Source organism: Setaria italica, chromosome I, assembly GCF_000263155.2.
Source record: "Setaria italica strain Yugu1 chromosome I, Setaria_italica_v2.0, whole genome shotgun sequence".
Classification (NCBI taxonomy): domain Eukaryota; kingdom Viridiplantae; phylum Streptophyta; class Magnoliopsida; order Poales; family Poaceae; genus Setaria; species Setaria italica.
Window position 1 is genome coordinate 28,334,957 of NC_028450.1, and position 117,274 is coordinate 28,452,230.

A 117,274-nucleotide genomic window follows, 5' to 3' on the forward strand; every position below is an offset into this window, starting at 1 on the left:
CTCCCCCCAATCATTAATGCACGCCGCTTTGGACAACCAAAACAAATTAAATTATTTTTTTAGTCCAAAACATCATATATTAATGATTTGAAGTGGTATTGTAGAAGCAATTCTAGTGACATATCTACTTTACAATTTTCTTATAGCAAATCTACGTGATTTTCAATATTTTTAAGCGGTCAACCTCAAGAAAACTTGACAGCGACAACTGAAAAAAGGACTGCCATTGTAAATCTCAAGAGGAATGGAAAAGGAGCAATGTTATGCACAATCCACAACTGTGGTAATCGAATGGCTCAAATTATTTGGATTGTAGTTCGTGCATGAATCAGATGGCTTTCTTTAGCAAAAAAAAAAAAGAATCGGATGGCTTCAAGGTACAACGAAAACACACAAATGACTTAATAAGGAAAAATTCAAAACTCTTCCAGACAGATTTCCCTTCAGGCTCCAGGGCCCGCTCTCCATTCAGGCTTCGGGCACAGCTCCTTCCGTGACACACGGCCTGTTACTGACGGCAATGTTTGGCCAGGAGGGGCTAAATTTTAGCCCCTGTCACATCGGATGTTTGGACACTAATTAGGAGTATTAAACATAGTCTAATTACAAAACTAATTGCACAACCCCTAGGCTAAATCGCGAGACGAATCTATTAAGCCTAATTAGTCCATGATTTGATAATGTGGTGCTACAGTAACCATTCGCTCATGATGGATTAATTAGGCTTAATAGATTCGTCTCGCGATTTAGCCCTAGGGGTTCTGCTATTAGTTTTATAATTAGCTCATATTTAATCCTCCTAATTAGCATTCGAACGTGTGATGTGACAGGGCTAAAGTTTAGCCCGTGGCATCCAAACGCCCCCTAAAGGATGTCATTTTCAGACTTGGGAATTGGGATTGACCCTACTACACAAGTACGGTTTTCGGTACAAACTGTCCCAAACAGGCAAACACCAGGAAATCCCCCGTTGTTGTCGTGCTACTGGACAGTAACATCAAGGCGTGCTTTACAGTTCAAACTATTTTCGAAATTGGTCGGAACTTAACAGAAAAATGTCTTGAGCCTGCCGTACAAAATATGAGAAAAGAAATATAGATAGATAGCCTCATATGCGTACATGAAATTTCAGTTAGAAATGACGGCACCAGGAACATTCCGATTTCTATACAGCACTATCATGAAGAGAGGATTTGTTATGGCCTAGCAATTGCTCCAACACTTCAAAGGACACGATCGAGACATTCCTCTGAATCTTGCAAAGAACAAGCTGAACACCATAATACCAAGTCTCGGAAAAACGAGCACTATACAAGTGATTCTCCGGCGAGAGTCTCCTTTTTCCGTGCCTGTAATGCAGAGTGTAGTGAACCCTCTGCTCACCTGCAAACTGTAGAGTATTCAAGAACAAGCGCAAAAACTCCATCATCACGCAGCAGATGGAGATCTCCGCACCATCACAACGGCAGAAGAGAGCTGCGCGAGCGGCAAGGCCGCGAGAGCAGCGTCCACCGGCTGCCGGCGGACAACGACCTCTTCATGGCGGCGCGGTTCAGATGGTCAGATCCTGGTGACACCTCGCAGCAAACAGCGCTGCCTGTCCCCTGCTTCTCGCCACCGGCCTGCTCGTGTCCAGGGTCAGGGGCCTCCCCGGCTGACGCTATCGGCGACGGCGGCGAGTCCATGGAAGCCACGCGCCGAAAGTTCCGCCCCCGCGGGCCGGGGCGCTGGCGCGGTTGCTCCGACGAGATGTCCGGTTGCCCGTTCGCGTGCTGGCCTGGCTGCTCGTGTTCCGGGGCTCCGGTGTTCCCCGCGTCCTGTTCTTGTTCGGCGTCGGCGTCGGCGCCGGGAGCAGGATGTGTTGGGTCGGGTTGCTCTGCGGCGGCGGCGGCGGGGTCCATCACGTTGGCGCGGCAGAGCGGGCAGCTGACGTGGGCGCGGAGCCAGGTGTCGATGCACTGGACGTGGAACGCGTGGGCGCACTTGGGCAGCAGCCGGAGGAGCTCGCCGTCCTGGAACTCGCCGAGGCAGACGGTGCAGTCGGATGCGCCGAGCGCACCGCCGGCGCGGTACCGCGTGAGCGCGATGGACTCGATCGCCGCCTCGTCGAGCCCCACGGTCCGGATGTGCCACGCGTGGTGCACGACTTCCTCCTCCCCGGGGGGATCGGGGCCGCCGTCGTCGCCGGGGGGTGTGGCGGGCAGCGCCGCTGGGGCCAGGGCGGCTTCGAGAAGCGCCTCTCGCTGCCGCCGCTGCTGCCGCCTGCGGCGTACGAAGAGGAAGACGGAGAGGAAGAAGACGAGGACGGCGATCACCGAGCCGGCGATGATGAGAGCGGTGACGAAGGTGCTCTGGCCGTGGGAAGCCGCGGAGGAGGGAGGAGGAGATGGTGGGTAAAGCGATGGGGGTGGAAGATCAGGCGGAGGCATCGAGGCGGTCGGTCTGGATCAGGCTGGAGGACGGTGAACGGTACCTCCGGCGAGGCTCGCGGATGCCGGAGTGGGAGGAGGAGGAGGAGGAGACGGGTACGCCGCGGCGGATGGGAAGGAGCCGTGAGGTAAAGATGGCTTGTTCGCGAGCCGGTCGCTGACACCAAACTAAACCGACGCGGTGCGCGTGGAAAAAACTTGTGCCGCGGGAACGCGCGGTGGCGTCACATCGCGTGACTTTGGTGCCTGGAGTCTGGACTGAGTACTGGCTGACGGAGAAGGCGGCTGGCGCTTTCGGTTGGCGAAGAGAGAGGCAGCGGTGACTGGCGTAGGCGGGGCTTTGTCTTGAGATGTTGCGGGAGTTGTTGGGCGTGGGCGGCCGGCGTCCGGCGGGCCACAGGGAAGGCGACTCTGCAGCCTCACAAAGTCACAATTTGCAGGGGAAAGGAACAAGGCAAACCAGTTTCAGGTGCAACTTGTGGCTGCACACAGCATATACGGTGGAGAGAATAGCTTTGTGTCAATCATTCTGAGCTCCAACGGAAGAGTTTCACATGATCGCATAACTGGAAAAGGTAAAACATTTGGGGAACATTTGGGGAGCAGTGATGCCTCCAAGAGCTTCTCTTAGGGCCTGTTTGGCAACCATGTGTTAAAGTTTAACACCTGTCACATCGGATGTTTGGATGCTAATTAGGAGTATTAAATATAGGCTAATTACAAAACTAATTGCACAGATGGAGTGTAATTCACGAGACGAATCTATTAAACCTAATTAGTTCATGATTTGACAATGTGGTGCTACAGTAACCAATTGCTAATGATGGATTAATTAGGCTTAATAGATTCGTCTCGCGAATTAGCACAAGGTTCTGCAATTAGTTTTATAATTAGCTCATGTTTAGTTCTTCTAATTAGCATCCGAACATCCGATGTGACACTGTTAAAGTTTAACATCTCGTATCCAAACACCCTTATTAACAGACGTTGTAATGGCTTTGAACCCAAAAAAATCGTTTCCCCAGGCAACTGGATATCAGGTACACATGGATTCAAGTACATACTATCTCGAGGCTGTTGCTATGTATTTACAGTGATAAGATTATGGCAGCAGAGAATAACATGGGGCACAAAAGTGAAGGGTACGGGGTACCATTCTTATTATTCCCCCATCTTCGAACCTACTGTTACAATTGAAGAACAAATCAATCTACTGAAATATCTGGGAAACAGCTGATTTGACAAACTCCACCAGAGAAGAATATGGCATCAACCATGTCGCCGGCCGGGACGCGAATGGAGGCGTGCCTTGTTGGCCTAGTGCTTCTCTTCGGCGCCGTTGCTGTCACTTGCTTTGTCGGCCTGACCATATACATGCCCCATCTTTGTTCTTTTGGTCTCCATGTACCTCCTGTTCTCGTTTGTTATTGGCGTCAGCAAGGGCACCCTGCCCGCGATGCTTAAACCGTAACCCTTGAGGCCGCTATACTTTGCAGGGTTATTGGTCATCAGCTTCATGGAACGAACTCCTAGATCCCGTAATATCTACAGGGAAGCAGTGAAGTGTCAGTAAACCTGCCTAAAAAATGATACTGCAACAAGCATGGAAGTTTTTTGAAGTCATTTGAAGTTGGAGCACTATGCCAAATGGTTTCATCCATACGCCACGGCATTCCTAATATATCCACTATGCAGAGTTTTACAAAAAGAGGGAAAATCTTTGGTCTCCATGCATTTCAGTGATAATTTCTTCTCAGCATAAACATATACCGGTCTTCCTCTCTAGCCTATACTTGACCTTGCAACAATAAACTGAGTGATAATTTCAGTGTTACCTGTGCACCAATCCCATATTCCCGTGAATCAACAGGAAGTCCTAGTTCTTCATTAGCTTCTACGGTGTCACGCCCGTCGTCTTGCAAGTTGTAAGCACGGAGCTTGTGACCCAGACCAATACCCCTCCCTTCATGTCCACGAAGGTAAACTAATACACCCCTTCCAGCCTTCTCAATCATCTCCATTGACATGGCAAGCTGGTCACCACAATCACATCTTGCAGATCCAAAGATGTCTCCAGTGAGGCACTCAGAGTGAACCCTCACCAAAATATCTTGACCATCACCAATCTCACCCTGTTGATCATTGAGAATGATTCATAGTTAGCTACAACAATATCTCACCCATCCAAGTTCTGCAGCAGTAAATTAGTATTACAATGGCTTACTTTCACCATTGCAATATGCTCAATTCCATCAATAACAGATCTGTAGCAATAGGCACGGACATTGCCCCATCTCAAAGGCAAACGTGCAACAGAAGCACGCTCAATTAGCCTGTCTCTTTTCCTCCTATATCTGTAACAGATAAACTTCTGTTAGCATACCAATCAATAATTCACGAATCATCAGTAAGAGCACATAAGAACATTGAAGAAGCATGCAGATAAGCAGCCATAGGGACTAATATGATTCTTGCATCCATATAAAGTATGTTGAATAATATGTTACAACTATGGTAGAAAAATACCCACCCTTGCCTGAAAGAACTTTTAGATCCTTTCTTTTTTGCCAGAAACACTGTTCCAGCACAATTACGAAGAAGGCAACATATGTACATAATACCAATAACCAAAGAGAAAAGGAGGTAGAAATTTTTTTGATTTATGGTTATAGAAGAAAAACAAGAAAACAGGTGTTCTGACGAGATTTGCCCTCCCCCCTACATATTTAATTAATGTTAACCAATGATCAAAGTAGAAACACATTCTTGATAGCAAACTGGCAACATGAAAAGCATCAGAAGCTGAAGTTTCTGCACTCACCTAATCAAGTCAGCAATAGATATAATCTTCAAATTCTCCCTTTCAGCAAACACGCGTAGTTTTGGTAGGCGAGCCATGGAGCCATCTGCATCATCCACAATCTCACAAAGGACAGCAACAGGAGGTAACCCAGCCAGCATGGCAAGGTCAACAGATGCCTCGGTGTGTCCAGCTCGTTTCAGAACACCTCCTTCTCTGTACTTCAAAGGGAAAATATGACCAGGGCGATTGAAGTCCTCAGGCTTAGAGTCAGGAGATGCAAGAGTCATGACTGTCTTTGCCCTGTCCTTGGCAGATACTCCAGTCGTTGTGCCCTCTTTCGCATCCTAAGAAGCAAAAAATTCAGAAATACAGCTCACTAGCAGGCATATATGCACCTTTAGTGTAGTAAGGCTAAACATATAAATAATACAAAATTATATCACTTTCAATATTCAATAGAATGGAAATGTTGAAAATACATTGTCGGAACAGAACAGTAAAAAAAGAGCAGACTAGTTGTGTACTTGTGTGACAGAAAAGTAAACAACTCACTGTCTGAAAATTTAGCCCAAACCCATTGCTACAGAAGGAAGGTAGCAGGAACAGTAAAGAAAGAGCTTTAAAAAAAACAGGGTGCAAAATAACAAAATCACAGACCAAAATGGAACTCAAATAACTAACAACTAGCAGTTCCAGAAATCTTGATATATATACCTTTACGGCATAGTCGCTACTATAATAAGCATAACCTTATGCATTTCATATGTAGTTATTTACTGAGAGAGTAATGTTCTGACTTCTGGAGCAGGAAGACATTTTTTATTATTGACATCAGTATAATTCATGAAGGCTAGGTACCCAAAAAGGTTCCTCAAGCAACACTGCACATATATCAGCATGCAAACAGCAACGTGCTACTGTAGATTGGGTATTTAATTGATAAGGAAACCAATCGAGAAGATAACAACGCGCTACACGTACAGACTTCTGACAAGCAACAAAAAAAGATCGGGACAAGAGAATGATAATAAAACATCATACCACTGTAACGGTGAAAGCAGTGCATAGCTTCTCCTCATTTTCTTTTGTGGAAACCATCAATGGAAGGTCCAGTCTTTCCAGATCTTCTTCTTTCATGCTGACACACACAATTCCAGTCCCATGCCTTACTATAAAAGCCATAGCCTCTGGGGTAACCAAGGAAGCAGCCATTATAAGGTCTCCTTCATTTTCCCTTGATTCGTCATCAACAACAATCACAAGCTTCAAGTATAAACCAATGTTAGCAGCGCATTAGATGGAATGGAATTATGGAAGTAAAAGATATCACAAGTAAACTTTTAAGATACTAACCTTTCCTTGTCGTATGTCCTCAATGGCATCTGCGATGGATGCAAAGCCCTCTGTTGGGCTATCCAAATCAAGTTCAGTGTCTGTGTCGTCATCTGTGAATTTGTCCGCAACACGTGCCAAATTAGCTGAGAGGATTTCTGGTGCAACCATGGAATCCGTTGGGAGTACAGAGTCAGCAACCGGATGGTCCTGGCCACGTACGGAAGTACTTCTTGGCAATAGCATGTCGCCATTCCCAGAGGCACCGCCAGCCGTATAGCCACCATCCCTTTTCAAGGATGATGCTATTCTCAAGCCCACTGATTTTACTTTGGCATTATTTGAACTTGGAGTGAAGAGGCTGCAAACTGAACCTTTTGTCTCCTTGGAGACACTGCATCCTTTCAGGAACCGCACACTGCATTGTCACAAACAGGCAATCAGAAACGAAAAATCACTCTCAGCTGCCAAAATCTGCATAGCCTTATGAATGAACATTAAAATTCTTGCAGCCATTTTTCTCTGGTTCAGTTTCAGCTGCCGAGTTTACTCCTTTTCACTCGCTGTAAAGTAATAAAAAAAGGCTAGTTTTGTAATCCAACTGCAACTATGTTCTCCGGCTCATTCATCAGTTATTCAGTTTACTAACTAGTCCACACAGATTGAGTGCATATCATATCAGATATACAAAAACATGGCCCTGGGTGTCGATTTGTATGATTCAAAGCAGGCCACCGCCAACTCGAAAACGATCAAAGAACCGAGCCCACGCAAACATACGAAAAAGCAAGAGCACGTGTAGGGAGAGGGTGGCACAGGCAAGAGCTTCTTACGGTTGGCGGGTGAGGGCGGCGACGGAGGAGGAGGGAGGCGCAAGCGAAGCCATGCTCCTCTGGACGCGAACGAAGCAACCTGCAATCACATCGGAGCGCACCCGAATAAGCAAACAAAGACATCGACTGGCCACAGCCCGCGCGAATTTCAATCGAGAAACAGGGGGACAAAAACCGGGAGGCCGCATCGAAACGCGAGATCTGGTACATGGGGGGCGAAAACTGACGCGGACGACGATTCCTCGCGCACAGGAGCTAATGGGCAGCGGTAAATGAGCAGGCGAGAGGCGGGGATGGCTTACCGTCGAAGCTGCTCCGGCGAAGCCTCCGGCGACGTCGGGGATCGGTAGAAGTCTTGTTGGGTTTTTGGTTTTGGGTTGGTTAGGGGTGATTAGAGACGGGGTTGGTGCGGCCGCGGGTGGAAGAGGCGACGAGACGGAGCGGGTGAATTTATAACGTGCGGCCACGGACGCGGCAAGTTCTCCTCGTGCACGGCCGGAGCTTCTGCTTGGGCTTGGCCGTCAGCCCGTCACCGGGGACCTGGTAACGGGTCGTGTTTGGTGCGGGTCCAGCAAACCCACACCCGGAATTGTTAAACATTCGAGAGATGATGATGTGCGTGTGCCACCATAAAAAGGTTGGAGTTGGAGATGCTTATTTCAGCACATGGTTCCTACGATCCTATCACAAAATAATTCCCAACATTAGCGTTCAATACATGACCGTTAAAATTTAAAGCTATTTAGCTGCACGTGTTTTTACTCCTCTAAATTCATCTTAGCAATTACGGTGTGTTTGGATGGCGTTTGGAGGTTGCCACGCCGCAGTTGTCGGCTAGACACCCTCGGACCCACTAGAGACTTGTATGGACCCACTAAAGGGAACGTACCCGAAACCTACTCGGACATGAAGACTACTTGCAGGGCACGTATGTTTCATGGACTCCCCGAAGATTAGTCGGGTCAAAAGGAAACTACTCTACCGAGTTAGAGTAGGACTCTGTAACGTACTCGACTAGGACTCATATACAATCTGTCCTGTAACCCTACTCTCCCGACTATATAAGGGCGGGCAGGACCCTCTCCAGACAACGAAGAACAACTCGATACAAGTTCAATACAATCAACACACAGGACGTAGGGTATTACGCGATCTAGCGGTCCGAACCTGTCTAAATCGTGTTCCTTGCGTCACCATCGACTCCTTGATTCTCGATGACACCCACCACATAAAAGACCATCTTGGGTACTCCCTAGGCGGGTCGTCGGTCTAAAACACCGACAATAGTCTCGCGACGCAGTTGTTCAAGTAGTTGTTTGTTTGATGACTAGACTTGTGGCGTGATGCGGTCTGCTTAGTGCATATTGCTGCTATTTCTTGCAAGATTCCGGTGCTCGAAGCGAGCGCCACACTTGTGCCGCCGCCAGAGTACAGGCGTGGTTACGTTTGGAAACAAACCAAACACGTCCTTAACCTCTATTTGAATTACAAAAAGGTATTTCGTTCGTTACAACAAGTTTTGACTAGTCTCGTTTCGTTCGTTACAACAAAGTTTTGACTAGCCTCGTGACTCTATTAGTACAATTATGTGATAGTGATACATGAGAAAATATATTTTTAAAAGGTGAGTCTAATGGCTATTAACCTTGTAATCCAAAAAATTATATGTTAATAAACCAACTATTGTCAAAGGAGTATCCTAATGAAATTAGATGCACCTTGAAACTTCAAATATGAAATAAATGAAGTATATTTATATGACTGAGCAATATGAAGCATAGTACAAATAATCATGATTATGTATCATACCTTAGCGCTGCCTTGGCTATGTATCTTGGATGCTCCGACGGCAGCTTAGGTGTAACTTCTAGGTGGTGCCAAGGGAAAGAAACAAGCGCGGGAGGTGCAACGGTTTGAAACAAAAGCTATTCTAGTTGGAGCAGCTAAGGGGGTGGAAGTTGGGTGGAGACGATACTATTATTGCGATCGAGGCATGCCGTATTGCTATCTCGTGGTAAGTCCACCTCCTGAATGAAGGAGGAGGAGAGACTATGTCATGAAAGGTTTTGTGCATCTAGTTGTCCCAAGAAGAGTAGAGAATGGGACCGTGCATATACAAGGTTAGATGATGATAACAACGGTGTATCTAAGTATCTGAATTGAGTCATTGCTATTTGCCAGGGAGGGAGGAAGGGAGAGAGCGAGTGTTAATGCTAGTCACACATTTTCTATCAAGCAACATCCATAGCTAAGAGGAGCATAGATGATGAATAAACAAACTTAAGTTTTTAAGTATAAATATGGGTTTAAATATTGGATCATTAGGCGAGAAGCTACACGTTCAAGTTTACAACAATTGTTACCACGTCGCATCACGTGATGCGAATTGGGCATAACTTAATTTAGTTACAATTTCTATGATGAAATCTGACCATTTAGATTTGAGTATGTGACTAAATATTTGTGTTTGATATAACTTCTTCAATATGAAGCGTTTATAGGTTTATAGTGTGTGCCCTGCGTCTTGTTTTGGGAACCAAAAATGGCTTCGTCCTCTCTGATCTATCGGATCCGGGTCAAAGCACGAAACGGCCTCAGGATGATCCAGCAACCCGTGGGGCCCCAGCACGTCGCCGTTTCACGCGGACGTTTCCGAGCGGACAAAAGCTGGCACGGCGAGGAGGAGCAGCCGACTCCACTCGAGCCACCGGATCTGGATGAGATTTGACCGCCCCCCAAGTGGCGGAATTTAGGTGGCGGGGCCCGCGGGGACCACAGTGCTTCTCAAGGTGGTCAAGCATAGCAGCCTCCTGGACTAGTCCTCCTCGCGGAGGAAGAAGAGGAGGAAACCCTGCCGAGTGCCGAGGGCCCCGCTTCTGCTTACTCTTTTCTTTCTGTCGCGCAGACGTGTGGTTCGAATAGGGTGACGTCGACGCTGACGCGAGCCGGTAGCGCTTGCTATGTTGGCATGTTGCTCTCTCTTTTTTTTCCTTTTCCTTTTCCTTTTTCTTTTTATTCTTCTTTTTCAGATTAGATGTGCCGTTGCTGTTGATGCTGCAGGAAATCGTGGTGCCCACGAAAAATTTGTTGCGGTGCCGCATGTTTTCTGTCTGTCCCACTCCCCCGGGCGCACGGTGACCGCAGAAATTTCGGGCCACACGCCGGCACACGTGGACGTGACGATCTGCAGTAGGCGTACCCATGATGCACCCATGCATCCATGATGCACCCATGCATAACCCACAACGCATGCAATGCAACGGACCGGGCCTAGCGACGACTGGATAAGTGTCAATAATGCACCGAACCACACTGCCGTTGGCGTTAAGTATTCCCACCCGCAGATGCGCATATCGCCGCCGACAATAGATAATTCAGAGATACAAACAAAAGCATACTGCTACACTACTTCTCTAGTCTTAAAAGGAAAAAAAAAAGGTGTTTATCACAAAAAAGAAAAAAAAGTACGATCACCTAATAGCGAGAATAAAGAGAAAGGGGAGATGCTGGATTGTTGCTGGTGATGATAAGAAAACGGGAGCTCGGGACGATTCGCACGGGGACACGGACTGCGAATCTATTCCCTTCGTAAAAAATTATTTCGTTTTATTTTTTCAGGTATATAACTTTTACTACATATCTAAATATAATATATACTCCCTCCATTCTTAAATATATGACATCATCGTTGACTTTTTTTCATTTGTTTGACTATTCGTCTTTTCTACAAATATTTTTACAAATAGATAAATCTATAGGTTAAATCTAAAGTACATTTGATAATAGACATAATGATACACATTTTATTTAAGTGATCAAAGTGGGAGTAAAAAGTCAACGATGTTATATATTTAAGAACGGAACGAGTATCCAGGTGTATAGAAAGAGCTATATAGAAAAAGCTATCGCACTCGTAATTCGTTCTAACCGAAAAGAAACAAATATGCCGATCGCGCTGGCGGCTAGGGGGTACTGGACCGGTGCTCTCTTCAGTTTGACTTTGACGCTGGTGGGCTTGCGCCGCTGGGTATTTCTATCGCAGCCCTTCAGCGGCAGCCCAGAGGGAATCAGTTTCCTCGAAGCCCCACCATTCACGTCACTACGTCAGATTTGACGCACGCATGGCGGGCGGCGGCGTGCGACACCAGGAAAGGGCCTTTCTCAGGCCCTTCCTCCATGGGCCGGTCCGCCTAGAAACGATCGTTCGCACTGTAATTGCTGGATTGGCACACGCCCGCGGGCTGAGAGGATCCGTGGCCTCCGATCAGCCCGTCCGATCCGCCGAGCCGAATCACACACGCCTCTAGCGGCAGCCGTACGCTCCAAAGTCCAAACCTAAACGCGGCCGTCCCCCCCCCCCCCCCCCCCCCCACACGCCACAGATATAAATCCGCCTCCGCGGTAAAGCCTTATTGTTCGTTTGGGGCAAAAAAAAGTAGCGACACGAATACTCCGTCCCTCTTTCTGTCGCTGCAGATTTTTGGGGGGAAAAGGGGAATCCGGCGAAGCGCAAGTCGAGAGGTGAGTCGCCGCGTCCCCCTTTTCTGCTACCGGTTTCCTTCGACGTGGTGATTGATTGCGTGCTGGTGACGTCGTTTAGGCGCGCGCTTGCTTCCTCGAAGGTTCATCTGCTGCGGCCGATGAGCGTCCTGCGTCTATTTCCTGTGTGTTTGGCTTTACATACCAATTCCTGCGATTCGCCGCCCAATCTCTCGATCTGGCCTGCTGTTGGCCCCGTAATTCGATGTTTGGAATGCCAGTTTGCGGTTTAGATTAGAAAGTGCTTTTCCAAGGTCGGCGGTTGTCCCAGATGATTAGGTTGTAGATTTCTGTAGTTCGTTGGGCTCTGCGCTGAATCACTTTGCGGGTGCTAAGATTTGAATTGTAGTATAGGATGAACTCGGTTCGCTAGTTAGTATATGCCATTGCGGCATTGCGCTCCAATTGTTGCTTTTTGATGGGCTTATTAGTGGCTCCGCGTTTGTGGTGGTTATTCCTTTAGTGGTTCCTATTGCATTGCCTGCGTCTCCTTGATAGTGTTCCTCTATCAATGATGTGAGTATATCTTCTATGGGCCATTGAGGCAGGGCAGCATAATTTGTATGCAAAATTGCGGGTGGTTTCAATAAGTTTGTATGTCCAGTATTTATATGGAGAAGGATCATCTACTATTTCATAGTCAATCATCAGTTACAGGCTAGCTTGATATGGAATGTCAGGTTTGTTCAGGTTATATCTGGGTGAAAACTTTGCATGTTTTGTCTGGAAGTTAGCATCAAGTTTGTTGAATGATTAAACTGGGATGTTTGATTTGTCATATTTGTAGCCTAAACTAGGCAAAGTCTTAACTCAAAATTCTGGTAAACTTTAGATTGAAACTTCTTGCTTGTGCCCTGTTTTTGTTGTTGAGGCTACTTACAATCTGGTGAAAGATTTTTAGTTGTTTTGGTTGTTATGTCTTGATAGTTATGTCTTGATAACTATATATTTGCCATGGTCTGTGCAGTCATTTGCCTTCATGGATTGAGCCATTGAGGCACAAAAGATTTTACAGTTAGATTGATCTGTTTCCAGATTGTCTTAGTTGATTCTCAACACCCTTGAGAACATAATATGTTCATGTTGCTTAATATAGTTCATGAAACACCACTGTTGCTATTGAAAACAATGTGTATTATTCATGTAACCAAATAAAATATGGATATGATCCTTGATTTTGACTGCAAAAGTTTGGCCTAAAATATGTTTGTGAGCCAGGGTGAGGTTAAGGTAGAACTAGTATCAGTCTCAGTAGGATGGGGCTTACCCTGTTTTCATTTGAGAACTACAACCGTCTTTGCTTGACAGGGAAAAAATAAGAAGCAACCATTACGTCCATCCTATCTGTAACAATTTTTGTACAACGTGCAAGTATGTAAAGCGGTAGCTAGTAAATACATGCAACCTGTGATGTTAGAAGGAAAAAGATTTGTTCAGGATATCATGGAGTCTGGAGTGTCTGTTAGATAATTGATTATGCTTTAGGACTTTGGTGATGTATATTGCTGTTATAAATCGTTGTCAGGTAGTACCAAGTCTGGAGTGTCTGTTAGATAATTGATTATGTTTTAGGACTTTGGTGATGTATATTACTGTCATAAATCGTTGTCAGGTAGTACCAAGTCATGAAACTGAGTGTTGTGTTATATGTTTATGTGCTTCACCAAAAGAAAAAAATAAGTGTCATGTCTTGATAGTTTCTTTAGGTCCATTTAACATATGCTGGGTGTAAACAAACCTGTCACAATTTTGCCATCTAGGATTCTGTATGCTTAGTATTTTCAGGAAGATATTTGTAGACTTCAAAGAATGATTCCAGAGCTTATAGTTTCATTTATTTAATAATTTAGTCATTTGGGACATTTGCTAGATGGCGCGTACCAAGCAGACTGCTCGCAAGTCCACAGGAGGAAAGGCTCCTAGGAAGCAACTCGCTACAAAGGTTTGTGGTTGAAAATCTGTAGCTTGCAGTTCCTTTATCGTCTGTTTTTACACTGCACCTAGACAATATATCTTGCTTTACAGAGCTGAATATTTTTTGATGAAGAACCTTGTGGTTTTGCTTTGACAGGCAGCCCGTAAGTCGGCACCTACAACTGGAGGAGTCAAGAAGCCTCACCGTTACCGCCCAGGGACTGTTGCTCTTCGGTATGTGCACATGGCTATCTTAAATCCATACTGTAAATCTTTTGCTTGAAGATATCCTGGCAAAACTCATCCTGTATCTCCCTGTCTCTGCCCAGTGAGATCCGCAAGTACCAGAAGAGCACTGAGTTGCTGATAAGGAAGCTGCCATTCCAGAGGCTTGTCAGGGAGATTGCTCAGGATTTCAAGGTAAAAGGACTGACCTTTCAGATGCCATTTGCACATTATCCATCTTATTATGTTTCTGGAGCTTCTTTGAGAACATGTTGTAACTTGTCTTTCCTGAACTGCTACCTTGCAGACCGATCTGCGCTTCCAGAGCCATGCCGTGCTTGCTCTGCAGGAGGCAGCAGAGGCCTACCTGGTGGGTCTCTTCGAGGACACCAACCTGTGCGCCATCCACGCCAAGCGCGTCACCATCATGCCCAAGGACATTCAGTTGGCAAGGAGGATCCGTGGCGAGAGAGCTTAGTCTGCTGATGGGTCTTCGTTGTGTGCTCGTTAGCCTTTGTGAAAAGATGATATAGTAACCACTGGTCAGTTTGACTGAAGCCGTAGTAGCTTACTAGCATGTGTCAGTTCTTCACGTGTCTGGAGTCTGGACAGAGTAAGTATTCGTGTCATTTGAACTGATGGTCTGGTGTCGTGGTATTTCATCCGCCAGCTGATGGATGTGTATCCTGGTCTAAGTAACTATGGTTGTCTGAACAGTCAGTATTTTCGTCTCATGGTATGTTTGCCATTTCTAATTTGTTGCCTGTCTATGCTACCCTCCCTACCGAAGCCCTTTTTTACCCAACTTCTTTGTGGTGGTTGTCCCAGCTTCCATCGCTGTGACTTCGATAAGCTGTGTGCATTGCAATTGGGTCAGGCGTCAGAATATTTCTGCTTCAGGCTGTGCCGACTCCACTGGCATTAGCGACTTTGCGTGCCGCTCCTGCCAGCGTGTTCGGCAGTCGAAGAATCGATTCTTGTTCTGTTCGACTCACATTGCTTGGGGGCTTGAGGGATAAGGGTACCCACGGGTCCCCACCGACTAGGATATTGGTCGGTCCTGATAAGTGGGCCTACCCGACCACGCCATGAGAGCCAAGGCATGAAGATACGTGAAGCACAAATCCTGAGGCTGGGCGAATCGATTATGCCCGGATTTGCAGGATGCTTGTTGTAGTCCAACTCGGATTGCTTTCCATGTAACAATCGACTAAAATAAGATCCTATCCAACTTGTAACCCTACGTCGTTAGCCTATATAAGGTGGCCAGGGACACCCACCGGGGTAACTCAACGTAACTCATCCCACCTCATGTTAACTCATCGCAGATTCGCATCTGCGATCACAATACAATCCACCAGAACACAGGATGTAGGGTATTACTCTCCGAAGGCACGAACCTGTTTAAACTTTGCGCCCCTGTATCACCATTCGAATTTTTGATCTTACAATCTTCCCCACCTACAAATCTACAAGGTAACCTCTGATGGATTGCCGGTCACTAAATCCAACAGTCCGCTATTGCATTGTTGCTTCCAGGAACAACATTAATGGGGGAAGACTGGTGTTTCAGAGGGCACAACTGACTGTACCTCTCCGGTGCTGTCCAGATTGCTCGACAGATTGCACCCTGTCAGGAGCGATCCAGTTGCTTCAGTCAGTCCTGGGCACCGTCAGTCATGGATTTTGCCTTTACAGGAAATGCGACCATTATGCAGCGTTGCGGCGCTGGTGCCCGTTGCTTTCGAAACAAAAAAGAAGCGTTCGTTGGATTGCTCGTGCAGCCGTACTCGTCGTACTAGTAATAAGCAGAGGGCGTGCCATGATGATTCCGTGGGATTGCCATCAGCAGTTCAGCGGCGAGGAAGGAAGCCGAACATGGCCATGTTTAGTTACTCCCAACTCCCAACTTTGACACTATGCAAAAAGAAGATTCCCCATCACATCGAACTTGTGGTACATGCATGGAGTACTAAATGTAGATGAAATTAAAAACTAATTGCACAGTTTTGTTGTACTTTGCGAGACGAATCTTTTGAGCCTAATTAGTCAATATTTGGACAATAATTCACAAATACAAACGAAACGCTACAGTGTGCTACAGTGCTGTAACAGTAATTTGGCACCTCCCAAATTCCCCAACTAAACAAGGCCCATGTGTTCTGGCTGCCCCTCAACTTTTGTTCCAACTTCCGAGAACGAGGCCACGGCACACGGCAGTGGCACGCCTCCGCTTCCTCATATGCCTCTTCAAGTCGTCATCACTTGGCGTAGAAGCCACAGGCACGTCTCACCTGGCCCGGCTGCCCGGAGGGCTTCCGACTTCCGAGCCGAGGGATCTCCCGTGCACCAGTAGATGGACGATGCATCATATGCACGCATCACACAGGTCGATACGATTCGGCAGCGAGAAGAACCAGTCAAGTGGATGCCCCACGACCCGTCAGACGCTGGTATAAGCTCAACGGTACAGTGCAAGCAGGTTTATCGTGTGTTGGCACGGCAGGTGAAGAGTGACGCCGGCGAGCTCACCGGGATGGGATGATGCAAGCCCAACTGCCGCCGCGTCGTGTCGATTTTTCATGCTCTTGGCTAACAGGATTTGAGCCCCAAGTACGCACGGTATGCTCACCATTTCTCGCCGATATGAACAAGCAAACCGTGACAAGAACCAATCCATTTGCCCCCTCTTGTTTTTCTTCCACTCCGGCGCTGCCATGCCAATACCGACCCGACACATCAGTGTGTCGCAGATTATTTATGTGCTGGCCACCTCGCCACTGGACCGCCCTCAACTAAAACAACGAAGCTGAGGCCTTGTTTAGTTGGCCAATTTGGGAGGTGCCAAATTACTGTTACAGCACTGTAGCACACTGTAGCGTTTCGTTTGTATTTGTGAATTATTGTCCAAATATTGACTAATTAGGCTCAAAAGATTCGTCTCGTAAAGTACAACAAAACTGTGCAATTACTTTTTAATTTCATCTACATTTAGTACTCCATGCATGTACCGCAAGTTTGATGTGATGGGGAATCTTCTTTTTGCATAGTGTCAAAGTTGGAAGTTGGGAGTAACTAAACATGGCCTGATGCAAATATTGTTGGCGGCTTTCACTTGTAGACGGCATCGCGCTAAGACTTTCGACAAGAAGATATTTGGCGCCGAGCGATCGATCCGTCCAAGCTCCTGTCCTAGTCCTAACCCCTGTTAGGCCTAGGCTTTAGGCAATCGGATTAGACGCCGCCGAGACCAGACTGCACATGCCCTGGGGAAGTGGGGAGCGATCAGATCAGAGTTTCCGGAGCATCGGATGGCACACCCCGTCCACCGTTGGATCGCGCGCGCCGCGCCTGGGATCACACGACGCAGCGGTGGCGGTGGTGGAGGTGAGGTCAAGCCGGGGCCCGTCTCTTTCTCGCGCTCACCTGCTCCAAATCCCGGGCCGCGCGAGATCAATTCTTCTATGGTTTCCGGTTGTTATCCGTTAACCCCGTGCGTCACCTGCGCGGCCGTCGCGTGCGGCCGTCGCCACTCCTATAAAACTGAGCCGCTTTATTGCCGTTTCCCGCACGGCCAGCGCCAGTCTGCTGCCTGCACGACTGCACCGCTGCTTGCAGACGCACACGCTCACCAGCTTCTCCCGGGGTTGCGCCGGCGATGGACCTGCAGCCGATGCAGCCGCCTCCCAGTTCCAGGGCGAGGTGAGCTCGGCAGGCACCTCCGGCCGGATCATCATGAGCGAGCGTTCCGATCCGACGCTGAATCCCTGACCCGTGCTCTCGCCGTGCCGTGCAGATCCAGGTCCTGGGGAGCCGGTTCCTGGGCCACGGCCCCGCCTCTGTCTCCCAGGCAGCAGATGAAGCCTCGGCACGAGCGCAGCAGGTCCACCACGCCCACGTACTCGCCACCCGTCCCCTCCTCCCAGTCCCAGGTGCGTATATCTCCGTGTTGGTAGTTACACGAACGGAATGGGTGCGCAGATCGTGCGCGCGCATGCGTCGCAGCAGAAAACGTGATCGTGATCGTGTGGAGTCGTGGACTACTCATCGCGGCAGAGTCTCGGCGATAGCGGCGGCATGACGGAGCAGGCGCCGGTGACGACTCCGCAAGAGGACGAGCTCTGTCGTCCCGCGACGGAGACGGAAACGGAGGGGAAGGCGGCGCGCCCGGCGGGGCAACAGCTGGCGGAGCGGCAGGTGAGCGACGGCGCCGACGCGGGAATGGAGCGGGTGGTGCGGCGCCTGGAGCGGGAGGTGGCGGCGGCGAAGCAGACGGAGATGAAGATGCTCGAGTCGCTGGTGCGGCAGACCAAGGAGCTGGAGCAGGCCAAGATCGCGCTCGAGGAGGCCAGGCTCGAGGTCGATGCGCTGCGCCAGCAGCAGCAAGGCGCCGCGGCGGCCGGCCCGGCCCCGCCGGCGCAGCAGCAGCAGTGGAGCGTCATGGACCTCATGTTCGGCGGCGTCGACGAGGAGCTCAACGGCCTCCGGGCCAGGCTCCGGGCCTCGTCGCAGGCCGAGGAGCGGAGCCGGAAGGCGGCCGACGACCTGACCGCCGCGCTGTCCGCGGTCACCATGGAGGCCAAGCAGGTCAAGGCCTGGCTCTCCGACGCGCAGGCCGAGCTGGAGGCCGCCAACGCCGAGGCCGACCGGCTCCGTGGCCTGCTGCTGGCCGCCGAGGCGGAGCTCTGGTCGGCCACGGAGCAGGCGGACGCGATCACCACTGAGTGGAAGGACGCCGCGGCGGGGTGGCGCGCCAGGGAGAAGGCGCTGGTGGCGCGCGCCCGCGCCGCCGAGGAGGAGGCCGCCGCGGCGAGGCGGGAGAACGCCGACCTCGCCGGAGCGCGCCGGGCGCTCGACGACGAGAACGACGGCCTGCGCCGCGCGCTGGAGCGCGCCGCCGAGGACGCCAGCACCGCCACGGAGGCGCTCGAGCTCGTCAGCGGCGAGAACGCCGGCCTGCGGGAGGCCGCCGACGAGAAGGAGCGCGACCTGGAGGACTTGCGGCGGGAGAACGGGACCCTCAGGGCCGGCGAGGCCGCGGCGCGGGAGCGCGCCAAGGAGCTCGAAGCCCAGCTGCTCGCGGCGGCGACAGCAACCGACGGCAGCGCCGCGATCGGGAAGGCGGCGGTGGAGATCCCGCTGGTGGAGAAGTGGAGGCGCGAGGCCGCGCAGGGGAAGCTGGGCGCGGCGGCGTTCCTGGACCACGGGAGGGTGCTCCCGGGCCGCCGGGACCGGATGTTCGCGTCGCTGAGCAACCTCGCAGAGCTCAAGTCGGCGGCGGCCGCGGCGGCCATGGACGACTACGACTACGAGTTCGACCACCTGTACGTGGGCCACCAGTACGCCGGCGGCGGCGCCACGGAGCACGCCATGAAGCACAGGAAGCGGCGGTCGATCCTGCGCAAGTTCGGGGACCTCTTCCGGAGGAGGAGCCTGTACAAGCCCGACCCCGCGCCGGTGCTCCACAATCACTACTAGAACAGCATAGATACTACTAGATCGTAGATGCTCGCGAGATCGGTGCTTGCAGCAAGGTAGCCTCCTTTGAATGATGATACGCACGCATACAGAATAAGTGAGTGAAGGAGTGTGTCGTCGTCATCAAGGTTCTTCAGTAATCAGTACGCCCATCTGCTGAAAGCCTGAAGCTCTAATCGTGGCACCGTTCTGTTTCTTAAGGATAGGTAGGCATGGTAGGCTCTGCATCTGCAGCAGATCGATGTAGCGGGAGTTGGAGGAGATGATGATGTCAGCTATGCGTGTCCCTTACTTAAACTTCTTCCCTTTTTGGTTGAAGGATCATCAGTGCACTTGAGTAGTACCTCGCACTGGGACAGCGTCGGCCATCTCTCCAAAACCAATCGTTTCATGTGCACGCTAGTTGCAGTTCGAACGACCAGGATTACAGGATCGTTACTGACAATGATCGGGCACTACATCAGAGATCTGGTGTTGTCTCTAGCTGCAAGCAGTTGCAAGCCGGCCGTGCAAATGTGCAATGGAGCAAATGGGTGGGGTGCTCCTCGTGGTTTCTCTCAGTTCAGTGGCTACGGCTGAGCTTGTTTCTCCAACGACGACTAGGCCGTGTGAGTTGTAGGCTTGCAGCTGGGCCGACCTGAACAAATGGGTCGCGACGGTTTTGGGCTAGCAATTTGGCCCATTTGGTTTGAGGCATTTAGCATGCGTGTCTAAAAAAGGTAACCGGTAGCAATGCTTATCAAGTTTAATTGCATGTAATTTACTCACAAGTAAATCTTCTTAACTATAGGAGGTGTGTATAAGAAAGTAACCGGTAACCAAAGCTTATCTATTTTGATTGCGTATTTGCATGTAACTGTTACGAAGAAAACAAAATCTTACAGCATGAACATTTATCAAGGTTAGAAACTTAGCTAGAAGCGCTTCATCTTCGCCATGTAAGTTGACCAATCCATTTCTAATGAATACATGCATCCTCCATGGTTGGTGTCGACGCATTCGATCAGGCAGCAAACGAGGAGCTCCTTGCCGCCAACGTGGCCAAGCAAGCACCCGCTCCTCGGGCAGCAGGCGCTGAACCAAACGTCCCCGTGGCAATATGGCAGCAGGTTCCGCACGTCGATCGTCCTGCGCAGGACCCAACGGTCGCCGCCGGTGAGCACCCACACTTCGACGAGGCCGCCCCCGAACGATCTGACCACAGTCAGTCGGCCGTCCCCGGACGTCGCCAGGCGGAGTGGGCTGGTGCGCAGGCTGCTGTAACAGTCCAGTTTCCCGCAGCCCTCCGGCAGATCCGTCAACCATGTCCTGCGGGAGCGCACGTCGACGGCCACCGCGCACTCGACCACGCCGGCGTCCGTAGCCATGCCGAGCCAGTGGACGGCGCCACCGCGGCAGATGACCTCGCTGCCGGGGTATATGCGCGTCACGAGACCCTTCTTGAACCTGTGGGAGCGCGTGACCGTGACGGCACCCCACGCGCCGTCGCTCGTGGAGAAGATCTGGTAGGTCATGCCGCCCTCGATGCCCTTCTCCTTCACGGCGAGTATCACTGCCTTCAAGTCGTCGTCGTCGTCGCCGCCGCCGCCGCCATCTGACACGGTGAGATCGTAACCGGTGAGCAAGACGTACGCGTCCTTGAACGCGCCGGCAGGGAGGAGCTTGCGGTCCCCGGTCATGAGGCTCCACAGGCAGAGATCTTGCACCGCCCTTCCACCGAGGAGGACGAGCCCGTCACGAGACGCCAATAGCTCGTCGTAGGACGCTAGGTCGGTGGCGGCGCCCAGCTGCGCGAAGGAAGAGACCGCTGGGGAGCGTGCTGCGCAAGGCGCCGTGCTGGCGGCGGCGGTCACGGCAGTCGGGGCGGGGCCGGAGGCACGAGGCGGCATTGCCGGCGATGGCGCGCCGCCACGGCTTGCAGACTCCGGTGCAGCGGAGAGCGGCAGCGGCCTCCAGGCGGCGGAAGATGTCGACAAGTAGTTCGGGCGGCAGCGACGCCCACATGTCTACGTCCATCTTTCGTACGTCTTGGGGTTTTTTGAAGAAGAAGGGAGATTAAGATGCCTAATTAGTTGGGACAGAATCAACTTATATATAGGAGTGAACATTGGTGGGGTGAGGGAAGTGAGCATTGTGAAGGGGATCAGAGTTTAGAAATGAGGAAGAGGACACAGGGACAACCATCTAATCTTTTCTGTTTTTAAACGAGATATATTAAAATGGTGGAAAGACTCCGACAAGGCAGAGTACAAACTATGCACAGGTAAGCACAAAACGAAGAAAAATAAAAAAAGGGCCATGAAAGGTGGCACCAAAAATAGACTCACCTCGACCCTAACTAGTTGAGTTAGGGTCACTTCCTTAATTTTGTGTTCTGTCATTTATGTACTTAGATGAATTCTTTCTTTAAGACACCAAAGGCTCTTTGAAAAAGCTTTTTAGAGGAACTATGGCTGGCATTACGCCGACCAAAACTTGTATTAGGAGCCAAAGCGTGTGCATACATGATTTGTGAAGTAAATTGGCCTATTACAAGCAATGCCCTTTGAACAAGGTTACACACACATTCGCAAAAAGAAAAGAGTAAAATTTTGACCACTTTTCCTTGAGGTGAAATGGACATTAATAAGACACCATAATCAGAAGAGATCAAGAGAACATTATCAGGTCAACAAATTCATTTCTCGTCCATCAGAGGAGCAAGCACCTCGTTGACTAGCCTCTCCAGATTTATCCAAGGGGAGCCACCTGGTGGTGTCGCGAGCTTGGCCTTCTCCCTCCACTCCGCCGCCGACCTCCTGAGCTCCTACCCTCTCTCCCCACCCATCACCTGCTGTATCGCCACCTCCACCTCCTCCCGCCTAGGGTCCTCCCTGACCTCCACGCCGATGCGCCACTCCGTGCACGCCATCTATAGATGTTCATAAAGCTCGCGGCCCGTTAGCTCGGCACGGAGCCCGTTTTTTGCCCGAACCTAGCCTGGCCTGGCACGAGGTTCTTTGGACCCGTGCTAGCTCGGCCCAGTAGCTCGTGCCGGGCGTTGGCCGCCACCCCAACACGATGGGAGCCCAGCCCAGCATGATTTTAGGATGCTGACCCGAAATAGCCCGTTAACCCCTCAACCTTATCTACACCATCTCACTCACACAAACACTCGCTCCGCTACCCTGCCAGCTGCCATCCTCCCCTTCCCCTCTAGCCCTCTGTCTCCCCAACTCCCATCCATGGCTCCATGCTCCCCTTCCTCTCCGACCTCCGCCTCCCCTCCGACCTCCGGCGGCCGCCTCCCCTTCCTGCGGCCTCATCGTCCCCTACCCCCGCCGCACGCCGCCATGCCCTTGTCCTCCACGGTGGGGTGGGGCTGGCTGCGGGAAGCGACAGCAGCGCGGGGGGTTGGCAGCGGTGGCGGCATGGGGGGCCAACTATAGGAAGCCAGAGCAGCAGCGCGAGTACCTGGTGGAGGCGACGGTGGCAGCGCGCAGGAGCAGGCAAACGGCAGCGTGCAGGAGGCGACGGCGGCGGCGCGAATAGGCGGTTGTCCAGCAATAGATGGCGGCCGTAGTGGCGCACAGGGAGCAGGCCGTGAGGGCCCATTGTACCTCGCCGTGGCTTGAAGTAGGCCGTCCTTTACGGGCTAGCCCAGCATGAAATGGGCTCATGGGCCCATGCCTGGGCCGTTGGTGCAGCCCGTAGGCTGGCACGGTCCGAGCCTGGCCAGGCCTAGCTGGACCTGTGCCAGGCCAGATCGGGCTGCCCGTTTGGATATCTATAATGCCATCCTGCTGTTGGTCTGCTGGTCGCCCGCGAACGGCCAGCACAGCATGGGCACCCCGGCGCAGACGCTCTCCAGCATCGAGTTCTGTTGGGATTTCACCAGAAACTAGCACACGCGAACACGAGAAAACAAGGAACACAAAGACTTCCGAGGCCGCAACAGCTTAGCCTTTTCTTCTCTACTTTATTTCTCACGTTACAAAATCCAAGAACATACCTCTACTTTTATAGTCCGAAGCACCTAACCGGCCAGACATACAAGGTACAACTCTAACTTGTATCCTATCTGGACTCGTGCACCTGCAGGTGTACTCCAACCATAAAGTATCTGATGTCTAACTCCAACTAGGAAACTGCGGTTACCTTGACTGCCTGCCGGACTCCGTGAACTCGTAGCTTCCCTTCTATACGAGATCGTATACGACAGCTTGCCGACCAATGTAAATCCGTTTCCTAAACTAACCTAGCTAGCTTACTACGTGTGCTACTCCATGCACGTAAAACTAACCAGCATGCACACGGACTCAACTTCCTAATTTTCATAGACCGACACAAACTTGACTTCCCAAACCAACGACTAAAACAAGATTTAAATCCAACAAGTTCCACCCGCAGTGCGTCTGCAGGAACGCGCCGACGGCCTCGTGCCGGAGCACCGCCTCCTGCGGGCACCAGCTCGTCACGCGACCCCTCCCCTCCGTCTCCGCCAGGAACTCCGGCGGCAGGATGGCGGTTGCCTGCTGGTCGCTCCTGATCACCCACTGCACAGGAACTCGTAGCCGCTGTCGGCCAGCCCCCAGGCGAGCTACCAGGTGCTCTTCGTTGAGTTCCACTAGGCTCCCGAAGCTGGCGAACACCACCGAATTGGGACGCTTGCCGTCGAGCCAGTCCAGGCACGCGCGGTCCTCCTTGGAAAGGCTGGAGCCCGACGCGTCGACGGCCGGATTATCACCGCCGGCGCCGTCGGCGGCTTGCCTGAGGAGAAGCGGCACCGGCCCGACGGCGTAGATCGGCGGCAGGATGTCCGACATGGCGCTGCTGGCCTGGCTCTCCAGCTCCTCGAAGGTGTGGAGCACGACGGCGGACGGGACGGTGCGGTGGCACTCCATGATGGCGCGCAGGACCATGGCGAGCAAGGCGTCGTCGGGATCCGTGGCGCGGACGAAGCTCGGGAAGTCTTTGAGGCGCATGCCCTTGGACCCTTGGGCAACCCCGGCACCCAGTCGACGACCGTGCTATCCATGTATCCATTCCTCAGCTGCTAGGCATCTACAGGTTTTTACAGCATCCAAACCAATAGTAAGCTAATGATCAGATCATTCGTAGACAGTTCTACATAGCTACCGTGTTTACCTTTGAGGGGGACAAGGCCCTCGGCAACGAGGCGCTGGCCCTGCTGCATGGCCGTGATCCAGAAGGTGACGCGGGGCATGCCGATCGCCTCGGCGGCACGCAGGATGTGGTCGACGTCGGAGACGAGCAGGCAGCAGCTCGCCGCGGGGAGCTCGGACGACGACAGCACGAGCTCCTTGAAGTGCGGCGCCATGGACGGGAGGGAGAGGTGCAGCGCGGCCATGTCCTGCGCCGCGTCCTCGTCGGAGTCGGACGGGGCCAGGCCGTCCGGGACGGACACGAAGCGGATCCCCGGCGGCGGCCCCGCCAGCGCATCCGGCGGGCCGCGCGCGCGGAGGAGGCGCCGGAGGTTGTGCTCGGTGTGGACGAAGGTGACGTCGAAGCCGTGGCGGTGGTGGAGGAGCGTGGCGAGCTGGAACGCCGGGGTCACGTGGCCCTGGGTGGGGAACAGGAAGAATGCCAGGTGAGGCTTCGCCGGCGCCGCCATGCCGGGCTCTCTCTCGCTCCGATCCGTCGTAGTCCTACCAACGCAAAATCGTTTCGAGGTCGAGGACTTAATGCAGAGGCTGTCCGACTAGATAAGAACGAAGCGAATAGACTAATGATGTGGATGGAGACAGCTCGTACCTCGTGCTGTGCCGTCAAGGTCCATGCCTCTCGCACCTCGTCCTTAATCATATCACGCTTCAAGCTGGTCACTCCTAGTCCTAGCCATACCATGCTAGCTCGACAAGCCTCCATTAATTTAATCCAAACACCATGGCACGCTGTTCCGATCTAACGCCCAGCCACTAAAATGAGTTTTCCATTGCACTCCCTCTCCCTCCGTTTCAAAATATAGTTACGTTTAGACTTTTTAAAATCAAACATAAATATAGTTACGTTTAGACTTTTTAAAGTCAAACATTTTTAACTGCGAATAGAGATTATAGAGAATAATAGTATAAAAATAATGTTAGCAGATTTATCATGAAACTAATGTAATATTTTTTTATTTTAATTTTGAGACGGAGGAAGTATAAGACTAAAATACATTTTCTTGTGATACTAGATTATCCATGTCTCGCGTTCTCCGATGTTACTATCCACGTCGAGATCCTAGGGCATGTTCCTAGGCCCTTGTTTAGTTCCACCCAAACTCCCAATTTTGACACTATGCAAAAAGAAGATTTCCCATCACATCAAACTTGCGGTACATGCATAGAGTACTAAATGTAGACGAAATCAAAAACTAATTGCACAGTTTTGTTGTACTTTGCGAGACGAATCTTTTGAGCCTAATTAGTCAATATTTGGACAATAATTCATAAATACAAACGAAATGTTACAGTGTGCTACAGTGCTACAACAGTAATTTTGGACACCCAAATTCAGGGCAACTAAACAAGGCCTAGTATTCATGCCGTACTGTTCTTCGAGTCGCGCCAGTAGGGTGGACCGAAAATGGCACGGCCTAGCTGAAAACCATAAGTTATTTTACAATTATTCTTAAAAAAACCTTTAGTTGTAGGTGATGGGTAAGGGTAACAATAATATTGACAGATGCGTTCCAATAATGTTGTCATTGTAGAAGTTGGGCTAGGAGGCTAGGCCTGCCTGGCTGTCTGTTGAGGGTGCCATGTCTGTTGAACGAGAAGAAACGGTGACAAATCGATTCCTCTGCTACAGGTATCCGCGACTGCACGCGAGCAGTAGATGATCAAGAACAAGGCCGAACATGATCGGGTGGATGGGACGGCAGCACAGTAACATCAAGAGTTGCCGATCGAGCTCTTTTTATTTTTCGCAATGGAACGCTCATCCAATCCGATGTGCAGCCAACAGCAACCGAACCGAGGCGCTGTCGGCGCCCGCGTCGGTGAGCTATGAGCTAGTAAGCCAGCTTAACCGTTGGACACGGCCTGATCCAGACGGCATTCTCACCGCAACAACCAGCTGGGTCCTCCTGTCACTCGTTACTCACAGGCACAGCGCACAGGAAACTGATCCCAGCCAAGTTAAGCATAACACAGAGGAGACCGCTTGCATAGCATAACCATTTGCTCCGCTGTACTCCATTTAACCAGCAACAGCTCACAGGATTACACGAAAGCGACCGAGAATAATGGCAAGGGAGGCAGCAGAAAGACAGACGCACCATATCATACAGGTTACTGGTCAGAACGCACACATACACTGGTAAAGAGAGAGCCTGATTAACACTCCTGAAACATTTCACAACCGCCCTTCTTCACTTGATCCTCCTGGTCACTTGATGTAAGCTGATGTCCCTCGTCAAGCAATCTACAAGACAACAGGTTTGATAGTAAGATTACATAAAACACGCTTGTAATCTTCTTATAAAATGACCCACAAAATGGATTTAGTACATTCCTATGCTAGACAAGCATAAGGATTTTAACTCATATTCTTATACATTTTAAGTCAGAACACACAATCTCTCGAGAAGGCGAATCCTATACATTTCCAGGAGGAAAAGCAAAGGCTTACATAGATAACATTCCTTACAAGTGAATTACTTGCGCATATTGGAAAAAGAGTAACTGTAACAATGTAATCCATTATCAAGCCATAATGGAGAAATACAGAGTGATAAGAATCGATACTAACAAGCATAAGGATGAGATAACATCTAGAGCAAAGGAACGGTGAAGACATGGCAAAAATTCTAGCTTCCCTGTGAAAAATGTGACAAAATGCTAGCATAGGTGCTCCCAGCAGTAACGTTGCGAGACAGCAAAAAACAAACCAACGGATGTTCGGTAGTTGGAATTGCTGGGTGAGAAAACCACCTTTGTCCAAAAAAGGGAAAAACCAAACGACAACTGAAACTAATTCAAAGATCTCCAGTCATCACCGGAAAGATTCCATGATAAAACTATTAAATATGATGTTACGAACTCACTTATAAGTGCAAACCAGTCAAAATCCAAGGCAAAAGTTTAAGAACAAGAAGCTGTCCCCAGATAATAGCCTAGACTCATTAGTCGTATACAATTCTATCACAACAGGGAAAACAAAATATACTACTTATCACATAAACCATAAACAAAACAAAAGTGGTCCCAGGACTTGCCCACAAAAAGTGGAAGAATATGAAGAAGAGACTGAAGCAACCATCCAACTCATATTCCATTAATTTTTTTCAAAAAATGTCCGAAAAGAGGAAAACCAGACAACTGCAATTAAATTAAAGAAAATCTCCAGTCATGAAAGACCATGTTGAGGCGTGCGCTAATACACAAGCCTCTCCAGTCATAAAAGGCTTGAGTAAAAATCTGGTGACAAGGAACTAGAGGAAAGCTCCAGATAAAGAATTACAATTTTGCCTTGCCATCAAATTGCTCAGTTTAATTCTAGGATTAGTGTTGTGCAATAGGAGGCTCAAATATGGACCTCCACAGATTTTCCATAAAAAGAGTGTAAGATACCAAAACTTGGTTGATATTACAATTTTTCTATTAGGATGACTTGCTAGACAATCAACTTGACAAACCTGTTACATCATAACTAAGTCAATTGGCTTGCGGAATAGCACTGCATGACCTTGCAATCTTGTGTAGAGAATCAAGTCTTTATAGTTAGTTATAGGTTCATAGCACAATTGTTTATATGCATCATATCCTTGGAATTTTGATATGCGATCTAGTAAAGTATAATAATTGTGATTTAATCATTATCAGGACCCACCAAAATGAAAGCTAGATGCTTTTATTTGTGAGAATTATATGCCCAATATATTCCTAGTCTGTAATAGTTAGTAGCCACATGTATCCTATGATCAGCACCTTGGCGTCATTTCAAAGCTTCTTGCGCCAAATTTTCGCATGCAAAATTCTAAGTGACAACAAAATGGTGGGAAAGTTGTCTTACCATAAATACCCAACATTGCTAATGTCCGGCTGCTGCCGGTCCAGCCCAATTCGAGCCACTGGCACCATCTCTGAGCTCCTCCATCCACTCCGTGAAGAACTCTGGATCATAGCCGCCCTCCTCATCCTCCTCACGATCACAATTGCCTTCTTCTATTCCTCCTTCCTCCATTGCATCAAGAACTGGCTCTGTAGGTCCTGCTGCAACATCCTTGTTTGGCTCGGTAACAGCTGGAGTGTGGCCTTCGAAGAGGGCGAGATGTCCGAACAGCTTGTCCTTGCGTGAGAAGGTGGTGCCGCAAGAGCAACGCCACTGTGCCTCCTCGCCGCAGTGGCGCAGGTGGCTGCGGAGGTCAGCGAGGACGGCGAAGCGCTTCTTCCCGTCGCAGCGCTCGCAGGCGTAGAGCTTGGGGCAGTGGCTGCGCCTGAAGTGGTTCCGCGCGCACACCGCCGACTTGAGCGGCCGGAAGCGGCGGTGCGCGCGGTTCCTGTTGCAGCCCGCGAAGGGGCAGGAGAAGCGCACCTCTCGGTCGCCGGCGGGAGGCTTCGGCTTGCCGTGGCCAGGGCGGGAGAGGGCGTCGAGGGTCTTGAAACGGTCGCCGTGCGCACGCATGTGCATCCGGAGGTTGGCGTCGCGGCGGAAGCCCTTGCCGCAGATCTCGCAGAAGTGGACGTGCTCCGCGAGCAGCTCGGCGGCGTCGAGCTCCACGACATCGTAGCCGCCGTCGCCCTTAGCAGCTTCTAGGGGCTGCTCTTGGGCGGAGGCGGCGGCAGCAGCAGGGATCTCTCGGATGGGAGCGGGAGAGGGAGCTGCGGCGGTAGGAGGTGGGGTTGGGGCGGGGAAGGGGACGGAGGAAGCGAGGAGCGAGGCGGCGTTGAGGACGACGAGTTGGGCGGTGTAGGAGATCTCGGAGGAGACGGATTGGATGTCGGCGTAGGAGAGGGGCCGGGCCTCCCCCGAGATGGAGGCGGCGATACGGCCCCGGACGGCGGCCATGCGGTCCCCGAGCGCAGCCAGGCGGAGGAGGGCGAGGCTGGGGTCCCCGTCCGCTCCTCCGGCGCCGCCACCGACGAGCGCGTCAGAGGGTTCGCGGCCCGGCATGGTCAGCGGAGGCGGGGTGGTAGAACCCCTGGACGCGATTGAGCGGCTGCGGCTGCCGGCGGCGCCGGCGACCTGGGTGCTCGTGGTGGAGTCCATTGCCTGCGAGTGGTGCCCAACTTGGATTGACACGACGCGCTTTGGTGCTGCTGACTGCTGAGGTTAGCGCGTTTTGCGTGCAAGCCCACTTTGCTTATGAAATTTGCGCTCGCGGTGTCAGCAATGAGTACACTTTCCGTTTCCTTTTTTCAAGGGGGTCGCGTCACAAATATGAACAAAAAGGCACTTTGGTTTGGTAAATTTGACTTTTTGTGCTCATTTACCGGTATCTTTTTAATTATTTATTATGTATTTTTCGGACTAACGAGTCTTTTTTTACTGAGAAATTGTATAATGGAGGTCGTTTAGGTCTCCCTTGGAACGCAGGATTGTCAAAACATATGAATAGAAAAAATGTAGGAATAGAATGTCATCATACATGTAATCATATGGAGTGGAAAACTCAGGAAAACTGCAGCAACGATCGTTTGGATGGTGCACAAGAAAAACACAGGAATTGAATGATGACTTGATGAGAGAGAGTGAGACAAAGGAAACTTTCTATGAGGTCCAACCTCTTGGTAGAATTCCTCCAAAATTGCTACGGAACAAGCCATTCCATAGGAATTTTATAGGATGGGTAGGGATTCAATCCTTTATTCCAAAAATGGATTTCAAAGTAAAAATTCCTATAGGATCCAAAATCCTCTAAAATTCTTACACTTTTCCTTTATTTCAAAAGGGGTCTTAGTATTGTGATACGTCCAATGGAATAGCTTATCCTGTTCTTTATGTGACTTTCAAGATCTGAATCGTCATATCTCATACATATTGTGTCATTCATCCACAACATTAATTTTCCTAAGTAACTTTCATAAAATCACAGGTTTCATGGATATTGTATCAAAATATTCATGTTGGGGGCGTATCACTTAGCTATAGGTTTTATCGCACAAGTGTTCTACAAAACCTCACGCATTCATATTTTGTATGAAATCTAGCACATAGATCTAAACACATGATAAACCCACACTAGGTACTAGCCTAGGTTTATCACAAGCTCTATGATCACGTACCGTATACCACATATAAAATTTGAGATCATATATAAAATGATGATGTTTAATGAAGTGCTAGTAAAAACTAAGAACTTAAAAAGTTAAATTGCACATACATAAGGTATTAAGGTGTGTATAAATAAACTTCATTGTCTTATGGTACTAGTGTTCCAGTTCCACAAAACTTTGCACCTTTTCATATATTGCATGAAATCTAACCCATCCTTCTTACATATCGGATCGGATGACATGGCATTTATATGAACCCAACATGTGGTACTAGCCCAGGTTTATCGTAACCGCCATCTCTTTTCATATTATATACCCTCATTTCAAATTCGAGGTAAAATATAAAATGGTGGGATTTTAGAAACACTAATAAAAAAACTTAGAAGTAACATTTAATTTATGCTGATTTTGCCAAATGTTTGTTTTCTAAGATCATATGTTGTCCAAAAGATGAATTAGCGGTGAAACAAGAAACCAAAGCCACCTCGTATCGGTCAAAAGGCTAAGCAAAATAACTGACTTAAACAAATAAAATTGTCTATGTCTTAAGAAAAAATTAGATATTGAGCAGCACATGGCTATAAGAGGGATTTAGACCAATCTATATATATATATATATATATAAGGTATTGCAAAATTGTCTAGTGGACCTTTTCAAACATGGTTTTTGTTAGAAGTCACTAAATGAATGGCCGTGATGCACCAACTAGTTTGATTATTTTAATTAAAAAGTAACTATAAATAATAATTTTTATCCAGTCCCATTCACATCAACAAGGGCACTCGACTTCGGTGGAGCCAACCAGCACTTATGCTATCACATCCTTCATCCCCTCACAAACTCTAGGGGGGCAATGGCCCCTCCCGATGGCGGTGGCCCCCAATGACGGCATCAACGCCTTCTGATGAAAGCCTCTTACGAGGAATTTTTGCCAGTAAATTATCATTACTTTGTAGTGTTTTTTTTATAATGATGATAATTTTAGTTGCATGTGGCAAATGCCATTTAAACAGAGTCCAGCATCCAGTTTTGATATATTGCATTCGAGGATGTTTGCATATGGTTGGCATGAAACGGTATTTTGGAGCTTTTCTATAAAAAGCCACTACTAGCTTTTGAATCCGAAAAGCCAACACTAGCTTTTAGAAGATGTTTTTAGCTTTCTGACCTACACAAGAAGTTCGTTGTTTGTTTAACCTTCTGACTTTTCACAGTAAGAAACTATCCATAATCTCAAACAAATAGGTCCTTAACTATTTTGAACCCGGGTCCAGCTAGCAAGAGCAATCAAAATCGTAAATTGTTTGGACCCAAATCCAGCTGGCCAGACCAATCAAATCGTAAATTGGCAATTCTTTCGATGTGTGGTAGGATCAACCAAATGTAAATTGACAAATCGTTCGATGTCTGATCCACAAATCCAATCTCAATGACTGCTCTTAGGGTCCCTTTGGTAGGCTTTGCCTCCCCCGGCTTCAGCTTTGCGTCCCCCGGCTTCAGCTTTGCACTACAGTGTTTTGGTACTATTGGAAACTGTAGCATGAAGTCGGTACGCAGATCGAGGCAAAAGATGAACTGGAAAGAGGGGAAGCCGATGAAGTTGAAAAAAATGGCTTACCTGGCTTCAGCTTCGGCACGCACTACAGTGCGCTGCAGTGCTGAAGACGAAGCTCCCTTAAGCCCTACAAAGGGGCCCTTAGCGGGTGGCGTCTTATGTAATTTTGTATAACCATATGTCGCCACAAGAAAATGAAAGTGGGCTCCAAGCGTAGGGGCCGGGGTGAGAAAATGCAAGACCGATCGAAAAGCACAGTTGGCGGCGGCTTGGCGCGTGGGTGCGGACGCGAAGCGAGGCGGTCGTAGAAGTCAACTTGCCGCCCTCTCTGAGTCTCTGTGCCACCCCACCCGAATACTCTCTCTTTCACTGACATAACTGACCAAGAAATATGTTGGCTCCACATGTCAGTGGTTGAGCTGTAGCGTGTCAGTGGTGCGTCTCCAGCAAGGTTTTCGGTGATGGGCCGCGTGTCTCGTGGACGGTCACGTGGGAGTGGACAAGCTTTGCAAGGCGGCAGCAGCACCCGCCAGAAAGAAGGAAGAAATGGGTTGGTTTGGAATTGGGCCACCACCACCTTCAATAATTCGACTAAACTACGGAGATCTCGAAGTCCGTGGATGCTGATTAGGAGGCAGCACTAGGCACACTTCACAAGTTCTGCCTCCAAATCTCCACGGGTAGTTTAATACTTCGAAAGCTCTTTGCTTCTCATTGCCGGGTTTTTGTTTTCCTTGCTTCATTTTACTGCCATAAAGAAACATTACTGCCTCACTTTTTGGGGGCATCATTCTTAATTGGGGCAATTTATCTGGTTCCTGTTATTAATACAAATCCTAAGTTTGTTTGTAGCGATAGATGTGTGGTCAATAAGAAACTGCAATATGAACATTAGTTGGCATCATCAGTAGAAAACGGAACCATGAACTGAGATGGGAAAAAGGAAAAGCATGAATTAAGATGGGCCTCCATCCTTTCCAAGGTTCAGCGTGAACGGGCCGTAGCCTTATTCCAAGGCCCTGCACGGCCCCAGGGCCTGATTGGTTAGCACCAAAATGTGCCCAGCTAAAGTTGGGGCATGCCAAAATATAGTCATGCCAAAATTTACCTGCCAAAATCTGGGCAAAAGGATAAGGATGGCACTTGGTTGAGTGAAAAATGTGGCAGCCAAAATTTTGGGGCTCCTATATCTATACGGCTTGAAACTTCCAGCCCACCAAGGCTCATCTTAACCTTATCTTCTTCTTTCTCATCTTCTTTCCCAACCCTCCCATTTGATTATGGCCCAATGAAAAATATTCGATAAAAATATCGTCCAACATTTTTTTGAAAAAAAGTTGGACCAACATTTTTTCAAAAAGTTAGACCAACATTTATTCGAAAAAAATTGAGGCAACATTTCTTCAGGAAAAGTTGAATCCAACATTTATTCGAAAAAAGTTGCACCAACATTTTTCGGGAAAATTTTCCACCAACATTTTTTCAGAAAAAGTTGAATCCAACCTTCTTCTCTGTTTGCGATGGCTGGCGAGGTCTTCTTCTCCGACTCTGACGGCCGGCGAGGCCGCGTGGGGCCGTGACAGTGCGCCGGCAAGCCAGCGCGGTGTGGGACAGCGAAGCTGCGATGGCAGGGGGGAGGCAGGAGTAGGGTGATGTGTGTTAGGGTTGTGGAGATCTAATGGTGTGAGTTGTTTTGCACGAATCTCGAACCCTAGAAGGTGAGGGAGAAAAATCTTCCAGAAGATTGGATAGGATTTCCGAAAATTTTTACCCCCAATTGATTTGATGCTAAAACACAACTGTCAAAATTATTAGGTTTTCCCTGATTTTGGTTTGGCATATTTTGGTGCCCAACTAATCAGGCGCATAATAACTCCTAATTTTAGGCCGTAACATTTACTAGCTCGCGGCTGTTAGATTTTGTGATTCGAGTGAAGTTGGATGCAGACCGATCCAAATACAGAATTTTATATTTAAATTTTCATGCAAAACTAAAAATGTAACGAAGATATAAAGCTAGACATATACAGAATCACAAAATGGAGAATGTTTCAACTGAGCTAAGCTATACAACGATAACGAAACTCTATCACAGAGCTTTTTCTAAGTCGAACCCGTAAAATTTCGATCAAGTTCATAGGCCAGCATGTACGTCATCAAATTGATTTTACAAGATCCATCATAGAATGTATTTTGATAATGTATTTGTTTTGGGTGCTAATGATGCTAACATATCTTTTCTTTTTTAAAAAAACACTTACGGCAAAGATTAATAAATCGAGCTATAATTTGAGGGTCTGTTTGGCAGAGCTCCAACTCTGAAAAACTCTGAAAAACAGCTCCAGATCCATAGATCCAGCTAGCTCCATCGTAGAGCTGCTTCACCGTGGATCTAAGATCTCAAAAAGCATTTGGTACAGCTCCATCCTTATCTTTATCTCACTGGCAATTTGGACCCATGCATCAGAATAAAAAAAATATTTTTCCTGGTGTTGTTGCGCACGCGGTTGAGGCGCTGGCGGGTGCGGCCTCACCTGCGGCCAGGCGGCCGGGTGCGGGCAGGGCTCCGTCGGGTGGGATGGGGCGCGCTGGCCACCGGCGGGGCGAGACGGCGCTCTGGCGTGCGGGACGCGGCCACCGTAGCGCAAGCAGAGAAGGAAGCTACGAAGAAATAGAACGAACTGGTCATTTTCCACTAACAAGTGGCAGTGGTGGGTAATTTCTTCCAACTCCACCAAATTTGATTTCGTGGAGCACCCTGAGGTGCTCCACCAAATCCATGGATCTGGAGGTGGATCCACTGTTTTCGTGGAGCAGATTCATGGTGGAGTTGCTAGATCTAAAACCGTTTGGCTGAAAAAATCTAGAGCGGAGCTGTTTTTGAGGATCTGGAGCTGCGTGAATCTCTGCCAAACAGGTGCTGAAATGAAGGCCTGGTTTGGTTTCTTTGCTTATTTTTAGCACCCGTGTTTATCTAGAGCGGAGCTGTTTTTGAGGATCTGGAGCTGCGTGAATCTCTGCCAAACAGGTGCTGAAATGAAGGCCTGGTTTGGGTTCTTTGCTTATTTTTAGCACCCGTGTTTAGATACTAATTAGAAGTGTTAAACGTAGACTATTTACAAAACCCATTACATAAGTGGAGGCTAAACGGCGAGACGAATCTATTAAGCCTGATTAGTTCATGATTTGACAATGTGTTGCTACAGTAAATATTTGCTAATGGTGGATTAATTAGGCTTAATAGATTCGTCTCGCCGTTTAACCTCCACTTATGTAATGATTTTTGTAAATAACCTACGTTTAATACTCCTAATTAGTATCTAAACATTCGATGTGACACGTGCTAAAAATAAGCAAAAGTAACCAAACGGACCGAAGTGCTACAAACATGCCACATCACCTTCCTGTTACTAGACGTCACGGTGGTGGATTTCGCGTGGCAGCTCTGGCGGTCCCAGCACACCCCACGCGAAAACCCTCGCGGAACATGTGGAAAGGGGCGGAGCCGAGAACGACGGCAATGTCCATCCATACGATCTCCCACTCGGCCTGGGTCTCACCTGCAGCCGGAACCCGGAAGCTGGGTGAGCCTGGGGCAAGCCTGGGGCAGGTCGGGATGGCTCCCATCATGCCCATGCCGTATTGCCAATTGCCATGCGGCTTCCATTGCTCCAAGCCTCCAAGCAAGCAGTGTCCGGCCCGTGCTCGTCGTGCTCCACATCAGTTTCCGCGCCATCGGCCGTCACGTGGGCTAGCTGGTTCTTGTCTGCAGCTCCCTTCAATCAGTGCCGCGGCATCCCAAGAGATCTTCTCCCCACTCCCAGACAGCCGGCCGTGGCGCGGGGCTCCTTTTCACACGGCACGCAGCCGGGAGCCGCCACCTCCCGTCCCCGCACCGAGTCAGACACGCACTCACTCACGCTACTGCTACGCTCTGCTACTACTTTACACTTTGGGCCATGTTTAGTTGCTCCAAAACTCCCAACTTCGACACTATGCAAAAAGAAGATTCTCCATCACATCAAACTTGTGTTACATGTATGGAGTACTAAATGTAGACGAAATTAAAAACTAATTGCATAGTTTTGTTGTACTTTGCGAGACGAATCTTTTGAGCCTAATTAGTCAATATTTGGACAATAATTCACAAATACAAACGAAACGCTACAGTGTGCTACAGGAATTTTGCACCTCCAAACTTTGTGTAACTAAACAAGGCCTGGTTGTTTGCGACATGGATTGTCGGTACCGTGTATCAGCATCCGTATCTGAGGCCTTGTTTAGTTGGTCAAATTGGGAGATGCAAAATTACTGTGCCAGCACTGTAGCACACTGTAGCGTTTCGTTTGTATTTGTGAATTATTTTCCAAATATTGACTAATTAGGCTCAAAAGATTCGTCTCGCAAAGTACAACAAAACTGTGCAATTAGTTTTTAATTTAGTCTACATTTAATACTCCATACATGTACCGCAAGTTTGATGTGATGGGGAATCTTCTTTTTGCATAGTGTCAAAGTTGGGAGTTGGGAGGTAACTAAACATGGCCTGAATAGCAAATGCAGAATTACCAGAGCTATGCTGGACGAGCAACTGGCCTCCGTGAGTCCGAAAAAGAAGCTGCATCGTGCGTATTTGAGATGAGGAAACAAAAATCTCGTCGACCTGCACCCTACTTCACTCTACTGTTCGAGTCTGGGGGAGACGAGGCTGAACCATCCGACTGTCAGTCCAAGCGTCGGTTAGGCTGTCTACTCTGAATCGAGGTAGTAACCTGACCCACCCCAGAGGGACCCAGACCCAGGTGCCGAAAGAGTTTTTAGAGGACAAGCAGTGCCTCACACAACAGAAGCATTTTGTTCGGTTCCGCTGTGTCCAATCCCCCTGCGATTAACCAACGGAGCAGCGACTTCAATCAATTGCACGTTTCAAAAAAAAAACTTCAATCAATTGCACACAGCCTGAGGGACCTTAGTTAATTGCAGATCCTGAGGGCATTCAGTGCCAAGCTCAAGCTGCTACCGCATCGCACGTCGCAAGCATCGGCAGTGGCCTTCCTGCACAGTTCCTCGGAACGATGGGACTCTGGACACTGGTCAGTGCATTTAGTGAGTGGGCGTGGTGCGCTACTGTGAAAACGATCGGGGTTCGCAGGTCATCCGGAGGGAGCAGAGGAGGAATCGATTCCTCAGGATAGAGCCGAGCCAAGGCCAGGGGAGCAGGGGGCACGCGCGTGCAGGCCCGTCGCCCGTCTAGAGAAAAAAAAGGTTCACGGCTTGGCTTCGCCAGGACTACAGGTACCTACCTTTACGGCACCCGTCGCGTTCCTCGTTCTTGCTGACTTGGTAAATTGGTGCTTCCAATCAGTGTATTTTCACGTCGAAATAAACTATTGAGCATTATTTTCTTACCATTGGTATTCGCGTCGCAATGGTAAAGTATTGGACCTCGCCGGCTGTAACCCTCTGGGTGCCTCTCTGCCTTCCCCTCTCCTTTTTTTTCCTTTTTCCCTCTTCCTTGCCTGGCTCGCCGGCTGTAACCCTACTTTATCAATGAAATAGGCACACTCTCGTGCCCTTTTCCTTTCAAAAGTAAAGTATTGGACCAATACTAAAACCTTGAATGTTTAGCAAATTAATGTTATATCTTCGTATTAATTTAATTTTGATTAGGGATGTTTAATTTTATATACAATAGATAAGTTTACTTTCCCTGTTTTTTTTACATATTTGATTATATATGCATTGTTCAGGTTAAAAAATCAACATGTTAATACATACTCCCTCTGTCCCAAATTACTATTCGTTTTGACTTTTCTAGGTGCATAGTTTTTGACATGCATCTAGATATATGTTATATCTAGATACATAGCAAAATTTATATATCTAGGGAAGCCAAAATGAATAGTATTTTGGGACGGAAGGAATACTAAAAATACATTTTGGGAGTTTGGCATAAATATTTTTTAAAGCCTTATGTACCTGTTTAGAAAGGGATAATGGGCTAAATTAATAGAAACAAACGTGCTTCTATACGGTTGTCCAATACACAAGCAGAACCGCATAGAAAATCTAAAGTCCCAGAGTCTCCCTTATAGACTTTAGTCTTTCAATAATACTAATGGTGTAATTCTAAATTTTGATTCATTTTAACAAATGAACCTATACACAGGTGAGAAGCAACAACCTGATCAACATTGGCAAAAGTTAAGAATTATTATCTGAAGAAAATTAAATATTCATATTTACTTAATACGTTGTCCTTTCAATATATTGGACTATAGCTGCTCCACTCAAAATAATAATAATATGATGATGGGTCAAGCCGAGAGGAGGACTTGAGGGCTAAGCGATCGCTACTTGCATGGTACTCCAAATTGTTGGTCCATTAGCCCACGGGCTGGATGTTACAAAATCCGGTGGAAAGTTACCCGTCAACAACTTGTATAGTTTGTATCGAAAAATAGTTTCGTAATCTATCAGGTTATTAAATTCTATAATTTTAACAAAAATCTGTTTAGGCTATGGATGCAGGACATGCTTATTTGCTTGCATCCTATATTGTTGTTTTGAGCAGAGTAATATAATACGTAATGTATTTGTTAATTTTTCTCATTTCCAGCTCCGTGCTGCAGTGATAATGTTTAAGGCATCGCCCGATGCGGAAGCAGTAATTATTAGCTCTCCACAATCTAAATCGCGGCCAGTTCATCTCTGGATGGGTATCAATTCTAATTCTGAACCTGACACACATTATTTATTTCAGGAATAAAATAGGTCAATTCACATTACCATATGGGAGTATACCATTCCTTATGAGCACGTTTAAATATTTAATATAATAGAGATGGTGACTTTTACTTATATACTCCCTCCGTTCCAAATTATAGGTCGTTTTGACTTTTCTAGATGCATAGATATTATTATGCGTCTAGACATAGGGTATATATAAGTGCATAACAAAGTTTATGAATCTAATAAAGTCAAAATGACCTATAATTTGGAACGGAGGGAGTACTAGTGTATCCTAAAATCATAGGACAGACTTCTGGTGGAATAATTAACAAACCAAACACCCTACAGTTAACAAACGTATGATTAAATGTGCTCCAGTGCTGTCAAGCTCGTTGCCTAAATTAAATGTGCAATCCAGTGCTTCCTCTTGCTATCCCAGTGGGCCATGGAACATGAAGAAGAAAGGGAAAACGCAGGGACCACGGTTTCACAAAATGGAAAAGCAGCCAGTGCCCGTACATGGGCACGTGGCACGTCTGAGCTGTCACACGAGACCGTATGCCACTTCGATGCCCATACTGCAGATCTTTGTACGTGCTCAAATCTGCTCTATGACAATAATCATGGCATGTATTGACAACTATGATGACAAAATCTGTCGGTACTAGCTAGTTTTCAGTTTAACCAACTGCTCCCTCCGTCCCAAATTACTGTTCGTTTTGATTTTTTCTAGATACATAATTTTTGCTACGTAATTAGATATGTATGTATCTAGGTCTGTAGCAAAAATTATGTATCTAGAAAAGTCAAAACGAATAGTAATTTGGGACGGAGGGAGTAGCAAATAATTTAGGAAATCACAGCACCAGTGAAATCTCAAACAAAGAAGGCCGACAAAATTTAAAACTGTTTATGTCCAGTTATTTCATTAAGGAGGCAGTCATATGAACCTCAATAATCTAAAGAAATGCCATATTTGTGGGCACAGCCGGGACATGATGCGTGATCATTATCCGAATCTAACCTAGCAGGCTGAGCAAGCAAAGCCGCCATCTCCCTACATCGACAGAAAGTCATGGGCCGAGGAACAACAAAACATGAGAATGGACGTGCGCGCGTCCCCGGGGAACGAGTGGCTGGGAGGCAGTCCCCGGGGAACGAGTGGCTGGGAGGCAAACACCGCCGCGATGTGGTCCTAATGCGCGCGATTCTCACCACACGCTGCGCTTTGTATATAAGACAGTGCACAGTGGGGGGAGGAGGAGGGTTAGCAGCAGCAGATTGGGACGCTGGAGTGATCAGAGAAATGGGCCAGGGAAAGCTGGAGAGGGAGTGGGGGGGAGGGGAGAGCGCGCGCGCTTGGGTTAGGTGCAAACCCACGTGCCAGTTTGGCGGTTTGGATCGATTCTCTCGTGGTCATGGCTTATTAGATTAGGTGCTCTGGTATCTACGGTGTACTTGTCTGCGTCTCCTAGTAGTTTGTTTATTTCCGAGGCCAGTGAGTAAATTAAATGAATGAAGGCAGTGTTTTTTTTGGGTATTTTAGTTTATTTGTACGCACTAAATGATCTACCTAAAACATAATCCTTTATTTGGATAACATTTCTTTTCATCTGTGTTTTTTCTTAGAAAAAAATCAACTTAGTTTAAGGTGTGAACAAAAAGGCCGCACAATATGCTTGGACCACTCTTCTCCGTTACTAACTCAGCTGATGAGATAGGTGCTGAGAAGTTTCAAACTCAAATATTCAATTTATAGTACCATATCAAGATGCATATGGATGCTAGTGCCGAAATCTTAAGGTACAATGTTGTTACCCTGACACAACAAAGTCGATCTATTGCTGAAATAAAACTATAACTACATTAAAGACTATAGACACTACTATTGGGATAGAAAAAAAATTCCCCTTCTCAATTTAATGAAATGGGTACAAACTCGTGCCTAGTCGTTCAAATAGTCGATCGAAAAGAGAAGCAACATTTTCAACTGTCCTAGCTCGTGGACTAGATTTTGAATACAAATAAATAAAAAACTCTATGTTTCTTTTTATTCATGTATAATAGAGAGGTATCATAAACAGTCACCCCAGCAAACTGAGCATAGCTTAGCTGGTAAAGTTACTTGTGGTGGAACCTGCTCATATGGGTTCAAGTCCTCGACTCAGCACGGGTACTCGCATTTTTCTGGATTCATTTCAGGATTTAACCGGCATTATTCTTTCAGTGGTAGGCGACGTGCCCGTCGACCACGAGGCGTGATGACTCCGTCAATCTCAAGGATTTGCCGGTGTGCGTGTTTGTGAGTGTCCGCGTCTGTACTGTACTAGATGATTCGAAAAAAAAATAAACAATCACCCCTCGTACATGTCATAAGTTGAGCGTATCTAAATTAGGTTGGTTATGTTTCTCGTGTCCAAACTTGAAATCACACCTCTCATGCATGTACAAGTACTTGAACTTTGTTACGCGTCAGATGCACGAATATCGCATCAAAATCCCACTATTATATTATGGGGCACACTATAACTATCCCACACGCAACCTCCCCGTCTTCTTGCATGCAAAAGTTCCAAAAGTCCAAGCTAACTTATATCACTTCTTTTTTGCATGTAGAAACTACACTCGAAATAGACGCCCGAACAACAACTATTTCAACAGTCCTAGCTCATGTGGATTAGACTTCGGACTATAACCAAACTCTATCCATCCTTTTTTTCCCTTTGACTTTTAGCTCATGCATGGCATCCTAAACAACCATTGTTTTGCTTTTGAAAAGATACATCTTCAAGTACGTTTAATTTCATTTTTGTCATGCGGTTTCGATGCATAAACATAGCACATCCAAAATCTCCGCTACATGGTATATTCCTGGGAGGAGCTAGACTACACACATATATGGTTTCGCAAAAAAAAAAAGACTATACATATATAGGTAAAGGTAGAGCACACGTAACCCATCATTTTTTGCTGTAAAGTTCTAAAATGTCCACAGCTAGCTACAGTATACCGAAACAGCTAGCCGGCGCTGCAACTTCTTCTTCTCGCTCTGGAGCCGGATGGATGAGTCGCGAAGTGGATCGCTGGAATCGTCTTGTTCCCGCACAGATTAAAATCATAATAAGCCCTCCCGATCGACGGCGACAGAGCGAAACAGATCGATGCTCAATGTGTCAAGCGCGCCGGGTCTCTCTCTCTCTCACGACAGGACAGCAACGACGACAAAGAGCAGCAAGAAGGCAACACATGTGGTAAACCCTTCCTAGTACCGGCGCTAGCTAGCAAATGCATGCGATGGGGAGCTATGCTGACTCGTAAATCTTATCTCCTTTGGTCGATGGACGACGTTGCCAGCACATAATAATGCTCTCCCGATGCAAAGATATATACGATTCCAATTAACCGGGCCAAGTTGTCGGTAAAAGCAAGCAACCCGAATCGTACGAGCGTTTGACCGCCTGCTCGCTACTTGGAGGAGCTGATCGATCAGTGCTAGCTAGTGGCCGATCCCCAAGCGGCCGTTCTTTTAGCAGCAGCCGGTGGTGCGGTAGCGTACCGCACGGTCGCCCTCGTTCCCGGCAGGATTTTTCTCACCGGCGCAAGTGCGTGCGACCTGCTATGTGCAGGTGCAAAAAATAAAAAATAAAAAACGGAGCAGTAATTAAATGATGATACTATGCTGATAGTAACATCTACTTCCTCCGTCTCAAATTATAGGACGTTTTGTTTTTCCTAGACACAGAGTATATCTAAGTGTATCTATGAATTAAAAAAGATAAAATGGTTTATAATTTGGAACGAAGGAAGTAGCCAAGTACTGCAACCTATGTTTGGCTCCATGTGCGAGCCACGAAGATCGACGAAAACCAATTGAGCAAGCTCAACTGCGTCGTGGGTCGTTAGATGTAAACAGGTGGGTCGAAGCTAGCTGGATGAACGGAATACCTTATAGTCCCACTGATGTACATGTGGGTTTAAAAATGCTTGTAGATATTGATCAACGTACCAACATGGCATTTATAGCATAAGTGAGGCACTAGCTAGATGCTTAAAATAACCTACTAGGCGATTCCGGCTGCGGCCGTTGGTTTGCAGCCCAGCTGAACGGCTGCACGCACAAGTAGCAGAGCTGCTGCTAGGTAAAGCATCCTCTTTTCCGTTGAACCATCCCCAGGCGCAAGTCATGCAGGCGGCAGGGGCCAGAGAGCTCCTGTAGCGGCTACTGGCTGCGTGCAGCGGCTGCAGCCATTTGTTGCCAAGCAGGCCCTTGTCCTCGGCAACTACCTCCATGCAGGGCCGGGGTTCGACTCTCGACATTATTAACCGCGCGTACCGACCCTAGCTGTTGAAAAAAAGGAATCCAGTAGAAACGTGTAAATTTAAAATTTGAATTTGAAATCATAGGGTCACGATCAATTTCTTATTTTTCTCAACCAAACTGAAACATTTATGTAAGCTAACGGATTCTAGTTGCAGCCATTGTTACACATAGATGATGCATCATCCATTTCTATTTCAACGGGCATGGACTATATACCTATGTATTTATACAAGTATGCAAGTTTGTATGGCGTATATAATAGTCCTTTTGGACTACTAATGTGTTGGGATTTCCTTTTCGTCATTTGTGCTACCTACGTGTTGACTTTCTTTGCAATCCTGCAATCAGCGAGTAAATTTTGCCCACTCACCACACACTAATTGAACCAAAATTTGGAGGATGAATTTAATAGAATTTCCACCACTAATCAACCAAAGTTACAGATGCGGCCCTTGGATATGTATCCATACCTTTTCACTTTTCAAATCCTTGCCTCCATATGTGTATTGTGTACAACTGTTACTAGAATTTAACTTGGGTGATTAGTTTTTCTTTTTAACAAACAGCCACGGGAGCTGTGTACTATAAGGAAAAAAAAGAGTTAAATCCAGACTCACAGTACACGGACAACGGAATTAAGCACCAAAATGGCTACATTATTATCATAACAATTTTTGAAGAGTTTAGCTAGTAGCCTAGTACTATAACCTTACAGTGCGGTGCGACTGGTGAAGTTTACACCATCAACTCTTTCCCACTCCGAACTAATGAGGCGCACCTAGTCACCTTCCGCCAAAATGAAAATAAAAAAACCATTACGGCTATGACTATGAATAATAAAAATCGTGTAGCATGTCCTCTGCTGCCTATGGCAAAATGGGTGACCGGAGGATTATTAAATTATTAATAAACATGCCTTTGGTGAAACGGGCTAATCAGTAGGCGCTAGTAGAAGAAAAGTTCTGGGCGCCAACAAGGCCCCACGTGCCAGTGGCCAGGTAAGAATTCCACGGGAATCTAGCAACCCTGGTTTCTTTTCTCACACAAAAGGAGGGAAACAAAAATGGGGAGGGAATATTATTATAGGAGATGGGAGAGGCCAAGCGCAGGGGAGCGCGAGGAGATAAATGGTCTAGAGGAAAAGGCGAGAACAAATCCAAACCAACCAATCCCAATATCCACAGGCCACCCTCTCCATTGGACCACACCTCGCCTCTCCCCCAACCAAGACTCACGAGCCCCGGCCAATCTCTCTGCAACATCGGCGCCATCATCGATTCTCAGAAGGAAAAAAAATACTCTGGTTTTTTTTTAATCTGAGAAAAGAGGAGGAGATTGGTCAGATTACTCAATCTTCACTGCAACTGGAGGCTCTCTGAAGAAAAGAGGCCAATCCAGTCCAGCTTTTCCACAGTTCCTGGAAATCCTCACTCACCGCGAGAAGCTCATCATAGCGGAGGGCCAGGAGCTTGTTCTTGGCTGCTCCACAGGTTCTTGAGCTGCTGCCGATCTTCTTGGCCGGGAGCCAGTAACTGATTACTATCTTGGGGGATTCTTGGCGAGCCGTGCCGGATTGGGCGCCATGTCAGCGTCGCAGTCGTCGATGAGCGGCGCCGGGGAGGCGGGGGTGCGGACGTTGGTGTGGTTCAGGCGGGACCTGCGGGTGGAGGACAACCCGGCGCTGGCGGCGGCCGCGCGGAAGGCCGGGGAGGTGGTGCCTGCCTACGTGTGGGCGCCGGAGGAGGACGGGGCCTACTACCCCGGCAGGGTGTCCCGGTGGTGGCTCAGCCAGAGCCTCAAGCACCTGGACGCCTCGCTCCGCCGGCTCGGGGCCAGCCGCCTCGTCACCCGTCGCTCCGACGACGCAGTCGTCGCTCTGCTCGACCTCGTCCGCAGCACCGGCGCCACGCACCTCTTCTTCAACCACCTCTACGGTTCGACCCCTCCCTCTCACTCTGGAGTCTGGATGTTGTTGCTACGTCTTGCTGCCTGTTGCTGCTGTTCTTGCAACAAGAGAATATGCGAATTTCACCTTGAGTTCGTGTCATAGTTGATTTTTATCTGGGTTTTCTAGCCTTGCTCTGTTCTGGTTGAAGCCATGAGAGAGATCCAGCCCTTCATGATCCAAATAGTAAAACCGAGGGGGGTTTGTTTTTTCCTTTTAAGAGGATCTTTCCATGAACAGTATGGCCTTGTGTCTGCCATTAATGGATATTTCATACCTTAATTCCCTTACTCCACACGCCAACCAACTCCAAGCTTAGCATCCTGCCTTACAAACTTTGCCATCAAAAACACTGGCTGAACACCTGGTCGCCGTCCCCTTCTTTAATTCCAAAAAGTCCTTGCACCCAGCCACTGGTACTCACCAACCTGCTTCTTTTCTTCGTTGAGTTTTTCTCCCAAGAACCGTCATCAAAAGTTTTTAGCACCTTATCATCTGGGCCGGCTGACACGAATGGCCTGCCCTTGCTCACCGATCGTTGTCTCGTGCCTGCCGTGCAGACCCACTGTCGCTGGTCCGGGACCACCGCGTGAAGGAGCTGCTTACGGCCGAGGGCATCACCGTGCAGTCCTTCAACTCCGACCTTCTGTACGAGCCGTGGGAGGTCCTCGACGACGACGGCTGCCCCTTTACCATGTTCGCACCCTTTTGGAACAGGTGCCTGTGCATGCCCGACCCTGCAGCGCCACTGCTGCCGCCCAAGAGGATCAATTCAGGTATTGAAATGCTTCACCTGCAGAGTTCTAATGGTGATAATGTAATGGTTCTTGGAGATCAATCACTGATGTGAAAAAATGCTGTCTGTGTTGAGCTCTACAGGTGACTTGTCGAGGTGCCCATCCGACGAGCTGATATTTGAAGACGAGTCCGAAAGGGGAAGCAATGCGCTGCTGGCACGGGCATGGTCACCGGGGTGGCAGAATGCTGACAAGGCGCTTACTGCCTTCCTCAATGGCCCATTGATCGACTACTCTATGAATCACAAGAAGGCTGACAGCGCGAGCACATCCCTGCTGTCCCCATACCTGCACTTCGGTGAGCTCAGCGTCCGCAAGGTCTTCCATCAGGTCCGGATGAAGCAGCTGATGTGGAGCAACGAAGGCAACCACGCTGGCGAGGAGAGCTGCACTCTGTTCCTCCGCTCCATCGGCCTGCGGGAGTACTCAAGGTACCTCACCTTCAATCACCCCTGCAGCCATGAGAAGCCGCTCCTGTCGCACCTCAGGTTCTTCCCTTGGGTCGTCAACGAGGTATACTTCAAGGTTTGGAGGCAGGGGAGAACTGGCTACCCTCTTGTCGACGCTGGCATGAGGGAGCTCTGGGCAACTGGGTGGCTGCACGATCGCATACGTGTGGTGGTCTCGAGTTTTTTTGTCAAGGTGCTCCAGTTGCCATGGCGCTGGGGGATGAAGTATTTCTGGGACACCTTGCTGGATGCTGACCTCGAGAGTGACGCGCTAGGTTGGCAGTACATTTCCGGGTCCCTCCCTGATGGCCGCGAGCTTGACCGCATCGACAACCCTCAGGTACTTGAGCTCTTTCATTTGATGAGATCTTTTGATGGGTAAAGCAGCATGATGATGAATTGTATAAGCTGAATTTTGCAATGCTTTCAGTTTGAAGGGTACAAGTTTGACCCACATGGGGAGTATGTCCGGCGATGGCTACCAGAGCTGGCGAGGTTGCCAACGGAATGGATACACCACCCCTGGGATGCACCTGAGTCTGTGCTTCAAGCTGCGGGAGTTGAGCTAGGCTCCAACTATCCTCGCCCCATTGTTGAGTTAGATGCAGCCAATTCCAGGTTACAGGATGCCCTGTCAGAAATGTGGGAGCTTGAGGCGGCCTCTCGGGCTGCGATGGAAAATGGAATGGAAGAAGGCCTTGGCGACTCCTCGGATGTGCCACCAATCGCCTTCCCTCAAGAATTACAGATGGAAGTGGACCGACAACCGGTCCGACATGCTACCCAGACACCGATGATGGCTGGTCGGAGACGAGAAGATCAGATGGTGCCTAGCATGACTTCTTCATTCATTAGAGCTGAAACAGAACTCACTGCGGATTTTGGCAACATCAGTGAGGACAGTAGGCCGGAGGTGCCATCAAACATGCATTTGCAGCCTCGGACGGAGAGGGAAGAAACGGTTGACGGTGGCACTGCCAATGCTGTCAGGATGAATGGCAATCATCAGCAGCATAACTTTCAGAACAACACACACCGGGTGCTAGGTGTTGCTCCATCGGTTTCAGAGGCATCGAGCAGCTGGACGGGCAGAGAAGGTGGAGTGGTACCGGTCTGGTCACCACCGGCAGCTTCAGGACATTCTGATCCTTATGCTGCTGATGAGGCTGACATTTCCAGTAGGAATTATTTGGACAGGCACCCGCAATCACATACGATGATGAACTGGAGTCAACTCTCTCAGTCATTGTGAGTTCAGATGCACGGTAACTTATTTTCACAGAAAACTGCATTCTGTCCTATATTGAAAATTGCAGCTTACAGCTTCAGAGTAGTTGTGTGAAGTGTAAACTCATTGTTAAACTGATAATTAACTAGAATTTGGTGTGTAGTAGCTGAGTAGAACATTCCAAATGCCTACTAACGATCTGTTTTTTTTTCCTCTATGAATCTCGAAATGCAGGACAACAGGGTGGGAAGTGGATAATTGACGCCGTGTGTCCGCCTGTCCAGATTTAATTGGTTAGGAGTTCTGAAGAGAGAATTACATATGTAAATTATCACATTTTGTGCATCTCTAGTCTTGGTGTGCATGCAAGTCATCAGTCATGCAGCTTCCTGGATGCAATAATGGTTATGTGAAGCTAGTACTATAGAACTTTGTGGTATAGGTTGCTAGTTGTCCACAAGATCTGTATTATTCATCAGATAAGAGTTATTCTAGCATCAGGTTCATTTTCTATCTGGTTATTGTAGTCATCACAGAGGCATGTTCTCAGTTTGGTAGATGTAGATTTTACCTGCTATTGTGAAGGGAACACCCTGAGGTAAAATGTGATGGTGTCACACCGACCATATCTGCTTCTTCTTTGCCTCAATAAAGAAGTTGGCTGAAACCTTTCACCATGTACACTGGGGAAACAATCAGGTGATCTGAAAGACAGACAGGTGACAATTTAGGATGGCAGCCAATGAGATTTATAAGAAGTATAACAAAAGTAATCTAACCAGCCTTGCGCATCCGATGAGAAGCTGAAAACAGCAAGATACTACCTCAAGATACTACCTCTGTATCAAAATATTTGTCGCTATTGATTTTTTCTCGTGACATTTGACCATTCGTTCTATTCAGAAAAATATGCAAGTATTATTAGTTTTGTTTGCCACTTACTTTACCATCAAAGGTATTATAAGCTTGACTTATCTTTTCATATATTTACAATAAATTTTTGAATAAGACGAATGGTCAAACGTCATGAGGAAAAGTCAACAGCGACAAATATTTTAATACAGAGGGAGTATGTTACTGGAGATAACACGGATAGTTAATAAATCAGATCGCAACCACCCTACCATTAGCTGGGACCACTGCACTTCTTGCACATGTCAATTTGCCCTGGCACAGTGGGAACCATAGCATGGGCATGACAATTGACAAGCAAACAATCTGGATTGGATTAGGCAGGGGACATGAAACCCCATAATGAAATAATTGATTTTTTAAAACTTGTTTGCTAGAATCAACACAAATACAGAAGATACACTTCTTCAAGTTCAAATAATCTAAATGACAATATGTGAAGATAGGCTGGGTTCCTCGTGCTGTGAAAATATAGATAGCTGTATATGTAAACACTTCATTAATATAAAACCACCCTTGAGAAGCAAGTTACATGCAAGCTAAATATCAACTGTCTGCTGAAATTGATTCCAGGCTAGCGCCCTACTAGTTTAATTCTATACAAATCAGTAGATAAATGATACATAGCTCCATGAATAGACAACTCTTCAAGAGTCACAGTTGACCCACTTGACAGTGCAAATTCCATACACTTGTGGATGAAAATGAGGTTAGCGTTGCGTCCCGCTGATGGAAACTTTCCCTTCTCGACAAGTATGCTTATCAATCTTTCTTCTTCCTATCAGCATATGGATACTTCTGGTAAATGAATATGCTTGTCATGACAAGTGGTAGTGCCATCAGGCAGTAGTGTGATGGCGGCTTCCCATCAAATATAAATTGTAGCAGTGCAGTTACAAGGAGGGCTGATACTATAACAAAACCCTGAAAAGTAAACAGGTCAGTCAAGTTCCCAGATGTAAGTGAAAGCAATGGTTGTGTTCCATTTAGTGTCAGTTTAGGCAGTTACCTTTCTAACACCACCCGCGTAAGTTGTGACAAGACCAACAAGAATTCCACCCACAGCATTCATTAAGACCGGTACCTGAGGTACAGAATGATGTTTAGGGTCCCAAATATCAATGAAGATCTATTGCAGCTTTGCTTCCATCTGTGTGGGGTATGTTACAGATGTACTTTTCAGTCAATTCAAGATTTAAATCAGTGCCTTCAAAAGATTGCCACTAAATGGAACCATAAAGAGAAACAAGCTTATTTTGATAATTTGGCCCTTGAAAGAAACGGTAAACTTGCATTAAAAATAGCGAAGCAACATCTTAGGTTGATCCAGGAAGATCAATATTTACCTATTTGGCTATTTCAGACAAATCTAACAACGGATGCAAACATCAAGATTGAAAAGAACTTTGTTAATAATTATTAAGGTTAAAATGGCAGGGGTGCACTGACAGGTGTCTCATCCACGAACCATCCGTTGAAAATTCGAATGTTTAGATTAGCTGCTACCCTAGTATGTTGCTGTGTTACCTTAACAACTCATTGATGTTCTAGATTAACAAAAAATATAGTATTTTCCAGATTCAATTGCTGTATACAACTGCTAATTATTCTTAAAGGCCAATTTCCAGCCCAAGTACTGTACTATGGCACCATTATGACACAAAGCAGAAGATCAGAATCCCTCGTAGGTCCAAATTGGTATTTTTTCAGTATTCCAGTCATATTGATAATAGCTTGTTTCCAAAAAGGCAAAACAACTTTGCAGTGGTTGAGCTTAGTACTGATTAGAAGGCATGATGCACATGATGCAGGCAAGGCTGTACTGATTACTGAATCCAAGTGATTTGACAGCTGCATCACATTATGGCATCCAATGTGATATTACATTTTAGCCATCCCAGTTGATTTATTCTCTGAAACTAGATTTTACAGCTACAACTTCATGATTTTTGAGGGCACACAACTTGGTTATGACCAGGGCTTTACCCAACAGTGAGAGGAGAAAAAAGGGAATAGCAGAGAGTACTCACCGTGGTCCACAAAGTCCATTCGTGGAAAAAACCATATTTCCTGATGGCTTCTCCATCTGGTGATCGATAGGTGCTTGCTAACAAGCACAGGCTTCCAATAAAGGACATCTCTATAGTCATCATATAAGACGTATGCTTTTTAACCTGCACTATTATGGAATATGTTAGCAGTGACCTAAGTTGTATCCTGGAAAATAAACATGGTAAGTAAGTTCAACCTGGGATGCCCACTGACACAGTGAAGAGGCCAACCCAGACAGCATTGATGCGACTGTAACAGGAATGATCCCGTAGAGCAAGACATAATCAGAGCTACCACCCTTTGAACCTTTGCTGCTACTCTCCCCGACACTTAGAAGAACAGCAGCACTAATTAAGAGGGTTAATGCTAAAATTTGCTTGGATGATTGCTTTTGCCTGCAAGATTTGCAAAACATAATCAAACTAATGATTGACAGCTTTACTTCAGAAAATTGTCCAGTCAGAGTTAACCACTTGATATGGCCAATGAAGCACAAAAATGCACAAGGTAGCAGTTCTAAATGAACACAAAAGAAGGTCCAAGTTTCATGTAGTAAGCACTGTAAATCCCAGCTCTAATTCCCAAGACAACCTACCCAGGAAATAGACCATCAAATTGACTGGTCCCCGATGTGCTAGTTCTATCTCAAGTGGAATTCAGGACGAAGCTCCATGCTAGGATTTTGTTCTCCATATCCACTAACCATGACTAGTTCTCCAAATCCTTGAGGTAACTTACAGGTAAAGAAAGTGGGTACATGAACTGAGGTGTTATTGACTTATTTCCCTTCATTTTCTGATGGTTCAGTTGAGCTAGGAAAGAATGTTTTGGCTGGTAAAATCATTAGTTTCGTGACTTCTTCAAAATATACGTAGTGGTCATGTGGGCTTCCGGATCATCAACCAATGTTCCAGTTCAACTCTAAAGCGACCAACAAGTTTTAGGTGTCTGTCTTTCCATGTTTTGGTCTCAACACAACATTCAAAGGATCAAATGTTCCCAAGTATTCAACAAATTAAGTAAGTTCAAAGTATAATTCTTGCACACATATTTGGGTACTTATTTTTTCATGAGATCTTCATTCTGAATATTTTCAAGATACTAAAATGCAAATAGGAGGTGTTAACAGGGCATACCCCAAAATAAGATATGTGAAAAATGCCGTCCATAAAAGCTTGGTCTGGTTAAGAATTGAGAAGGTCAAGGAATCCAAATTCTTGTATGATATTTGCAACAGACTATTCTGCAATGCATATATGGCAGCAGGCAGTCCAGACGCGGTCAATGATCCAGTGAGACTCCAGTTACTGAACTGTTTTTTCAGACCACCCTCTGCAATCAATAAAATGATTGCACAAATAACCTATACAGATGCAAAGAAAATCAGAAGCACCCAGGTGAAGAACATGTCATATTTTCATATTGAGCACAACAAAATCTAGTACCAGACCTTTGCTCCTTCAGTGGCAAGAACTAGTGAGGTCACTATAGTATCTTGGCTGCAGCAATGGAGAAGGGGTTTAGCACAGTCAAATAGTACTTGTTCTAAATTTATTTCATGACAGAAATAACTGAGGAAAGAATGCAAGCTCATAAATAACAGAAAACCTTACACCTCAAAAATTGTGAATGTGCGTTGCTGAACAATTGGCTTTTAACTCATACATTTTTCATGGGACAGTTAAGTTATTATCAAAGAATCGGTGTTGTGTCCATCCATTTCATCTACACATGGTTACATAAACCAACCTATCTGTGTGTACTGCTTAATCTGGAACAAGCAAATTTATTAGATATCTAATTTATTAACAAACACTGAGTCCCACTGGGGCATCATAACAGCCTAACCAGAATAAGCAGCATTCTAATCTGACCAAATGGATCGCCAATTTCCCCAGAACAGCTAAAAGGCCACGGCATATGTTCCTACGCCTCTACAATGTGGATGTTCACCAACTTGTCTCAGTTCCCACAAACGCTCCCCCGGGATCATGAAATGGTGACCAAGGTGAATTCGCTTGTAGTGCACTAGTGCTACTCCAAAATTGTACATGTCTCACTGTAAGGAAATCGAACCTTAAAACTGCCACCACAAGATGAGAGATTGCAGTATTTGCCACTAAATTCGCGTGCCTTTCGTTCCAAATCGAGTCGCCCTAGCCGGCGCAGCAAGGGACGGGTAAGGGGGTGGTGGGTAGGCGCTTGCTTACCGGACGAAGCGCTTGGATATGAGGGGCTGGGCGCCGTACTGCAGGGTGAGGAGCGTGAGGTAGAGCGCCACCTTGCGCCGGCTCGGCACCGCCGCCGCCGCCGGGGTGGACGACGAGCCCATCCGGTCTCCGCCGCGCTCGCTCACTTCCGATCAAGGCACCAAAATGCGCCCGACCGCCGGCGATCCGCCCCTGCTCTGTCCTTTCCTTACCGAGCCCGGGTTTACTCGTCTCTCCCTTGGTTTTGATTTTGATTCGATGCGGAAGCAGGGAGCAGAGAAGGGGACAGGATTACAGGGGAGAGGAGGATGAGGGCGACTTCGACGAGCACGCTGGCCAAGTCGCTCCCACGTCTCAGGAATTGCGCGTGCGCAAGTGGATTATTTAGAGCTCAGATTTGGATTCGGAAGGGATTCATAAACATGGTCTGAATGCAGAGAAAAATTTCGTAGGAAAAAATGTACTCCGGTTCTCATGGGTTTAACACAGCAGAGAGAAGGGACAACAATAGAAAGAGCTCTTTTTCAAAGGAAAGAAAGAAAGAAAGAGCTGGTTCCTGACACGAGGATAGGTGTAGCGTAGTCAAGAACAGTGAGCAATCTGATGTCAATTCAGAACAAATGCTGTGCCAAATTAAAACCCTCAAAACAAAATCAAATGGATTGCTCCTTTATAACAACTTCAATCTGAACTCCGAAGTCCAAACTAGCCTCTCATTTTTCGTGCTCAGGGGAAAAAAAACTTTACTTTTGTACACCAATGGACAGCAGCTTCACACTCTTTATCAATTTAAAGTTTGCTAAATCATATGTACACTAAACCACACAAGATCCAATGCCTAAGGTCACACGCTACCCTCAGGAGGGTCGGCCTTCTCGTCACAATTCCCACCAACGCGCTCGTAGAACAAGATGTAGCCATGATCCGTGTTGCCAGAATATTCACGAGAAGAGCCGTAGAACGTCTGCAGGGTGGACTCAGGGATCATCTCTACATTGTCATCATCGAAGGACAGCCAGTGGTCGTGACTCTTGATCTTGGCTACGTAGTGTCCCTGGTTTGGGCCGCTACCCAGATGCACCACCACGGCAAAGAGGGAGTACTCGCAGTCAGCATCATCAGAGTTGCTGCTGAGCTTCAGCTCCAAGGGGTAAACCACCCGATAAGACAGCTTCTTGTGCCGGTTAAGCTGCTCGATGAACTTGAAGCGCTTTAGGTGGATCACCAATATTTGCGGCACCTTTTTAATCTTCATTCTCTTCTCTGCTTCTTGCAAACTGAATCAGAAACCAAAAGTTTGAATTCAGTACTTGTCACAGGGAAATCAAAGCTAAGTGCATAGTTCTTCCTTCCCACATGACCACATGGTAATCCCCAAAGCATGTTTCCACCTCATCTACCTAGGCGGAGGTTAATGAATAATGATCCTAGTTGAATCTGGAAACTCTAATCTCCTAATGAGAAATGGGTGCACAAACTTAGTGTCACTTGTACTCCAATGCAATCTTTACATGTAGTCTGTTGTGATCCCTGTAACAGAACAAATTCTGAAATGGGTTCAATGCCAAATTAGTTAAATATTGGGATGTGGAGAAGAAAAGGTGTTGTGAAAAGAAGACTGGGGGAGGGGGTGCAGTTGTTGCATCGTAACAATCTAGGAGTGAGAAAAGCTGCTTACTTGTTTCAGCTTGGGAAACATAGTAGCAGTTTGGATCTGTTTTCTAAACTATCTGGATTTAAGTAGTTGAAACTTAATGAACAGAAACACAAGGATTGAACATATCAGCAAGCAAACGAACCAAGGGCTCCACACTGTCACAACAAAGAGACAGAACATTATGATATCAAAATGGCATCTAGCTCTGTTACCTGCAGCACTTATCACAGAAGAACTTGTCATCCGCATTTAAAGTCTCAGTGGAAAAGAAATTCTTCAGGCAGCTTGTGAGTGAACTATTCTGTTCAATGTCAACACTCAAGTCAAAAAATGTCTCATCCTTTGCAGTGACTGTCTCACACATTAGGCATCTGGTTTCATTGGTCAAAGTACCCTGCAAAGAGAAAGGGTAACTGTGCACAAAATCCTTAGAAGAAAAAGAGAGTGCGTGTCTTTTACAGTAAAGAAGAAGAATGCCACCCAGATTCAAGTTGAAGGGACACCCAAACCTGGGTGGTAACTGGTAAGTGTAAACACACCTTTTTCTAACCGAGCTAGGCTCAATTCCTTAATAGATGAAAAATAATCGACATTTAGTTTTAGTTACCTGAAAATTCTTATGTACCCATGTAACCAGTGGCTCTTTTCTGACTCCATTCACAGCTGCCCCATTTGAGACCTTTTCAGGAGATGTGGTCTCGGGAGAAACCTTCGCAGACCTAGTCTCTTTTTCCAGGATATCAACAATTTCATTCAGTAGGAAATTCAAAAATTCGTGGGCATCCTACAAAGCAGAACAGAAAAGATATGTTACTTCTGGAAGGTTGACTCTTTTATCTCATCAAAATATAAGAAAATAGAATGGAAAGAGAAGCGTTATTTTTAAACATTTTCATTTTTCCTGAAGGTGACAAAGGGACAGAAATTTAGCCGACTCCAAAAGTCAGATGAATGAAAGGAGAGAGTTTCTTCCTAAGATTCATGTATTGTGCAACAAAAGAGATGCAGGTCATACAAATAGCTAAGGCAGAGCTTGCATTACTAAATCATACTTGATAAATGCCCGAGGCAGGAATAAGATAATCAGGTTAAGTTTATAATCTGCTAATGCGATTGCCCTGATGTGGTACCACTATTAAACATCTGCAAGTTACCTGATGCATGTAACCGCGAAAATATTCGTTCAGTTTCCTAACCATTTGAATGAAACGTTTTGGAGCGATAACACCAGTTTTTTTCTTTGATGCACTTATCTGCAAAAAATATAAAACATTATCATTTGAAGAACAACAGTCTGCACTCTGCAGTATGTTTCTTGTCACATGGGAAAACCCATGAAGTACCAATCTGTCACAATCATGCTCATGGAAACCTCTTGCTTCAATTGTAGGTCGCAATGTTACCAAATGTTCAGGTGTTCTAAAGTAATCAGTAATAGAAAAAAAATGTAATGTAGCTTCCAGATGAGCTATAAAATGAGTTAGGCGAAACAATACAGAATCATCAACAAGCAGTGCACAGAGCCAAGATAATGCAAACAACTATATAATAATCAATTTGTACATACTATGCAATTAGTGCCAATCATTTCTTGGAAATTGCAAGAAATCACGAGGTTAATGATATGTGTCTCGTAAAACACTACATCACTCTATGATGCATGAAAAACAGCAATATACTGCATAGAATATTTTCTAGGTCCAAAGGAAAATGAAGTTACCCAGAAGGCCAGAACCATTCTTATTAGTATATCAATTCATTTCATAAGCAGAAATAAGACAAAGTGGAATACCAACTGAATGGGAGGTTATATTTCTTCACCTGTGAAAAAAGATCTGCTAGGCAGGTCAACAAATTTTCTTCAGCATCTTCAACATTTCTGCTCTTGGCATAGTATTCCAGTAACTGCTCCCTGAACGGAGTGCAATAATAAAGTGCCTGAAAAAAGGGTATAATTTTGTAATCCCCATCAGTGATGCACCCTAAAATGTGGCACCATGTGATAACGAATTCTAGTAGTTCTAGTAAGCATTGGTAAATAATCAGTGCTTCGGACGCGTGCTAGTCTAAACCAAATGGCGAAAACATTGTATGAATACTAATGCTTTGAAAGATAAAATAGATAAAACTTCTTTTGGTAACAGTTTTTTTAGCTTTATAAGCTAACACTGCCCGGAGAATACTGAAGGCCATCAACAATGGTCTGCCGCAGGTTAACAACAGAAGGTCTGCATGCTGCCAAACAGCCAATACAGGAACAGTCAACCATCGCTTGCTGCATTATATTTTGCTTCTTTAAACTGCATTCATATGACACCATTTTTCCTGGGTTAAAACATTAAACAGCACCAATCGTATTCCTGAGTGTTCTACACTAATCCACAAAAATTGAACATCTAACAAGCATGTGATCTGACAAACAATGGCTTGCTGCGTCATTTCAAAACATGGGGAAGAGAACTAAGTTCATATCGATTCATTGATCGATATGTCAAATCAAATAGCAGCAACATGTATGATAATGTGGTGGACCATGAAAAATTAACTGCAGCATTCATCCACTTTGATTTTTTGGAACGAGGGATTAAAAACTAACTGCATCTGCAACTTAAAGGAATACCTGTTGGTAACATTTATAACTCCACATGAATAACAAACTATTGCACCTATGATACCAAAACACCTTGGATTCAATGCATTGTATATTTGCATCAAACTGCAGTACCTCTTCATGCATATGGCATACCCATGGCTATCCATAAGGATAACTAAGCAGGACTTAATTGCAATAGATGTTACTTATTAGTAATAATCCCATTGCTCCCCTAATCCAAATGCCATTAGTTCCCACTTCCATATAGCAAGCATCCCAGTCTTCTAGAACCATAAACCTTAGCAATGCATCAGGAATATTAAAGACACTTGAATTACATCTTAATAAGATATCAGTGCACAATAAACATTTATTTTGGCATGTCCAATATCCCATCTTAACACCTTATCAGTTCCAGATTCCATGGTACCATGGGATGAGATCCATGTTATCAAAGAAAGAATGCATTCATGCATGAATAAGGATCCTAAACTGCAGTTGTACTTAAAGGCAAGGCCACGAATTTAATGACAGTTGTTCTGTTGTTGTGAAATGCCCCTGCACAGAAATTTGTGAGCCATATAAAGAAACCACCAATTGGATTAAGGAATGAATTACAAATACAACGAATCAAGAATACGACTGGACATGTCAATCACCACGTTATCCTGTTATCCAAAATCCTATCATGGGATAAACACAAACATATTGATTGGAGTCGCCCATGCTCCCATGCACCTAAACGAATTCAAATCCACTTACTGGTCACCTACATGCCTACACCGCACCACCTAGAACAAACAGAATGTGTGACGCCTACCTCAAAGGCTGAAACGAAGCCACCCTAACGGTTTCTAAAGCAACGGCCTAACCAAAATTTCACCAGAATTCCAATCATAACTGAACCGATTGCGACGGAGCACGCTGCGAACGGGTCAACGCGCCCACTAGCGCGCTCCGCGCGATCACAAACGGAGCTCTGGGGGAAAAAAATTGGGGGGCAGTCACCTCACCTGGAGGACGCTGTTGCAGTAGCAGGTGTTGCCGAAGTTCTCGAGGCCGAAGTAGCGCTCGCCCTCGGGGAACTGGTCGCCGAAGGCCCGCTCGAGCTTGGAGAGGCCGGAGCCCATGACCGCCCACCGGTCCCACCACCCGGAGGCGGCGCTGGCGAGGGACCGGAGCCCCGACCCGGCAGCGGAGCCGGAGCGGTGCTTGTCCGCGGCCGCCGGCGGGGAAGCCTCCGCCGTGGGCGATCGCGCCGTCTTCGCCATGCTAGGGTTCCGGCGGCTCGGCCAACGCGCGTCGCGGCGGCAGAAGGCGGCGGAGGAGGTCAGGAGGAGGCGTCTGACTATGCGAAAGGCAGGAGGGGTGGAGGGATCGAGACGGAGGCGGTGGGAAGGAGGGAGCGCGAGCAATCGAGCATGTCACTACTGTCACGATGCCTGTTAAGAAAAATGGTTTTATGACTTCATTATCCCTTTTTTTCTTTTTTTCTTTTCTGATGAGAAGGTTGCTTCTCCGTGTGTATCCAAATTTGACTTTGCTATTGAGCCATATCACATTTGATATATCTATCGCTCATAAAAGTATTATAAAACCTAGGAATTGGTATTTTCGGAGTCGGAAAAGCGGGAATTTGGAGCTTAGGCGAGGAGTTTCGTATGAATTTCCTCCGCATTAAATTTTATATCACAATAGCAAAATTACTGATTTGGCAAGGTTATTATAAGGAAAGAGGAGGGAAAGTTTCATCATATGAGAGATAAGTTTCATCCTCATGATATCCATTAGGCTCGATTATTATGTTCTCAGTTTTGATAAAAATGTAATAAAATTGTATACTGAGACTAACCTTGGAGGAAAGGCTGATGAAGAAAAACCGATCTCGTGTGGATGAAGTAGAAGATAATTGCGAATACCGCTAATTGGACCACGAAGAATGACTTATGACAAGGATTAGAGTAAGAGAAACTTGCCAAAAATTTTAAACTATGATAGCGCTGCATGCTAACAGAAAAAATGGTCCTTTGCCTCTGGACACTAGGATAATAGGGAAGACTTTTGTCCCTATGAATAACAATTGAAATTCTTATCTATTCTTTTCTTTTGTTCTTCAATTTATATCTTTGGTTTAGAAAATGAAAAAAATTTCTTATTGAGCAATATAAAAATTGAGACTTTTTTATTTGACATTGGAATTTATATCAAGTTAGAACTGACACATTAATTCATCCATTATGTCCGTTAAATCACGTGAACATAACCCCTTTTTTCTGGACTAAAACAACATTTAAATTACCTTCAAAATTCATGAAACTTTTTGTAGTGATGTAATAGATGGAGATGAAACCATTTTGCGTAAAAACATGTATAAAGCATTTAAAAGTTTAAAACTAAAATTTATCAAAATAGACTACTTTTGAAAATTGTCCGAACTTTAGGGAAAAACCTTACTTTCCAAAATTGTGGAAAAATTCATAACATACCTATCATGGGGTGAAGTAATTTGTAAAATTATTTTCTATCATAGTTACTCAAAGATTTTTGAATTTATTTCTGAAATTTATTTTTGTGAAAGAACTTTAAAATTTATCTTTGTTAAAGCACTTCAAAATTCAATTTGTACCTTATGATATAAAGAAATTTTGTAAATTATTCATCCGACAATATGAATATTAGGTATTTCCCCACAATTTTTGGAAAGTAGTCTTGTGCCCTAAATATTCATATATTCTTTAAAGGTAGCATATTTGGTGAATTTTATTTTTAAGATTTTAAATACTACATAAGTGTTTTTATGCAAAATGGGTTTATCTGTTGTATCACTATAAAAAATTTCATAATTTTTGAGGTATTCGAAGGTTGTTTTGGTTAAGAAAAGAGGGGAGAGAATAAATGGTTTACTATTCATGTAAGTCAATCGACGGAATGGACCGAAGTATCAAGTAAGGAGTGAAAATTTAACCCAGTGTCAAAATTTTCAATATCAAATAAGTAAGCATCTCTATTTTTCCATTGCCAAATAGGGAATTTTCTCTTTGGAAGTTGGACTTTCGTGTCTCCCTTGTGAGTAATATCATGCATATTAAATGCATATGGCATATTATTTTTTCTGATAGCATGGTATAGAGAACAGATAGAAGGAAGTCGTATATCATGAAAATAACTTGGGGATTGCTATGAAAGAGTTGGAAACCATATACATGTATTGGGTCCATTGCCTGTCTCTTTGATACTCTTGACTCTCTTGAGCCTTGACCGAAGTTCACAAGTATTACCTTCAAAAAAAAAAGCTCACAAGTAGTTGGGCCACCAAGAACTTGCTAAGTCTTGTAATCTTGTTTATAGCTTTGAGATCCGTTTTCTTCGGTCGACGAGGATCGTGGCCTGCTGCCGTCTGTGAGATGGTCCACGAGGAAAAATATACTTTTGATAGAAGGGTGGTTGACCAGGACAAGCTTGAGTTCCTTCCTCTCTGAAACCAATTGTAGGCTCGACATTGATCAGACGACACAAAGGCCTTGGAAACCGAAATTGAGCAATCTGAGCAGAGATCTCGATGCATTTTAAGGTTGCGTCTGTATCTGAAAGCAAGTTAACATAAGAAGATGGGAACTTTGAATCTCAACTGAAATTCTGCCTGCAACTGTGTTAGCAGTTTCTTGTTTACAACCTGGAATAAATGAGTGCGTGAATGTCAAATTTCAAAAGTTACAGAGGAGAATGTGACCTGGTAAACAAAACAACCACAAGCTTAGTTACCAGCTCAGCTTTAGAAAACTAAAATTACCACTTCGATCAGCTGACAGGTAGCTTCACTTCATTGGGGATCGATTAGAGTCTTCGACAAGACTTACTACAAAAGATCTCAATGACGATATGATGAGTTGAGGATGTATAGCCAGTTTGCAGTCAGCACAAATAAGAAGTTTGTTTCAGTCAAGTTACAAATGATACTTGCAATCAATAACAAATATCTGTCGAAAAGTTCAGAACTTGTCGTGGTGGAAAGCTTCAGTGCTGAAAAAGGAAATGGTCCGCACTTGACTTTCAGCAGTCATCTGTAATAGGCAGCTAGGGATTTTATACTTCAAATGTGTTCTTCTTCTCGAATTTTCATTCAAATGATGTCAGGCAGGAAAGCTGTCAAAAGAAATGGGCAAAAGAATAATTGAATTGCTGATTCGGTATCCTTTTGCTAACTGACATTAGACACGTTGATTTAGTCTCAATTTTGGGATTCAGTAGGTAGTAATAACATCGAAAATGTAAATGTAGAATCACCGCACAATGAAAATCTTTTTTAACGGATGGCAAGAGTTTTGCCGAATTTTTATTAGAAGAGGAGAAATAAAACATTAAAAAACAGCTTATTGCAGCCTAGTAAAAGGTGCTCAACTGGGAAAAGGTAAAAAAACACCCCCCCAAACAACAACGAACCCCCCCTCCCTCAGGAGGAAACAAACCAACATTGCTTACAGACGGGGGACAAAAGAAACGCTAAGCTTTCTGTTGTAGGTCTTGGTTGCTGTGTTGTGTTGCCCACTAATATTGCTCAGGTTCTTCCTTAATTAGAAATGTCACGTTCTCAAAAGGCTTGCTCTTTTGATTGAATGTTCTTTTGTTTCGTTCTTTCCATATGTTCCACCAAAAATAAACGACAAGTCCATCAAAGTAGGATCTGTTCTGCCTTCCGATGAGCCTCCTAATTTGCTTCCACCAATTGTAAATCGAGGATGTCTCAATCGCTATCAGCAGATGATGCAGACCGAACCATGTAGCCAGGTGGCTCCATACTGCAGAGGTGTATGCGCAGTCAAAATTCTCTATTTAACTTATGGTAGTCTCTCAACAAGAGGACTAGTTTTCAACAGTTAATTCTAACTAAAAGCAAAATAAATTATCACAAAGCAAATATCTTAGTCTTGTGAATTGTGACAGCCATGCGTGTAAGTGTGTTGATGTGGATGTTACATATTGGTAGTTAGTCCACTAGATTAGTTCTCAAGGACCTATCCCTGGAATTATCTTATGTCGAAGTATATTCCACTGACGATGATGCCACAAGATATTAGTTTTAGAATTGAACGAGCTACCAATGTTTGAAGTCTCAAACTTCTATGTCCTCAGCGGCTGAAGATAACTTCAGTTATACTGTCTTCCTACCATTCTTTAGCCTAGCGTCTCTGTTTTTTTTTTGGGGGCGAGAAATGCTTTAGCCTAACCTAGTCGTCAGTCATGTGCAGAGTTTACCAAGTCCCTCTTATCAAGAGAAGAATGCATGTTAGTCTGCTGAGGCTAGATAAGACTTGCTTATATTAGTGCTTATAGGCACTAAGAAAATCACTTGTTTCATGAGGATAAGTTAGAATTTGTCCACCAAATGTTATTCCTTGCCAAAATTTTGGTAAAGCGTCTTCGGTAGTCCACATCAGAGTGTGCACTCCACCTATGATTACTCAATGAATGCGCATACTCTTCTGAATGGAGTCACAAATCTGATAACATCTATTTTGAGAATACCTTCTGAATATTTGTGACCTCAAGAGATATCAGAATACGCATGGGAGTAGAATTGTATGCGCTGACCATGGTGTAAAGAAGATGGGCTTTTTATCATGTCTTTCATCAGGAAACGAAAAGATCCCAAACCTATAGTAATGTGGCACATGTTGTGTATGTGACTGTCGCCAGATATAATATCACTTGCTGACTTATGACCATTTTTCGCTGTTCAACAGTTGATGATGACACAGAAGCTCCTTATCATCTTTTATCAAGTCATCCTCTTCCTGATTGACTCGAATCAGAGATAGGAAAATTTCGGTTCAATTATGAGCAGCAGTGCATCAGGGTACGTAGGTGAATGAACTCTGCCCTAGGCGTTCCTAGTAAGTTCAGTGAATTGAGGGATCTTTCTTTATCTCGAGGGAAAATACATTACAATTGATAAAGTCTTTGTCCAACAAGACATCAGTAGAATAGAAAAACTTTTAAGGATGCAAATTACTGCGAGAAAGAAGCACTTGTGCTGACAATGAAGCCACTAGCAGGTGCAGGAAAGACATCAGTAGAATAGAAAAACTTTTAAGGATGCAAATTGCTGCGAGAAAGAAGCACTTGTGCTGACAATGAAGCCACTAGCAGGTGTTGGACTGTGGATGGAGTTTCCTAAAGTATATACCAGTATTACCGATTTACCGTGTATATGGTATAGTAATAAAGATTCATATCGTGTCTTTTATTCAAGAGAAGAAAGAGATGTCAAGCGGGCCTACTAGGCTACAATAATGCGGCACATGCTATCAGCGACCAATTCTTTGTAACCAAGGATTAAGATTAACACGCCATCTGCGGAATTATGACTTCTTTTCTCGCTGTTCAAAACAGCAGTTGATGATGACAGATGGGCAAAGTCAGCAGCACAACTTGCAGTTGATGATGACAGATGGGCAAAGTCAGCAGCACAACTTGCTAAATTAATTAAAAGATGGAGAATTTCAGCGGGAAAGCATTCGTGTCTGTGTGTGCATGCGGGTGTTTGGGTCTCGGGGGTTTGCCAGAAAACAGTGTGGCACTGAAGACAAAACAAAACTCATCTAAAAAACTATAATGGTAAAAATGAAATGTACGAGCGGTTTTTAAACTTTTTCTAAAGTGTCCATGACCTCGTAAAAAAATATACTCCATCTGTTCCAAATTTCCAAATTGTAAGTCGTTTTGACTTTTCTAAGTACATATATATTATTAGCATCTAGATACTATAGGGAGTATTAGGTCCAAAATGTTGTAAGATGCCTTTATGATTTTGACTTGTCCATATGAAATCTCCACACTGACATACCACATCAGCACGTCTAAGAATATTTTAAGAATTTTGAACTTATGACATATATACCGCCACTCGTAGCTTTAAGGTTGGACCTACTAGTATGCAATGGTGAAGATTTTAGCTGAACCAACACCATGCCGGAAGTTCACAAATGCGAAAATATCATGGCTTGTAAGGCTGATAAATTAATGAACCCTAAGGCCAAGTACTTACAACGACAACAAGAACACCCAATGACAGTGAGAAAACAAAGGCCACGCGATGCAAGCGACCAACAAAGCAAACCACAACCGCCAGCAACAACCAGTGAGTGAAGTCCACCGCACTGACGACGAAACATCACCCTGCGCGCTGTAGCAGCCGGCAGAGGAAGGGGATGTTCTTCCAACTTGTTGGAGTAACTTTGGGTGCATACTCTCCGTGATCAACCCCTAACATGAAACGATATACTAGTAGATTACTAATAACAGAGTTTTTTTTGAGAGAGTCAGAATGCAGAAGTACTCGTTGACAGTTGAGTTTATTACTCCTGCTAGATGGGTGTTTGGTCTCTTTCTCAACTCAGCAACTTGAAGTATTAATCTTATATTTCTTTAATCTCTCTTAAAGTTCCTGTCACATCGAATGTTTAGATACGAATTAGGAGTATTAAACATAGACTAATTACAAAATCAATTGCAAGGCTAATTCGCGAAACGAATTTATTAAGCCTAATTAGTCCATGATTTGATAATGTGATGTTACAGTAAACATGTGCTAATCATGGATTCATTAGGCTTAATAGATTCGTCTCGCGAATTAGCTTCCATCTGTGTAATTAATTTTATAATTAACTCATATTTAGTTCTTTTAATTAGTCTTCGAAAATTTGATGTGACATGGACCAGGTCAAGGACACAAACGCCCCCTGCTAATTAGTCTGGCGTCCAAGTCTCACCGATTCTGACTTCTGAGCCTGCTGACCGATCCCCGAACGTGGCTCAGGCTTTCAATACTGACCGTGTGGGCAGTCGGCTGCTAACCAATGGGAAAGGAAAAAAAATACTAGTACAGAACAAAAAATATGATCGGCGCCATATGCTAGAGTGTATAAACACCTGACTCAGCAGCTGCTAGGTCCAGTATAAGTAGCATCCTGTCCGGACATCCAGTTCAAGAGCTCATCATCATCCAACGTACCACGCATTAGAGAGAGCTTGCCTTGCTCATCATCACCATCCAGCTGGAGCAACGTGAGCTCTCCCCGCGCGCGGCTAGCTAGCCTTGCTCCGAGTCAAAGCTCCGGCTGATCCATCGATCGATCGATCGATCTCCGTCGACCAGAGAGAGGTTGCAAGAAGAGGACCGGAGAGGTAGCGAAGATGCACGGCGGGGGAGTAGTACTCCCGGTGAACGGCGGCGGCGGGCCGGGCGCCGGCTACAGCAGCGAGATCACCTTCACGGTGGTGATGAGCTGCCTCATGGCGGCCTCCGGCGGGCTCATCTTCGGCTACGACATCAGTATCACAGGTCAGTATATAGTGCTAGCTGCTGTGTGGTGTGGTTAATCTATTGTACGCACATTCTGCTGTTCTTGTCTTGTGCTCCGGCGAGCAACGCACACAGACTCGAAAACCCCCTCTAGCTCTTTCCTTCTTCACGCGCGCGCTGCATCTATCTCCCCCCCTTTTTTAAGAAAAAAATCCTGCTGACTGAGTTTGGCCCATAATCCATGTGAGCTGTTCTCCACATGCCAATTCAAGACGCTCTGTCAGAGTAAGAGTTTGAGCAAACGTATGTACAGCTGCTCAAAAAACATTCACCCAAAGCCTTAAAAACTGAAGAACTCGCTCAGGAAAAGAAAACATCGATTTCGCAGAGGCAGACACCCCAGTGAACTACCGTTCTCCTTTTGGGTTAGACGGGTCATTATCACCGACGCTACGCTCCCTTTACTTGTAGAGAGCTTGATGATGCAGGGGACAGGACAGGACCTGGTCCGTGCTCTGACTTCCTGCACTGCCGCGCGTAGTTTCTCCTTGGGTTCGTCCGCATGTCTGAACTGGACTCCCAAAAGATCCCAAGCATGCCACCCGGAGAGGCGGAGGCACCATGTTGCATGTCCTTGAGAAATTTCCACTTGCTCGCGATAGGTTTTTTGGGTGTCACCTCCACCGTCCAAACAGCTATATATAGAATTCAACGCTACAGGGGCACGGATCACGCGTGCGGCGCAGAAATTAGAACACACGCGCACGCGCTAGGATATGGGACAAGGGGGGCCGCGTGGAATATGCAACTGATGTCGAGTGTCACCATCGTCTCGCGCCTAAACCAATCCTGTTCTCCTCTCAGGGGTCACGGTCGCCATGGCCAAAGAACAAATCGTTAGGTTCAGTGCGGGCTTTCGTAACGACTTCTGTAGTTTTTCTGTTTTACGAATTAAACAAGGCGAGGACAGAAATATGGACACAGTGCATCACATTTGGGTGATTAGTCATAGAACACGTGCGGCACGCACGTGTTTTCAAAAACTTACTTCCTCCGTCTTAAATTACTATTCGTTTTGGTTTTTTTAGATTTCTAATTTTTGCTACGTATTTAGATATACATATATCTAAGTTCATAAAAAAACTATGTATCTACAAATGCTAAAATGAATATTAATTTGGAATCGGAGGGAGTAGTAAATAAGAATTATATATTTATAGAAAATCTAACGAACAATAATTTATGTTTTGTATCGAACGTGTATAGCTTCACGGAAGTATAAAGAACGAGATCAAGTATTACTGTTCATTACTATCTCCAGCAAGTTTTGTTGTGACTCGTCAATCTCAAAGATCATTACAAAAGAAAAAAAATTTCCAACAACGTACAAAATTCACTTGTGAAATTTTTTTCAAGTATTTACCATAGAAAACTGGGATAAAAAAAAGTCAAAACTGATATAGCAAAAGGTTCTTATGTGGCTTTTCAGAACTGCTCACAATAATTTACTTTAACATTGTTTTGAAATGCTTTGTATCTTAGATAATGAAGCCTGTGTAGCACTCATGAGCTTGAAATAAAAAGAAGTAAATAACACACACCCCAATTATCTAACAAAGAGAAGCCATTGTCTGTATCCCTGTCTCCCCTTATCTTGATGCTTAACAACAAGGAGGATGATCACTCATTGCAATTGTGCCCAACTCATTGGGGAACTATGAAGAGCAACCTTATTCCTAGCAATGTTACAGCAGCAAGTTATATCCTTGAGTCAAACTAATTAGTTGATTTTGCTAATCTTCATGGAGCATCACAACATGCTCTGCCGCTCTGCCTTCACGCTTCACCCTCGCCCCACCCTAACCGCTCCTCCAGTCCTAACTGTTCCTGCCGCCGGATCCACTCTTCTGCATACCTAAGTTTATCATCTCGGGGCATGAGGAAATTATTTATGCACTGATTGGTGAAATAAAATGTACATTCACATATCGACAGGTACTACGTATGATCTATTTTACAAGTCAGTGATGGTTATTAGTGAAACTGAAACGTAATCAGTGCGATCAGCCGATCACCGATCGAGATGAATTATGTGCTGCATGTCATTTGATGATCAAGTGATTCAGTCTGCTTTTGGGATGGTGAATTTTCAGGTGGCCTGACGCAGATGCACTCGTTCCTGGAGGCCTTCTTCCCGGACATCATCGAGAAGATGAACAACGCGACGCAGGACGAGTACTGCATCTTCAACAGCCAGGTGCTCACCACCTTCGTCTCCTCGCTCTACCTGGCAGGCATGCTGGCCTGCCTGGTCGCCGGCCACATCACCAAGAGGATCGGGCGGCGCAACTCCATGCTCATCGGCGCCTCGTTCTTCTTCGTGGGCGCCGTCCTCAACTGCGCCGCCGTCAACATCGCCATGCTGGTCGTCGGCCGCGTCCTCCTCGGCTTCGCCGTCGGGTTCACCAACCAGTCCGCGCCGGTGTACCTGGCGGAGATCGCGCCGGCGCGGTGGCGCGGCGCCTTCACCAGCATCTTCCACTTCTTCCTCAACATCGGCATGTTCGTCGCCGACCTCGTCAACTACCGCGCCAACACCATCCCGGTGTGGGGCTGGCGCCTGTCCCTCGGCGTCGGCATCGTCCCGGCCATCGTCATCCTGCTCGGCGCGGCGTTCATCCCGGACTCGCCCAACAGCCTGGTGCTCCGCGGGAAGGTGGACGCCGCCCGCGCCTCGCTGCGGCGCATCCGCGGCGAGTCCGCCGACGTGGACGTGGAGCTCAAGGACATCATGCAGGCGGCGGAGGAGGACCGGCGGTACGAGTCCGGCGCGTTCCGGCAGATCGTCCGCCGCGAGTACCGGCCCCACCTCGTGATGGCCATCGCCATCCCGGTGTTCTTCGAGCTGACGGGCATGATCGTGGTGACCCTCTTCACGCCGCTCCTCTTCTACACCATCGGGTTCACGAGCCAGAAGGCCATCCTGGGATCCATCATCACCGACGTGGTCAGCCTGGCGTCCATTGCCGTCGCCGCCATGGCCGTGGACCGGGTGGGCCGGCGGTCGCTCTTCATGGTGGGCGGTGGGATCCTGCTGGTGTGCCTGGTGGGCATGTCGTGGATCTTCGGCGCGGAGCTGGGCGCCGACGGCGGGAAGGCGATGCCGCGGCCGTACGCGGTGGCGGTGGTGGCTCTGGTTTGCCTGTTCACGGCGGGGTTCGGGGTGTCGTGGGGCCCGCTCAAGTGGATCATCCCCAGCGAGATCTACCCGCTGGAGGTGAGGTCGGCGGGGCAGGGGATGAGCGAGGCCATCTCGCTCGCGCTCACCTTCGCGCAGACGCAGTCCTTCCTCAACATGCTCTGCAGCTTCAAGTACGGAACCTTCGCGTACAACGCCGGCTGGGTCGTGGTCATGACGGCCTTCATCTTCTTCTTCCTGCCGGAGACCAAGGGCGTGCCCATCGAGGCCCTCCGCGAGGTGTGGGCGCGCCACTGGTATTGGAAGCGCTTCGTCAAGCCGCTGCCCGCCGCGGCGCCGGAGACGCCGTCAGCAGCGCCCAAGGTGGCGGATGGGCCGGTTTAGGTTTCGCTTATAATCTCTTAACGCGTTGGTTGGTGGTACTGGGTGGGCCGGTCCGTGCGTCAATCGGCGGAAAGTGGCCATGCTCAAAAGCGAGACAACAAGGCCCCTCGAACATTCCGGGCCAAGAATCCGTAGCAACAGGGCTATCGTTCTACGGTTCTAGTGTCTGCTAGTTTGAAACGGTAGTAGAATTAGTACATTCCACGTTGGTAGTACTTAGGAAAATTTGTAACCATGTCGATGTAGTGGTAGTGGGATACCGTAATGTACGCAAGCTGTGCTTATGCAATATGCAATCTTCTTTGTAAAATTATCCTAACTTCCTAAGACACGATATGCTTTCGAAGGCCTAGAACTGGCGGAGTTGTTTCACTAAAGTCTAAACCGCTACTTATGGCATTTCTAGGACACATTTTAGACTAAAAGTTTCATGTATTACATCGTGAACACTGCCAGTGTAAATGAAAACTCTCATTGAGTTGCTTGTCTTTTCTTGCAATTTTCCAAATTTTCATAAATGATTCACATGTAAAGTGGTTCAATTTTGATAGTAATAAATAGAAACCCTTGCATTTCTAACAAGGCCTTAGACTGTTCAAAACATGCGTGCTTGACCTAATAACTTAACCGAACCGATTGATAGATCGAGAGCCAAATGATATATCCGTTAAAAGGCTTTGTAATGTTCAAATTTGAGCCTGAGGAAACAATCAAAATTAAGCTCAACTCCTATACATGATAGTTCCTCGTTCATCCCAGCAAACATATGATCTTGTGCCAACTTGTATCATTCTGTCCATTCCGCCAAACACAGGCTTAAACAATTCTACTCAACCAACCAATACCATCTAGGATCTTCACAGCGAGGCAAACCATCCAATCCATGTTCAACATCATACAAGCAAGCAAACACAAGCATGAGGTGCTAGAATTAGGGTTTCCAACCTTTTCTTGCCCCCAGCCAAAATTTGTGAATTTTGGCATTTTGGTTCAGAATTTTGAACTTTTGCTCAAATTCTAAATTTTAATTTTTTAATCTTTATTAGGCATGCTATTGAATCCATATGCTTGTTATGATCCATTGCCTTGTGATTTGGCTCCTATACCGCACCAAGGAAGAGTCGTGCTTCAAAAGCCAATTTTGTAGTCACATGAAGTGGTGGACTCCCCCGATATGAATTTTTATATAGGCTACATAAGGATAATGAAATTAAAGCTACCAGTTTTTTTTTACCGATACTATTCTTTATTAATCGAAGAAAACCACAGAACTTGTGAAATGGTGGACCTCACTCACATGAATTTGCGTAGCCTATATAATGATACTAAAATTAAAAATTACAAAAAAAAATCGATATTATTTTTCATTCATCGGGCGAAACACAAAAAAAAATCATGAAATTTCCCCAAAGTTTTGAATCTAGTTAGAACACAACGAAAAGTATTTGCAGGTTGCAAATGAAACGCACCCGAGAGCCTTATAATCTGTCCATAACTCTATTTGCATGATTTACATTTTAAGCAAGTCAATTCTAATAATAGTAAAGAAATACGCACATTTCAAGCGAGGCCTTAGAATATCGAGGACAAGCGTGTATGACCGTGCAACTTACCAACCTGTTGATATGTAAGAGAATGGACACATCAACTTACCCGATTTTAATGAATAATCTTACGTATATAGTGTGGTCCGTTTCATCATCTTTATGTTGGCTTCTGTAGTCTCTCCATTTAGTTAACTGGACAGCAACTATCGATGATAGCAAGGGCCATGCATCATTCTTCAAGCACGCTACGCTTTGTCAGGAAAAAAAAAAGGTCGTGCCGCGCTACACAGCCAAAAGCTGTGTTCAAACTAGTACTGTCCCCCCAATCTGTCTCTGGCCGGCTTCGGTCCCTGTTGACTATGAATTTGCCAAGCCTACGGTTGTTCTCCCGACGTCAGACTACAAAAAAAATCGAGCAACAGCGTTAAAAAAAATTGGAATGAACTGCTCACCTACGCCTGTTTCAGGACAATACGGTGGTTGCACTCTTCTCGCGCTATATACAAATGACCACCGTTCTTGCTATCAGTTGCAAGTGCACGCTTCTGAAGCACCATATCGATCTCCTCCCCCCTGCAAGGCTGCAAGAGATCGATCGAGAAGATGACCGGAGGGGGCGCTCTCGCTGTCGGCTCGGACGGCGGCGGCGGCGGCGGCGCGATAACATTCACGGTTGTGGTGAGCTGCCTCACCGCGGCCTCCGGCGGGCTCCTACTTGGATACGACATCAGTGTTACAGGTTAGTCCAGTGACCAGTGGTATCTCAAGATATGCATGCTGTGATCATCCTCTAGTACCAGCTCCGGTTATTGCACTCTTTACACATGTTTAGCTTGTTATGGCTCGTTCTCTCCTTCGTTTCTTTTGTTTAGTTGTTTAGATATCAAGATTTATGAGCCGCGTTCACATGTCAAATTTCGATCTGTTTACATGGTTTCTCGGAGCAACTCCTGTAAACTCGGCAAGAACATTGAGAGAATTTGATCGAAAAGTGAGAAGATGATTCGCCCAACTTTTCCGCCGGCAGTTCTCGGCCGGAGAGTTCCAGTCGAGAGGTCAGCTTGGTTCCAAGTCTGAAAACATCACGCTGGATCGAGTACAGGCGCTGGCGGCTTTGCCCTTTCCACCCTTTTCTTTTTCAAAGAGTGAAACTATTATGATTGACGGGGAACGCTTTTCGTTCTTTTTCTTCAGTATAAGTAATAAAGAACACTACATGGAAAAAGAAGTCTTCCAATACATGCAGTCCAGATATGCATTTTTTATGTTGTTGAAACAACGAGATATTGTGTTGAAACTGTGAATAAATATTTCAAGTTTTTTATGATGCATGCATGCATTTGTATTGAGCAAGTATGCAGCTTTCAGCATCTCCCGTACTTAAACAAATGCATCACTGACTCACAAGTCGCTGTCTCACAATGTATCCATCTCTAGATGATGAAAGATGCCTCTTAAGCAATTTTGAACCATTGGATCGGATGCCAAAGTCGCTCAAATAGATTTCAATCTGATCTGACCCGTGCTCTTGCACGGGCTAGAATTTTTTGAGAGACATGGGTATCAAATTCAAAAAAATTAGAGCCCATAGCTAACTATTAAAATTTTACTTTACTCTCTCTTGTTTGATTAAATATTATTACACAATACTCATATAGATACATACTTATCCCAGTGTGAACATGCATGCTTAACTCGTTAATGTGGCCTTTATGGAAATTAGACATTTCTAGGAGTATAATCTCGATATTTTTTTAGATTCTTCTAACAGGATTGCTATGAGAGATTAAACATTGTCATACGAATTTTGCTATTGGCAAATACATAAATGCAACGCGATAATAAGTCTAATCCAATCATTTGGACAAGCTTGACCCGTCTAGGTTGTCCTGTGGACTGTGGTAAAGCTACATTCGGCAAAACATGTTAATTTGGTTAAGGATGTGTATGTTGGGGGGAGGGGGTTGCAACATAACTGAGTAAGGGGGGTGAATTTGTAATGAAATGATTTGGGGGATGTAAAAACTTAAGTGACCTACAATTTTACCTTGCAGATAAACTTTGTACCTTGCACATCTCTAGGCTTGCTTGCTCATACGTGTACAGTTTAAAGTTTTTAACAGTTTGGACCAAAAGTTATTATCAAGTTTTTACATTTTCAAATATCTTCAATTAAATTACAGGATTTTTTTTCAGGAGGATTGATGCAGATGGAATCATTCCTCCAGGCGTTCTTCCCGGAGATCCTCCGGAAGACGAACAACGCGCAGCAGGACGCGTACTGCATCTTTAAAAACCAGACGCTCACCATGTTCGTCTCCTCGTTATACCTCGCCGGCATAATCTCCTCTCTGGTCTCCGGCCACCTGACCAGGACGGTGGGCCGGAGGAACTCCATGCTGATCGGCGGCTTGCTGTTCTTGGCCGGCGTCGTGCTCAATTTCACTGCCGTCAACATCAGCATGCTCGTCATCGGCCGCGTCCTCCTCGGCCTCGCCATCGGCTTCACCAGCCTGGTGATCACTGCTCGGCCAATGCCCACATTCTGGTCGTAACTCGTAAGGACTGAACGTGCATTGTGATTTTTAACACAGTGGTTTGCTCTTGCGTTCCGTTGGTTGCAGTCAGCGCCGGTGTACCTGGCGGAGATAGCGCCGGCACGGTGGCGAGGTGCGTTCACCACCTGCTTCCACTTCTTCTTCAACTTGGGCATGTTCATGGCGGACATGGTAAACTACGGCACCAACAGCATCCCGAGGTGGGGGTGGCGCCTCTCGCTCGGCGTCGGCGTCGTCCCTGCCGCCGTCATCATCGCCGGCGCGGCGCTCATCCCCGACACGCCCAACAGCCTGGTGCTGCGTGGGAGGCTCGACGAGGCCCGCGCCTCGCTGCGGCGCATCCGCGGGGCGGCGGCGGACGTCGACGCGGAGCTCAAGGACATCGCCAGCGCCGTGGAGCAGGACCGCAGGCACGAGTCCGGCGCGTTCCGGCGCCTGTTCTGCCGGCGCGAGTACCGCCCCCACCTCGCCATCGCCGTGGCGACGCCTGTGTTCTTCGACCTGACGGGCATGATCGTGGTGTCCATCTTCACGCCGCTCCTCTTCTACACCGTCGGGTTCACGAACCAGAAGGCCATCCTGGGCTCCATCATCACCGACGTGGTCAGCCTCGCGTCCATCGCCGTCGCCGGGCTGGCCGTCGACCGCTACGGCCGCCGGTCCCTCCTCATGGTAGGCAGCGCCGTGCTGATCCTCTCCCAGGTGGCCATGGCGTGGATCTTCGGCGCGCAGCTGGGGACCGACGGTGGGAAGTCCATGCCCGGCGGGTACGCGGCGGCGGTGGTGGCGCTGGTGTGCGTGTACACGGCCGGGTTCGGCGTGTCGTGGGGCCCGCTCAAGTGGGTGGTAACGAGCGAGATCTTCCCGCTGGAGGTGAGGCCGGCGGCGCTGGGCCTGGGCGGTGCCATCTCGGGGGTGCTGGTCTTCGTGCAGTCGCAGTCGTTCCTGGAGATGCTGTGCAGCTTCAAGTACGGCACCTTCTTGTTCTACGCCGGGTGGGTGGTCGTCATGGTGGCGTGCGTTGCCGCGTTCCTGCCGGAGACCCGGGGAGTGCCCATCGAGTCCATGGGTGCCGTGTGGGAGAAGCATTGGTACTGGAAGCGCTTCGTCAGGCCATCTTCCGCGCCGGCGACGGCAACAGCCAAGCAGGCGGATGGGTCGGCTTGAGTTGGGTTCACCGTTCACCGCTTTACCTAGTCCTGGCCTACTGGGCCATACTCCGTATGCCCAAATGCAGTGCGAGTTTTGGCGTGAAGTTGTCCTGCCTGCGTCAGTCGTAGCTTGATGGGGGCAAATCATGGCCCTTTTGCTACTTCCTCTGTTATAAATTATAAGTAGTTTTAGCTTAAATGGAGGGAGTACATGAATACTAGGGTAACATATCTTATCCATTCGTGAGGTATGAAATTCCCTTTGTTTGTAGTATTTTCTGTGGGAACTGAGAGCATATTTGGCACAACTCCAGCTCTAATATTTAGATTGGATCTGTAGTTTGCACATTAAAAATAAAGTGATTAAATATTTGCATTTAGCCTAAAATATGAATAAGATGATCCATCTAAATGTTCTCAGTATACCTTGTATAACTAGAGCTTTGCCAAACGGGATATGAGATATAGCTATTGTGGGGATCCAGATGGGCCCTCCTATCTCCAACAAGATGGGTCGGGCTGGCTATATTTAGGAGAGTGGCAAACGTTGTGTATCACAAGGCATCCAGAAGATACCGAAGATTAAGAATAGATTCTAGTAAGCTAAAATAGAAAATCATGTTGTTGCAATCTGATCAAATCATTTGCCTTATAATCGACTAGGATCCACCGACTTATACCCAGGGCTATGTAAGGTAAATAAGAAGCCCCTCCAAAGTCCAAAGTCCTGTACAACAATCAATACAATCCACCCGAACGTAAAACGTAGGGTATTATGTCGTCCCGAACCTATCTAAACATATGCTCTTGCATTAGCAATTTAGCACCAAGTCTGTCTAGTGGCTTGGAAACAGGCTTGCCGAAGTAAGGAAGGAGGACTTGGCATCATCAATTTGAGATGAGAACTCACAACTCTGCTTTGCTGCTTAAAATTTTATAAAATTTTTATAACAAAGTTGATTTACTTTGGGTTCATCTCACCCGGAAATGTCTTTATAAAAATGAAGTACCACCTCATGAAAGGAAGAATGCTGGATCCTACTGGTGGAGAGATATAATATCTCTATCTCAAAACTTCTTCATGATGGCAAGTTGCAATGCTCACAAGGGTGAATCTGTAGCTTTTTTCTCGAATGACCTAAGGAAATTTGGCATCGGTGGGAGATAAGATAAATATTTGATTGAGTAGTCTCTTTTAGTTTTCTCCCCCCCTTTTCCTCTTCGAGCCTTGGACTTTGTATCATGTAAATATCTTCTTTTACATATATATATATATATATATATATATCATGCAAAGGAAGTTCCGGGTTTGAAGGGGATTGACATCATTAAGAGGAGGGTGTGAGGCCCCAGCCTCCGTCTCTGTTTGCGTTGCCTACCGATTGTTGCTGCGCCCCACCCTCCCTGGCGCCATGCCCTCGTTGGCACATGGCTCTACTTGGTTGACTGCAAGGAGGCACTCGCCTTCCTATTTCCTTTCCCCTTCCTCCTCTCTCCTTCACCCCTTAGGTCCAGGTGGCGGGTAGGGCATGCAGCTTGAGGGAGCAGTTGCCCGCTAGGGCGAGCGACAGTAGTGCGTGGTGAGCGCGGGGAGGGTTGGCCACGCGAGTGACAGAGCGGTGGTGCGCATCCCGCGCTACCGCCGGCAAGCGCGCTATGTGGACGGGACAAAAGAACAGGAGCAAAGGCTGGATCTCGGGTCCATTGCAGTAAAGTTTGGTGACCTTTTTGCAAAATCATCAAGGCATATTCTAGGGACAAAAGAACAAGCGCAAAGGCTGTACCTCAGGTCAATTACAGTAAAGTTTGGGGACCTTTTTGCAAAATCATCAAGACATATTCCAAGGACTGCGGGTTGATTATGAAAAAGTTGAGGGACTTTTTTGCAAAACAACCATGACTGTTGGAAGAAACAACCGCACTTTAATATTAGGTGTATATATATACTGTTTTGCTATAATACACCTGCGTGCATCCTGTACATAGAATGCACCCAGGCTGGCGAGCGCACCAGGTTGGAGCAACCAAACATGCGGTGCATGCTTCGTAAGTTAATTTGTATCTTCCACCTACCACGTAAAGCCACCTAGCATACAAATCCCACCAGACTGCATGCATGCATGTAATTTTTTGTTGGTTCGAATCTTTGAAATAAATTTTCTCCTAAACCGTAACCCCAATTGACAAACCGTTCGTTGCATCCGACTAAAAACATATTCTGAGCATCCAAAATGGATATATTTTTATCATTTAAGCGAGTTGCATATCAATGTACTACCAATTGCAACTCTATCTACTACCTAGTTGCAACTAGTTATAACTCTGTGTATTATATGCATCTGGTCACTATAATCACGTCAAGTTGCAATTCTAAGTTGCAATCATATCTGAGTAGCAACCGTATTGCAATTGAGTAGTAACTAGTTGCAATTAATAGTAATTGGGTTGCAATCAGGTAGTAACTTGTTGCAACCACTAGTAATTGTGTAGTAACAAGTTGCAACCAGTACTAACTAGGGTTGCAACTGTGTAGTAACGAGTTGCAACCAGTACTAACTAGGGTTGCAACTAGACAGGTGCAACTACCAACTAGGTTACAAGTGAGTACTAGCCAGCTACAATTGAGTACTAACTGGTTGCATTTCTATTCAGTAGGAGTTGCAAGCATACCTGGTTAGGTTGCAACTGACTAGTGAATAATTGCAACCAGAAGTAACAAGGTTACACTTGATTATAATTAGTTGCAACCAATGCTAAATACGCTACAACCAAGTTGCAATTATGTTGTAGAAGTGCTTGCAACTCACAGTACAACATATTGCAGTTACGTACTTGAAAAAAAACTTCATCAAATACAGCCTTCATGGATCTCGTTTTGTTAAGCACTTTTCCAACAACCTACTTCAAACAGATCTAAAATCGGACCTATGGTTTAGGAGATATCGCATTTTTTCATTTCGAATCAACAAAAGATTCCCTGCATGCATGCTTCCTGGTGGGTGGGTTGAGCTGTTAGGTGGCATCACGTGGTTGGTTGTCTCCATTTAGTTTTGCATGCATGAGCGTGGACTTACCTTGGCACCTGAATTAGCTGGCGCGCGGGACGTAGGGTAGGAGGTCTATGCATTTACTGTACAGAATGCACCTGGGTGCATATAGAATAGCTTATGGGTAGGGGTAGGGGTCTCCCATGCCGGTTTCTTAAAAAAAAGTTCATGTCCGACGATCTTCCCTCCGAACAGTCTACCTCATCGGATACACCTCTTGGAAGACTTCCGAAATAAACCTTGACACCTGCGAAACTAAAGAAAAAATTAAAGAGAGGGGAAAAAATAAAGTGGAGAGGGTGTTATGATCCCTTAGGTCTTTTATATAGGTATAAAAATTGACAATAAAATTTTCTCTTTGACAGTTATATAACTTTTTGTATAAGGACTATCGAACTATCGACTGAGTTTGGTTTTGGCCATTCAACTTCAAAACTAGAAAATTTTGACCACCCAACTATCAAAACCATTCACATTTAGCCATCTAGCTATTTTGATGGGTGATTTTGCTGACATGGACGACACGCGGTAGTGAGACCCATGTGTCAGCTCCTTTCTTTTCTCTCCTCTCTCCTTTTTCTTTCTTCTCTGTCTCAGCCCCTTACCTATTTTTCATATATAACAAGAATAGAATGTGTACAGCGGTTTTACATAGCGTAAAGCTCAGAAAGAAAAAAAAAGGAAAGGGAAATTGCCAGAAGCTGCTCAACCAATTATATAGAGAAAGCTTAATTGTCGGTTTGGCTCGGAGGATAACTGGAGCCAACTCCTCTAAGAAGGTAGCCCTCCATCTTGCCATGGAGAGACTTCTATTGTAAAAAAATGATGACGTCGTGAGGGCACTAGATGCACTAGCAAGCATAAGAGATTCTTTAAAATCTACCGATAAAATAACACAAGTGTAGTCATCCAAATACATGTCTCTCGTTCTCAAAAGATTTCTGGTGTTTAGGCAGTCATGGTAACAAGCAATATTATATCTAGATTTTCTAGAAAAAAATGTGTTTTGAAAGAAATTTTTCAATGAAAAGGGAAGGATTGTTACATTAAATTATGTATAGAACTTACTATAAACTATATTTTCACGAGAAATGTTATATGTCATTAATACAAATTTTTAGGATATCTTGTGTGCCATTACTCGTAGTTTTTTAAAAAAATGCATTTGTATACAGAAATTATCACAAAATCAGAAACATCCAAACATCAGTCCTATAGACTCTAATAATCAAATCTTTTGGTCGATTATATTTTCTAAACAATTACCCGCACTATCATTATGTAAATATTTTAAAGTAAACCCCTAAATCTATATCTAAATTACCCACCTCTGCATTATAAAAAATAATCTAAATTAATCATATAATCTTCATCTAAATTATCCATACATGTCATTATAGAAAATAACTTAAAATACCTTTCTAAATTAACCATGTATGTCGTTATTAAAAATAACCTAAAGTACACATATGCAAAAATGTTAAAAAGTAAACTAACATATGATTCTAAATTATCTATTTATGTTATTATTAATATAGGAGTACTAAGTTCAGTTATATATGCAGTATGTCTGTCATCGTGTAGACCGTTTATACATGTATGGGTGTCATCGTGTAGACCGTTTATACATGTATAGGAGGAAGCGATGAAAAATACTGATTTTCATTTTAAACACGATGTATGGAGATGCGATGTAAAGTGAAAAAGGTATAAATATGGATGAAAAAGTGTGTATAGTAATTAATAATTAAAAGCTTATTACAACTGAACAAAGATAAGTAGTTAAGTACACATCTATATGAGTATTGTGTCAAAATATTAAATAAACGAGAGAGTCGTAGGTAAACAATTTTGATTATTAGCTAAAGGTCTATTTATTAGCCTGTGCGGGAGCATGGTTAATGGACTAGTGCTATAGTAATAATTAAGGATTCATATCATGTCTTTTGTTCAAGAGAAGAAAGAGATGTCAAGCACTCAAGCCTACTACAATGATGCAGCACATGCTGTCAGCGACCAGTTATTGTAACCAAGGATTAACACGCCACCTGCGGAATCATGACTTCTTTACTCGCTGTTCAAATCAGCAGTTGATGATGAGTTGATGACAGATGGGCAAAGTCAGCCGCACAACTTGCTAAATTAGTTAAAAGATGGAGAATTTTAATGGGAAAGATTCGTGTCTGTGTGTACACGTGGGTGTTCCGGGTTGGGGGTTTGACGTAAAACAGTGTGTTTTGGCACTTGGCAGTGAAGAAAGACAAAAGTAATCTTACTATAAAGAGTTCGCAAAATCTAAAACGAGAGAGTTCTCGATCTAAATCGAGAGCCCTCCTGATTTGGAAAGGAGGAAAGGAATAGAAGGAACAAAAATGCTAGAAAAGGAAACAAAATGAGAAGTAACAAATCGATTCAAGTAAATAACAAAATCGAGTCACCAACTCCGGCGACCTCCTCCTCCTCTCCGGTGACGAATCCAACTCCGGTGAGCTCCGATTCAAGTTAGGGTTCGGGATTCGGGGTTAGAGTTTCGTAGTTTGGGGTTAGGGAGGGGATGATTTGTGCCTTCGGTGTTAGAGGATGGTCAGGGAGGCGGTCGGCTGACCGGCGGTGGTGGCGGGGTGTGGGAGGACATCTAGTGGCCGACGGCCGCGGTAAGACAAGGAAGATGAGTGGTTAGGAAGGGTGGGGAAGAGGGTGGCGGCAGGAGGTGGGCGGAGCGGCACGGTGGCGACCCTGTCGTGCCACAGGCGGTGGTGGAGGCTGATGGTGTCGGGGTGGGAGGCTCACAAATGGCAGGAGGACGATAAGAATGGTGGCGAGTCTCGTCAAATCTAGATAAAGGGGGAGGATGGGAGAGGGAGGGGAGGGAGCAGGGTGGACCTGCGAGATGGACGATGGCGGCACGAGCAGAGGATGGTTGGCGGGTGGAAGGAGACGAGCGTTATCGGGAGAGCCCCCTCCCTGTAGCTGCCTACTAAAGAGTTTCCCACCTCTCATAGCTTTATAGCTTTAGTAAAAATAAAATGTACGAGTAGTTCTTAAACTTATTATAGAGTATCTTGCTTCATAAACTTATAAACTACACATACGAGCTCATGAGCTTGTCAAAATGTATCACCTACGTCCAAAGTGATGTAAGATACCTTATGATTTTGACTTGTCCATATGAAATACCACAGAGTACTCTAAGGATATTTTAGGTATTTTGGATTTATGACATATTTGCCCACCCCTCGTAGCTTTAAGGTTGGACCTACTTAGTACACAATGGTGAAGATTTAGCTGAACCACCACCACGCCGGAAGTTCACGAATGCGAAAATATCATGCCTTGTAAGGCTGATAAATGAGCCCTAAGGCCAAGTACTTACAACGACAACACAACACCCAATGACAGTGAGAAAACAAAACCCACGCGGTGCAAGCAACCAACAAAGCAAACCACAACAGTACCCGCAGCAACCACCAGTGAAGTCCACCGCACACCATGCGCGCTGTAGGAATCTCTACTAAGATTCTGTTCCAATCAGCAACAATTCGACCCAGTCATATACGGCATAAAACACATACATTAATTCCAATAAGATTGCAAACTAGCTGGTTTAATTAATAACTGGAGGATCACCAGTAGCAAGGTGTAACATCAGGACGATAAATAACATACATCAGTACCTGACGACAAATAACGTACTGTACAGGACGATAAAAAATATGGGAATCACTGACGATACGCTTAGGTTTGGGTAGCTGGATCTTGCATAAACAGACTACTTCACCCCGTTTTGCTTCATTCACTAGTTGTCTTCGTTGTCAGTGACAAATATGCAGTAATGATACATATCAAACATACATACTGATGGCCCGTCAGACAAGACAATAAAATTTCAATCCATTCATTACTACATTTTCAATCCATTCATTACTACATCCAAACTCATTTGGTAGATCAATCCGTATAGTGTGCTAAAAAAATCAATAAAGGAACACTTAAAATGTTTGGCTTGGTGATGAAATAATGGATAACAATCAGTCTATCACCCGTGCGGCTTCCATGGTAAGGTCAAATAGATTAGAACAAACTGAGAACTCTGAGAACTGACTACAGGAACAGAACAGCTGATGGCAAGCAAAACAGCTTGGCAAACAGTTGGGTACGAATCTCTACTAAGACTCTGTTCCAATCAGCAACAATTCGACCCAGTCATATACAGCATAAAACACATACATTAATTCCAATAAGATTGCAAACTAGCTGGTTTAATTAATAACTGTAGGATCACCAGTAGCAAGGTGTAACATCAGGTCGTAAATAACATAGGAGTACATCAGTACCTGATGACAAATAACATGCTGTACAGGACGATAAAAAACATGGGAATCACTGACGATACACTTAGGTTTGGGTAGCTGGATCTTGCACAAACAGACTACTTCACCCCCTTTTGCTTCATTCACTAGTTGTCTTCGTTGTCAGTGACCTTCCATGTACTAGTTGTAATAACGACGAATTGATGCATAACACCTTCTCATGTCCAAAGCCAAGCTACGGTGCACTAGTAGCCAGCAGGGGAAGGGGATGTTCTTCCAACTTGATGGAGTGACGACCTTGGGATGGTATCCAGCAATTCAACCGTTTCGGGTGCATGAACTTCTGCGTGATCAAACCCTAGCATGAAACGATATGTACTACTATTTGTTTTGACTTTTCTAAATGTATAATTTTTTTATATGCATCTAGATATATACTATATCTAGGTGCATAGTAAAAATTATGTATCTAGCAAAAATTAAAACAAAAACTATCTTCATTCCAAATTATAGGTCGTCCCAAATTATATCTTGTTCTGGAGAGAAGTATTTTTTTCTTTATGAAATGGAGAGAAGTACTTGCCACTGTACTCTTCGTTCTGTAAGTGTCCTGTGGCACTGAGGCCTTCGCTGCTTACCATCCAACCTCCTTGCTAGCAAGCAAAAGCTCCAGCTCCCCCTCTCCCTGCAAGAGAGAAGATGGCCCGAGGGGACGTGCTCGCCGTCGGCGCCACCGCAGGGAGTGGCGAATAACGTTCACGGTTGTGATGAGCTGCCTCACCGCCGCCTCCAGCGGCCTCCTGCTTGGATACGACATCAGTATTACAGGTCAGTTCTGTGGTATATGTGCTGAAGATGACGCGGTCGTCTTGTTGCTGGCTCCAGTTATTAGGCTCAAACGCATGATACATCTCATTTTTTAACCCTGAAAAAACATACGATTTCAGCTGAGCGCACTACCAGTTGAGCTTCGGATAATATGGTAGTCTAGTTAGATTTGTGCTCATTCGGACCTTGAAACTTGATAACCCATCAGCAGATCGGTGGTTGTTTCCCTGTCGCTTCCATTTGCTCTTCTCCTTTGTATTTTGTCTACTACAACGATGACTTGTGAGCTGCATGCATGCGTTCATAGTTAAATTTTTTATAAGTTTTTAGGATTTCTCGGAGCAAGCTTCTGCATAAATCGAAGCGGAGTAATGGTACCTCCGTGGAGAAATAGATCACAAATGGAATGACGAAAACTCTACCAAGTTTTCCTCCACTGTTTTCCTAGAGATCCAATCGAGAGCGCATGAACTTGTCACTGGATTTGACACACCACATTTGATTGAGCATGGGCAATGCTTGGCGGCTTTCGCCCCCGGCCCACTTGTTTCTTTTTTCAAGAGTGAACTGCAAATGGCAGGGAAATGTTTGTCCTTTCCTCTCAATAAAAATGCTACAGGAACAAAAATAAAAAACATTAGTGCAGGATATTTTCTTTGTATTCTGATTATTTGCATTCTTTACCTTTTTTAAGTAATGGTTTGAAACCAAGAGATGTTTTTGACAGTACATGACAAAATAGGACATCATGAGTAGAGAGTAGACTTTTAATACTCCATCCGTTTCGTCGTTTTGACTTTTCTAGGTAATGTCTGTCTAGATGCATACAAACATCTGTAAACTTAGAAAAGTTAAAACGAACAACAATTTGGAATGGAGGGAGTATAAAAGAACTATCAGATGCACAAAGCCTAATATTACAACTTTTATCCAAAAAGAACCCACAAAACACCAGTTTGATCTTGTAAACACTAAAAAGTGGTATAGGTATCAAGCATATAATGATATATGTTCCTTCAGTTGCCCAAGTGTGCGCAAAATGGAAACTAACACGAAGTTTGGACATCCTTCATTTATGTTGCGAAAAAGCTGACGTATTTGTTGAAACTATATGAACGAAAAAAATCTAGTTTTTGACATTTTCAGTATCCTTAGTCAACATAGATGATGAATGCATTGTGTTAATCTAACATGGTAGAGGCATCAAGCATATATTAATGATGTACTCCCTTTGTCCTAAAATACATAACTTATAAGTCAAACTACTCTAAGTTTGACCAAATTTATAAAAAATAGCAATAATATTTAGGATGTCAAATGATCATAATTAGGTCTGGTATGAAATATTTTCATAATTTACTTATTGATGTGTTAGATGTTAATATCTTTCTCTATAGATTTAGTCAAACTTAACCTAATTTGACTTGGGACAAACCAAAATATCTTGTATTTCGGAACGGAGTACGTTCCTTCAGTTGCCCAAGTGAGCGCAAAATGGAAACGTTCGGATATGCTTCATTTATGTTGCCAAAAAGCTGATGTATTTGTTGAAACTATATGAGTGAAAAAAGTTCGAGTTTTTGACATTATCAGTATCATTAGTCAACAAAGATGATGCATGCATTATGTTAAGCCGACAACAACCGGTGTGGAAAATGCAAGCATGCACCTGTCAGTGTTTCCTAATAGAAAAACGTATCTTTGACTTCCAAACAGAGCACATGCATCGTTTGGGCACACGCACAAGCACACGTAGCCATGGCAGTCCCACAGTGTATCCTTTGTCATGTTGGTGTAAAATGTTTTTAATTTTGAAAGATATTGGAACCATCGGATCAATGCCAAAGTCACTCTCACATATCGTGAAGCTAATCTAAATTTTCAATTACACAAGTAGGAAAAACTGATTGAAATAATAATTATTGTTACTGCATGGGCTATAGTACTGGGAGACATAAGTATTAAAAGTTTCGCGGATAGATTTAGGTCCATTGCTTACTCTCTCCATCCTTCATCCTTTAATATTGGTGTTAGTTAACACAAAAATGAATGAGTCATATAATAGAGAACGGAGGTAGTAGTAATTTTAATTTTACTAGTTGGTACTCCCTCCGTTCCAAATTCTAGATCGTTTTAACTTTTTCAGGTTGATAGATATTATTATGCATCTAAATATAGTGTATGTCTAGATGCATAATAATACCTATGAACTTAGAAAAGTCAAAACGACCTACAATTTGGAACGGAGGAAGTATAATTTTTCTCCTTATGTTGAGCTGAAAGGGTAGGCTGACTGTACCTCTTATTAAAAACTCTCTTTCTCTGTTTTATTAAAAATATAGATTATATTTCCTAAACTGCACTATTAATTACTGCAATGACGTAATACATTGCTATTTCAGCCTCAAGATGCTGAATTTCGTCCCAAAAAATATGAGTGGGGATTACAACAAAACTGTTAGTGCGCAGTATACATATTTGTATGCACTTTATGCGAACTACCTTGTGGGTCAAATATTTTAAGTTTCATTGATCAATATTCGGAAAAGGAGAGTCTTATTCGAGCAATGCAAGGGATCGTTTGGGAGGCTCTCTCAAAACGGTTTCGCCTGTGAAGGTCTTTGATGATATTCATTGAATACCAATTACTTTTTCTACTCAATAGTATTTAAGGGCATAATCAATAGTGTTCAAACAGTCATTTGTTTACCTTTTGAATTTTTGAATACATATTGTTCAACTCTTGGGCCCGCATCTGGCTTCACTCTAGTTGTAGTTCATTTTTTCTAAGTTTACAAACGGCTTAATTTTACGCTACAATGTCTCAATTTGTGCAAAACAGGTGAAGCCGAAAGCTAAAATAAACCCTCCAAAATAGGCTCTAATTGTAAGATTATTGTATAAGGCTAGTTTTAGTGGGTGTTATGAGGGGTTTCATGGACATTAAATTGTATGCCACGTCAGCAGTTTTGCTGACTTGGCAACCTAATTATGAAGAGAGAGGGGATGGGAGTTTTATCCCCATGAAACCCAACTGGTATAGTTACCAAGTCCATGAAACCCAATGAAACTTGCACGGAGTATGTTGTAGTTTCATCGCATGACACAATTGATCATAACTCCATGCAGAAATTAAATAGCCTGCATATGAAACTGTGCAATGAAATTTTGCACTGAGAGTGACAGTTTCATTTCATTAAAAAGATGATATGGCAATCTTGGTAACTGAAACCATGCACTGAGACTGATCTAAGAATGCATGCTACAATTTTTGCATTTCAAGCCAAAGTAAATGAAGTGTGCGCGCGCGCGTGCCTGCGTGCGTGTGATCCTGTGATATTATAAGATCAAACAAATGCCATCAGATATCGCCATGAAACTGTTCGATCCCATGATTTTATCGAGTCTTTTATCTTTTTTTCTTCTGCAAGTAGCTTCCTCCTTCCACCTAAATTTCAGTGTTTTCTTTCGTGAGGGAAATTTCAGGTGGATTGACGCAGATGGAATCGTTCCTCCAGGCGTTCTTCCCGGAGATCCTCAAGAAGATGAACAACGCGCAGCAGGACGCGTACTGCATCTTCGACAGCCAGGTGCTCACCACGTTCGTCTCTTCCTTCTTCCTCGCCGGCATGCTCGCCTCCCTAGTCGCCGGCCACTTAACCAAGACGTTGGGCCGGAGGACCTCCATGCTGATCGGCGGCCTGCTGTTCTTGGCCGGCGCCCTCCTCAACTTCACCGCCGTCAACATCAGCATGCTCGTCATCGGCCGCATCCTCCTCGGTGTCGCGGTCGGCTTCACCAGCCTGGTGATCACTGATCTCGCGGGGCCAATGCGTTACTTGCACATGTGAATATGTGATCGCGCGCGTGTTCTCACGTTGCATTTTGGCCGCCGGCGGCGCCGGTGTACCTGGCCGAGATCGCGCCGGCGCGGTGGCGAGGTGCCTTCACGACCGCCTTCCACTTCTTCACCAACGTAGGCATGTTCCTTGCGGACATGGTCAACTACGGCGCCAACACCATCCCAAACTGGGGCTGGCGCCTCTTGCTCGGCGTCGGCATCGTCCCGGCGGCCGTCATCATCGCCAGCGTGGCGCTCATCCCGGACACGCCTAACAGCCTTGTGCTCCGGGGGATGCTCGACGAGGCCCGCGCTTCGCTGCGCCGCGTCCGCGGGGCGGCTGCCGACACCGACGCGGAGCTCAAGGACATCGTCCGCGCCGCGGAGCAGGAGCGGCGGCACGGGTCCGGGGCGCTCCGGCGCCTGTGCCGGCGCGAGTACCGCCCCCACCTGGTGATGGCCGTGGCCACGTGAGTGTTCTTCGAGCTGACGGGCGTGATCGTGGTGTCCGTCTTCACGCCGCTCCTCTTCTACACCGTCGGGTTCACGAGCCAGAAGGCCATCCTGGGCTCCATCATCACCGACGCCGTCAGCCTGGCCTCCATCGCCGTGGCCGCGCTGACCGTCGACCGCTACGGCCCCGCACCCTCCTCATGCTGGGCGGCGCCGTACTAATCCTCTCCCAGGTGGCCATGGCGTGGATCTTCGGCGCGCAGCTGGGGGCCGACGGGGCAAAGGCCATGCCACGGGGTTACGCGGCGGCGGCGGTGGTGCTAGTGTGCGTGTACACGGCCGGGTTCGGCGTGTCGTGGGGCCCGCTGTCGTGGGTGGTCACCAGCGAGATCTTCCCGCTCGAGGTGAGGCCCGCGGCGATGGGCCTGGGCGGCGCCATCTCGGCCGCGCTCACGTTCGCGCAGTCGCAGTCGTTCCTGGAGATGCTGTGCAGTTTCAAGTACGGCACCTTCTTGTTCTATGCCGGGTGGGTCGTGTTCATGACCGTGTTCGTGGCGGCGTTCCTGCCGGAGACCCGGGGCGTTCCCATCGAGTCCATGGGCGCCGCGTGGCAGCGGCACTGGTACTGGAAGCGCTTCGTCACGCCGGCGGCGCCCGCGTCAGCACCCGCCAACAAATGGGCGGATGGGCCGGTTTGAGCTGGGTTTTAGACGGCCCACATCGAAATCAAAGATATTACTCTTTTGGCCATTTATTTGGCATGCATTCTCTTTTTTGTCCGAGTAATTTGACATATATTCTTCATATTGTACTAAGAACATAAACTTAGTGCTAGTCTGATCAACTCTATCAAATATTCATAAGATGGCCGCAATGATAGGTAGATAATCAAACAAATATGCAAGCAAGGCAAATAAAATAGCCAACAAATTCTTGATGCCTAGCCAAACTCAAGGAACAGTTCACTTTGTCTATTTCCTCGGCTTAAACAAAATTTTGGCTTGTGTTACACTGTGTGCTCCTATTTAGAATGCCCAACGTACCCATTGATGGTATTTATCTTTATTGTTTCAACTCATGTACTTAGGATATAGGTTCAAAATTGCAAGGAAATTCCCTTTGGGTATAAAAAATACATGAAAAGAATTTTAAATTATTTTCTAGCATGGGTAACGGTGTTATCTACAATATGATACCTTAAATCTTAAATTCAACTTGTGCCGAGTAAAAAATATCTTTAGGACAGACTTTTTTGAAGCGGGATGAAATTAATCCAAGTAGTTTAGAGGAGCAAAATGAACCGAAATTAAGTTCTGAGGCAGCAAAATGAACTTTATTTCAATATTTTCATGTAGCTCCGTGCTAAATTGCTAGATTTGCCAGAATTGCGTTGTAGCTGAAGTTAATTGACTGACAATTGAGCATCGACCTTGCTATCCAGAACTGTTTCCCTTGAGCATCTGACTTCAGGATGGTAGAACAGCTATACTAGCGTAAGATGCAACCTTGTCCTGCAGTTGCAATCCGCGCGAATCCGACAGAAATAGCACCAAAACAACGAGGAAACTGCACAAGGCAGATCAAGAAAATGAAGCAACAACATCATATTTACATCCACCAAACTACGACCTTCTCAGATAACCTGAGCTAACACACTCATCTAGCCATCTTTCTAAGCTTAACTTCAATCATTATTTCACGACCAGATCCACATTGCATAGTACACAAGGATGGCGTTCTTCTGCCTGCACAGCATCAGCAGGAAGTACTGCATCTGGGCAAAGCAGACGCCGAAGTTCAGAATCATGGTCAAAACCTGTCCAGCCGAGTGAAACTTCCTACCAGGGATGGTCCAGAAGAATGAACCCCACGACCAGCTGAGGCCGCAGGAGACAACACAAGTCAGTGCGAACATGGCAGTCGTGCAACCCATCGGCATGCGTATTCCACCGCCAACTCCGATCTGAACCTCCAGGATCAATGGGATTGCCACCTTGCAGACAGAATTTCAACAATGAACAATGTCAGTTATGTTAGATGTTGTGTTGAATATTTGTACGAGTCCGGTTACTTGCTGGTCATTATGGCTATGCAGCAATGATATTATCTTTGGGAATAAACATAACACAGCTATGCAGAAATAATATTATCTTTGGGAATAAAGATAACACTTTTCCACTGCAGGTTATCTACTCAATTATACACCGACTCCGTGCATGGGGTATATTACAGAAGCCGGCCTCACAGGATTTGGTTGATGCGGCTTCGCTACGTTTGGCACAGGTGGTCAAGAAGTTCTTTACTCTGGCACATGGGTAGCGGTCTAGTCTATGGATTGATTGCCATTGAAGTGCTTGGGTCTCTTCTTATCAAGAAGTGTGCATCCTGCTATGCAGAGGTCGGGAGTATTTCAAGATATTGTATCAACTCGATGTAATGCCCTTGAAATTTAATAAAACTTCCTTTATCGAAAAAAATTTCAAGGCAGTAGAAAGACAGTCAGTTAAATTTTGAGTCTTAGTTCGTTTTTCAGTTACCTGGCAAAATACCATCAGAACAGCACCCATGGTGAACGTCACCTCCCTGCCATAATGTTTTGTTGCAAGGGCAGATCCAAGAACGCCACAGGAGTTCACCAAAACCAGCACAATGTTACCAATCACCGCTCGGCTGCTCCTGGAACTTGTGGCTCGGGACAGCATCGGCAAGAACAGAGTGGTAACATTCACTCTGGTTAGCTGCAGGAAGAGTTGCAAGGCCACCAGCACCATCATGCATGCCAGGTAATGCTCATTCCTCGCCATGATTCTCCAAAACGTGCTTGCATCGTAACCACTCTGTATGCGCTGCCTGTTAAAGCTAAGCTTCTTTTTTGTTACATCAACAACCTTCAGACTGGCAGGGTAGCATATGCATTGAAGCGCTAGGCGGACATAGTCTCTCTTGTTTCCAAACAAACTCGACAAGAATGGCTGCTCATTGCACAATTCATTATTCTCCATACCCATTGCTGATTCACCCTGGAAGTTAGGATTATGTCCAAGGATGAATTTCTGCCCATAAAGATGGTTGTGGATCATAGTGCAATCACAGAGCCTGGCCATCAGAACATCAACGCCGACCAAGAATGGCAAGGAGTCGCACCAACAATATAGTGACCTTATGGCACGGGAAAGCAATGTGCGCTGCGTCCAGTAAGATATGTGTTAATAGCATGATCATGATCAAATACAAGTAATTCGGAATATGAGATAGCATTCAGATGTTGATGACTAAGGTGTAATAGCGCACATGAACTCTGACAGTAGTTTAGTACATTTAGCTACTAACCTGTACAACTGAAGTTTTGCTTAGTAACCACCTGAGAACAAGAGCTCCATAGCTGACGGCAATACTCCGAATTGCGGTACCAGTACTGAAAAAGGTACGGTCTATCAGCTGAACAGGAAGGTGCGTCATCTTACGGGTGATGTGGCTGCCAACCGTAGAATTGTTTGATGATGTACCAAACATATCCACATATTTCCTGTACAGGGAATGCAGCTCCAGCTTTGCTGCAGCAATGTTAGGGAAGAATGCCATCATAGATGACTGCATTTTTAAAACACCTGCATTCCGAAGCAAATTATCAGGCCACACAGTGGTAACAACATAAGTCTTTTTTTTAAAAAAAAAGGGGTAACAACATAAGTCAGCGTGAACATTATAAGAATAGGAAATCTCGAGTTCAAATGTGTTTCGAACTTAAGCTGATGACATAGTTGACCTTAATACCCTTTTAGAGACTGACTACCAGCTAGCCTCCACAAACTGCATGGAGCTTCGAAATTATCTAAGCGAAAAACACCAAACACGGTTCTAGATCTAGCATGATGAAATGGAAAGCAGATCAAGACATCTCAAAGAAACTCAGCAGGCAACTCGATCGGATCCAGCATAGTAAAAGGAAAACATTGTAACTTGGAACAGGACATTGCAAGGCCTAAACAGATTCTGTTGAATATTCGCTGCACGTTAAGAATTCGTCCAACAACCATCCGTGCCCCGGGCCACTGAGCGTGGGCCCTACCGACAGTTAGGCTCATGTGACGCTATCGCAAAAGCTAGCGGCCGAGCGCGCACGTCTCCTTTTCTCAGCTGCAGCCTGCAGGGCCCGAGCAACACGAGCCACAAGTTGGAGATTCCGAGCACCGTGCTGGCATTTTCCTCTACCATCTTCTGCGACGATATTTTTCAGAAAAAAAAAATGGATGCAGCATGCTCCCATGGACTTGGATCATGAGCTTGTCGTTTATGAAAGTGACGGATGGGTGCAGTCGCGTGTACATGCATCTCAAGGCACACTGTTCTATACGACTTGTTTTATACTCCTAGCTAGTGACTCGTATGCGTCTTGTCATGGTAAGAGAAAACGATGAGTCTAAAAAGTGAGGCAGGCAGAGGTCGCTGACGGCACGAGTCAATGAGGTTTCAGGAGAAGAATCTAGTAGAGCCTACATGCAATTTTATGAAGAAAGATTAACAAATGAATAAAATTTGCTGGACGTATGAAAGATTAACACTGACGTTTTCATCCGATCCTAAGATAGCATTGCAAGACCTGAATTCTGCTGAAGCATCAGGATGCAAAAGCCCAAACTGAGGAAGCCAACTCATGGCTTCACTCGTGGAGACAGCCCCATTCCTCTTCTAGGCCGTTCGTTGATCGACGGCGATGCGTGCTAGCACCCGGCTTTTCCAACTCGCTTTCCAGACGTGACCTCACGAGCCTAACCTCTTTTGTCGTCGCGAGAGGAGGATAGGGATCAGGGCTGGAGGTGGGAAGGAAGAACTTCTGACCAGCTTGGAGTTTGCGGCGGGGAGTGTTCCAGAGAACCCCGCAAAAGCGCCCACTTGCCCTGCTCTTTTTCCGCGCGCGCCCTCTGCCCGTGGGGCCTGTCGGCGACTGACTCCTCACGCCGGCGGCGAGCTGTAGGGGCGGCCGGGGAAGCAGGAAGTGCCGCAAGTGGATGGGAGCTGGTGCCGATGAGCCTCCGAATGCGTCGAAGGGACGGCGGACGGGCAGACAAAGGCGCTAGTTTAATTTGCTTAGCCTGCAAGAAAGTGCTCAGAACTCAGATCCATTCCAGTGCTCGGAACCAGGAGGAGCGAGGGTCAGAAGGCGGAGGGATCGAGGCGCCACTTACCCCAGGTCACCGGCGCTTATCTGGAGCTGAAGAATGGGGAGGATCACGAGGAGGAGAAGAGGAGGAGGAGGAGAAAGCGAGGGAGAGCGAGAGGGGCACCACCGAGACCCGAGAGAGACCGCGAACCTGTGCGCGTTAGTTTTTCTCACGCCAGATGGCCCCGCCCGCGCCCGGTATTCTTTCTTCCTTCCTTTCTTCTAGTGGGGGAGGGGAGGGGAGGGGAACCGAATCCTCGGGTGCTCTGGGTCTGTTCGGTGTGATGTGAGCGGAGTGAGCGTTTCGATGGGCGCGCCGGGGCAGTAACGCTGGCGTGCGTGGCCGATGGGGGGACGAGGCGCCGGTGGCTGGGCGCCTACGTGTGGGCTTGCATGTGTGTGGGTGTGGCACCGTGCGCGAGACCTCAGAGGGCGCAGGCTTTTCTCTTGCGTGGTCAGTGCACGACCGCGAGGTGGAGCGGAGACGCCTGCCGCTGCCCGCTGCCCATGGACGGGGACGGGGACGGGCGACGGGCACGTGCGTTCGACACCTGCCATACAACTCGGCGTAGACGGCGTCATGGGCCGGAATCAGGAAATCCTGTTTTGGAGGCCCAACAAAGGAAGTAGCCCAGTACGTGTTAGAACTACACGCGCAATTGCTCGGTCGGGGGTCCGTCCGTTCAAGCAATAAAAAGCATATGCTAGAAACTCCAACGATAGGCTTTCTAATGGAACCTCATGTCAAAAATAGTAAAGTTCAAGTGCCACTTTTTTTTGCACCGATTATGATATGCCATGTAAAAAAGAAAATGCAAGCTACGTTAACTTATTAGCTCAATCCAAGAGGTTCCAAGTAAGAGAATGTAAAAATCACCTTGGTGCAGAGGTGTGAGGTTAGGGCATGATTGGTTGCAAAGGAGTGAGGCATATAGGATGGAGGGGTGATACCGACCAGCGGAAGGGGATGGGTTAGTTTGGTTGCACATTGCTGTCGTGTTGAAGATTCAAGCTACTGTTTGGTTGAATTGGATGCACCGTTTTCGTGTATGAGATTGCATAAGAGTTCTTGTTTGGTAGGATGAATGGCAGATGTTCAGAACATCCTAGGACCATTTTGGCGAGATTACCGCCAATGTTCAGTAGCATGAGGAATTGATATATTCTTTTTATCTTACAAAGATAGTTGTTCATAAATTATTTCCAAAGGAAACGCAGTTCTAGAATAATAAAAAGCTCCACCACAATGATGATATGGAACCAACTGTATGTGTTGACCGCCATTTGTGGACCCAAAGAAGGAACTTGGACATCTGCATCACCAATGAACTCAAGAAAAGATGCAGTTGTCTCTTCTTTGGAAGTGAAACTCTTATAGCAACAATTTGGATAACCAGTCACCTATTAATGGCATGTGACCCAATTTGCATACACCCCAGGCTTCCTACCTCGATAGACAACATACCAAGCCATTGTGCCTTATATTGAAAAGAAAACATGATTCAATTGCAAGGTGTAGTATGATCAAAGAAATTATCGTAGAGTAAAGGTTGGCCTCAATTTTTTTTTATTTTTGCATCATCCCTTAACCTTAAGCTTGGAGCATCAGTGACACAATTCCAAATAATTCGCAATAGAAATAGGTACCAAGAAAGAGCAAACATGCAACGTTAGTGGACAAGAAAAGAAATATGAACAGCAACACCAAAACAAAAAAGAACAAACAGGCAACATTACTGGACAAGAACAACAACACAAGAACAAAGAATGTCCCAGTACCTCACAAGCTCAAGGTCATCAGATGTTACCTAGCAACATCATTGGACAAATAATTGAATCATCACAGGCATATGGTCTTACCTTCAATAAAAGGTCATTGACAACCACCAAGAAACAACAAACAACCAAATAGGTAGACAAGAAACAGAAATATGAACAGCAACACCAGATGGAAGAACGTCCCAATACCTCACAAGCTCAAGGTCATCAGATGTTACGCAGCAACATCACTGGGCAAAAAATTGAATCATCACAGGCATATGGTTTTACCTTCAGTAACAGGTCATTGACAATCACCAAGAAAGAACAAACAATCAGAACAAAGATAGGATAGGTCCATCACAACCACAAGTTCTGTACACCTCACAGCTCCCTCCTCATCACCTCCTGAAGGTGACACCATGTGTCCTATGCTATACAAAAATATATGCAGCCTTGGACAGGCTTCAAATGGTGTCTCTATCATCACCATTAGTGGTTAGTGCTAACCCCAAAAGTCAGACTATAGCATAGACACTTAGCATGGCTACTAGCAAAAGCACAGATGCCAATCAAATGGCATCTAGGAGAAGTAGGCTTGGCTCAGGTAGGATCCTGTGCCACAGGATCCTATGGGCTTCTATCATCTGAACAAAGCACAGACCTTTCTAGAGCATCAGTCAAAATTAGAACATCATGTGCAGATCCCTCTCAACCAGCAAGCACATATGTGAACCTGAGGTCAAAGTCCACTGGTTTCAGAACATTCTGAGTGATGGTGTGCTTCCTGGCTCTAAAGGCAGCTTGCATCTTTAAAGGAACTCTAGCTAAGGCATGTGTCCCATCAATTGCTCCTATGGAGTCCTAAATCAAGTAAACAAATAACCATATTGAAAGGTTACTACCAAGGTCAGTTGGTTACATTCATGAAAAGGCCACCAACCTTAAAATATGGGTACCATCTCCTACTGCCATGGATCCGAAGACGGACACTAGTGGATGGTGGAACAATCAACTCATTCCTCAACTCACCAACTGCATACAAGACTTGGTGAAAGAATCTACTAATAGTCTCTGGTGATCTCCTAAATGTCATGTTAATCACCCTGAACCACTGGTTGTGACCAACAACATGTAAGAATATTGCAACTTGTTCTTCAACAGTGGCATGTATGCTGTCCATAACCAACTCTTGAACAAAATAAGTCACACAGTTGGAAAAAAGGTGCCCTTCTCTTAACACAATGTACATCATCAGATTCATAAATGAATCTTAGATTAGTTATCCTCTCTTGGTCCCTCTCTGCCATAGGTCCGTAGGTAATGCACAAGCATCCTGAGCTCTCCTCCTAAACCACATGAAAAACCATGCAGCCACTGTAGCAACCACAGCAGCCACCGCCCGGCGCCTAGCTTGGAAATCCATGTTTACCAATACAATGCAATGTTAATTAGAATTGAGTACAAGCGCTTGGGTCATGTTGTTAAGCAAGCAAATATTCAGAACTACATGTTATCCAAGACGAGGGTGCTAATCCGGCGGCAATGATTCATCATCGACCTAGGCATTTTGCTCAGTAATATATGAATCAATAAATCCGATCCACACGTTTGAATAAGCATAGATCCACATTACAAAAACATGGATCTAGATGCACACGAACAAAAGTACTGCATAGATATGAGAATATAAGAACCTAGAGTTCATCGACGCTAAACAAAAATAGACAAATCAATAGATTAGCGTAGGAGAGAGGAGGAACCAACATTAGAGGAGGGGAAGATGTACCGTCACTGCACCGGAGGACCAACAGTAGGCCGCCGGAGGACCTCGACTCGACTAGCAAACCGAGGTCGAAGAAGGGGAGGGAGAGGAGAAGGCGCACCAGGGAAATGGAGGGGAGTGAAGGCAGTGGCGCGAGAATGGGGCGATAACCCTAGCCTCCCACGCCTTTATCCCCAGGACAACGCCATCTACCGTGCTCACCTGAAATCTTCCTACCAGCATTGCTCCGTCCCGGCTCGCGAGCGAAGGTTGCCTCTGGGCGGATGGAGGAATGCGGGATGGAATGGGGAAAGTGAACGAGAGGGTGCGGGTGTTTCGTGCGGGGAGGCGAACCGAACTGGTGAGAGTGTACGAGATGGTTCTGGACAGTCCATCGGACGCCCCCCTCCCAGCTACCAATCACACCCTTAGGAAACCATCCACTGAATTCAAATAATGATGTGCATAATTTAAAGCGGTGCTTTCAACAATTTATCTCAACGCTCACTATATTGAGCATATTCCTTTTGATATAAGATCACAAGATGCGGGATTTTGAATTTCTCAAAAGTTAGATGCATCAAATTAAGGTGAATAAAAAATTTGCTTATAACAAAAGACTCTGGCCAAATTGAACCTGGTCTAGCTTACTTTTGAACCCTGACAGCAACTGACACATGAAAGCAATCCAACACTAATAATTGCGACAACATTAAGGCTCTGTTTGGTTCTTTAGTCCATGGATTAAACTTCCGTCCCACCCCTATTTGGTTCCATGGACTAAAGTGGACTAAAGTCCATAAATGCCGTTGAAGAAAGACCTTTTTACCCTTCTTCCCTACCCCTGGTACCTTTTTTCCCTGTTCTAGTGTTTCTGGCTTCTGCTAGCGCTAGACTCAGCAAGAAGAGCAAAGCAGAGTAGTCAGCAGATCATAGATTCACAGCACATCACAGTTTCCAGCCCCTGCCACCACCGCCACCGGGACACGCTGCAGGCCCCGTCCCCAACCACAACCCACCCGCCGCCGCAGCACCGGCGCCCGCCCAAGGGCGACGCGGCGGAGCGGGGAGAGGGGTGGCCCCGGGGAGGCGTGGATCCGAGGAGGGCCGCCGCTCGGGACCCGGGTCGGTGCCAACCATGGCTCCCTTCCTGATCGCACTGTTTGGTCCCCAAGGGCTGGTGACTGGATCACTGGCCGCTACGACTGGGGGCGGGAGGGCGGCGGCGGGTGGGAGGCGGTGGGAGGAAGCTAGGTGGGAGGGCAGTAGCGGGCGGGAGGGCAGCGGCGGGCGGGCGGGAGGGTGGGATGGGGAGTAACGAGGGGTAGGGGTGTCCCCAAGACACTTTAGTCCAATTTAGTCCAGTTTTGTGGACTAGAGGACTAAAGCCTTTAGTCCACATGTTTGGGTGTTTAGGAACTGAAAAATGCCAATTTTAGTCCAAAAGCCTTTAGTCCATGGGAACCAAACACCCCCTAAGTATCTCCGCGTGTGCCAACAAGCTAAGAGGGTGTTTGGTTTGCCCCTGTTAGGACTAAACTTTAGTCCATTTTAGCCCCTAAACCTCCAAACACCCCTGCTTATTTGGACTAAACTTTAGCCCCTAAACTTTAATCCATAAGCCACCAAAGGGTTGCTTATGGGGGCTAAAAGGTACCCTGGACACCCCCTGCCCTCATTGAATGCTTGTTTGTTTGCGCCTCTCTCTCGCCCCCCCCCCGGTCGCACCCATCCACACGCCATCCCCGCCACCGCCGCTCACTGCGCCATCCCCCTACGCCATCCCAGCCTGTGCTACCCTCGGTTCGGGCCACTCCTCCGCCACCGCCAGCCCCCTTCCTCTGCTTGGCGCCGAGGTGCCCCTCCGCCTCACCGGCGATGACCCGCTTGGGTCCGTCCTCGTCTGCAACCTCTACCTCTCCTGCGACCCCTACATGTGGCCCAAGATGTCATGCCCACTGCAGGAGTCCTACATGCCGCCTTCGCCTCGGGCTCCGTCATCATGGGCTACGGCGTCACCCGCATGCTCAACTCCTCCGACCCGCGCCTCGCGCCCGGGGACCAGCTGGTGCTCAAGCGGTGCTTCCCAGAGGGCATCGACATCTACTTCGAGAACGTGGGTGATGTAGGGGCGCACAGTGCGGCGGCGGGTGCAGGAGGGCAAGCAGGACGCGGCGCAGGTGGGCTATCAGTGGCGTGGTGGTGCGGCGGTGGAGCGCGTGGCCGGGTGACAAGTGGCGAGCCAGGAGCGGCGAGGCAAGGCGTGGTGGCGACGGGGCCAGGCGACGTGGTGGGCTGGGGCGCGGGGCGCAGGAGGCAGGGTGCGGCACAGGAGGGGGCCAGGGGACGGGTGGAAGAAGAAAGAAACAGGGAGAAGGATGCGGCTGCGCTCGGGAGGAAGGAGCAGCAGCTGGAGGAGGGAAAAGGGCAGGGGCACAATTGATTAGAGGTACTGAGGTCATTGTTCAACCAAACAGGAGGACTAAACTTTAGTTCTTGAAAATAAGCAAGTTTTATCCTAAAATAAGTAAGGGCAAACCAAACAGACCCTAAGACTCAACATCAAAATTCATCTGATAAGCAACACTCTCCATGCTACTCCCCGATGTAAGTAACAAAAAGACAAGGTGTGTGGCTCCCTGACGATCTCGTCGGCCTGCTCCGGCGACAAGTGCTCCAGCAGGCACCCCGCCTCCACCACGTGGCTGCTGGGCGCCTGCCTCGACAGCCTCACGTACCGCCCCCGGAACAGCTCGTGCAGCCAGCCCCTCGCCTCCGGCACCGACCTCATCACCTGCTGCACCACGAAGTTCCTGCCACACCCAAAAGGCGAACCGCCGCCGGCAACGACGACGGCGATCACGTCCTGAGATCAATGAATCAAATAATGTGCGTATATGAAAGCCGTGCTCCGCGAGCGCGATCCCGTCGCTGCGCATGGCGAGGACGGTCGATCACGACAGCTGCTCGTCGTCGCCGGCGGCCTTGTCGATGCACCTGTTCACCACGGTGCAACCGTGCTTGTCACGGCACAGGCGGCGAAGGAAGAAGCTGCTGGCGACGACGGCGGTGATGAACTGCAGGTACACGTACGCTTGTTAATTATTAGATCGTCGAATCGCCAATTCGCCATTACATTATTGCTGCTAATAGATTACGCATGGAGAATTAATGCGTGTGGCCGTGTGGGATGATTGAAATAATCGGCGTGTACCCGGTTCTGGTAGATGGAGAACGTGTCGAGGCATCTGATGATCAGGCGGCAGCCGTCCGAGTGTTCCATGAGGGAGACCACACCGTGCTCGCCGACGCGGGCGAGGGTGCTGGTGAAGAGTTCGGCGTGCCCGGGATTCCCGGCCATTCTGCCTATCAGCGTCTGAAGGATGTTGGACCTGGCCGGACAGACAGAACACACATAAAATGCAAACGAATTTGAAACATATCAGGAGCATGAGATATGATGAACAAATCGATCTTACCCTGCATGGTTCCTGGCAACTGCGACGATCTGATCGGGAGATGACGCCGCGAGGATGTGGAGCACGCGCGTCATCTGCTCGTCGGTCCAGTACTCCACCAACTTCTCCACGAGCTCGTGGCCATGAGCCGGACGATCTCGCCGGCGAGCTCCTCGAACCACCTGCTCCGCCGCGGCGGCGCCGTCCTCGGCCACCATCCGGACCAGGAACTGGCACCCGGCGAGGTGCCTGGAGACGCCGCTCATGGCTCCCCTCACGTCCTCCAGCCTCCTCCCCCCGTACGGGTCGCCGTGGCCACGGCCGGGCCCGGGGAAAGGGGCGTTCTGCAGGTCGCCGGCGTTGAGCTGCAGCTCCTGCCGCAGTGCCGCCCATGGTTCACCAAATCGTACAGGTGGCGCCTGCCGCGCGCGAGGAGGCTTTCGCCGCGGCCGCGGTCGCGGATGCTGAGAGATGTCAGCGACCTGGAGATGAAGCTGTCAAGTTGCTCCATGTACCCGTCGAGCTGCGAGGGAAAGGTCGCACCGCCGCCGCCGTTGCCACGATAATTGAACTCGTGCCCGGCACCAGTGTGCCAGCTGTTACCCGTACGTGCATGATGGGGCCCAGGGATGCCGGCGCCGGCGCAGGTGAAAGGCGAGGGGAAGGGTGCGCTGCCACCGCCGTTGCCGGCTGGCCAGTAGCCCGGACCTGCATGCTGGGGCCCAGAGGTACCGGCGCCGGTGAAAGGCGATGGGAAGGATAAGCTGCCACAGTCGTTGCCGGCTGGCCACTGGCCAGTAGCCCGGACCTGCATGCTGGGGCACGTACATGGGGGCATTCATGTGCGTTGAGGGGAAGTGTGTACTGCCGCCGCCGCCCACGGGATTCTCCGGTAAGAAGCCCATAACGCCATCATAGCCACCACCACGTCTGTCAACGGCGCGGCTGCCGTCGTTGCCGCCGTAGCTGGCGCCTCCGTTGCTGCTCCCGTAGCTTCCATCGCCGCCGCTTGTGGCAGTACCATCCCAGCCAACAGCACCAGCGGTGCCGCCGAGGCCGCCGTAGCTGGCGCCTCCGTTGCTGCCCCCGTAGCTTCCACTGCCGCCGTTTGTACCAGCGGCGTTCCAGCCTACGGGATCAGGAATGCCGGCGCCACCATAGCTAACGTAGCCGCCGTCGTAAGGATGACGAACGGCTCCACGTACGAACGCAACGCCGCCGACGCTCCAGTAACCGGCCTGGTGGACTTGCCCGCGATGAGATGGCTCAGCACCACCGCCGCCGCCGATCATGGGGCTGTCAGGGCCATGCTCGTCGCGGTCGTCGACGACGACTTGCTTGCCCTTGGCAGATCGGTTCCCATCTGCCATGTTGGAGACAGGGAGGGACCAGAATCCCTAGCGGATATATCGTATATATGGGGTGGGGTGCGGTGGCCGTCGTAGCGTGCATGGACTGCGTTTAGATAGAGGGGTTCCCCTGGTTTAAATCTGGAAGCGGGGAAAAAAATTCTCCGCCGCACAGCGTGCCTGGTGCGACACCGACAAGATGCTCAACGCGTGGCAAGCTGATCCCATCAGGCGCACGCCCATCCGCTCGAGCCATCTCCCGTTCCGCCATTGAGAGCCGATTCCGTAACATCCATCATCGAAGCCGGTTCTCCTTCCGCTCTTCCCGGAGATTGAAGGCAGCTCCGTCAAAATCGAGCTGCCCCAATCCTCGTTGCGTGCAAAGTTCTGCCGCAATCTCTATCACGTTCGTGCCTGCCATCCATGAAGATTTAACGCGGGGCAATCGAATGCAGATGAGATGAGAGCACGATCCATCATCTTCTGCCATCAACGATCATGGCGGAGCTAGACATCCACACCGTGATTACATCCACCCTAACTATCGAGATGCATCGGTTATTGCTCGAAAATAAAATGCATTCTAATGAAGCATCAAATTCCTCAACAGTTGAGGAGTAGCATGCTTTGAGGATTTTTAATTGAACTGTAGGATCCATTCGCATTGTTTTAGTGATTCTGAACAATTTCTGACTTCACAAAGCTAGTAGATTGAACATCGTGTGATGAGATGATGCCTGATCTGACCACGTACCCCTTCCAGCCTGCAATTTTCGTCTTCTCTACGGAAACTTGATTGATATCTGGCAAATTCAGAAGCCGAAGTTATATCTCAAAGGCTAAACACTGCAAGCATTGTCATCGACACACAAATGTCTCCCCTGCTTAATCTTATATATATTCCAACAACAGTATTGTTGCCCAATCATACATCCGTCCAGAGATCAGTTTTCTGACCATCAAAGTAGCTCTTTACAGAATTACAGTCTGCATTTCATTTTCTTTTTGTGCATGTTCACCCTACAAGACTGATGGTTTCTGGAGACCATCAAGCTTGCAGCTCGCTCGGCGGAGCGCTGTGCCGGCACTGCTCGCCCCCTGCCGCTCGCGCAGACCACCGCTAGGCTGCATAGCTCGACGACCCGCCGCTGCCTCTCGCTCTTGCTGCCTGTGGCGCCTCCGTTCGATTCAAACAAGAGCACGCCACACGCCCCCGCCCGCGTTTTTAGCTTTCTGGTGCGGTTCTGATGAGGGATGGAGAAGAGCAGCAAAATTCCACTCTGTTGGGTTTGCTTCGCCGCTGCCCGTCTGCTGGAGTGGAGATACAGTCGGTGGCATAAATTTTGAAGCATACATAATTTGTTGGTATACAAAAGACGGCTGTGGAGATACGGGTAAAGGGAAACAGATGTTACAGATGTTTTTTTGACTTCAACGAAACGGATTGAATTATTGCAACAAGGGCTTTTGGCGCGACTTGTTGAAGCTGCACAATGCAGTTTATGCATAGTGTTTTCAACTTTTTTTTTTATGCAACTAGTGTTTCAACTTTCAACTTGGTTTGCATTTTGAGCAACATGAGAACGAAATTCAACAAAAAAATAATGACAAAATCTCAGCGACTTTTTTTATGCAGATGCCGGCAACGGTTACGGGCAACTCACCCTTCACAATCTCAGAGACAGTGCGACACGCACACGATGCAACATGTCTGGTAGCTGACATCGCATATCCACATTGCACCTCTAGCCAAAGCCAAGCAATGCTCACCGCCAGTAAATGGAAAATTTTGTTGAGATTGACCTACTGATATAGGCTATCTGACTCTCTCTGTTAGGAGATCAATTTGGAGTTTCGATCATCAGGCCATCTGTAGTCTTCGTTTGAATTTTGAAACCGCGGTAAGTTCTCTGTTCCGCTTTGCGCGGCGCCTTCTTCCAACTGTATGAAGATGTTCATAGGCGTTACTGAAGCGCTGCTTGTTCACATCTCAACAAGTGAAGCAGCGTTTTATTTGTGTCGAGGAATCTGCGATGGGTGGACGGAAGGGAAGAGGGTACCAGCTTTGGGGGCCCCGTTGGCGGAGTTTCCACTGGCAGAAAGAGCTTCATGTTCTGCTTCTGCAGAAGAATACTGCGCTCGAAAGCGCAGCAACCGCAAGTGCTCGACCACCTGAAATGCTGAGCATTTAGCTGCATTCAGCTCATGTGCAGACGCCAGGAGATCTTCAAACCCTTTCAGAACACACTTCGATATATTCAGAATGACAATGCGCTCTTACAAGCACGGACCGGCATCACCGGCAGGCACATAGTCCAGACCTTGTAGATGTATGCAGTTCAGTTCGCAAAAATAAGATCAACTCGAATCAAATAGATTTCTCAGCCGCATACCAAATGAATTTGTCAAAAGTACAAATTCCGATCACTGAACTGGCAGTAGCCAGAACAAATAAGATCCGCAAAACATCTAAGATCGGCAGTCTGATCAAAAGCAACGCAGAACCGAATCACAACACAGCACGAGCGCCACACGAATCCCAAACATTTTCTGGGCATGAATCAGGTGCAGAATGTGACAAATTGAGACCACCACGCATGTAAGCATCAAACGAGATATCAGTGAACAAACAAGAATAATACCAGCTCTTGATGATTTGTATTAAAAGCAGATGACACAGCTCTTAAAACAAGAGTTCAGATGTCCAAATCGTTCACTTCTCTCCTTGGCTCACACTTGAAAATTGTTCTAATCTCCTAGCAAGCCCATAACCAAGCACAAATTTTAAACCATTGCCCAAAATGTTGAACATAAAGCTCCAGATGCCGAACCGCATCATATTTAGTGGGATTTGACGTACTCCTGCACTATGTTAAGGCCCTCAGATTCTTCACCGTAGTCCTACAATTGAAACAAAGAAGACAAACGTCAGTTTTGCCTGTATAAACCAAGACAGATTTTCTTAAGGTATAAACCATGATAGGTGTTTGTAGTAATTTAGAAGGAAATCGATCTGTTACCTTGACAACGACACAGGAGCAGCCCACAACCTTCCTTGCCTTGCCCTCAGAGTCAATCTTGCAAAGCTGCAATAAACGGATAACAGGCAAAGCTTGTTAACTTAAAACTAGTACAAAAGGCAAGGTGGAGATCATGCTGAGCAGATTAAAGGTTAATACACAAGACAAGATCATGCTCAGCAAATTAAATCTTAATGCACGGGACAACTATAACTGAATGTATAGGCATACAAGCATTCAAAAACAGCAGGGCAGTCACCACTGCCAAAATAGGTGGAGCAATGCAAATCACCAACTAAATGTTAACTTGGAGCATCCAGAGGACAGCACTAACAGTCACACTTTGTAAAATAAGAAGCATCTTCTAAGAAGCATTATTTTAACTCACCCCAGCCCACTCGCCAAGAGTTTTGGCACTAGGCACAGTAACCAGATGAACATTGTGCTCAGAGCACAGTGCCTTCACCAGTTTGACATAATCAGGCTGGTCACAGTCCTCAGCAAGCACGCAAAGCTGGGCAGCATGCTTCTCGATGACCTTGGCTGACTCACGAAGGCCCTTCACAAGCCCATCATGAGCACTTGACTTCTTCATGACGAGCTGCAGGGCAGTCATCAAGTCCATCGGCTCCCCAAGAACCGGGGTAGGTGCCTCAACCGCAACCGGGGTCTCCTGATCCCTGCAAAGCACAAAATCATGGTGAACATATGCGCAGGGCATGGAAAGACTAAACAACAGCATCTCTAGACAAAACAACCAAGCCAAAAGAAAATATGCCAACAAATTCCCGTTGTACAGATCTAGATATTCAGAACTTTTTTTGCAGTTGGGTTAAACTAGCCATCGACAAGCAAACAGTCATAAGGCCACCCAAGAATAATAGCATAAAGTTCCATTCCATTCTTCATGAGACCGCGTCTGTATCAAATAGAAACCAGAATAACCTCCCTCTTCGGCAAACTAGAGTAACAAAGATAAATCTAAAGAAAACAACCTGATTTTGAGGTCTAAACTGCACTGGAAGTAATTTAGAACCATTTCTGATTGATGCTACAACGTGATAAGCTGTTATTATCCAAACAATCGATTCAGACTACAAATCCACCTAACAGTACAAGAAAAACAACATGGATGCGCTCTGCCGGAAACGTTTCTCCACCAGATCAAGACCACCAGCGTGCCTTACTCGATTACATTGTACAACTAATCCACCATGCCACGGGCCCGCAATTATCGAAGAGCGCAGGGAAACATCAATATACCCCAACGATTCAAGACAAACTTGTACACCAGCTGGGTATACTAGCACAAAAGGCAAGATTTGGGTGAGAGAACTTACGCCATCTCCTGCGCTCCGAGGAACTGGCCGACTGCGAAGGAATACCTGGGAGCAGGCAAGCGGAACGAACGTCAGTACAAATTAGCGAGGGATGCTTGAGAGGGAGGAGGAGGAGGAAGGTCAGGAGCGCGCCGCCACCTCGAGGGGTTGGAGAGCGAAGGGAAGCACCGTGCGGCTAGGGTTTTCGCGAGGGGAGGAGACGGCTGGGTGCTGGTGGACTTATATCTGAAGTCGGGCCATTTGGGCCTTAGTGGGTTTCATGTTTTACCAGGCCGGGGCCTCTCAGTTGTTTTGTTGGAGCGAAAAAAAATAGGCTGAGGCCCAAATGAGGGAGAAATAGGCCTAGGAACCTAGCGAATTTGATATAGGCCCAAATTGGTTTAGGATTAGCGTAAGTCACGTTGGTATTGCTTTAGAAGTTTTTTTATACAGAACGACGCACAGTGCGTGTTTCATTGATATAGTAGACTACAGTCCTGTGAGGCTACAGGTAGGAAAAGGAAATGATAAGAAAAGAAAAACAAAAAAGATTCGTTGAGACATCAACGCGGGTCACCACTCAACTAAAAACCGGCACACCCGACCGGTTGGATTGGGACGTCAATGCGGCCTCCTCAATCCACTCACCATAGCGGCATTCACCAATATTCACGCTCATCGATTTGCCGAAACCTCCAAGTGTGGTTCTGTGTCGACAGGGAACCGATAGAAACAGACTGTACCGCACTGAAGGCCACCACCATATGGGATCCTCCGCCATAGTACCGCTGCAACACCACACTCCAACTGATGGAGTGATACCACCAAATCCGGACCTCTCGCAGGCTGCCTCGCAGTCACCACCACGATAACACAACGCGTGGGGATCTCGCCACATCCGCCATTGGACTCCATCTCGCTCTCGTCGCCTCGAAAAAACACCGCGCGGGGGCCTTGTCTCGCCCGCCACGGTACTTCACATCACGAATCCGTTTCTTTTATCGCCGTCAGAGTGGTGAGCAATGCTGCCCCACTTCACCAGATCTCCATCGATCAACCAAGTAGCTGCCGCAAGTTGACTTCACCTCGTTGCTTCACCCGCGCAAACGCCTCCACCGTCAAGTCAGCAAACTAGAGAAGTTGCTTGCGCCACCTTTCGACGATGTACCGCACCGGGTAGCCCAGTCAAGCTGATCAACCCGCCGCGGTCCGCTGCAAACCTACTTGTCCCACGATGCCATTGCCGCAAGCGCCGTCCTCCAACACAGTCCATGCCGCTCTGACCGTTGCCAAGCAACGCCAGCCACCGCGGTCCGCTACAAGCAGCCAAAATTGACAACCATGCGACAGTCCCTGGCCGCCGCATTCCTGCGATCACCTCCACATGGCCTCGCCAACACCCATCCAGCTTTCCACACAGCGGAAATGCTACCACGAGCTGCGGCCGCCCATGACCAATGGATCAGCAATGCTACGAACTGAGATAGGTCTTTAGAGACGATGCCTCCAAGGAGGGCGCGACGCCAATGGCGCCGTCGTCGCTTGTTTAGCAGGATTTTCACCTAAAGGACCCCGTGCAGCAGGGTTGTAGCTCAGAAATGACGCCCCCAACAGGGAGAACGACGCTTTAGGATGCTATCGTCAACTCCATCAGCAAGCGCTGGTGAGGGCTTTCACCCGAAGCATCCCAACCCCTCACTGCATGCTCACGTCTCGGCACTCCCAAACCATAGTCACGGCAGCCCATCTGGGGCGGTGTCGCCACTGCACATCCATGCACCACGCCGCCGTGCCTCCACCTCCGCTTGCTCGCCGCCGCGTCCACTCCTCACAGCCTCCGCTACACCGTGCGAGCCCCCACCAGAGCTCAGCCGCCTTCCTGTGGCCGAACCACCAAGATTAATTCAGCTAAAGTGTACTCAACCTCGCCTCAAATGCGAATCATCACTTTAATCAAATTAAAATGGTAGTCTGTCGGGTTTCACTCGATAAAACCACTTGTCTTGGATGGAAACAAAGCATTCTCACACGAAGGCAAGTTCAGAGATTACAACAATCCAGATAATTATGATTGGTCCCAAATTAAGTTATTACAAGCTGAAAGTTTAAAAGCATAAAAGTAGAGTTTCAGAGTTCGAAGCAACAAAAATAAAACGGTAGTCTACGTTGATACAAGATACCATGGTGAAGCCTGCCATGATATCAATCACCACGTTCCTCACCGACCGAGGACAGGTCCCACTCGACCGTCCAACCTAGAGGGAGCTGGGTCAGCCAAGTCAAACTAGTAGCCAACTCATTAACATCCATACCTGAAAATAGAGCCACAAGTAAGGCTGAATATACTAATACTCAACAAGGCTTACCCGTCAGGTGGTAGCTACTCTACAAACTTCTAGACATGCAAGTTTTTTTAGCTAAGGGGTTTGTTTTGCCAAAATCATCTAAGGTAGATCCTTACTTTCAAGTTTTTAGCAGCAAATTCTAGTTGATTGTCCATTCTAAGTAAGCACTTATTCTAAGCAAGCATGGTGAACAAGCAAAATTAATCAAGCATTAGAATTAATCATCATCCTTTGTTCCATTTCTTACTCAGTGTAGAATAGTGATCATGCAGTCCCAAACTGTGAGAGGCAGACGATTCGAATTGAGTTTCTTAACCTTGCAAGGTGAACCTAAACCCACGACAGATGCGTACCACACCAGGTCCACATATGTCAGCCGTCCCCATCAATCTCCAAGCACGTGGATAGGGCCCACTTCCCTTGGATACAAGGCTCTATGGTCCTGGAACGTCACCGTACTATGACTGCACTTATACCCACATGATGCATCAGGGGAACCCTATTTCAGAGAGAGAGAGGGGAGTATGTCCACGCCCCGGTTGAGTCAGGTACTAGGCTTTCCGATCTCATACTTGGTATGAGTTTAGTACTTTCAAACACTTGACCATGAACACCGACACGGTTCGACCTTAGCACATTTTCTTCTATACAGGCGGGGCATCCACCATTCCAGAACATATAGCTCAGCCCCGCCCGTCAGCCTTATGATTCCAACATAAGTAAACAGACAACTCTTATAGCTCGCGAGTGACAGGAAATCACTCGACTTTTACCGTATCCCTATTTAGCATTGCAACTACTCGACTTACATACTAGTATTCAGAACATAGATGCCAAGGATCATGCAACTAAGGTTTCAAGTAATGCCTATAAACTTAATGCACAAACATAAGTAATAGAAGTATTGCATGAGCTTTAGAAATCAAGGTTATGCTCGGGGGCTTGCCTTCCTGTACTAGGTTAGACTAAGGGTCGTTTGAAGCTTGATTGGGGTCCTGCACATCCTCGATCTAGTTTACTTCTACAGATGGCTCCTCCTGAGCTGCCGGAAGTAGCTCGTAGGTACCCTTGGCGAGATTTACTTCTACATGAGATGCATATGCAAGAGTTCAATTTCATGCTTTTACGTGCAGGTTGCATTTCATGGATTATTGCAGAAGTAAAGACTGCATTTTGACCACATTCACCTAGACAAGATTTCGAATTTTTCTTTCTTCGTAAAGTAAGGTGTGTTGCAATTTAAAACTTGGGCTTGACTTTGATGGTGATTGTGTACACGTATAAAATTCAAACAACTTAGAATCCACAAAGAAAGGTGGGGGGGTCATTTTAGGGTTGCTCAATATTCATTTGGAAAGTAATCCTGTTTCTGAATTTTAAACCAACCAACTTAGCATTTAAGCATTTACTATTCTACCCTTTCTAATTAACAATTGTTATTATTCATTTAACTAGTTATTAAACTTGAATAAAAGTTTCTGGAAGCATCTAATAAGATATGGTTCTGAAATTTTTACAGAAGCTTCATTATTACACAAGTGATCTACTGTAAAAATTTGAGATGCACTTGAGTTCTGCAGGATTTACTAAAAACCAAACAGTATTAAATTATAGAACATGAAGAATAATTTTTAACTAGAGTTTCATCATCAGTCTGGTTCCACAAATTTTACAAAAGGGTTATCAATACTAATAGAGGCTATTGTAAATTTTCCAGTATTTATTGAGCATGAAAACTATTTATCACATAAAAAGTACGTTAAAAACAAGTAGTTATTTAACCAAGGTAAAACACATATCTTACAGAAGCAAATATTTTTTCTAGCCAGACATGTGCAACAGGAGTCTAACAAAATTGATTTCACATTTTTAGAATTTTTCTTCATTTCTCTACACATTTTTTTTTCAAAGTTTCAGCCATTTTATTCATTTTAAAACAGAAAAGGTTAAACGTGTTTTACGTTCAGACCCTTGATACTTTTAAACCTTCACAACCAGGTCCTATCTTTTTATGGTTTAAACCCTAGAAAGAATTGGAGGCTTGCAATGTGCCCTGAACTTGATACTTTTAGACCTTCACAACTGGGTCCTGTCTTTTTACGGTTTAAACCCTAGAAAGAATTGAGGGCTTGCAATGTGCCCGTCGGGCTCGGTCGGCGGTGCGGTGAGCTCGATTCCGGCGATTGCTGGCGGGAAAGGGGCAAGGTGAGGGTCTGGGCATGATGAGGGGCTCACCTAGGGCCTGTGGACTGTGGGCGTCGAAGGCAAAGGGTGACCGGCGGTGGAGCTTGACAGCGAGGCCTCGGGCGCGGTGGAGGCTCGTTGTCACCGGCACCGGTGGTGGTGGAGATGGTTGAGGGAGGGCTCGGGAAGGTGGTGTGGGGCACGGGTGGTCCACCGGAGGGCTTAGGCGGCCGGGGGGGTGCTTGGAGGGAAGGGCTCCACGGTGAGGTGCTACGGGCAGCGCTGCAGAGCTTTGGCGAAGGGGAGAAAGAGGCATGCGCCGGTGAGCTCGGAGAGGAGCGGCTTTTATAGTCAACTGGAGGGGGCGATGAGGGGTTAGGGAGTGCTAGGATAAGCTCGGGCTGATCGGGCGCACGGAGGCAGCCGGCGACTAGCGGAGCAGGCCGGAACGCATGGCGGTTGGCCGCGGCGGCGTTGGGGCGTGGGCACGTGGCCGGTGAGTGGCAGAGCGCGATTGTGGTGTGGGTAAGCTGATTTTTCTTGCACGCGGAGTGGCAAAGAGGGGGCGTGCGTCAGGTCACATCGCCGGTGGGCGTTGGCCGGGTGGCGGAGGCCAAAGGTGGGCGGCGACGTGGCGGCGAGCATCTACAGGAGGGCATGGCGCATGGCTTGGGCATTGGCCGGAGGAGATAGGCCGGTCAGGAGGGGGATAACGCGTGCGCGCGGTTAGGTGAGCGCCCGGGGGCGTGTTGTTCCATCGCCGCCGGCGAATGGCCAGTGGTGCTGCGCCAAGGGGATGGCACGACATGGCGCGCTACGATGCGCCGGGCGCGATGTCGCCCGATCGCGGCACGTGCTGTTGCAGTGGCGTGCGCAGGCAGTAGGTTTGGGGCTGTTTTTCTCCAAATTTCAAATTCAGACTTTAAAAACTTCAAATATAAAAGTTGTAGTTTAAACTATACACTTCAACTTCTATAAAAGCCAATGGGTGAAATTCTCAACATTATTTGAGATAAATTGGTTGAAACTTTGGTGGAATACCGGCTTGGCTGAAATTTGAACTTCCCCCAAATTTTGGCTGAATTTTGATTCAAAATTTGAATGCATTCACTCAAAAATAGAAAAAACTCAAATAACAAAAGTTGGTTGTTTTAAAGAGCTCTACAACTTATATATTGGCCAAAAGTTAAGTTCTTATATAAAATTTTGTTTTTAATTCCAGCCCAAATAAAGTGCCTTCTAGTGGTGTTTTCAACCCTTAGATCAATTGAAGTGTATTTGAATTGGACAAGTGGCAATTTGAGTTTAGTTGTGATTTATTTGCTTAACTACTATGATTACTCTTGATTTATCTGGCTAAAAACTAGGGATGTTACACTTCCTCTCCCGTCGCCGCCTCCGCAACTCCTCAGCCAAGGAGAGGTGGCCCGACGATGCCCGCAGCCCCACCTCGGTGCCGCCAGTGCGCCCTACGCTAGGTGTCATTATCGTGCCTCCATGGCATCACTGGCACACCTCGCATAGGCCACCCCGCTCGCGGCGCCACGCCGCCACCATTGAAGGCACAGAAGTTGTCGTGCCCCGGCCTATCACTTGCCCCACTTGGCTGCCATCGCGCAGCCACGTGCCGGACCGGCCGCCCTTCGTCCTCCAACACTGGCCGTCCACTCCTTCCCCTGTGCAGCACCACCTCACCTCCACACCCGGGGCTGGCCTGCGCGAGCCACGCCGCTCAACCACGTGCCGGACTGGCCGCCGTACACGTCGGCCGCTGGTCCGGCGCGCCACCGCTGCCGCACACGCTGCGCTGCACCATGCAACACCGCTACCAAGGGGGATGGAGTGCCACCGCACCCCGCGCGCACCCCACCCGCTGTTGCCGCAGAGGAGCCGCCGCTGCCGCCGTGTCATTGCCACGCAGCTCGAGGAGGACCTTGCCGCACGAGCTGCAATACGCGAATCACCCTATGCACGGAGGCAGTGGATGGCGCCACCGTGGCCGCACTAGCATAGCTCTGAGGGTGCCATGGACCCGCTACGATGCCGGACGTGAGGCTAGGGCGGCCACCAGCCCACCGCCGCGCCGTCACGTCGGCACGAGCCACGCACTCGTCGGCTGCTGCCCCGCGCAGATCCGACCCTGGGGGCACCAGATCTGGTCCCTGGGACACCGGGATCCGCTAGCTCGAGACGCCGCTGCCACCTCCATGGCCCCACACTGCCGCACCCAAAAACCGTGTGGGCCCCTGGAGGTGAGAGAGGCCCCGCCGCCACCTTCCTAGCAGGCACTTGGGCTTCCAGTGCACTGCTCCAGCAGCGGCGAGGTAGGGCGAGGCCTGGAGGGGTGGTGGTGGCTGCGAGGTGTCGCCTCCAGGGAGATGACGTGCGGGGCTCGGTCTGCCACTGCAACCCAGTGTTAACGGAGCTCAAATTTTTTTTTTTAGTTTCAAAAGAGTAACGCAGACTCATATAGATATATATACGTATATCGCTGTAAGGTTTCCTGGCCTCTGGAGCGTCGACGTGGTTCGGCCTCTCGCGTTGCGCCGCGCATCCTGCCACGCGTGAGCGATGGATGCCTGACCTCCAGACGACTGCTTGCTTTGTGCTGCCTTCATTGTTTGGGCTGGCCTTTATGTCGTCCTGTTGACACCGATTTTTGACTAGAATCAACCGTTGTAGATAAGGTTCTGACAGCTAATGATGGAAAGAGAAAGATTCTGAAGTTGGTGCTGCGTTGACCAAGTTTGGCCACTGTTGATCATGATTCCAGAAGCCGATAGAAGACCAGACAGGCCCAATCTGAAACAAAATTGACTCCACCAAATAAGGGAAAGCGTGGAGATATATCTTTAATAGTTTTAGAAATAGCTGTAATAGTCATGTTGTAATCGACTAGGACTTTAGTTTGCTCCAGGGTATAAATATGAGCCCATGAGCCTTGTACGAAGGAATCAATCAATCAATACAATCTTTTGACGCCACACCACCAAACCTCTAGGAGTAGGAGTAGAGTAGATTCGATGAGTTCCTTCTAGCGTGCAGGGCTGCATCGGCTTCGATCTCAAGAAAGCTTGTAAGTACCGTCACCCGGTCATTACGACCTATATTAGAACTTTCTGAGTTAAGTCTAATATTCTGATATTGTTGTGTTGCTAGTTATCGAGTTATCTTAGATTGCAAGTAGAACTTTCTAGGCTTTGTCCACTATTCTACTTGTTTTCGACGTTGCTCAAGTTATTGAACGGTTTAGATCTGGTTAGGTTGTCTTTATCAGCTCCCTTGCCTTGTTTAAACATTCACAGTTATCAGATCATATCGGCTGGTAGACTTTGCATGCTTTCACTGCTTTATATATGTTAGGTCCGATAGTTCTTTACCCCTGCCTCTTGTATTGCTAAACGTCAGGCCTCTGATGTCGGCGTGCTACCATTAAGAGCCGATGCTTTGGTCGGGTCTTATCCTTATCTTACGGAAGCATGATAACATCATTGAGGGCGTACATGAGGCCTTGCTGTCGCAATCCTGTCTGTTAAGATTAACGGGTCGATGTTAATACCCTCTTATCGTGTTACCTTATCTAAATTCAATGCATGTCATGACATTGATTAGATTTTATTACCTTAATTGGCTTGTAAGCAGTAGGTAAGAGGCCTTTGGTGATTATGCTCTAGTCCTTTATATTGACATATTGAAGTTAATGCCCTCTCATTCGTGTTGCATTGTCTAAGTTCAATACACTTATCAAGATATTAATTAAGATCTGTTAATGTATCTGGCTTGTGTATGGTTAGCATCGGCTGGTCCTTGTTGTTACGTTCTAATCTTTTAAGTTAGTAGATTGATGCCAATGCTCTCTCATTCGTGTTACCTTATCTGAGTTCAATACACTTATCAAGATATTGGCCAGATCCGTTAGCTTATCTATTAAGTACATAGTTAACAAGGGCTCCCTTTTATGGCTGTTGTATTATAATGATTTATCTTAGCCCGTCGGCTGACATAGCCAATGGCACATACCATTAATGTTTTATTTACACCATATGCTTATATTAAATATCTATTTGCCATGGTGTTTATTCCAAGAATGTTTACCCATGAGTTCGAAAGACTTCGTCGCTGATCGGCTCAGGAATTTAATGTTTACCTTGTCAATTTTCAGGTTAAATTGACTGGCACGCCTTGCACCACTCGCGAGCCGATTTGGAGCTTGCACTGGAGTTAAGCAGATCTCCCAAGTCCTCCATGTTGTTCAATGCATAAGCCTGAGGTTCAGATTTTGCGTCAACACGTCCATGCTTGCTCATTATTTCGGACTCATCCCTGTTGTTGCAGCTCATAATAGTCTGATCATAGCACGTAGGAAAAGTAGGCCCACAAGAGCCTCAGTGCCATTTCCACCGGTGTTCGTGTGCCTCGCGGGTGCCATTGCTACATTGACACTTTGCGTGGTCCGGCCATCAAATGATAGTTAGACATACCTCGCTTCTAGGATCGCCAGCCTCCGAGGGCATCAGGTTACTCTATGCGAGTGCTAAAAAATTATCGATCGCTACATGCTGTTTTGAACAGTGATATCCTGCCGCGTATACGCTACATGTCGCTAGCTTCCGTCACATCATGTACGCAGTAGACGAATGGCAGTTCCAGCTCGGCGCTTGCTCAGGGGGTGTGGCCCCAACCTTGATGGTCATGTGCATCCTACGCGTGGTGGATTCCAGGAATCATCCTTGCCTCATGATTGTTTCGGCACGCTGTCGCTTGCCGCCCCCTTCCATCTCCACCTACGGACCTCACCCCGATGCTCGTATGCACCGTCGCTGCCGCTGTCGCCTGCACTACCCCCCTCTCCTCCATTGCCGCCCGCGCTGGCTGGGCCGACCCAACCCGCCGTTGTTGCAACTCAACAAACTCGACCTCCCCTAAGCTGTTCACTCCTAATGCCCTCCACCAGGTACAAGTTTTTGAATGCTCATGCGTCGTCCTCCCCTCTGATTAATGAGGCACTATTGGCTCAGCAGGTCAGGTGACCGTGCAGATCCCAGGAACTCATGGTACTACGGATGCCTTTATATGCGCTACCAGTGTCATATAGAATGACCTTCCATTCCAACTTTTGTTGAGTTCGATTCTCTGTCTGAGTGCCTGTACACTCTACATTAGAGAGCGTTGTTATCTACATTTTATCTCTTCATCACCAATTGCGCTGAAGCTCATCCTCCACAGGCGCAGCGTAGCATACCAATCTTGCTAGTACGCCTGCACCACTGAGCCGATAATTGCGTCGATGGACACGTTGTCTATCACTGGAGCAGCAGCCATGCGAGTCTAAAACCCGAACCTAGGTGTCCGTGTGTATGCTTTAAAAGATAGGTTCCTAGAGCTAGTGGATCATTTTTCTCTGAAAATATGCAATTCGTGTAGCATTGTGGCGTGCTCTGTTTTTCTATTTGTTATGACTCGATAAACCTTTTTTCTTTAACGCACAAACCTGCTTACCTGCACATAAAGATAAAAACGGCTGAAGCAGCCTGTAGGTCTACCCTATTGAAAATGCACACGGCACACACAAATGCAGCTTAGCAGAAGCGATCCTCTAATTAAACATAACCAATTCAGAAGTTGAAGATGCAAACGGGCTACATAAGAATAAAAGTTATGCTTCATCTAGAATGAAGCCAAGGGTTATGAGATGCTACCAAAACAGTAGCATTTTCAGGTTGCCACACCAGGCGCTAAGACTGATGAGATGAAATCCTAGACCAACGCAATGCTGCTCTCGCCACCAGGAGGCTTCCGGACGCCGCCAAAGTAGTCTCGGGAAGCCACTTTTCCATCGGCGAAGATGTTGTTGCCACTCATTTCCCTCAATTTCGCCGTGCTCAGGGCCTTCTCTCCTGCACCAGGGGGCGCATCTTCTTTGAAGATGTTGTTTCCAGTCAGCTCGTGGAATTTCTGATCGTGAATCTTTTTTGCTGTCTTGACCACTGGTTCCTCACCGAAAACGATGTTGCTCCGACCTCCAGCAGGCTGCATATGCAACGATCATCAAAGTAAGTTCAGTCTGTTTAGGCAACAAGCAAATGATGTACTTATAAAATCTGCACAAATTGTTCCAGTGTAGACAGTTGGGCTTTTAAGCTTCCTTAGTGCCTAGTACATTCTCTTTTCCTTTTAGAATCAACACAGCCTTATCTTGTCAATAAAACCGTTACTTAATGGTAGAAAATGTTAAAGTCTATATATACACTCGTATGCTTCGACTAACATATTCATGATTTCAGTTCAGAAGGACTTCATTCAATCTAAGTGCTATACCATTTCAAGAAAAAATCAGCTTGTACTTTGGCGACTAATAAGAGATGAACAACTCATTCAACAAAGTGACGTGAAGTGAATATACAGAGTACCCCACAAAAGAAAAAATTGTTAGGATGAAAGGAGCCTCTCACATTGGATACTTTAACTGACGTGTGAATGCTTCTTGGCTGAGGTAGTGCAAAATCCAAGTTTCCTCGCAGTTCCAGATTGCGAGCAGCCAAGGGCCTAGCAGGAACCTCAGGGGGTGGTCCAAATATATCACTCCCACTCAGCTCCTTGCTCTTTGATTCTGAGATCTGCTTCGCCGTTTTAGAATCAGCTTCACTCTCCAGCGTGCCACTAAGCTCTCGTTGCTTCGCCACCTCAGGCAATGAGGATAGCTTCTTGGGGGACACACTTCCCTCTGCGCTAAATGTTATCTGACTCATGCCAGTGACAGTCTGCTGTTATACAAAAGGTAACATACTTTAGTTAGAATTCAACCTGAGACATTTAGAACACACTATCCAAAATTAGTCACAGCAAAGCACTTAGCATTCTCAGATAGGTACCTAGGTACCCTAAAGAAGGACGAAACACATTTCTATCGGAAAATAGGTATTGGAGAGACATTGGCACTTGGCACTGGCAGACACGCTTCAGTTCAACGTGGCATAATTGATGCTAATGACTAGATAAGTACTTCAAAGAAATCTGATTGTAAACATCTAAATGTTTTCAGAGCATTGGAAATATTCGCTACTATTTGCAGCAAGCAAGGTATTAGCGTACCTGATACATCCTCAAAGTAGTTTTGTTAGGAGGATTTGTTGCACCAGAACTAGCATCAGAATTATCAGTTTCACCGGACGCAGCAAATATTCCACTCCCAATCATCTCTTTCATCTTTGAGCCAGAGCACATTTTCCTGCCCAATGAAGTTATGTAGAGGTGGCTGGGGAAGTCAGAACTATGATAAATGAAATGTACTTAAAATATGTCTCCTTCGTATATACTGGAGGAAAAGGATTTATCTATCTGGTTATTCTTGCCAGTTATGAAAATAATTAAGTCCACATTTCAGTGGAACCATTGGGCAACTTCGTATACTTTCTTTAACCATTCTTCATGCAAATCGAAACTCAGAAAGAAAAAAATACAATATTCAGAGAATGCACATGCACCTATTTTTTGTGGTATTTTCCTGGTTGGGGAATTTCATGTTTTCAGCTGTGTTCATTTTTGCCTAAAATTTCAAGTGTGTAGTTTGTGGTTTTCAACTATGCATTTATCTTGGCTAAACGTAGAGGTTTAGATTAGAACACAGCACATTTTCTTTATGAAACCACAACAATCATGAAACATTTGATGACCAACATCAAGCAACCTGCTTTTCTACGCCACCTACTGCACAAATTACAGTTTCAAACAGGCTGCCATACTTGGCATTTGGCATACACTCCATATCTTACAAATATACAGGAACCGCTTTCCTGACATCAGCAACAAAAAAATAAGCGCTTGTGAGATTTCAAAATTACAGCACAGTAGAACATGTAATTTATTATTAGTACTGCAGAGCTGCAATTCTGCACTGCAGTGCCAAAGCTACAAGGCGTCAAGGCACCACCGCTAGATGCCCCAACGGCCCAACATAGTCAGCTAACCATGCATGGCTTCTCGTGAGTACAAATCTACAGAATGTATGCTAGAATTTGAAACCACGGTCCAATAAGTCCAAACTTCCATTCGCACGAGAAATCACGCAGCGCGCGGGCACCTCGAC

General features: G+C 46.7%; 14 protein-coding genes and 2 pseudogenes across 18 annotated transcripts; 6 read left to right on the plus strand and 10 right to left on the minus strand.

Moving 5' to 3' along the window:
- Nucleotides 1-1,022: 1,022 nt before the first annotated feature.
- LOC101755989 (E3 ubiquitin-protein ligase RING1) lies at nt 1,023-3,104 on the minus strand. The gene has a single exon (XM_004952790.3). It carries the CDS (start codon nt 2,427-2,429, stop codon nt 1,458-1,460), a length of 972 nt encoding a protein of 323 aa, XP_004952847.1. The 5' UTR covers nt 2,430-3,104; the 3' UTR covers nt 1,023-1,457.
- A 314-nt stretch (nt 3,105-3,418) lies between these two features.
- Nucleotides 3,419-7,859, minus strand: LOC101756387 (probable bifunctional riboflavin biosynthesis protein RIBA 2, chloroplastic). Its single transcript, XM_004952792.4, has 8 exons — nt 7,700-7,859; nt 7,398-7,476; nt 6,586-6,982; nt 6,274-6,495; nt 5,251-5,576; nt 4,654-4,783; nt 4,265-4,561; nt 3,419-3,974 (listed from the first exon to the last, which is right to left on the minus strand). The coding sequence occupies exons 2-8, from the start codon at nt 7,448-7,450 to the stop codon at nt 3,747-3,749; spliced, it is 1,653 nt and encodes a 550-aa protein (XP_004952849.1). The 5' UTR covers nt 7,451-7,476; nt 7,700-7,859; the 3' UTR covers nt 3,419-3,746.
- Nucleotides 7,860-11,778: 3,919 nt separating this feature from the next.
- On the plus strand, nt 11,779-14,843 carry LOC101757079 (histone H3.3). The gene is made up of 5 exons (XM_004952793.2): nt 11,779-11,918; nt 13,807-13,878; nt 14,008-14,084; nt 14,180-14,270; nt 14,383-14,843. The coding sequence occupies exons 2-5, from the start codon at nt 13,807-13,809 to the stop codon at nt 14,551-14,553; spliced, it is 411 nt and encodes a 136-aa protein (XP_004952850.1). The 5' UTR covers nt 11,779-11,918; the 3' UTR covers nt 14,554-14,843.
- Nucleotides 14,844-17,632: 2,789 nt separating this feature from the next.
- LOC101757471 (cingulin) lies at nt 17,633-19,871 on the plus strand. The gene is made up of 3 exons (XM_004952794.2): nt 17,633-17,777; nt 17,872-18,007; nt 18,132-19,871. The coding sequence occupies exons 1-3, from the start codon at nt 17,734-17,736 to the stop codon at nt 19,551-19,553; spliced, it is 1,602 nt and encodes a 533-aa protein (XP_004952851.1). The 5' UTR covers nt 17,633-17,733; the 3' UTR covers nt 19,554-19,871.
- Nucleotides 19,872-23,473: 3,602 nt separating this feature from the next.
- Nucleotides 23,474-25,217, minus strand: LOC101755464 (annotated as a pseudogene).
- A 1,460-nt stretch (nt 25,218-26,677) lies between these two features.
- Nucleotides 26,678-29,828, minus strand: LOC101757868 (zinc finger protein STAR3). The gene is made up of 2 exons (XM_004952795.4): nt 28,554-29,828; nt 26,678-26,963 (listed from the first exon to the last, which is right to left on the minus strand). The coding sequence occupies exon 1, from the start codon at nt 29,748-29,750 to the stop codon at nt 28,572-28,574; it is 1,179 nt and encodes a 392-aa protein (XP_004952852.1). The 5' UTR covers nt 29,751-29,828; the 3' UTR covers nt 26,678-26,963; nt 28,554-28,571.
- A 14,637-nt stretch (nt 29,829-44,465) lies between these two features.
- Nucleotides 44,466-48,454, plus strand: LOC101758288 (cryptochrome-1). Of its 2 annotated transcripts, none has more exons than XM_004952797.4 (5): nt 44,466-45,300; nt 45,872-46,087; nt 46,191-46,897; nt 46,988-47,822; nt 48,020-48,454. In XM_004952797.4, the coding sequence occupies exons 1-4, from the start codon at nt 44,949-44,951 to the stop codon at nt 47,807-47,809; spliced, it is 2,097 nt and encodes a 698-aa protein (XP_004952854.1). In that variant the 5' UTR covers nt 44,466-44,948; the 3' UTR covers nt 47,810-47,822; nt 48,020-48,454. The 2 variants fall into 2 exon arrangements, with proteins under 2 accessions (XP_004952854.1, XP_004952853.1); XM_004952796.3 differs by having other exon boundaries at nt 44,467-45,300; nt 46,988-47,805.
- Nucleotides 48,455-49,134: 680 nt separating this feature from the next.
- On the minus strand, nt 49,135-53,439 carry LOC101758968 (CMP-sialic acid transporter 5). Its single transcript, XM_004952798.3, has 7 exons — nt 52,960-53,439; nt 52,200-52,248; nt 51,886-52,112; nt 50,946-51,144; nt 50,728-50,871; nt 49,707-49,781; nt 49,135-49,621 (listed from the first exon to the last, which is right to left on the minus strand). Exons 1-7 carry the CDS (start codon nt 53,079-53,081, stop codon nt 49,460-49,462), a joined length of 978 nt encoding a protein of 325 aa, XP_004952855.1. The 5' UTR covers nt 53,082-53,439; the 3' UTR covers nt 49,135-49,459.
- Nucleotides 53,440-53,601: 162 nt separating this feature from the next.
- Nucleotides 53,602-58,644, minus strand: LOC101759367 (ubiquitin carboxyl-terminal hydrolase 4). The gene is made up of 6 exons (XM_004952799.3): nt 58,223-58,644; nt 56,438-56,554; nt 55,771-55,869; nt 55,224-55,400; nt 54,829-55,010; nt 53,602-54,236 (listed from the first exon to the last, which is right to left on the minus strand). Exons 1-6 carry the CDS (start codon nt 58,478-58,480, stop codon nt 53,804-53,806), a joined length of 1,266 nt encoding a protein of 421 aa, XP_004952856.1. The 5' UTR covers nt 58,481-58,644; the 3' UTR covers nt 53,602-53,803.
- A 6,475-nt stretch (nt 58,645-65,119) lies between these two features.
- LOC101759773 (sugar transport protein MST1) lies at nt 65,120-69,230 on the plus strand. Its single transcript, XM_004952800.3, has 2 exons — nt 65,120-65,550; nt 67,665-69,230. Exons 1-2 carry the CDS (start codon nt 65,403-65,405, stop codon nt 69,092-69,094), a joined length of 1,578 nt encoding a protein of 525 aa, XP_004952857.1. The 5' UTR covers nt 65,120-65,402; the 3' UTR covers nt 69,095-69,230.
- Nucleotides 69,231-71,133: 1,903 nt separating this feature from the next.
- LOC101760185 (sugar transport protein MST1) lies at nt 71,134-74,658 on the plus strand. Its single transcript, XM_004952801.2, has 3 exons — nt 71,134-71,380; nt 72,838-73,157; nt 73,266-74,658. Exons 1-3 carry the CDS (start codon nt 71,245-71,247, stop codon nt 74,364-74,366), a joined length of 1,557 nt encoding a protein of 518 aa, XP_004952858.1. The 5' UTR covers nt 71,134-71,244; the 3' UTR covers nt 74,367-74,658.
- Nucleotides 74,659-82,272: 7,614 nt separating this feature from the next.
- Nucleotides 82,273-87,678, plus strand: LOC101755878 (annotated as a pseudogene).
- Nucleotides 87,679-88,341: 663 nt separating this feature from the next.
- Nucleotides 88,342-92,342, minus strand: LOC101760591 (sugar transport protein MST1). Of its 3 annotated transcripts, none has more exons than XM_004952802.3 (5): nt 92,016-92,342; nt 91,430-91,922; nt 90,160-90,437; nt 89,367-90,014; nt 88,342-88,822 (listed from the first exon to the last, which is right to left on the minus strand). In XM_004952802.3, the coding sequence occupies exons 2-5, from the start codon at nt 91,446-91,448 to the stop codon at nt 88,526-88,528; spliced, it is 1,242 nt and encodes a 413-aa protein (XP_004952859.1). In that variant the 5' UTR covers nt 91,449-91,922; nt 92,016-92,342; the 3' UTR covers nt 88,342-88,525. The 3 variants fall into 3 exon arrangements, with proteins under 3 accessions (XP_004952859.1, XP_004952860.1, XP_004952861.1); XM_004952803.3 differs by having other exon boundaries at nt 91,396-91,922; nt 92,016-92,340; XM_004952804.4 differs by having other exon boundaries at nt 91,669-91,922; nt 92,016-92,339.
- A 6,903-nt stretch (nt 92,343-99,245) lies between these two features.
- LOC101756679 (glycine-rich cell wall structural protein 1.0-like) lies at nt 99,246-100,341 on the minus strand. The gene is made up of 2 exons (XM_004954960.1): nt 99,880-100,341; nt 99,246-99,779 (listed from the first exon to the last, which is right to left on the minus strand). The coding sequence occupies exons 1-2, from the start codon at nt 100,339-100,341 to the stop codon at nt 99,246-99,248; spliced, it is 996 nt and encodes a 331-aa protein (XP_004955017.1).
- Nucleotides 100,342-102,942: 2,601 nt separating this feature from the next.
- On the minus strand, nt 102,943-104,920 carry LOC101761518 (40S ribosomal protein S12). Its single transcript, XM_004952805.3, has 5 exons — nt 104,819-104,920; nt 104,681-104,725; nt 103,729-104,020; nt 103,341-103,406; nt 102,943-103,221 (listed from the first exon to the last, which is right to left on the minus strand). Exons 2-5 carry the CDS (start codon nt 104,683-104,685, stop codon nt 103,162-103,164), a joined length of 423 nt encoding a protein of 140 aa, XP_004952862.1. The 5' UTR covers nt 104,686-104,725; nt 104,819-104,920; the 3' UTR covers nt 102,943-103,161.
- A 9,841-nt stretch (nt 104,921-114,761) lies between these two features.
- On the minus strand, nt 114,762-117,267 carry LOC101761922. Of its 2 annotated transcripts, none has more exons than XM_004952807.2 (3): nt 116,281-117,267; nt 115,641-115,949; nt 114,762-115,218 (listed from the first exon to the last, which is right to left on the minus strand). In XM_004952807.2, exons 1-3 carry the CDS (start codon nt 116,410-116,412, stop codon nt 114,946-114,948), a joined length of 714 nt encoding a protein of 237 aa, XP_004952864.1. In that variant the 5' UTR covers nt 116,413-117,267; the 3' UTR covers nt 114,762-114,945. The 2 variants fall into 2 exon arrangements, with proteins under 2 accessions (XP_004952864.1, XP_004952863.1); XM_004952806.3 differs by having other exon boundaries at nt 115,641-115,952; nt 116,281-117,265.
- Nucleotides 117,268-117,274: the final 7 nt, after the last annotated feature.

Excerpts from the sequence above, each read along its gene's own strand:
- LOC101755989 (XM_004952790.3), bottom strand. The coding sequence starts at position 2,429 with ATGCCTCCGCCTGATCTTCCACCCCCATCGCTTTACCCACCATCTCCT.
- LOC101756387 (XM_004952792.4), bottom strand. The coding sequence starts at position 7,450 with ATGGCTTCGCTTGCGCCTCCCTCCTCCTCCGTCGCCGCCCTCACCCGC. Across the intron at positions 4,784-5,250 it reads TCTATTGCTGACTTGATTAG|ATATAGGAGGAAAAGAGACA; the intron begins GTGAGTGCAGAA and ends TATCTGTTACAG. Across the intron at positions 3,975-4,264 it reads AATATGGGATTGGTGCACAG|ATATTACGGGATCTAGGAGT; the intron begins GTAACACTGAAA and ends GCTTCCCTGTAG.
- LOC101757079 (XM_004952793.2), top strand. The coding sequence starts at position 13,807 with ATGGCGCGTACCAAGCAGACTGCTCGCAAGTCCACAGGAGGAAAGGCT. Across the intron at positions 13,879-14,007 it reads GGAAGCAACTCGCTACAAAG|GCAGCCCGTAAGTCGGCACC; the intron begins GTTTGTGGTTGA and ends TTGCTTTGACAG. Across the intron at positions 14,085-14,179 it reads CCAGGGACTGTTGCTCTTCG|TGAGATCCGCAAGTACCAGA; the intron begins GTATGTGCACAT and ends GTCTCTGCCCAG.
- LOC101757471 (XM_004952794.2), top strand. The coding sequence starts at position 17,734 with ATGGACCTGCAGCCGATGCAGCCGCCTCCCAGTTCCAGGGCGAG. Across the intron at positions 17,778-17,871 it reads CCTCCCAGTTCCAGGGCGAG|ATCCAGGTCCTGGGGAGCCG; the intron begins GTGAGCTCGGCA and ends CGTGCCGTGCAG. Across the intron at positions 18,008-18,131 it reads TCCCCTCCTCCCAGTCCCAG|AGTCTCGGCGATAGCGGCGG; the intron begins GTGCGTATATCT and ends TCATCGCGGCAG.
- LOC101757868 (XM_004952795.4), bottom strand. The coding sequence starts at position 29,750 with ATGGACTCCACCACGAGCACCCAGGTCGCCGGCGCCGCCGGCAGCCGC.
- LOC101758288 (XM_004952796.3), top strand. The coding sequence starts at position 44,949 with ATGTCAGCGTCGCAGTCGTCGATGAGCGGCGCCGGGGAGGCGGGGGTG. Across the intron at positions 45,301-45,871 it reads CTTCTTCAACCACCTCTACG|ACCCACTGTCGCTGGTCCGG; the intron begins GTTCGACCCCTC and ends CCTGCCGTGCAG. Across the intron at positions 47,806-48,019 it reads AGTCAACTCTCTCAGTCATT|GACAACAGGGTGGGAAGTGG; the intron begins GTGAGTTCAGAT and ends CTCGAAATGCAG.
- LOC101758968 (XM_004952798.3), bottom strand. The coding sequence starts at position 53,081 with ATGGGCTCGTCGTCCACCCCGGCGGCGGCGGCGGTGCCGAGCCGGCGC. Across the intron at positions 49,782-50,727 it reads AATGGACTTTGTGGACCACG|GTACCGGTCTTAATGAATGC; the intron begins GTGAGTACTCTC and ends TCTGTACCTCAG. Across the intron at positions 49,622-49,706 it reads ACGCGGGTGGTGTTAGAAAG|GGTTTTGTTATAGTATCAGC; the intron begins GTAACTGCCTAA and ends TTTACTTTTCAG.
- LOC101759367 (XM_004952799.3), bottom strand. The coding sequence starts at position 58,480 with ATGGCGAAGACGGCGCGATCGCCCACGGCGGAGGCTTCCCCGCCGGCG. Across the intron at positions 55,870-56,437 it reads TAGCAGATCTTTTTTCACAG|ATAAGTGCATCAAAGAAAAA; the intron begins GTGAAGAAATAT and ends TATTTTTTGCAG. Across the intron at positions 54,237-54,828 it reads TTCTGTGATAAGTGCTGCAG|TTTGCAAGAAGCAGAGAAGA; the intron begins GTAACAGAGCTA and ends TTTCTGATTCAG.
- LOC101759773 (XM_004952800.3), top strand. The coding sequence starts at position 65,403 with ATGCACGGCGGGGGAGTAGTACTCCCGGTGAACGGCGGCGGCGGGCCG. Across the intron at positions 65,551-67,664 it reads CTACGACATCAGTATCACAG|GTGGCCTGACGCAGATGCAC; the intron begins GTCAGTATATAG and ends GTGAATTTTCAG.
- LOC101760185 (XM_004952801.2), top strand. The coding sequence starts at position 71,245 with ATGACCGGAGGGGGCGCTCTCGCTGTCGGCTCGGACGGCGGCGGCGGC. Across the intron at positions 71,381-72,837 it reads ATACGACATCAGTGTTACAG|GAGGATTGATGCAGATGGAA; the intron begins GTTAGTCCAGTG and ends ATTTTTTTTCAG. Across the intron at positions 73,158-73,265 it reads CCATCGGCTTCACCAGCCTG|TCAGCGCCGGTGTACCTGGC; the intron begins GTGATCACTGCT and ends CGTTGGTTGCAG.
- LOC101760591 (XM_004952802.3), bottom strand. Across the intron at positions 90,015-90,159 it reads GCAAAACTTCAGTTGTACAG|CGCACATTGCTTTCCCGTGC; the intron begins GTTAGTAGCTAA and ends TACTGGACGCAG. Across the intron at positions 88,823-89,366 it reads TTCTGATGGTATTTTGCCAG|GTGGCAATCCCATTGATCCT; the intron begins GTAACTGAAAAA and ends TCTGTCTGCAAG.
- LOC101756679 (XM_004954960.1), bottom strand. The coding sequence starts at position 100,341 with ATGGCAGATGGGAACCGATCTGCCAAGGGCAAGCAAGTCGTCGTCGAC. Across the intron at positions 99,780-99,879 it reads GTGGTGGTGGCTATGATGGC|GTCCGGGCTACTGGCCAGTG; the intron begins GTTATGGGCTTC and ends CCCAGCATGCAG.
- LOC101761518 (XM_004952805.3), bottom strand. Across the intron at positions 103,407-103,728 it reads CTCTTGGCGAGTGGGCTGGG|CTTTGCAAGATTGACTCTGA; the intron begins GTGAGTTAAAAT and ends CGTTTATTGCAG. Across the intron at positions 103,222-103,340 it reads GCTCCTGTGTCGTTGTCAAG|GACTACGGTGAAGAATCTGA; the intron begins GTAACAGATCGA and ends TTTCAATTGTAG.
- LOC101761922 (XM_004952806.3), bottom strand. The coding sequence starts at position 116,412 with ATGTGCTCTGGCTCAAAGATGAAAGAGATGATTGGGAGTGGAATATTT. Across the intron at positions 115,953-116,280 it reads CTACTTTGAGGATGTATCAG|CAGACTGTCACTGGCATGAG; the intron begins GTACGCTAATAC and ends TTTGTATAACAG. Across the intron at positions 115,219-115,640 it reads CGTCAGTTAAAGTATCCAAT|CCTGCTGGAGGTCGGAGCAA; the intron begins GTGAGAGGCTCC and ends TTGCATATGCAG.